Raw genomic sequence first — 144,179 nt, 5'->3', positions numbered from 1 at the left:
AACTGGCTGAGCGTGGCCAACTGGCATAACGTGGCCAACTGGCTGAACATGAACAACTGGCTGCATGACGCCAAATATCTGCATGTGGCCAACTGGCTGCACATGGCTACTGGCTCAGCATGGCAAACGGGCTGCAATTGGCCAACTGGCTTAACTTGGCCACTGGCTGAACATGGAAACTGGCAGCATGTGGCCAACTAGCATAATGTAGCCAACTGGCTGAACGTGGCCAAATGACTGCATGATGCCAACTGCCTGCATGTGGCCAAATGTCTGCATGAGGCCAAATGGCTGAGCATGGCCATCTCGCTGAACATGGTCAACTGGCAGCATGTGGCCAACTGGCATAACGTAGCCAACTGGCTGAACGTGGCCAAATGACTGCATGATGCCAACTGCCTGCATGTGGCCAAATGTCTGCATGGGGCCAAATGGCTGAGCATGGCCAATTGGCTTAGCATGGCCAACTAGAAGCAAGTGGCCAACTGTCTGCACGTGGACAACTGGCTACACATGGCCAATGGGCTGAGCATGGCCATCTGGCTGAGCATGGCCAACTGGCTGCACTTGGCCTACTGGATGAACGTGGCCAACTGGATCACCATGGCCAACTGGCTGCACATGGCCAACTGGCTGCACATGGCCAACTGGCTGAGCATGGCCAATGGGTTACACATAGCCAACTGGATGGACATGGCCAACTGGATCAGCGTGGCCAACTGGCTGCACATGGCCAACTGGCTGAGCATGACCAACTGCCGGAGCATGGTCAACTGCCTGCACATAGCCAAGTGGCTGAGAGTGGCCAACTGGCTGCACATGGGCAACTGACTGAATGTGGCCAAGTGGCTGTGTGTGGCCAACTGGCTGAGCATGGCCAACTGGCTGCACATGGCTAACTGGCTGCATGTGGCCAACTGGATTAACGAGGCCAACTGGCTGAATATGGTCAACTGGCTGAGCATGGCAAACTGGCAGCAAGTGGCCAACTACTGAGCATGGCCAACTGGCTGCGCATGATCAATTGGCTGAGCATGGCCAATTGTCTGCACATGGGCAACTGACTGAACGTGGCCAAGTGGCTGTGTGTGGCCAACTGGCTGAGCATGGCCAACTGGCTGAGCATGGCCAACTGGCTGCACATGGCTAACTGGCTGCATGTGGCCAACTGGATTAATGAGGCCAATTGGCTGAATATGGCCAACTGGCTGAGCATGGCAAACTGGTAGCAGGTGGCCAACTACTGAGCATGGCTATCTGGCTGCGCATGGAAAACTGGCTGAACATGGCAAACTGGCTGAGCATGGCAAACTGGCTGAGCGTGGCCAACTGACTGAGTGTGGCCAAGTGGCTCTGTGTGGCCAACTGGCTGAGCATGGCCAACTGGCTGCACATGGTTAACTGGCTGCATGTGGCCAACTGGATTAACGAGGCCAACTGGCTGAATATGGCCAACTGTCTGAGCATGACAAACTGCCAGCAAGTGGCCAACTACTGAGCATGGCCAACTGGCTGCACATGGCAAACTTGCTGAACATGGCCAACTGGCTGAGCATGGCAAACTGGCTGAGCGTGGCCAACTGGTTGAGCGTGGTCAACTGGCTGAATGCGACCAACTGGCTGAGCATGGCCAACTGGCTGCACATGGCCAACTGGCGGTATGTGGCCAACTGGCTGATAATGGTCAAGTCATTGAGCATGGCCACGTGGCTGAGCATGGCCAACTAGCATCACGTGGCCAACTGGCTATACAGGGCCAACCGGCTGAGCGTGGCCAATGGGTTGAGCATGGCCAATCGGCTGTACGTGGTCAACTGGCTGCATGACGCCAACTATCTGCATGTGGCCAACTGGCTGCACATGGCTACGGGCTCAGCATGGCAAACTGGCTGCAATTGGCCAACTAGCTGCATGTGGCCAACTGGCTTAACGTGGCCACTGGCTGAACATTTCCAACTGGACGCATGTGGTCAAGTGGCATATAGTGGCCAACTGGCTGAACGTAGCCAAATGACTGAATGATGCCAACTGTCAGCATGTGGCCAGATGTCTGCATGGGGCCAAGTGGCTGAGCGTGGCCAAGTGGCTGAGTATGGCCAACTAGATGCACATGGCCAACTGTCTGCAGGTGTACAACTGGCTGCACATGGCCAATTGGCTGAGCGTGGTCATCTGGCTGAGAGGGGCCAACTGGCTGCACATGACCAACTAGCTGAGCGTGGCCATTTGGCTGCACATGACCAACTGGCTGAGCGTGGCCATCTTCCTGCACATGGCCAACTGGCTGAGCATGCCCAACTGGCTGAGCAAGGCCAACTGGCTGCATGTGGCAAACTGGATGAACGTGGCCAACTGGATGAACATGGCCAACTGGCTGCACGTGGCAAACTGGCTGCAAGTGGCCATCTGGCTGCACATGGCCAAGTGGCTGAGCGTGTCCAACTGGCTGTAAATGGACAAGTGGCTGAACATGGCCAACTGGCTGAGCATGGACAACTAGCTGCACATGGCCAACTGGCAGTATGTGGCCAACTGGCTGACCATGGTCAACTGACTGAGCATGGCCACATGGCTGAGCATGGCCAGCTAGCCACACGTGGCCAACTGGCTACACAGGGCCAACCGGCTGAGCGTGGCCAACTGGTTGAGCATGGCCAACCGGCTGAACGTGGCCAACTGGCTGAGCATGGCCAACTGGCATAACGTGGCCAACTGGCTGAACAGGGACAACTGGCTGCATGACGCCAACGATCTGCATGTGGCCAACTGGCTGCACATGGCTACTGGCTCAGCATGGCAAACTGGCTGCCATTGGCCAACTGGCTGCATGTGGCCAACTGGCTTAACTTGGCCACTGGCTGAACATGGAAACTGGCAGCATGTGGACAACTAGCATAATGTAGCCAACTGGCTGAATGTGGCCAAATGACTGCATGATGCCAACTGCCTGCGTGTGGCCAAATGTCTGCATGGGGCCAACTAGCTGAGCGTGGCCAACTGGCTGAGCATGGCCAACTAGAAGCAAGTGGCCACCTGTCTGCAGGTGGATAACTGGCTGCACATGGTCAACGGGCTGAGTGTGGCCATCTGGCTGAGCATGGCCAACTGGCTGCACATGGCCAACTGGCTGAGCATGGCCAATGGGTTGCACATAGCCAACTGGATGGACGTGGCCAATTGGATCAGCGTGGCCAACTGGCTGCACATGACCACTGGCTGCACATGGTCAACTGGTTGAGCATGGCCAAATGCCAGAGCATGGTCAACTGCCTGCACATGGCCAAGTGGCAGAGAGGGGCCAACTGGCTGCACATGACCAACTGGCTGAGCATGGCCAATTCTCTGGATATGGCCGACTGACTGAGCTTGGCCAAGTGGCTGAGCGTGGCCAACTGACTGAGCGTGGCCATGTGGCTGTGTGTGGCCAATTGGCTTAGCATGGCCAACTGGCTGCACATGGCCAATTGGCTGCATGTGGCCAACTGGCTTAACGTGGCTAACAGGCTGAACATGGCCAATTGGCTGAGCATGGCAAACTGGCTGCGCATGGCAAACAGGCTGAGCGTGGCCAACTGACTGAGCGTGGCCAAGAGGCTGCATGTGACCATCTGGCTGCACATGGCCACGTGGCTGGGTGTGGCCAATTGGCTGAGCATGGACAACTGGCTGAGCATGGCCAACTGGCTGCACATAGCCAACAGGCTGCATGTGGCCAGCTGGCTTAACGTGGCCAACTGGCTGAACATGGCCAACTGGCTGAGCATGGCCAACTGGCTGAGCGTGGCCAACTGATTGAGCATGGCCAAGTGGCTTTGTGTGGCCAATTGGCTGAGCATGGACAACTGGCTGAGCATGGCCAACTGGCTGCACATGGCCAACCGGCTGCATGTGGCCAGCTGGCTTAATGTGGCCAACTGGCTGAGCATGGCCAACTGGCTGAGCATGGACAACTGCCTGCACGTGGCCAACTGGCTGAAAGTGGCCAACTGGCTGAACATGGCCAACTGGCTCAACGGGGACAACTGGCTGAGCATGGCCAACTGGCTGCACATGGCCAACTGGCGGTATGTGGCCAACTGGCTGACCATGGGCAACTGACTGAGCATTGCCACGTGGCTGAGCATGGCCAACTAGCCACACGTGGCCAACTGGCTACACAGGGCCAACCGGCTGAGCGTGGCCAACTGGTTGAGCATGGCCAACCGGCTGTACATGGCCAACTGGCATAACGTGGCCAACTGGCTGAACATGGACAATTGGCTGCATGACGCCAACTATCTGCATGTGGCCAACTGGCTGCACATGGCTACTGGCTCAGCATGGCAAACTGGCTGCAATTGGCCAACTAGCTGCATGTGGCCAACTGGCTTAACATGGCGACTGGCTGATCATGGCCAACTGGCAGCATGTGGCCAACTGGCATAATGTAGCCAACTGGCTGAACATGGCCAAATGACTGCATGATGCCAACTGCCTGCATGTGGCCAGATGTCTGCATGGGGCCAAATGGCTGAGCATGGCCAACTGGCTGAGCATGGCCAACTAGAAGCACGTGGCCAACTGTCTGCAGGTGGACAACTGGCTGCACATGGTCAATGGGCTGAGCATGGCCATCTGGCTGAGCATGGCCAACTGGCTGCACTTGGCCAACTGGATGAACGTGGCCAACTGGATCACCATGGCCAACTGGCTGCACATGGCCAACTGGCTGAGCATGACCAATGGGTTGCAAATAGCCAACTGAATGGATATGGCCAACTGCATCAGCGTGGCCAACTGGCTGCACATGGCCAACTGGCTGAGCATGGCCAACTGCCGGAGCATGGTCAACTGCCTGCACATAGCCAAGTGGCTGAGAGGGGCCAACTGGCTGCACATGACCAATTGGCTGAGCACGGCCAATTGTCTGCACATGGGCAACTGACTGAACGTGGCCAAGTGGCTGTGTGTGGCCAACTGGCTGAGCATGGCCAACTGGCTGAACATGGCCAACTGGCTGCATGTGGCCAACTGGATTAACGAGGCCAACTGGCTGAATATGGCCAAATGGCTGAGCTTGGCAAACTGGCAGCAAGGGGCCAACTACTGAGCGTGGCCATCTGCCTGCACATGGCCAACTGGCTGAGCATGCCTAACTGGCTGAGCAAGGCCAACTCAATGCATGTGACCAACTGGATGAACATAGCCAACTGGCTGCACGTGGCAAACTGGCTGCAAGTGGCCATCTGGCTGCACATGGCCAAGTGGCTGAGCGTGTCCAACTGGCTGTAAATGGCCAAGTGGCTGCACATGGCCAACTGGCTGAGCATGGAAAACTGGCTGCACGTGGTCAACTGGCTGAAAGTGGCCAATTGGCTGAACATGGCCAACTGGCTGCACATGGCCAACTGGCGGTATGTGGCCAACTGGCTGACCATAGTCAACTGACTGAGCATGGCCACATGGCTGAGCATGGCCAACTAGCCGCACATGGCCAACTGGCTACACAGGGCCAACCGACAGATCGTGGCCAACTGGTTGAGCATGGCCAACCGGCTGTACGTGGCCAACTGGCTGAGCGTGGCCAACTAGCATAAAGTAGCCAACTGCCTGCGTGTGGCCAAATGTCTGCATGGGGCCAACTAGCTGAGCGTGGCCAACTGGCTGAGCATGGCCAACTAGAAACACGTGGCCAACTGTCTGCAGGTAGATAACTGGCTGCACATGGTCAACGGGCTGAGCGTGGCCATCTGGCTGAGCATGGCCAACTGGCTGCACTTGGCCAATTGGATGAACATGGCCAACTGGCTGCACATGGCCAACTGGCTGAGCATGGCCAACGGGTTGCACATAGCCAACTGGATGGACGTGGCCAACTGGATCAGCGTGGCCAACTGGATGCACATGACCAACTGGCTGCACATGGTCAACTGGTTGAGCATGGCCAACTGCCGGAGCATGGTCAACTGCCTGCACATGGCCAAGTGACTAAAAGGGGCCAACTGGCTGCACATGACCAATTGGCTGAGCATGGCCAATTCTCTGGATGTGGCCGACTGACTGAGCGTGTCCAAGTGGCTGAGTGTGGCCAACTGACTGAGCGTGGCCAACTGACTGAGCATGGCCAACTAGAAACACGTGGCCAACTGTCTGCAGGTAGATAACTGGCTGCACATGGTCAACGGGCTGAGCGTGGCCATCTGGCTGAGCATGGCCAACTGGCTGCACTTGGCCAATTGGATGAACATGGCCAACTGGCTGCACATGGCCAACTGGCTGAGCATGGCCAACGGGTTGCACATAGCCAACTGGATGGACGTGGCCAACTGGATCAGCGTGGCCAACTGGATGCACATGACCAACTGGCTGCACATGGTCAACTGGTTGAGCATGGCCAACTGCCGGAGCATGGTCAACTGCCTGCACATGGCCAAGTGACTAAAAGGGGCCAACTGGCTGCACATGACCAATTGGCTGAGCATGGCCAATTCTCTGGATGTGGCCGACTGACTGAGCGTGTCCAAGTGGCTGAGTGTGGCCAACTGACTGAGCGTGGCCAACTGACTGAGCGTGGCCAAGTGGCTGTGTGTGGCCAACTGGCTTAGCATGGCCAACTGGCTGCACATGGCCAATTGGCTGCATGTGGCCAACTGGCTTAACGTGGCCAACAGGCTGAACATGGCCAACTGGCTGAGCATGGCAAACTGGCTGCAAGTGGCCAACTGGCTGAGCATGGCCAACTGGCTGCACGTGGCAAACTGGCTGAACATGGCCAACTGGCTGAGCATGGCCAACGGGCTGCATGTGGCCAACTGGCTTAACGTGGCCAACTGGCTGAACATGGCCAACTGGCTGAGCATGGCAAACTGGCTGAGCGTGGCCAACTGACTGAGCGTGGCCAAGTGGCTGTGTGTGGCCAACTGGCTGAGCATGGCCACCTGGCTGCACATGGCCAATTGGCTGCATGTGGCCAACTGGCTTAATGTGGCCAACTGGCTACACATGGCAAACTGGCTGAGCATGGCAAACTGTCTGCAAGTGGCCAAGTGGCTGCATGTGGCCAACTAGCATAACGTGGCCAACTGGCTGAATGTGGCCAAATGACTGCATGATGCCAACTGCCTGCATGTGGCCAAATGTCTGCATGGGGCCAACTGGCTGAGCGTGGCCAACTAATTGAGCGTGGCCAATTGGCATAACATGGCCAATCGGCTGAACGTGGCCAACTGGCTGCATGACACCAACTATCTGCATGTGGCCAACTGGCTGCACATGGCTACGGGCTCAGCATGACAAACTGGCTGCAATTGGCCAACTAGCTGCATGTGGCCAACTGGCTTAACGTGGCCACTGGCTGAACATTTCCAACTGGCTGCATGTGGCCAACTGGCATAAAGTGGCCAACTGGCTGAACGTAGCCAAGTGATTGAATGATGCCAACTGTCTGCATGTGGCCAAATGTCTGCATGGGGCCAAGTGGCTGAGCGTGGCCAAGTGGCTGAGTATGGCCAACTAGATGCACGTGGCCAACTGTCTGCAGGTGTACAACTGGCTGCACATGGCCAACGGGCTGAGCGTGGCCAACTGGCTGAGCATGACAAACTGGCTGAGCATGGCAACCAGGCTGAGCGTGGCCAACTGGCTGCAAGTGGCCATCTGGCTGCACATGGCCAAGTGGCTGGGTCTGGCCAACTGGCTGAGCATGGACAACTGGCTGAGCATGGCCAACTGGCTGCACATGGTCAACTGGCTGCATGTGGCCAACTGGCTTAAAGTGGCCAACTGGATGAACATGGCCAACTGGCTGAGCATGGCAAACTGGCTGCAAGTGGCCAACTGACTGAGCGTGGCCAACTTGCATAACGTGGCTAACTGGCTGAACATGAACAACTGGCTGCATGACGCCAACTATCTGCATCTGGCCAACTAGCTGCACATGGCTACTAGCTCAGCATGGCAAACTGGCTGCAATTGGCCAACTGGCTGCATGTGGCCAACTGGCTGTATGTGCCCAACTGACTGAGCATGGCAAACTGGCTGAGCATGGCAAACAGGCTGATTGTGGCCAACTGACTGAGCGTAGCCAAGTGGCTGCACGTGGCAAACTGGCTGAAAGTGGCCATCTGGCTGCACATGGGCAAGTGGCTTGGTGTGGCCACTGGCTGAGCATGGACAACTGGCTGAGCATGGCCAACTGGCTGCACATGGCGAACTGGCTGCATGTGGCCAACTGGCTTAACGTGGCCAACTGGCTGAACATGGCCAACTGGCTGAGCATGGCCAACTCGCTGAGCGTGGCCAACTAACTGAGCGTGGCCAAGTGGCTGTGTGTGGGCAACTGGCTGAGCATGGCAAACTGGCTGCGCATGGCAAACAGGCTGAGCGTGGCCAACTGACTGAGCGTTGCCAAGTGGCTGCATGTGGCAAACTGGCTGCAAATGGCCATCTGGCTGCACATGGCCAAGTGGCTGGGTGTGGCCAATTGGCTGAGCATGGACAACTGGCAGAGCATGGCCAACTGGCTGCACATGGCCAACAGGCTGCATGTGGCCAGCTGGCTTAACGTGGCCAACTGGCTGAACATGGCCAACTGGCTGAGCATGGCCAACTGGCTGAGCGTGGCCAACTGACTGAGCATGGCCAAGTGGCTGTGTGTGGCCAAATGGCTGAGCATGGCCAACTGGCTGCACATGGTCAACTGGCTGCATGTGGCCAGCTGGCTTAATGTGGCCAACTGGCTGAACATGGCCAACTGGCTGAGCATGGCCAAATGGCTGAGCATGGCCAAGTGGCTGCACATGGCCAACTGGCTGAAAGTGGCCAATTGGCAGAACATGGCCAACTGGCTCAACGGGGACAACTGGCTGAGCATGGCCAAATGGCTGCACATGGCCAACTGGCGGTATGTCGCCAACTGGCTGACAATGGGCAACTGACTGAGCATGGCCACGTGGCTGAGCATGGTCAACTAGCCATACGTGGCCAACTGGCTACACAGGGCCAACCGGTTGAGCATGGCCAACTGGTTGAGCATGGCCAACCGGCTGTACATGGCCAACTGGCAGATCGTGGCCAACTGGCATAACGTGGCCAACTGGCTGAACATGGACAACTGGCTGCATGACTCCAACTATCTGCATGTGGCCAACTGGCTGCACATGGCTACTGGCTCAGCATGGCAAACTGGCTGCAATTGGCCAACTAGCTGCATGTGGCCAACTGGCTTAACATGGCCACTGGCTGAACATGGCCAACTGGCAGCATTTGGCCAACTGGCATAACAGCCAACTGGCTGAACGTGGCCAAATGACTGCATGATGCCAACTGCCTGCATGTTGCCAAATGTCTGCATGGGGCCAAATGGCTGAGCATGGCCAACTGGCTGAGCATGGCCAACTAGAAGCAAGTGGCCAACTGTCTGCACGTAGACAACTGGCTGCATATGGCCAATGGGCTGAGCATGGCCATCTGGCTGAGCATGGCCAACTGGCTGCACATGGCCAACTGGCTGAGCATGGCCAACGGGTTGCACATAGCCAACTGGATGGACATGGCCAACTGGATCAGCGTGGCCAACTGGCTGCACATGGCCAACTGGCTGGGCATGGCCAACTGCCGGAGCATGGTCAACTGACTGAACGTGGCCAAGTAGCTGTGTGTGGCCAACTGGCTGAGCATGGCCAACTGGCTGCACATGGCTAACTGGCTGCATGTGGCCAACTGGCTGAGTATGGCAAACTGGCAGCAAGGGGCCAACTACTGAGCGTGGCCATCTTCCTGCACATGGCCAACTGGCTGAGCATGCCCAACTGGCTGAGCAAGGCCAACTGGCTGCATGTGACCAAATGGATGAACGTGGCCAACTGGATCAACATGGCCAATTGGCTGCACGTGGCAAACTGGCTGCAAGTGGCCATCTGGCTGCACATGGCCAAGTGGCTGAGCGTGTCCAACTGGCTGTAAATGGCCAAGTGGCTGCACATGGCCAACTGGCTGAGCATGGAAAACTGGCTGCACGTGGTCAACTGGCTGAAAGTGGCCAATTGGCTGAACATGGCCAACTGGCTGCATATGGCCAACTGGCGGTATGTGGCCAACTGGCTGACCATAGTCAACTGACTGAGCATGGCCACATGGCTGAGCATGGCCAACTAGCCGCACGTGGCCAACTGGCTACACAGGGCCAACCGACAGAGCGTGGCCAACTGGTTGAGAATGGCCAACCGGCTGTACGTGGCCAACTGACTGAGCGTGGGCAACAAGGATAATGTAGCCAACTGCCTGCGTGTGGCCAAATGTCTGCATGGGGCCAACTAGCTGAGCGTGGCCAACTGGCTGAGCATGGCCAACTAGAAACACATGGCCAACTGTCTGCAGGTGGATAACTGGCTGCACATGGTCAACGGGCTGAGCGTGGCCATCTGGCTGAGCATGGCCAACTGGCTGCACTTGGCCAGTTGGATGAACATGGCCAACTGGCTGCACATGGCCAACTGGCTGAGCATGGCCAACGGGTTGCACATAGCCAACTGGATGGACGTGGCCAACTGGATCAGCGTGGCCAATTGGCTGCACATGACCAACTGGCCGCACATGGCCAACTGGTTGAGCATGGCCAACTGCCGGAGCATGGTCAACTGCCTGCACATGGCCAAGTGACTGAGAGGGGCCAACTGGCTGCACATGACCAACTGGCTGAGCATGGCCAATTCTCTGGACGTGGCCGAATGACTGAGCGTGGCCAAGTGGCTGAGCGTGGCCAACTGACTGAGCATGGCCAACTGGCTGCACGTGGCAAACTGGCTGAACATGGCGAACTGGCTGAGCATGGCCAACTGGCTGCATGTGGCCAACTGGCTTAACGTGGCCAACAGGCTGAACATGGCCAACTGGCTGAGCATGGCAAACTGGCTGAGCGTGGCCAACTGACTGAGCGTGGCCAAGTGGCTGTGTGTGGCCAACTGGCTGAACATGGCCAACTGGCTGCACATGGCCATCTGGCTGCATGTGGCCAACTGGCTTAATGTAGCCAACTGGCTACACATGGCAAACTGGCTGAGCATGGCAAACTGTCTGCAAGTGGCCAACTGGCTGTGCATGGCCAAGTGGCTGTGTATGGCCAACTGGCTGAGCGTGGCCAACTGGCATAACGTGGCCAACTGGCTCAACATGAACAACTGGCTGCATGATGCCAACTATCTGCAGTTGGCCAACTGGCTGCATGTGGGCAATTGGCTTAACTTGGCCACTGGCTGAACATGGCCAACTGGCAGCATGTGGCCAACTAGCATAACGTAGCCAACTGGCTGAATGTGGCCAAATGACTGCATGATGCCAACTGCCTGCGTGTGGCCAAATGTCTGCATGGGGCCAACTGGCTGAGCGTGGCCAACTAATTGAGCGTGGCCAACTGGCATAACATGGCTAAATGGCTGAACATGGCCAACTGGCTGCATGACACCAACTATCTGCATGTGGCCAACTGGCTGCACATGGCTACTGGCTCAGCATGGCAAATTGGCTGCAATTGGCCAACTGGCTGCATGTGGCCAACTGGCTTAACTTGGCCACTGGCTGAACATAGAAGCTGGCAGCATGTGGCCAACTAGCATAATGTAGCCAACTGGCTGAATGTGGCCAAATGACTGCATGATGCCAACTGCCTGCGTGTGGCCAAATGTCTGCATGGGGCCAACTAGCTGAGCGTGGCCAACTGGCTGAGTATGGCCAACTAGAAGCACGTGGCCAACTGTCTGCAGGTGGATAACTGGCTGCAAATGGTCAATGGGCTGAGCGTGGCCATCTGGCTGAGCATGGCCAACTGGCTGCACTTGGCCAATTGGATGAACATGGCCAACTGGCAGCACATGGCCAACTGGCTGAGCATGGCCAACGGGTTGCACATAGCCAACTGGATGGACGTGGCCAACTGGATCAGCGTGGCCAACTGGCTGCACATGACCAACTGGCTGCACATGGCCAACTGGTTGAGCATGGCCAACTGCCGGAGCATGGTCAACTGCCTGCACATGGCCAGGTGGCTGAGAGGGGCCAACTGGCTGCACATGACCAACTGGCTGAGCATGGCCAATTCTCTGGATGTGGCCGACTGACTGAGCGTGGCCAAGTGGCTGTGTGTGGCCAACTGGCTTAGCATGGCCAACTGGCTGCACATGGCCAATTGGCTGCATGTGGCCAACTGGCTTAACGTGGCCAACAGGCTGAACATGGCAAACTGGCTGCAATTGGCCAACTGGCTGCACGTGGCAAACTGGCTGAACATGGCCAACTGGCTGAGCATGGCCAACTGGCTGCATGTGGCCAACTGGCTTAACGTGGCCAACTGGCTGAACATGGCCAACTGGCTGAGCATGGCCAACTGGCTGAGCATGGCAAGCTGGCTGCAAGTGGCCAACTGGCTGAGCAAGGCCAGCTGGCTGCACATGGCAAACTGGCTGCATGTGCCAACTGGCTTAATGTGGCCAACTGGCTGAACATGGCCAACTGGCTGAGCACGGGAAACTGGCTGAGCGTGACCAACTGACTGAGCGTGGCCAAGTGGCTGTGTGTGGCCAACTGGCTGAGCTTGGCCAACTGGCTGCACATGGTCAACTGGCTGAACATGGCCAACTGGCTGAGCATGGCAAACTGGCTGCAAGTGGCCAACTGGCTGAGCATGGCCAACTGGCTGCAAGTGGCCAACTGGTTGAGCATGGTCAACTGGCTGAGAGGGGGCAACTGGCTGAGCGTGGTCAACTGGCTGAGCATGGCCAACTGGCTGCACATGGTCATCTGGCTGAACATGGCCAACTGGCTGAGCATGGCAAACTGGCTGCAAGTGGTCAACTGGCTGAGCATGGCCAACTGGCTGCACATGGTCAACTGGCTGAACATGGCCAACTGGCTGAGCATGGCAAACTGGCTGCAAGTGGCCAACTGGCTGAGCATGGCCAACTGGCTGCAAGTGGCCAACTGGTTGAGCATGGTCAACTGGCTGAGAGGGGGCAACTGGCTGAGCGTGGTCAACTGGCTGAGCGTGGCCAAGTAGCTGAATGTGGCCAAACGGCTGCACATGACTAAATGGCTAAGCATGGCCAATTGGCTGCAAATGGCCAAATGGCTGAGTGTGGCAAAGTGGCTGAGCATGGCCAACTAGCTGAGCATCGCCAACTGGCAGAACATGGCCAACTGGCTGAGCATGGCCAACTGGCAGCACGTGGCCAACTGGCTGCACATTGCCGATTGGCTGAGAGTGGCAAATAGGCTGAACATTTCAAACTGGCTGAGTGTGGCCAACTGGCTGCACATGGCCAACTGGCTGAGTGTGGCAACGTGGCTGAGCATGGCCAACTGGCTGCACAGGGACAACTGGCTGAACGTGGCCAACTGGCTGAATGTGGCCAATTGGCTGAGCGTGGCCAACTGGCTAAACGGGGACAACTGGCTGCACGTGGCCAACCGGCTGGACGTGGCAAACTGGCTGAAAGTGGCCAAATGGCTAAGCATGGCAAACTGGCTGCACATGGCCCATTGGATGTGCGTGGCCAACCAGCTGAGCATCACCATCTGGCTGAGCATGGCCAACTGGCTGAGCATGGCCAACTAGCTGCTCGTGGCCAACTGGCTGCACGTGGCAAACTGGCTGAATGTGGTCAAATGGCTTAGCATGTCCAACTGGCTGAACGTGGCCAATTGGCTGCATATGCACAACTGGCTGCAGGTGGCCAACTGGATGAGCGTGTCTGACTGGCTGCACGTGGCCCATGGGCTGCGCGTGGTCAACTGGCTGAAAGTTACCAACTGGCTATACGTGGCCAACTAGCTGCACATAGCCCACTGGCTAATCAAGGCCAATTGGCTGTGAGTGGCCAACTGGCTGAGCATGGCCAAGTGGCTGAGCGTGGCCAAATGGCTGAGCATGGCCAACTGGCTGCATGTGGTCAACTGGCTTAATGTGATGAACTAGCTGAACATGGCCAACTGGCTGAGCATGGCCAACTAGCAGCACGTGGCCAACTGGCTGCACATTGCCCATTGGCTGAGAGTGGCAAATGGGCTGAACATCGCAAACTGGCTGACTGTGGCCAACTGGCTGCACATGGCCAACTGGCTGAGTGTGGTAAAGTTAATGAGCATGGCTAATCAAGGCCATTACTGACTAATCAAGGCCAATTGGCTGTGAGCAGCCAACTGGCTGAGCATGGCCAAGTGGCTGAGCATGGCCAACTGGTTGATCATGGCCAACTGGCTGCATGTGGTCAGCTGGCTTAATGTGACGAACTGGCTGAACATGGCCAACTGGCTGAGCATGGCCAACTAGCAGCACATGGCCAACTGGCTGCACATCACCCATTGGCTCAGAGTGGCAAATGGGCTGAACATCGCAAACGGGCTGAATGTGGCCAACTGGCTGACTGTGGCCAACTGGCTGCACATGGCCAACTGGCTGAGTGTGGTAAAGTGACTGAGCATGGCCAACTGGCTGAACGTGGCAAACTGGCTGAGCAAGGCCAAATGGCTGAACGGGGACAACTGGCTGCACGTGGCCAACCGACTGGACGTGGCAAACTGGCTGAACGTGGCCAAGTGGCTTAGAATGGCAAACTGGCTGCACATGGCCAACTGGCTGAGCATGGCCAACCAAATGAGCATCACCATCTGGCTGAGCATGGCCAACTGGATGAGCATGGCCAAGTGGCTTAGCATGGCAAACTGGCTGCACATGGCCAACTAGCTGCTCTTGGCCAACTGGCTGCATGTGGCAAGCTGTCTGAATGTTGCGAAATGGCTGAGCATGTCCAAATGGATGAACGTGGCCAACTGGCTGCATTTGGCCAACTGGCTGAGCGTGGCCAACAGACTGAGCAAGACCAAGTGGCTTGGCATGGCAAACTGGCTTAATGAGGCCAACTGGCTGAGCGTGGCCAAGTGGCTGAGCATGGCCAAATGGATGCACGTGGCCAACTGCCTGAGCGTGGCCAACTGGATGCACGTGACCAACTGGCTGAGCATGGCCAACCAGCTGAGCATCACCACCTGGCTGAGCATGGCCATCTGGCTGCATGTGGCCAACTGGCTTAACGTGGCCAACTGGCTGAGCGTGGCCAACTGGCTGAACGTGGCCAACTTTCTGCCCATAACCACTGTCTGCAGGAGGCCATCCAGCTGAGCGTGGCCAAGTGGCTGAGCATGGCCAGGTGGCCGAGTGTTGCCAACTGGCTGAGAGTGGCCAACTGGCTCAGCAAAGCAAAGTAGCTGCAAGTGGACAACTGACTTAAAGGGGCCAACTGGCTGAGCGTTGCCAACTGGCTGAACGGAGCAAACTGGCTGAACGTGGCCAACTGGCTGCACATGGCCAACTGGCTGCACGTGGCCAACTGTCTGCACATGGCCAACTGGTTGAGCATGGTCTACTGGCTGCACATGGCCAAGTGGCTGAGCGGGTCCAAATGGCTGCTCTTTTCAACTGGCTGAGCGTGGCCAATTGTCTGAGCGTGGCCAACTGGCCGCACATCGCCAATTGGCTGCGTGTGGCCAAATGGCTGAATGGTCAACTTGCTGTAACTGACCATCTGGCTGAGCATGGCCATCTGGCTGCACGTGGCCAACTGCTTGAGCATGGCCAAATTGCTGCACATGGCCAAGTAGCTGCACGTGGCCAACTGGCTGCACATCGCCTACTGGCTGAGAGTGGCAAACAGGCTGAGTATCGCAAACTGGCTGAGTGTGGCCAAATGGCTGACTGTGGCCAACTGGCTGCACATGACTAATTGGCTGAGCATGACCAAGTGGCTAAGCATAGCCAACTGGCTCAACATAGCCAATTAGCTGACCATAGCCAACTAGCTGCACATGGCCAACTGGCTGCACATCGCCCACTCACTGAGCATGGCCAACTGGCTGGAACATAGCCCACTGGCTAAGCGAGGCCAACGTGCTGTCAGTGGCCAACTGGCTGAATGTGGCCAATGGGCTGAGCGTAGCCAACTGGCTGAATGTGGCCAACAGGTTGCACATAACTAACTGGCTGAGCATGGCCAAGTGGCTGAGCATGGCCAACTGGCTGCATGTGGCAAACTGGCTTAATGTGGCCAACTGGGTGAATGTGGCCAACTGGCTGAGTATGGCCAACAAGTAGCACACGGCCAACTGGCTGCACATCGCCCACTGGCTGAGAGTGGCAAACAGGCTGAATATTGCAAACTGGCTGAGTGTGGCCAACTGGCTGACTGTGGCTAACTGGCTGTACATGACCAACTGTCTGAGTGTGGCAAAGTGGCTGAGCATGGCCAACTGGCTGCACATGGCCAACTGGCTGAGTGTGGCAAAGTGGCTGAGCATGGCCAACTGGCAGCAAGTGGCCAACTGGCTGTACGTGGCCAACCGGCTGCACATGGCCAACTGGCTGCATGTGGCCAACTGGCTTAATGTGACGAACTGGCTGAACATGGCCAACTGGCTGAGCATGGCCAACTAGCAGCACGTGGCCAACTGGCTGCACATCGCCCATTGGCTGAGAGTGGCAAATGGGCTGAACATCGCAAACTGGCTGAATGTGGCCAACTGGCTGACTGTGGCCAACTGGCTGCACATGGCCAACTGGCTGAACATGGCAAACTGGCTGAGCATGGCCAAATGGCTGAACGGGGACAACTGGCTGCACGTGGCCAACCGACTGGACATGGCAAACTGGCTGAATGTGGCCAAATGGCTTATCATGGCAAACTGGCTGCACATGGCCCATTGGATGTGCGTGGCCAACTAGCTGAGCATCACCATCTGGCTGAGCATGGCCAACTGGCTGAGCATGGCCAACTAGCTGCTCATGGCCAACTGGCTGAATGTGGTCAAATGGCTTAGCATGTCCAACTGGCTGAACGTGGCCAATTGGCTGCATATGCACAACTGGCTGCAGGTCGCTAACTGGATGAGCGTGTCTGACTGGCTGCACGTGGCCCATGGGCTGCACGTGGTCAACTGGCTGAAAGTTACCAACTGGCTGTACGTGGCAAACTGGCTGCACATAGCCCACTGGCTAATCAAGGCCAATTGGTTGTGAGCGGCCAACTGGCTGAGCATGGCCAAGTGGCTGAGCGTGGCCAAATGGCTGAGCATGGCCAACTGGCTGCATGTGGTCAACTGGCTTAATGTGATGAATTAGCTGAACATGGCCAACTGGCTGAGCATGGCCAACTAGCAGCACGTGGCCAACTGGCTGCACATTGCCCATTGGCTGAGAGTGGCAAATGGGCTGAACATCGCAAAATGGCTGAATGTGGCCAACTGGCTGACTGTGGCCAACTGGCTGCACATGGCCAACTGGCTGAGTGTGGTAAAGTGACTGAGCATGGCCAATTAGCTGAGCATGGCCAACTGGCTGAACGTGGCAAACTGGCTGAGCATGGCCAAATGGCTAAACGGGGACAACGGGCTGCATGTGGCCAACTGGCTGAGCATGGCCAACCAGATGAGCATCACCATCTGGCTGAGCATGGCCAACTGGATGAGCATGGCCAAGTGGCTTAGCATGGCAAACTGGCTGCACATGGCCAACTAGCTGCTCTTGGCCAACTGGCTGCATGTGGCAAACTGTCTGAATGTTGCGAAATGGATGAGCATGTCCAAATGGATGAACGTGGCCAACTGGCTGCACTTGGCCAACTGGCTGAGCGTGGCCAACTGACTGAGCAAGGCCAAGTGGCTTGGCATGGCAAACTGGCTTAATGAGGCCAACTGGCTGAGCGTGGCCAAGTGGCTGAGCATGGCCAAATGGATGCACGTGGCCAACTGGCTGAGCATGGCCAACCAGCTGAGCATCACCACCTGGCTGAGCATGGCCATCTGGCTGCATGTGGCCAACTGGCTTAATGTGGCCAACTTGCTAAACGTGGCCAACTGGCTGAACGTGGCCAACTTTCTGCCCATAACCACTGTCTGCAGGAGGCCATCCAGCTGAGCGTGGCCAAGTGGCTGAGCATGGCCAAGTGGCCGAGTGTTGCCAACTGGCTGAGAGTGGCCAACTGGCTCAGCAAAGCAAAGTAGCTGCAAGTGGACAACTGACTTAAAGAGGCCAACTGGCTGAGCGTTGCCAACTGGCTGAACGGGGCAAACTGGCTGAAAGTGGCCAACTGGCTGCACATGGCCAACTGGCTGCACGTGACCAACTGTCTGCATGTGGCCAACTGGCAGAGCATGGTCTACTGGCTGCACATGGCCAAGTGGCTGAGCGGGTCCAAATGGCTGCTCTTTTCAACTGGCTGAGCGTGGCCAAATGTCTGAGCGTGGCCAACTGGCCGCACATCGCCAATTGGCTGCGTGTGGCCAAATGGCTGAATGGTCAACTTGCTGTAACTGACCATCTGGCTGAGCATGGCCATCTGGTTGCACGTGGCCAACTGCTTGAGCATAGCCAAATTGCTGCACATGGCCAACTAGCTGCACGTGGCCAACTGGCTGAGTGTGGTAAAGTGACTGAGCATGGCCAATTAGCTGAGCATGGCCAACTGGCTGAACGAGGCAAACTGGCTGAGCAAGGCCAAATGGCTGAACGGTGACAATTGGCTGCACGTGGCCAACCGCCTGGATGTGGCAAATTGGCTGAACGTGGCCAAGTGGCTTAGAATGGCAAACTGGCTGCACATGGCCAACTGGCTGAGCATGGCCAACCAAATGAGCATCACCATCTGGCTGAGCATGACCAACTGGATGAGCATGGCCAAGTGGCTTAGCATGGCAAACTGGCTGCACATGGCCAACTAGCTGCTCTTGGCCAACTGGCTGCATGTGGCAAGCTGTCTGAATGTTGCGAAATGGCTGAGCATGTCCAAATGGATGAACGGGGCCAACTGGCTGCATTTGGCCAACTGGCTGAGCGTGGCCAACAGACTGAGCAAGACCAAGTGGCTTGGCATGGCAAACTGGCTTAATGAGGCCAACTGGCTGAGCGTGGCCAAGTGGCTGAGCATGGCCAAATGGATGCACGTGGCCAACTGCCTGAGCGTGGCCAACTGGATGCACGTGGCCAACTGGCTGAGCATGGCCAACCAGCTGAGCATCACCACCTGGCTGAGCATGGCCATCTGGCTGCATGTGGCCAATTGGCTTAACGTGGCCAACTGGCTAAACGTGGCCAACTGGCTGAACGTGGCCAACTTTCTGCCCATAACCACTGTCTGCAGGAGGCCATCCAGCTGAGCGTGGCCAAGTGGCTAAGCATGGCCAACTGGCTCAACGTAGCCAATTGGCTGACCATGGCCAACTAGCTGCACATGGCCAACGGGCTGCACATCGCCCACTCACTGAGCTTGGCCAACTGGCTGGAACATAGCCCACTGGCTAAGCGAGGCCAACGTGCTGTCAGTGGCCAACTAGCTGAATGTGGCCAACGGGCTGAGCGTAGCCAACTGGCTGAATGTGGCCAACAGGTTGCACATAACTAACTGGCTGAGCATGGCCAACTGGCTGAACGTGGCAAACTGGCTGAGCATGGCCAAATGGCTGAACGGGGACAACTGGCTGCACGTGGCCAACCGACTGGACATGGCAAACTGGCTGAATGTGGCCAAATGGATTATCATGGCAAACTGGCTGCACATGGCCCATTGGATGTACGTGGCCAACCAGCTGAGCATCACCATCTGGCTGAGCATGGACAAGTGGCTTGGCATGGCAAACTGGCTTAATGTGGCCAACTGGCTGAGTGTGGCCAAGTGGCTGAGCATGGCCAAATGGATGCACGTGGCCAACTGCCTGAGCGTGGCCAACTGGATGCACGTGGCCAACTGGCTGAGCATGGCCAACCAGCTGAGCATCACCACCTGGCTGAGCATGGCCATCTGGCTGCATGTGTCCAACTGGCTTAACGTGGCCAACCGTCTAAACGTGGCCAACTGGCTGAACGTGGCCAACTGTCTGCCCATAACCACTGTCTGCAGGAGGCCATCCAGCTGAGCGTGGCCAAGTGGCTGAGCATGGCCAAGTGGCCGAGTGTTGCCAACTGGCTGAGAGTGGCCAACTGGCTCAGCAAAGCAAAGTAGCTGCAAGTGGCCAACTGGCTGCACGTGGCCAACTGGCAGAGCATGGTCTACTGATGCACATGGCCAAGTGGCTGAGCGGGTCCAAATGGCTGCTTTTTTCAACTGGCTGAGCGTGGCCAAATGTCTGAGCGTGGCCAACTGGCCGCATATCGCCAATTGGCTGCGTGTGGCCAAATGGCTGAATGGTCAACTTGCTGTAACTGACCATCTGGCTGAGCATGGCCATCTGGCTGCACGTGGCCAACTGCTTGAGCATGGCCAAATTGCTGCACATGGCCAACTAGCTGCATGTGGCCAACTGGCTGCACATCGCCCACTGGCTGAGAGTGGCAAACAGGCTGAATATCGCAAACTGGCTTAGTGTGGCCAAATGGCTGACTGTGGCCAACTGGCTGCACATGACTAATTGGCTGAGCATGGCCAAGTGGCTAAGCATAGCCAACTGGCTCAACGTAGCCAATTGGCTGACCATGGCCAACTAGCTGCACATGGCCAACTGGCTGCACATCGCCCACTCACTGAGCATGGCCAACTGGCTGGAACATAGCCCACTGGCTAAGCGAGGCCAACGTGCTGTCAGTGGCCAACTGGCTGAATGTGGCCAATGGGCTGAGCGTAGCCAACTGGCTGAATGTGGCCAACAGGTTGCACATAACTAACTGGCTGAGCATGGCCAAGTGGCTGAGCATGGCCAACTGGCTGCTCGTGGCAAACTGGCTTAATGTGGCCAACTGGGTGAATGTGGCCAACTGGCTGAGCATGGCCAACAAGTAGCACACGGCCAACTGGCTGCACATCGCCCACTGGCTGAGAGGAGCAAACAGGCTGAATATTGCAAACTGGCTGAGTGTGGCCAACTGGCTGTACATGGCCAACTGTCTGAGTGTGGCAAAGTGGCTGAGCATGGCCAACTGGCTGCACATGGCCAACTGGCTGAGTGTGGCAAAGTGGCTGAGCATGGCCAACTGGCAGCAAATGGCCAACTGGCTGTACGTGGACAACCGGATGCACATGGCCAACTGGCTGCATGTGGCCAACAGGCTTAATGTGACGAACTGGCTGAACATGGCCAACTGGCTGAGCATGGCCAACTAGCAGCACGTGGCCAACTGGCTGCACATTGCCCATTGGCTGAGAATGGCAAATGGGCTGAACATAGCAAACTGGCTGAATATGGCCAACTGGCTGACTGTGGCCAACTGGCTGCACATGGCCAACTGGCTGAACGTGGCAAACTGGCTGAGCATGGCCAAATGGCTGAACGGGGACAACTGGCTGCACGTGGCCAACCGACTGGACATGGCAAACTGGCTGAATGTGGCCAAATGGATTATCATGGCAAACTGGCTGCACATGGCCCATTGGATGTACGTGGCCAACCAGCTGAGCATCACCATCTAGCTGAGCATGGACAAGTGGCTTGGCATGGCAAACTGGCTTAATGTGGCCAACTGGCTGAGTGTGGCCAAGTGGCTGAGCATGGCCAAATGGATGCACGTGGCCAACTGCCTGAGCGTGGCCAACTGGATGCACGTGGCCAACTGGCTGAGCATGGCCAACCAGCTGAGCATCAACACCTGGCTGAGCATGGCCATCTGGCTGCATGTGTCCAACTGGCTTAACGTGGCCAACCGTCTAAACGTGGCCAACTGGCTGAACGTGGCCAACTGTCTGCCCATAACCACTGTCTGCAGGAGGCCATCCAGCTGAGCGTGGCCAAGTGGCTGAGCAAAGCAAAGTAGCTGCAAGTGGCCAACTGACTGAAAGGGGCCAACTGGCTGAACGGGGCAAACTGGCTGAACGTGGCCAACTGGCTGCACATGGCCAGCTGGCTGCACGTGGCCAACTGTCTGCACATGGCCAACTGGCGGAGCATGGTCTACTGGCTGCACATGGCCAAGTGGCTGAGCGGGTCCAACTTGCTGCTCTTGTCAACTGGCTGAGCATGGCCAAATGTCTGAGCGTGGCCAACTGGCCGCACATCGCCAATTTGTTGCGTGTGGCCAAATGGCTGAATGGTCAACTTGCTGTAACTGACCATCTGGCTGAGCACAGCCATCTGGCTGCACGTGGCCAACTGCTTGAGCATGGCCAAATTGCTGCACATGGCCAACTAGCTGCACGTGGCCAACTGGCTGCACATCGCCCATTGGCTGAGAGTGGCAAACAGGCTGAATATCGCAAACTGGCTGAGTGTGGCCAAATGGCTGACTGTGGCCAACTGGCTGCACATGACTAATTGGCTGAGCATGGCCAAGTGGCTAAGCATGGCCAACTGGCTCAACTTAGCCAATTGGCTGACCATGGCCAACTAGCTGCACATGGCCAACTGGCTGCACATCGCCCACTCACTGAGCATGGCCAACTGGCTGGAACATAGCCCACTGGCTAAGCGAGGCCAACGTGCTGTCAGTGGCCAACTGGCTGAATGTGGCCAATGGGCTGAGCGTAGCCAACTGGCTGAATGTGGCCAACAGGTTGCACATAACTAACTGGCTGAGCATGGCCAAGTGGCTGAGCATGGCCAACTGGCTGCACGTGGCAAACTGGCTTAATGTGGCCAACTGGGTGAATGTGGCCAACTGGCTGAGCATGGCCAACAAGTAGCAGATGGCCAACTGGCTGCACGTCTCCCACTGACTGAGAGTGGCAAACAGGCTGAATATTGCAAACTGGCTGAGTGTGGCCAACTGGCTGACTGTGGCCAACTGGCTGTACATGGCCAACTGGCTGAGTGTGGCAAAGTGGCTGAGCGCGGCCAACTGGCTGCACATGGCCAACTGGCTGAGTGTGGCAAAGTGGCTGAGCATGGCCAACTGGCTGCACATGGCCAACTGGCTGTACGTGGCCAACCGGCTGCATATGGCCAACTGGCTGCATGTGGCCAACTGGCTTAATGTGACGAACTGGCTGAACATGGCCAACTGGCTGAGCATAGCCAACTAGCAGCACGTGGCCAACTGGCTGCACATCGCCCATTGGCTGAGAGTGGCAAATGGGCTGAACATCGCAAACTGGCTGAATGTGGCCAACTGGCTGACTGTAGCCAACTGGCTGCACATGGCCAACTGTTTTGAGTGTGGTAAAGTGACTGAGCATGGCCAATTAGCTGAGCATGGCCAACTGGATGAACGTGGCAAACTGGCTGAGCATGGCCAAATGGCTGAATGGGGACAACTGGCTGCACGTGGCCAACCGACTGAACGTGGCAAACTGGCTGAGCGTGGCCAAGTGGCTTAGCATGGCAAACTGGCTGCACATGGCCAACTGGCTGAGCATGGCCAATCAGATGAGCATCACCATCTGGCTGAGCATGGCCAACTGGATGAGCATGGCCAAGTGGCTTAGCATGGCAAACTGGCTGCACATGGCCAACTAGCTGCTCTTGGCCAACTGGCTGCATGTGGCAAACTGTCTGAATGTTGCGAAATGGCTGAGCATGTCCAAATGGATGAACGTGGCCAACTGGCTGCACTTGGCCAACTGGCTGAGCGTTGCCAACTGACTGAGCAAGGCCAAGTGGGTTGGCATGGCAAACTGGCTTAATGTGGCAAACTGGCTGAGCGTGGCCAAGTGGCTGAGCATAGTCAAATGGATGCACGTGGCCAACTGCCTGAGCGTGGCCAACAGGATGCACATGGCCAACTGGCTTAGCATGGCCAACCAGCTGAGCATCACCACCTGGCTGAGCATGGCCATCTGGCTGCATGTGGCCAACTGGCTTAACGTGGCCAACTGGCTGAACGTAGCCAACTTTCTGCCCATAACCACTGTCTGCAGGAGGCCATCCAGTTGAGCGTGGCCAACTGGCTGAGTATGGCCAACTAGCAGCACATGGCCAACTGGCTGCACATCGCCCATTGGCTGAGAGTGGCAAATGGGCTGAACATCGCAAACTGGCTGACTATGGCCAACTGGCTGCACATGGCCAACTGGCTGAGTGTGGTAAGGTTACTGAGCATGGCCAATTAGCTGAGCGTGGCCAACTGGCTGAACATGGCAAACTGGCTGAGCATGGCCAAATGGCTGAACAGGGACAATTGGCTGCACGTGGCCAACCGACTGGACATGGCAAACTGGCTGAATGTGGCCAAATGGCTTATCATGGCAAACTGGCTGCACATGCCCCAATGGATTTGTGTGGCCAACCAGCTGAGCATCACCATCTGGCTGAGCATGGCCAACTGGCTGAACCTGGCCAACTAGCTGCTCATGGCCAAGTGGCTGCACGTGGCAAACTGGCTGAATGTGGTCAAATGGCTTAGAATGTCCAACTGGCTGAACGTGGCCAATTGGCTGCATATGCACAACTGGCTGCAGGTGGCCAACTGGATGAGCGTGTCTGACTGGCTGCACGTGGCCCATGGGCTGCACGTGGTCAACTGGCTGAAAGTTACCAACTGGCTGTACGTGGCCAACTGGCTGCACAGAGCCCACTGGCTAATCAAGGCCAATTGGCTGTGAGCGGCCAACTGGCTGAGCATGGCCAAGTGGCTGAGCATGGCCAACTGGCTGAGCATGGCCAACTGGCTTCATGTGGTCAACTGGCTTAATGTGACGAACTGGCTGAACATGGCCAACTGGCTTAGCATGGCCAACTAGCAGCACATGGCCAACTGGCTGCACATCGCCCATTGGCTGAGATGGCAAATGGGCTGAACATCGCAAACTGGCTGAATATGGCCAACTGGCTGACTGTGGCCAACTGGCAGCACATGGCCAACTGGCTGAGTGTGGTAAAGTGACTGAGCATGGCCAATTAGCTCAGCATGGTCAACTGGCTGAACGTGGCAAACTGGCTGAGCAAGGCCAAATGGCTGAATGGGGACAACTGGCTGCACGTGGCCAACCGACTGGACGCGGCAAACTGGCTGAATGTGGCCAAGAGGTTTAGCATGGCAAACCGGCTGCACATGGCCAACTGGCTGAGCATGGCCAACCAGATGAGCATCAGCATCTGGCTGAGCATGGCCAACTGGATGAGCATGGCCAGGTGGCTTAGCATGGCAAACTGGCTGCACATGGCTAACTAGCTGCTCTGGGCCAACTGGCTGCATGTGGCAAACTGTCTGAATGTTGCGAAATGGCTGAGCATGTCCAAATGGATGAATGTGGCCAACTGGCTGCATTTGACCAACTGGCTGAGCGTGGCCAACTGACTGAGCAAGGCCAAGTGGCTTGGCATGGCTAACTGCCTTAATGTGGCCAACTGGCTGAGCGTGGCCAAGTGGCTGAGCATGGCCAACTGGATGCACGTGGCCAACTGCCTGATCATGGCCAACCAGCTGAGCATCACCACCTGGCTGAGCATGGCCATCTGGCTGCATGTGGCCAACTGGCTTAACGTGGCCAACTGGCTAAACATGGCCAACTGGCTGAACGTGGCCAACTTTCTGCCCATAACCACTGTCTGCAGGAAGCCATCCAGCTGAGCATGGCCAAGTGGCTGAGCATGGCCAAGTGGCCGAGTGTTGCCAACTGGCTGAGAGTGGCCAACTGGCTCAGCAAAGCAAAGTAGCTGCAAGTGGACAACTGACTTAAAGGGGCCAACTGGCTGAGCGTTGCCAACTGGCTGAACGAGGCAAACTGGCTGAATGTGGCCAACTGGCTGCACGTGGCCAACTGTCTGCACATGGCCAACTGGCGGAGCATGGTCTACTGGCTGCACATGGCCAACTGGCTGAGCGTGGCCAAATGTCTGAGTGTGGCCAACTGGCCGCACATCGTCAATTGGCTGCGTGTGGCCAAATGGCTGAATGGTCAGCTTGCTGTAACTGACCATCTGGCTGAGCACGGCCATCTGGCTGCACGTGGCCAACTGCTTGAGCATGGCCAAATTGCTGCACATGGCCAACTAGATACACGTGGCCAACTGGCTGCACATCGCCCACTGGCTGAGAGTGGCAAACAGGTTGAATATCGCAAACTGGCTGAGTGTGGCCAAATGGCTGACTGTGGCCAACTGGCTGCACGTGACTAATTGGCTGAGCATGGCCAAGTGGCTAAGCATGGCCAACTGGCTCAACGTAGCCAATTGGCTGACCATGGCCAACTAGCTGCACATGGCCAACGGGCTGCACATCGCCCACTCACTGAGCATGGCCAACTGGCTGGAACATAGCCCACTGGCTAAGCGAGGCCAACGTGCTGTCAGTGGCCAACTAGCTGAATGTGGCCAACGGGCTGAGCGTAGCCAACTGGCTGAATGTGCCCAACAGGTTGCACATAACTAACTGGCTGAGCATGGCCAACTGGCTGAACATGGCAAACTGGCTGAGCATGGCCAAATGGCTGAACGGGGACAACTGGCTGCACGTGGCCAACCGACTGGACATGGCAAACTGGCTAAATGTGGCCAAATGGATTATCATGGCAAACTGGCTGCACATGGCCCATTGGATGTACGTGGCCAACCAGCTGAGCATCACCATCTGGCTGAGCATGGACAAGTGGCTTGGCATGGCAAACTGGCTTAATGTGGCCAACTGGCTGAGTGTGGCCAAGTGGCTGAGCATGGCCAAATGGATGCACGTGGCCAACTGCCTGAGCGTGGCCAACTGGATGCACGTGGCCAACTGGCTGAGCATGGCCAACCAGCTGAGCATCACCACCTGGCTGAGCATGGCCATCTGGCTGCATGTGTCCAACTGGCTTAACGTGGCCAACCGTCTAAACGTGGCCAACTGGCTGAACGTGGCCAACTGTCTGCCCATAACCACTGTCTGCAGGAGGCCATCCAGCTGAGCGTGGCCAAGTGGCTGAGCATGGCCAAGTGGCCGAGTGTTGCCAACTGGCTGAGAGTGGCCAACTGGCTCAGCAAAGCAAAGTAGCTGCAAGTGGCCAACTGACTGAAAGGGGCCAACTGGCTGAACGGGGCAAACTGGCTGAACGTGGCCAACTGGCTGCACATGGCCAGCTGGCTGCACGTGGCCAACTGTCTGCACATGGCCAACTGGCGGAGCATGGTCTACTGGCTGCACATGGCCAAGTGGCTGAGCGGGTCCAACTTGCTGCTCTTGTCAACTGGCTGAGCATGGCCAAATGTCTGAGCGTGGCCAACTGGCCGCACATCGCCAATTTGTTGCGTGTGGCCAAATGGCTGAATGGTCAACTTGCTGTAACTGACCATCTGGCTGAGCACAGCCAACTGGCTGCACGTGGCCAACTGCTTGAGCATGGCCAAATTGCTGCACATGGCCAACTAGCTGCACGTGGCCAACTGGCTGCACATCGCCCATTGGCTGAGAGTGGCAAACAGGCTGAATATCGCAAACTGGCTGAGTGTGGCCAAATGGCTGACTGTGGCCAACTGGCTGCACATGACTAATTGGCTGAGCATGGCCAAGTGGCTAAGCATGGCCAACTGGCTCAACGTAGCCAATTGGCTGACCTTGGCCAACTAGCTGCACATGGCTAACTGGCTGCACATCGCCCACTCACTGAGCATGGCCAACTGGCTGGAACATAGCCCACTGGCTAAGCGAGGCCAACGTGCTGTCAGTGGCCAACTGGCTGAATGTGGCCAATGGGCTGAGCGTAGCCAACTGGCTGAATGTGGCCAACAGGTTGCACATAACTAACTGGCTGAGCATGGCCAAGTGGCTGAGCATGGCCAACTGGCTGCACGTGGCAAACTGGCTTAATGTGGCCAACTGGGTGAATGTGGCCAACTGGCTGAGCATGGCCAACAAGTAGCAGATGGCCAACTGGCTGCATGTCTCCCATTGGCTGAGAGTGGCAAACAGGCTGAATATTGCAAACTGGCTGAGTGTGGCCAACTGGCTGTACATGGCCAACTGGCTGAGTGTGGCAAAGTGGCTGAGCGTGGCCAACTGGCTGCACATGGCCAACTGGCTGAGTGTGGCAAAGTGGCTGAGCATGGCCAACTGGCTGGAACATAGCCCACTGGCTAAGCGAGGCCAACGTGCTGTCAGTGGCCAACTAGCTGAATGTGGCCAACGGGCTGAGCGTAGCCAACTGGCTGAATGTGGCCAACAGGCTGCACATAACTAACTGGCTGAGCATGGCCAAGTGGCTGAGCATGGCCAACTGGCTGCACGTGGCAAACTGGCTTAATGTGGCCAACTGGGTGAATGTGGCCAACTAGCTGAGCATGGCCAACAAGTAGCACATGGCCAACTGGCTGCACGTCTCCCACTGGCTGAGAGGGGCAAACAGGCTGAATATTGCAAACTGGCTGAGTGTGGCCAACTGGCTGTACATGGCCAACTGTCTGAGTGTGGCAAAGTGGCTGAGCATGGCCAACTGGCTGCATGTGGTCAACTGGCTTAATGTGACGAACTGGCTGAACATGGCCAACTGGCTGAGCATGGCCAACCAGCAGCACATGGCCAACTGGCTGCACATCGCCCATTGGCTGAGAGTGGCAAATGGGCTAAACATGCAAACTGGCTGAATGTGGCCAGCTGGCTGACTGTGGCCAACTGGCTGCACATAGCCAACTGGCTGAGTGTGGTAAAGTGACTGAGCATGGCCAATTAGCTGAGCATGGCCAACTGGCTGAACATGGCAAACTGGCTGAGAATGGCCAAATGGCTGAACGGGGACAACGGGCTGCACGTGGCCAACCGACTGGACGTGGCAAACTGGCTGAATGTGGCCAAGTGGCTTAGCATGGCAAACTGGCTGCACATGGCCAACTGGCTGAGCATGGCCAACCAGCTGAGCATCAGCATCTGGCTGAGCATGGCCAACTGGATGAGCATGGCCAAGTGGCTTACCATGGCAAACTGGCTGCACATGGCCAACTAGCTGCTCTTGGCCAACTGGCTGCATGTGGCAAACTGGCTGAATGTGGCGAAATGGCTGAGCATGTCCAAATGGATGAACGTGGCCAACTGGCTGCACTTGGCCAACTGGCTGAGTGTGGCCAATTGACTGAGCAAGGCCAAGTGGCTTGGCATGTCAAACTGGCTTAATGTGGCCAACTGGCTGAGCGTGGCCAAATGGCTGAGCATGGCCAAATGGATGCACGTGGCCAACTGCCTGAGCGTGGCCAACTGGATGCACATGGCCAACTGGCTGAGCATGGCCAACCAGCTGAGCATCACCACCTGGCTGAGCATGGCCATCTGGCTGCATGCGGCCAATTGGCTTAACGTGGCCAACTGGCTAAACGTGGCCCACTGGCTGAACGTGGCCAACTGTCTGCCCGTAACCACCTGTCTGCAGGAGGCCATCCAGCTGAGCATGGCCAATTAGCTGAGCATGGCCAACTGGCTGAATGTGGCAAACTGGCTGAGCATGGCCAAATGGCTGAACGGGGACAACTGGCTGCACATGGCCAAGTGGCTTAGCATGGCAAACTGGCTGCACATGGCCAACTGGCTGAGCATGGCCAACCAGCTGAGCGTCACCATCTGGCTGAGCATGGCCAACTGGATGAGCATGGCCAAGTGGCTTAGCATGGCAAACTGGCTCCACATGGCCAACTAGCTGCTCTTGGCTAACTGGCTTCATGTGGCAAACTGGCTGAATGTGGTGAAATGGCTGAGAGTGGCAAAGAGGCTGAATATGGCAAACTAGCTGAGTGTGGCCCACTGGCTGAATGTGGCGAAATGGCTGTACATGGCCAACTGGCTGAGTGTGGCAAAGTGGCTGAGCATGGCCAACTGGCTGCACATGGCCAACTGGCTGAGTGTGGCAAAGTGGCTGAGCATGGCCAACTGGCTGCACATGGCCAACTGGCTGTACGTGGCCAACCGGCTGCACATGGCCAACTGGCTGCATGTGGCCAACTGGCTGGATGTGGCAAACTGGCTTTATGTGGCCAAGTGTGTGAATGTGGCCAACTGGCTGAGCATGGCCAACCAGCAGCACACGGCCAACTGGCTGCACATCGCCCACTGGCTGGGAGTGGCAAACAGGCTTAATATTGCAAACTGGCTGACTGTGGCCAACTGGCTGTACATGGCCAAGTGGCTGAGCATGGCCAACTGGCTGAGTGTGGCAAAGTGGCTGAGCCTGCCAACTGGCTGAACTCGGCCAACTGGCTGCACGTGGCCAACTGGCTGTTCGTGGCCAACTGGCTGAACGGGGCCAACTGGCTGCATGTGGCCAACTGGCTGAGCATGGCCAACAAGCAGCACACGGCCAACTGGCTGCACATCGCCCACTGGCTGAGAGTGGCAAACAGGCTGAATATTGCAAACTGGCTGAGTGTGGCCAACTGGCTGACTGTGGCCAACTGGCTGTACATGGCCAACTGGCTGAGTGTGGCAAAGTGGCTGAGCCTGCCAACTGGCTGAACTCGGCCAACTGGCTGCATGTGGCCGACTGGCTTGACATGGACAACAGGCACAGTGTGGCCAACTGGTTCCACATGGCCAACTGGCTGCACGTGGCCAACCGGCCGAGCGTGCCCAACTGCTTGAGTGTGGCCACATGGCTGAGCATGGCCAACTAGCTGCTCGTGGCCAACTGGCTGCACGTAGCAAACGGGCTGAATGGAGCCAAATGGCTGATCATGTCCAACTGGCTGAACGTGGACAATTGGCTGCATATGCACAACTGGCTGCAGGTAGCCAACTGGCTGAGCATGTCCAAACAGCTGCATGTGGCCAATGGGCTGCGTGTGGTCAACTGGCTGAACGTGGCCAACTGGCTGCACATAGCCCAATGGCTAATCGAGGCCAATTGGCTGAACATGGCCAACTGGCTGAGCGTGGCCAACAGGCTGAATGTGGACAAACGGCTGCACATGAATAACTGGCCGAGCATGGCCAACTGGCTGAGCAAGACCAGCTGGCTGCTCGTGGCCAACTGGCTGCACGTGGCAAACTGGCTGAACGTGGCCAACTGGCTGAGTGTGGCCAATGGGCTGAATGTGGCCAAACGGCTGCACATGAATAACTGGCTGAGCATGGCCAACTGGCTGAGCAAGACTAACTGGCTGCTCGTGGCCAACTGGCTGCACGTGGCAAACTCGCTGAACATGGCCAATTGGCTGTGCATAGCCCACTGGCTAATCGAAGCCAATTGGCTGTGAGTGGCCAACTGGCTGAGCATGGCCAACTAGCAGCACGTGGCCAACTGGCTGCACATCACCCATTGGCTGAGAGTGGCAAATAGGCTGAACATCGCAAACTGGCTGAGTGTGGCCAACTGGCTGCACATGGCCAATGGCTTAGTGTGGCCAACTGGCTGAGCATGGCCAACTAGCAGCACGTGGCCAACTGGCTGCACATCGCCCATTGGCTGAGAGTGGCAAATAGGCTGAACATCGCAAACTGGCTGAGTGTGGCCAACTGGCTGACTGTGGCCAACTGGCTGCACATGGCCAACTGGCTGAATGTGGCCAACTGGCTGAGCATGGCCAACTGGCTGAGCGTGGCCGACTTGCTGAACGGGGACAACTGGCTGCATGTGGCCAACCGGCTGGACGTGGAAAACTGGCTGAATGTGGCAAACTGGCTGAGCATGGCCAACTGTCTGCACGTAGCCAACTGGCTGAGCATTGCCAACAAGCTGTGCATCACCATCTGGCTGAGCATGGCCAACTGGCTGAGCATGGCCAACCAGCTGAGCATTACCATCTGGCTGAGCATGGCCAACTGGATGAGCATGGCCAAATGGATGAACGTGGCCAACTGGCTGCACGTGGCCCACTGGCTGAGTGTGGCCAATTGACTGAGCAAGGCCAAGTGGCTTGGCTTGGCAAACTGGCTTAATGTGACCAACTGGCTGAGCGTGGCCAAGTGGCTGAGCATGGCCAAATGGATGCACGTGGCCAATTGCCTGAGCGTGGCCAACTGGATGCATGTGGCCAACTGGCTGAGCATGGCCAACTGGCTGCACATGGCCAACTGGTTGAACGTGGCCAACTGGCTGAACATGGCCAACTGGCTGAGCGTGGCCAACTGGCTGAACGGGGACAACTGGCTGAGCATGTCCAACTGGCTGAACGTAGCCAATTGGCTGCATATGCATAACTGGCTGCAGGTGGCCAACTGGCTGAGCATGTCCAACTGGCTGCACGTGGTCAATGAGCTGCGCGTGGTCGACTGGCTGCAAGTGGCCAACTGGCTGCACATAGCCCACTGGCTAATCGAGGCCTATTGGCTGTGAGTGGCCAACTGGCTGAACATGGCCAACTGGCTGAGGGTGGCCAACTGGCTGAATGTGGCCAAACGGCTGCACATGACTAACTGGCTGAGCATGGCCAAGTGGCTGAGCGTGGCCAACTGGCTGAGCATAGCCAACTGGCTGCACATCGCCCATTGGCTGAGAGTGGCAAATAGGCTGAACATCGCAAACTGGCTGAGTGTGGCGAACGGGCTGCACATGGCCAAATGGCTGCACATCACCCATTGGCTGAGAGTGGCAAATAGGCTGAACATCGCAAACTGGCTGAGTGTGGCGAACGGGCTGCACATGGCCAAATGGCTGAGTGTGGCAAAGTGGCTGAACATGGCCAACTGGCTGAGCATGGCCAACTGGCTGCACATGGCCAAGTGGCTGAGCGGGTCCAACTGGCTGCTCGTGGCCAACTGGCTGAGCGTGGCCAACTGGCCGCACATCGCCAATTGGCTGTGTGTGGCCAACTGGGTGAGCATGATCAACTTGCTGTAACCAACCATATGGCTGAGTACGGCCATCTGCCTGCACGTGGCCAACTGCCTGAGCATGGCCAAATTGCTGCACATGGCCAACTAGCTGCACATGGCCAACTGGGTTAAGGTGGCCAACTGGCTGCACATGGCCAACTGGCTGCATGTGGCCATTTGGCTTAACATGGCCAACTGGCTGAAAGTGGCCAGTTGGCTGCAAGTTGCCAACTGGCTAAATGTGGCCAACTGGCTGAACGTAGCCAATTGGTTACACGTGGCCAACTGTCTTCATGTGGCGAACTGACGGAGCGTAGCCAAGTGGCTAAGCATGGCCAACTAACTGCACGTAGCCAACAGGATGAATTTGGACAACTGGATGCGCGTGGCCAACTGGCTGCACATGACCAACAGGCAGAGCATGGTCTACTGGCTGCACGTGGATAAGTGGCTAAATGTGGCCAACTGTCAGCACGTGGCCAACTGGCTGAGCGTGGCCCAGTGGCTGAGCATGGCCAACTAGCTGCAGGTGGCCAAGTGTCTGCAGGTGGCCAACTGGCTGCACATGGCCAAACAGCTGAGCGTGGCTATCTGGCTGAGCATGGCCAAGTGGCTGGATGTAGCCAACTGGATGAACGTGGCCAACTGGCTGCGAGTGGCCAACTGGCTGAATGTGGCCAAAAGTCTGCACATGACTAATTGGCTGAGCATGGCCAAGTGGCTGAGCATGGCCAACTGGCTCAACATAGCTAACTGGCTGCACATGGCCAACTGGCTGGAACATAGCCCACTGGCTAAGCGAGGCCAACTTGCTATCAGTTGGCCAACCGGCTGAACGTGGCCAACGGGCTGCACATGACTAACTGGCTGAGCATGGCCAAGTGGGTGAGCGTGGCCAACTGGCTGCGAGTGGCCAACTGGCTTAATGTGGCCAATTGGCTCAACATAGCCAACTGGCTGACCATGGCCAACTAGCTGCACATGGCAAACTGGCTGCACATCGCCCACTCGCTGAAGGTGGCCAACTGGCTGCATATAGCCCGCTGGCTAAGCGAGGCCAACTGGCTGTGAGTGGCCAACTGGCTGATGTGGCCAAAAGGCTGCACATGACTAATTGGCTGAGCATGGCCAAGTGGTTAAGCATGGCCAACTGGCTCAACGTAGCCAATTGGCTGACCATGGCCAACTAGCTGCACATGGCCAACTGGTTGCACATCGCCCACTCACTGAAAATGGCCAACTGGCTGGAACATAGCCCATTGGCTAAGTGAGGCCAACATGCTGTCAGTGGCCAACTGGCTGAACGTGGCCAACCAGCCGAGCATGGCCAACTGCTTGAGTGTGGCCACATGTCTGAGCATGGCCAACTATCTGCTCATGGCCAACTGGCTGCACGTGGCAAACTAGCTGAATGTGGCCAAATGGCTGAACATGTCCAACTGGCTGAACGTAGCCAATTGGCAGCATATGCACAACTGGCTGCAGGTGGCCAACTGGATGAGCATGTCCAACTGGCTGCACGTGGCCAATGGGCTGCACGTGGTCAACTGGCTGCAAGTGGCCAACTGGCTGAATGTGGCCAACTGGCTGCACATAGCCCACTGGCTAATCGAGGCCTATTGGCTGTGAGTGGCCAACTGGCTGAACATGGCCAACTTGCTGAGCATGGCCAACTGGCTGAATGTGGCCAAACGGCTGCACATGATTAACTGGTTGAGCATGACCAAGTGGCTGAGCATGGCCAAGTGGCTGAGCATGGCCAACTGGCTGCACGTGGCAAACTGGCTTAATGTGGTGAACTGGCTGAACATGGCCAACTGGCTGCACATCACCCATTGGCTGAGAGTGGGAAATAGGCTGAACATCGCAAACTGGCTGAGTGTGGCGAGCTGGCTGACTGTGGCCAACTGGCTGCACATGGCCAACTGGCTGAGTGTGGCAAAGTAGCTGAGCATGGCCAACTAGCTGAGCACGGTCAACTGGCTGCACATGGCCAACTTGCTGAGCATGGCCAACTGGCTGAATGTAGCCAAACGGCTGCACATGATTAACTGGCTGAGCATGACCAAGTGGCTGAGCATGGCCAAGTGGCTGAGCATGGCCAACTGGCTGCACGTGGCAAACTGGCTTAATGTGGCGAACTGGCTGAACATGGCCAACTGGCTGCACATCGCCCATTGGCTGAGAGTGGGAAATAGGCTGAACATCGCAAACTGGCTGAGTGTGGTGAACTGGCTGACTGTGGCCAACTGGCTGCACACGGCCAACTGGCTGAGTGTGGCTAAGTGGCTGAGCATGGCCAACTAGCTGAGCATGGCCAACTGGCTGCACATGGCCAACTGGCTGAGCGTGGCCAAGTGGCTGAGTGTGGCCAACTGGCTGAACAGGGACAACTGGCTGCATGTGGCCAACTGGCTGGACTTGGCAAACTGGCTGAATGTGGCCAAGTGGCTTAGCATGGCAAACTGGCTGCACATGGCCAATTGGCTGAGCGGGTCCAACTGGCTGCTCATGGCTAATTGGCTGAGCATGGCCAACTGTCTGAGCATGGCCAACTGGCTGCTCATGGCTAATTGGCTGAGCATGGCCAACTGTCTGAGCATGGCCAACTGGCTGAGCGTGGCCAACTGGCCACACATCGCCAATTGGCTGAGTGTGGCCAACTGGGTGAGCACGATCAGTTTGCTGTAACTGACCATCTGGCTGAGCATAGCCATCTGACTGCACGTGGCCAACTGCCTGAGTATGGCCAAATTGCTGCACATGACTAACTAGCTGCACGTGGCCAACTGGTTTAAGGTGGCCAATTGGCTGCACATGGCCAACTGGCTGCATGTGGCCAATTGGCTTAACATGGCCAACTGGCTGAAAGTGGCCAGTTGGCTGCAAGTTGCCAACTGGCTAAATGTGGCCAGCTGGCTGAACGTAGCCAATTGGTTACACGTGGCCAACTGTCTGCACGTAGCCAACTGGATGAACTTGGACAACTGGATGAGCATTGCCAACTGGCTGCACATGGCCAACAGACAGAGCATGGTCTAATGGCTGCACATGGACAAGTGGCTAAATGTGGCCAACTGTCAGCACGTGGCCAACTGGCTGAGCGTGCCCCAGTGGCTGAGTATGGCCAACTAGCTGCATGTGGCCAAGTGTCTGCAGGTGGCCAACTGGCTGCACATGGCCAACCGGCTGAGCGCGGCTATCTGGCTGAGCATGGCCAAGTGGCTGGATGTAGCCAACTGGATGAACGTGGCCAACTGGCTGCACATGGCCAACTGGCTGCACATGGCCAACTGACGGAGAATGGTCAACTGGCTGCACATGGCCAAGTGGCTGAGCATGGCCAACTGGCTGCACATGGACAACTGACTGAGCATTGCCAACTGGCTGAGCATGGCCAACTGGCTGAGAATGGCCAACTGGCTGAGAATGGCCAACTGGCTGCATATGGCTAACTGGCTGCACATGCGCAACTGGCTGAGCGTGGACAACTGGCTGCACGGGCCTAACTGGCTGAGCATGGCCATCTGGCTGAGCATAGCCATATAGCTGCACGTAGCTATCTGACTGCGTGTGGCCAACTGGCTGCATGAGACCAACTGGCTGCACATGGCCAACTAGCTCCACATGGCCAAGTGGCGTAACGTGGCGAACTGGCTGCACATGGCCAACTGTCTGCATGAGGCCAACTGGCTGAGCGTGTCCCAATGGCTGAGCTTGGCCAACCAGCTGCACATGGCCATCTGGCTGAGCATGGCCAACTGGCTGCATGTGGCCAACTGAATGAATGTGGCCAGCTGGCTGACTGGGGAAACTGGCTGCACCTGGCCAACTGGCTGAGCATGACCCACTGACTGATCTTGGCAATGTGGCTGAGTCTGGCAAACTAGCTGAGGGTGGATTACTGGTTGCACATGGCCAACTGGATGAACGTGGACAACTGGATGAGTGAGGCCAACCTAGCTGCACATGGCCAACAGGCTGCACAGAGCCAACTGGCTTAGCATGGACAACTAGCTGCACATGGCCAACTGCCTCAGTGTGGCCAAATGGCTAAGCATGGCCAACTGGCTGCACATGGCCATGTGGCTGGACATGGACAACTGGCTGAGTATGGCCAACTGGCTGAACATAGCCAACTGGCTTAACATGGCCAACTGGCTGAACGTGTACCACTGACTGAGCGTGGCCAACTGGCTGCTCATCACCCACTGGGTGAGCATCGCCAACTGGCTAAACGTAGCCAACTGGCTGACTGTGGCCAACTGGCTGCACGTGGCCCACTGCCTCAAGACAACTGGATCCACACAGCCCACTGGCTAGACATGGCCAACTGGCTCGACATGTCTCAAAGGTAATAATTTGCATTTATATAGCACTTTTTTGTGTTATAAAACACCCTGTAGTGCTTCACAAAAGTGTTAAACAAAACTTGTCACTGAGCTTTATAAGGAGCATTTAGGACAACTGGATTAACACTTGGACACAAGATAGTTTGTGAGGAATAACCTAAATGAAGAGACAGAGATACTGAGACTACAAATCATCCGACAACCATATTAATTAACACACGTCTTACTGGCTGCACATGTGACACTGGCTAACACATGTCCCACCGGCTAACACTTGACTAATTATATCTCAAGGAATGGAATGGCTATGTACTTGCCAGTGGCTGGACTGCCTACACATGTCTCATTCATTGTACTGGTTACATATTCTCCACTGGCTTCACATATTCTACTAACCTTATTTGTTGTTCATGTGCCACTAACTGCACTGTCTCCCTTACACCCACCATTGGCTGCACTGTGAACACATCTCCCACTGACTGCACTGTCTCCCTAATACCCACCATTGGCTGCACAGCGAATACATGTCCCACTGGCTGTACTGTCTCCCTAACACCCACCATTGGCTGCACTGTGAACACATGTCCCACTGACTGCATGTCTCCTTAACACCCACCATTGGCTGCACTGCAAACAAATGTCCCACTGGCTGTATTGTCTCCCTAACACCCACCATTGGCTGCGCTGCGAACACATGTCCCACTGGCTGCACTGAACTCACATGTCCTACTGACTTCACTGAATAAACATGTTCCACTGCTACGCTGTTCACAAATGCCCATTAGGGAAAGAAATCTGCCATCCTTACCTGATCTGGTCTACATGTGACTCCAGACTCACAACGATGTGGTTAACTCTTAACTGCTCTCTGAAATGGCCTAGCAAGCCATTCAGTTGCGTCAAACCATGACAGAGAAGTGGAGATAGAATAGAATTGGACCACCTGGCATCAAACTAAGCCCAAAAAAATAACAACAGCAAATCCAGCCCAGCTGACCCTGCAACATCGTCCTCACTAACATCTGGGGTCCTGTGCTAAAATTGGGAGAGCTGTCCCACAGACTAGTCAAGCAACAGCCTGACATTGCCATACTCACTGAATCATTCTTTTCCCAGACACCACCATCACCATCCCAGATTATGGCCTAACCCACCGACAGGACAGACCCAGCAAAGGTGACAGCATAGTGGTATTCAGTGAGTAAGGAGTGGCCTAGTGGTAATATACTTATTGCCCAGGAGGCTAGGCATTAACTTTTTAAAAATTAATTTAAGGGGTGTGGGCATCGCTGGCTAGACTAGCATTTATTGCCCAATCCTGGCTTGAGAAGGTAATGGTGAGCTGCCTTCTTGAACTGCTGCAGTCCCTGTGGTGTAGGTACACCCACAGTGCTGTTAGGGAGGGAGTTTCAGGATTTTGACCCAGTGACAGTGAAGGAACGACTGATTTATTTCCATGTCAGGTTAGTGAGTGGCTTGGAGGGAATTTCCAGGTGGTGGTGTTCCCATGTGTCTGCTGCCCTTGTCCTTCTAGATGGTAATGGCCATGGGTTTGGAAGGTGCTGTCTAAGGAGCCTTGGTGAGTTTCTGCAGTGGATCTTGTAGATGGTACACACAGCTGCTGCTGTGGGAGGGAGTGAATGTTTGTGGAAGGGGTGTTAATCAAGCAGGCTGCTTTGTCCTGGATGGTGTCAAGCTTCTTGAGTGTTGTGGGAGCTGCACTCATCCAAGCAAGTGGAGAGTATTCCATCACATTTCTGGCATGTGCCTTGCAGATGGAGGACAGGCTTTGGGGAGTCAGGAGGTGAGTTCTCATCGCACGATTCCTAGCTTCTGACCTGCTCTTGTATCCACAATATTTATATGGCTAGTCCAGTTCAATTTCTGGTCAATGGTAACCCCCAGTATGTTGATAGTGGGGGATTCAGTGATGCAATTGAATGCCAAGGAGCAATGGTTAGATTCTCTCTTGTTGGAGATGGGCATTGCCTGGAATTGGGTTACACGAAAGCTACTTGCAACATGTTATTGGATATTGTCCAGGTCTTGCTGAATTTAGACATTGTCTGCTTCAGTATCTGAGGAGCCTTGAATGGTGCTGAACATTGTGCAATCATTAGTGAACATCCCCACTTCCTATAATGGAAGGCAGGTCATTGATGAAGCAGCTGAAGATGGTTGGGCCTAGGACACTACCCTCCAGTGATGTCCTGGAGCTGATATGATTGACCCAGAACAACCACAACCATCTTCCTTTGTGCCAGGTATGACTCTAACCAGTGGAGAATTTTCCCCCTGATTCTCATTGACTTCAGTTTTGCGAGGGCTCCTTGATGCCACACTCGGTCAAATGCTGCCTTGATGTCAAAAGCAGTCAATCTCACCTCACCCCTGGAATTCAGCTCCTTTATCCATATTTGAACCAACGTTGTAATGAGGTCAGAAGCTGAGTGGCCCTGGCGGAACCCAAACTGGGCGTCAGTGAGTAGGTTATTGCTAATCAAGTGCCGCTTGATAGCACTGTCGATGACCCCTTCCATCACTTTACTGATGATCGAGAGTAGACTGATGGGGCGGTAATTGGACAGTTTGGATTTGTCCTGCTTTTTGTGGACAGGACATAGCTGGGCAATTTTCCACATTGCTGGGTAGATGCCAATGTTGTGCCCGTACTGGAACAGCTTGGCTAGAAGCGCGGCAAGTTCTGGAGCAGAAGTACTATTTCCGTAATATTGTCAGGGCCCATAGCCGTTGCAGTATCTAATGCCTTCAACCATTTCTTGCTATCACATAGGGTGAATCGAATTGACTGAAGACTCACATCTGTGATGCTGGGGACGTCTGGAGGAGGCCAAGATGGACTGTCCACTTCACACTTCTGGCTGAAGATTGTTGTGAATCATTCAGCCTCATCTTTTGCACTGATGTGCTGGGCTCCTCCATCATTGAGGATGGGGATGCTTGTGGAGACTCCTCCTCCAGGACTGCAGAGCTTAGATCTGATCTGTTGGTTGTGGGATTGCTTAGCTCTGGCTACCATTTGCTGCTTATGCTGTTTGGCACGCAAGTGGTCCTGTGTTGTAGCTTCACCAGGTTGACACCTCATTTTTAGGTACTCTTCATTGAACCAGGGTTGATCCCCTGGCTTGGTGGTAATGGTAGAGTGGGGGATATGCCGGGCCATGAGGTTACAGACTGTGTTCGAGCACAATTTTGCTGCTGCTGATGGCCCACAGTGCCTCATGGATTCCCAGTCTTGAGTTGCTTGTTCTGTTTGAAGTTGCTTGTTCTGTTTGAAATCTAAGCCATTTAGCACGGTGGTAATGCCACACAACACCATGGAGGGTATCCTCAATGTGAATGCAGACTTCACACTCCACAATGGCTGGACTGTGCAGTTGTCACTCCTACCAATACTGTTGTGGACAGATGCATCTGCAACAGGCAGGTTGGTGAGGATGAGGTCAAGTATGTTTTTCCCTCTTGTTGGCTCCCTCACCACCCAATGGCCCAATTGAGCAGCTATGTAATTTAGGAGTCAGCCAGCTCGGTCAGTAGTGGTGCTACCAAGCCACTCTTGGTGATGGACATTGAAGTGCCCCACCCAGAGTACATTCTGCGCCCTTGCCACCCTCAGTGCTTCCTCCAACTGGTGTTCAACATGGAGGATTATTGATTCATCAGCTGAGGGAGGGCAGTACATGGTAATCAGCAGGAGGTTTCCTTACCCATGTTTGACCTGATGCCACGAGTCAATGTTCAGGGCTCCCAGGGCAACTCCCTCTTGACTGGAAACCACTGTGCCGCCACCTCTGCTGGATCTGTCCTGCCGGTAGGACAGGACAAACCCAGGGATGGTGATGGTGGTGTCTGGAACATAGCCATCCTTATGGGATCATACCTTAGAGACAATGTCAGACTGTTGCTTCACAACTCTGTGAGACAGCTCTCCAAATTTTGGCACAAAACCCCGGATGTTAAATAAAGAGAACTTTGCAGGGTCAACAGGACTGTGTTTGCCATTGTCATTTCCAGTGCCACGGTCAAATTGCATTCCTTTTTTTGACTTTTTGATGGTCTGATACAACTTAGTGGCTTGCTAGGTCATTTCAGATCAACCACATTGCTGTGAGTCTGGAGTCACATGTAAGCCAGATTTCCTTCTCTAAAGGGCATTAATTTTATGACAATGGTTTCATGGTTATCATCCCAAGAGCATTACTTTGGGTCTCTGGATTACTAATCCAGTGGCAATACCACTATGCCACAGCCTCCCTTCAGGCCTCATGAAGTTTCCTGCCATTAGGCCAAACATTGGTAAGGCAATATTCTGCTGATTACCACCCACTCTCCCAACGCAATCCACCCTCACCACTGCCCCCTCAGCATGTGAATAGTGTTCCTCCATGTTGCACACCACTTGGAAGAACTCAGAAGGGCACAGATGTACTCTGGATGGGTTCTTCAATGTCCATCACCAAGTTTGGCCCAGTAGAACAAATGCTGAGGGAGCGGCCTGAGTCTTGAGGGACATGTCCGTCAGATTGGGCCTGAGGCAGCTGATGAGAGAGCAAACACAAGGGAAAAGTCTATATGATCTTACCATCATCAATCTACCTGTTACAGATGCATCTTTCCAGTATTGGTAGGAGTGATCACCACACAGTCCTTCTGGAGGCAAGGACTTCACATCTGAGGACACCCTCCATTGTGTTGTGTGGCACTGCCGCCATGCTAAAAGGATAGACTCAGAACAGATCAGCAGCTCAAAACTGAGCATCTATGAGGCACTGTGGGCCATCAGCAGCAGCAGAATTGTACTCAACCGCAATATTTAACCTTATGGCCTGGCATATCCCCCACTCTACCATTACCATCAAGCCAGGGGATCAACCCAGGTTCAATGAAGAGTGCAGGAGGCCTTGCCAGGAGCAAAACCAGGCATACCTAAAAATGAAGCATCAACCTGGTGAAGCCACGACACAGGACTACAAATATGCTAAACAGTAGAAGCTGCATGCTATTGACAGTGCTAAGTGAAACAACAGCCAACAGATCAGATCAAAGCTCTGCAGACCTGCCACAACCAGTCATGAATGGTGGTGGACAATTAAACAACTCACTGGAGAAGGAGGCTCCTCAAATTTCCCCACAGAATCACAGAATCACACAGTGCAGAAGAGGCCCTTCGGCCCATCGGGTCTGCACCGACACATGAGAAACACTTGACCTACCTACCTAATTCCATTTACCAGCATTTGGCCCATAGCCTTGAATGTTATGACATGCCAAATGCTCATCCAGGTGCTTTTTAAAGGATGTGAGGCAACCCGCCTCCACCACTCTCCCAGACAGCGCATTCTAGACTGTCACCACCCTCTGGGTAAAAATGTTTTTCCTCACATTTCCCTTAAACCTCCTGCCCCTCATCTTGAAATTATGTCCCCTTGTGACTGACCCTTCAACTAAGTGACAATTTGTGTCTGGAATTCACTGCCAGAGGAGGCGGTGGAAGCAGCTACTATAGTGGTGTTTAAGAGGCAGCTTGACAAATACATGAATAGGATGGGAATAGTGGGATACGGACCCCGGAAGTGCAAAATATTTTAGTTTGACAGGCAATATGATCGGTGCAGGCTTGGAGGGCCGAAGGGCTGTTCCTGTGCTGTACTTTTCTTTGTTCTTCTTTGTAAGGGGAACAGCTGCTCCCTATCCACACTGTCCATGCCCCTCATAATCTTATACACTTCGATCAGGTCGCCCCTCAGTCTTCTCTGCTCCAACAAAAACAAGCCAAGTCTATCCAACCTCTCTTCATAACTTAAATGTTTCATCCCAGGCAACATCCTGGTGAATCTCCTCTGCACCCCCTCCAGTGCAATCACATCCTTCCTATAATGTGGCAACCAGAACTGCACACAGTACTCCACCTGTGGCCTCACCAAGGCTCCATACAACTCCAACATGACCTCCATACTTTTGTAATTTCTGCCTCGAATGATAAAGGCAAATGTCCCATATGCCTTTTTCACCACCCCACTAACATGCCCCTCCGCCTTCAGAGATCTATGGACCCACACGCCAAGGTCCCTTTGTTCCTCAGAACTTCCTAGTGCCATGCCGTTCATCGAGTACTTCCTCGTCAAATTACTCCTTCCAAGGTGTATCACCTCACACTTTTTAGGGTTAAATTCCATCTGCCACTTATCTGCCCAATTGACCATCCCGTCTATATCTTCCTGTAGCCCAAGACACTCAACCTCACTGTTAACCACCCAGCCAATCTTTGTGTCATCCGCAAACTTACTAATCATACCCCCACATAGTCATCTATGTCGTTTATATAAATGACGAATAAAAGGGGACCGAGCACAGATCCCTGTGGTACGCCACTGGACACTGGCTTCCAGTCACTAAAGCAGCCTTCTGATATCACCCTCTGCCTCCTACAACTAAGCCTATGCTCCAATTCTCCTTCCTCAATGAAGGAAAAGCCCAGCACGTCAGTGCAAAAGATAAGGCTGAAAATTTTGTAACCATCTTCAGCCAGAAGTGCCGAGTGGATGACCCATCTTGTCCTCCTCCAGAGGTCCCCAGCATCATAGATGCCAGTCTTCAGCCTATTCAACTCACTCCACATGATAGCAAAAAGTGGCTGAAGGCATTGGTTAGGGCCAAAGGTTATGGGCCCTGAGAATAATCCAGCCATAGTACTGAAGACTTGTGCTCCAGAACCTTCCGTGACCCTAGTCAAGTTGTTCCAGTACAGCTACAACACTGGCATCTACCATCAATGTGGAAAATTGCCCGAGGTATGTCCTGTCCATAAAAGAGGAATAAATCTAATCTGGTCAATTACCACCTAACGTTCTACTCTCGATCATCAGCAAAGTGATGGAAGGTGTTGTCAACAGTGCTATCAAGTGGAACTTACTCAGCAATAACCCACTCACCAATGCTCAGTTTGGGTTCTATCAGGGCTACTCAGCTCCTGACCTCATTCCCAAATGACAAAAGAGCTGAATTCCAGAGGTGAGGTGAGAGTGACTGCCCATAGCATCAAGACAGCATTTGATCAACTGTGGCATCAAGGAGCCCTAGCAAAACTGGAGTCAATGGAAATCAGGGGGAAAGCTCTCCACTGTTGGAGTCATCCTACCACAAAGGAAGGTGGAAGTGGTTGTTGGAGGTCAATCATCTCAGTTCCAGGACATCACTGCAGGAGTTCCTTCGGATTGTGTCCTTGGCCCAACCATCTTCAGCTGCTTCATCAATGACCTTCCTCCCATCATAAGGTCAGAAGTGGAGATGTTCACTGATGATTGCACAATGTTTAGCACCATTCGTGACTCCTCAGATACTAAAGCAGTCCATGTCCAAATGCAGTAAGACCTGAATAATATTCACTTAGGCTTGGGACTGATAAACGGCAAGTGCCAGATAATGCTCATCTCCAACAAGAGAGAATCTACCCATCTCCCCTTGACATTCAATGGCATTACCACTGCTGAATCCTCCACCATGAACATCCTGGGGGTTACCATTGACCAGAAACTGAACTGGACTAGCCATATAAATACTGTGGCTACAACAGCAGGTCAGAGACTCGGGATCATGCGATGAGTAACTCACCTCCTAACTCCCCAAAGCCTGACCAGCATCTACAAGGCACAAGTCAGGAGTGTGATGGAATATTCTCCACTTGCTTGGATGAGTGCAGCTCCAACAATACCCAAGAAGCTTGACACCATCCAGGACAAAGCAACCCACTTGATTGGCACCCCTTCCACAAACATTCATTCCCTCCACCACTGACACACAGTAGCAGCAGTGTGTATCATCTACAAGACGCACTGTAGGAATTCACCGAGGCTCCTTAGACAACACCTTCCAAACCCACGACCACTACCATCTAAAAGGACAAGGGCAGCAGATAGATGGGAACACCACCACCTGCAAGTTCCCCTCCAAGCCATTCACTGACTTGGAAATATATTGCCGTTCCTTCACTGTCACTGGGTCATAAATGTGGATTTCCCTTCCTGACAGCACTGCGTGTGTATCCACACCACATGGACTACAACAGCTTAAGAAGGCATTTCACACCACCTCCTAAAGGGCAATTAAGGATAGGTTACAAATGACGGCCTTGCCAATGATACTCACACGCTATGAAAGAACTTAAAAAAACACATGTTGCACTGGCCACAAGTATCCAACTGCTGCACATAACCCTTGGGCTACACAGAGTTCCTTGGCTGCACATATTTCATTGGCTGTAGAAAGCTTCTTGGCAGTAGATATCATATTGCTTGTACATATAGCACTTACTGTACACATTTGATTGGTTGCACATATCTTATTGGCAGCAGAGATCTCAATACCTGCATACCAGCTAAGCTATTGGACAAAGTACTAATCAAGAAATAAGAAGAACTTATAACAAAGGCAATGGAACAATCTCAGAGACTTCAATCTTCATAAACAATGGACAAATGAAATCAATAAATGTAGTTTGGGGGATGAGACCATGGAATGCATGTAAGAAAAGTACTGCAATAATGGTGGGAGTTTGTAATTTTCACATAGATTGGATGAATCAAATTGGCAAAGGTAGCCTGAAGGATTCTGGACAGTTTCTTAGGATAATATGGTCTGAAACAAATTAGGGAAACATGTTATTTTAGACCTGTTGATGTGTAATAAAACAGGATTAATAAATGACCTCATAGTAAAGGATCCTCCAGGTAAGAGAGATCATAACATAGAAGAATGAGAGGCTATCTAATTGAAAAATGGAAGATTCTGAGGCAGCTTGACAGGGTAGATGCTGAGAGGATGATTCTAGAACAAGAGGGCACAATTTAACAATAAGGCATCTCCCATTTAAGACAGAGATGAAGAGGAATTCTTCTCTCATGGTGTTCTTCATCTTTAGAATTCCCTTCCCCAGAGAGCAGTGGAGGCTGGATCAAGGCTGAGTTAAACAGATTTTTGATGGACAAGAAAGTCAAGGGTTAAGGGGTCAGGTAGAAAAGTAGAGTTAAGGCCACAATCAGGTCAGCCGTGATCGTATTGAATGGTGATGGGCCGACTAGCCTCCTCCCACTCCTACATCTTATGATGTTATGCATTTGCAACAATTTCCAGAACAATTTGTCCTGGAGCAAACCAGGGAAGGGGCTATTTTAGAATTTTTATTGTGCAAAGAATGATACAGGGTTAATTAGTAATCCCATTATGAAGGGAAGAGCGACCATAACATGCTGAAATGTCGTAGTTAATTTGAGAGTGACTTGCGTAAGTGCAAACTAAAGTATTGAAGCTAAATACAGCAATATCATAGGCTGGGTGGGGGATGTGGGTGAGTGAGGGTGGAGGTGGGGGTGAGGGAGGCGTGAGTGTAGGTGGCTGAGGGCTGCGATAAAGCTGAGTGTGGGACATTCCCGGGCTGCCTGGCGCCCACTGGTTCCCCAGTCTCTGCTCTCAGACTCTGGGGGCGGATCCTCAATCCGCCCTCTCTCAATATAAACCGGTCATTCACTGCAACTACATTGCGGACACTGGGCTGTCCTCTCTCCCGGACTCTGCAGCCTCTCCCCCGGACTGTCCAGCCTTTCTCCCACGGACTCTGCAGCCTTTCCCCCAGACTGTCCAGCCTCTCTCCCACGGACTCTGCAGCCTCTCCCTCGGACTGTCCAGCCTCTCTCCCCCGGACTCTGCAACCTCTCCTCCGGACTGTCCAGCCTCTCTCCCCCGGATTCTGCAGCCATGCCCGCGGAACCAGAGATCCCTAAAGAGGGTAAGTGAGGGCTGGAGATCTAGTGATCGGAATCAAATCGCAGTCACTGTCTCTCAATGTTGAGTTATCTCTGTTTGTTTAAGTGCTCCGTGGAACCGTAAACCTTCAGAAAACCTTATTTCCATCACCCTACTGGGATCAATCTATCTCCACTTGTCTATCTATGAATTTCTCTGTCTCTTTATATTTAACTTTAGCTATATTTCTTTGTATCCCTCTATTGCTATCACCCCATCCCCCATCTGTCGGTGGATCTTTTGTTGTGATAACAAATAATTTAAACATCTCTTTATATAGAACTGTCTCTAAATTTCTATCTCTCTATGTATGGACGGATTCCAGTGCCCTAACCCATACTGTCATCTCTCATTTCCCCTGTAGTGCCCGAGGGACAGCCCATGGACCTGGCTGTGGAGGATGTCACTGGCACCTCACTCACTCTCCAATGGAACCCACCCAAATACATTGGCTCTGCTGGCTTGGCAGGATACATTGTGGAATATCGAAAGGAAAGCAGTGAGTCATGCTCCTTATCCCCTCTGCACCAACTGACAGCGATAGCACCTGCTCAGCAATGCTCACACAGGCTAATGACACTGAGGTCAGCCAACGTTACAGACTGCGGGTTAACCTGGGGTAAAGGAAGGGAATGGGGTGAGTCTGGGGTCGAGGAAGGCGATGGGGTGAGTCTGGGGTCAAGGAACACGATGGGGTGAGTTTGGGGTCAAGGAAGGCGATAGGGTGAGTCTGGGGTCAAGGAAGGCAATGGGTGAGTCTGGGGTCAAGGAAAGCGATGGGGTGAGTTTGGGGTCAAGGAAGGCGATGGGGTGAGTCTGAGGTCAAGGAAGGTGATGGGGTGAGTCTGGGGTCAAGGAGGGGGATGCGGTGGGTCTGGAGTAAAGGAGGGGGATGGGGTAAGTCTGAGGTAAAGGAGGGGGATTGGAGGGAGCTGCAGTTGGGTTGTCACTCTGAACAGCACAGAGTCAGTCCAACAGAGAGCAGGACCTATAATCATACTAAAGCCATCGTCGAGATAGATCCATATTAGAAACTGCTGACAAGGTCTTTGCTCAAAGCACTGGTTCAGAACCCAGTGCAGTTAATGCATTAAAGATGTCACTGGCTACTTTTAGACGGTGATTGTGGAGAACAGGGGTCTCATCTGTTTGATCTAGACTCCTCGACTGAGTCATCACACAACTTGCGTCCTGACCGCTCTCAGATATGAAAGGACAAATATTTAAATAAAATAATCATATCATTAACTAGGATCAAGAAAATCAGTTGCAAATATTAATATTACAGTCATCTTTTGTCCATAAGCTGAGTTACATCCATTCACATCAGGGGTCTGAACTTGTTAAGCTATATTCTCTGAGAAATTGGGTAAACATAGTGTGAGTGTATGTGACTGCGAGTTGCTTTGTGTGCATGTGTGAAGGTATGTTGAATCAGATTAGAATTTGATTGACTTTAAGAGTTTCCATTTATCGGTGTACAACAATTACCTGTCTCCAATCTGAGACTGTATGTACAGCAAGTCAGAAAAAGCAGCATCAGGGATACAGGCATTTCTGTTTTCTTTTCAGTGGGCTTCACTGGCTGGGTCAGCACTTATTGCCCATCCCTAGTTGCCCTTGAGAAGGTAGTGAGCTGCATTCTTGAACCGCTGCAGTCCATATGGTGTAGGTACATCCACAGTGCTGTTAGGGAGGGAGTTCCAGGATTTTGACTTAGTGACAGTGAAGGAACAGCGATATATTTCCAAGTCAGGATGGTGAGTGACTTGGAGGGGAACTTCCAGGTGGTGGTGTTCAGATTTATCTGCTGCCCTTGTCCTTCTAGTTGGTAGTGGTTGTGGGTTTGGAAGATACTATCGAAGGAACCTTGGTAAGTTCCTGCAGTGCATCTTGTAGATGATACACACTGCTGCTACTATGTGTCGGTGGTGGCAGAAGTGAATGTTGAAGGTGGTAGATGTGCTGCCAATCAAGTGGGCTGCTTTGTCCTGGATGGTGTCAAGCTTCTTGAATGTTGTTGAAGCGGAACACATCCAGGCAAGTGGAGAATATTCCATCACACTACTGACTTGTGCCTTGTAGATGGTGGACAGGCTTTGGGGAGTCAGGAGGTAAGTTACTCACCACAGGATTCCTAGCCTCTGACCTGCTCTCGTAGCCACAGTATTTATATGGCTAGCCCAGGTCAGTTTCTGGTCAATGATAACCCGAGGATGTTAACAGTGGGGGATTCAGTGATGGTAATACCATTGAACATCAAGAGAAATGGTTAGATTCTCTCTTGTTGGGGATGGTCATTGCTTGGCACTTGTGTGGCGTCAATGTTACTTGCCACTTGTCAACCTAAGCCTGGATATTGTCCAGGTCTTGCTGCATTTGGACATGGACTGCTTCAGTATCTGAGGTGCAATCATCAGTGAACATGATGGAAGGAAAATCATTGATAAAGCAACTGAAAATTATTGGGCTGAGCATGCTACCCTGAGGAACTTCTGCAGTGATGTCCTGCAGCTGAGATGACTGACCTCCAACAACCGCAACTATCTTTTATTTGTGCTAGGTATGAATCCGCTGCCCAGTGAAGAGTTCAATATAATGCATAGAACTAGAAGCACAAATTCAGCTTAAAGGGTGTGACATTCTGGCCATACTAAGGTTTGGCTACAAGCTGGGCGTGACTGGGGATAAATACCACAGGATATAGGAGCCTTGAAAAGAAATGGAACTTCAAAAAGGAAGAGAAGCAACATTGATAAAGGATACAGCAGCTTTAGAAAGAAGATATCAGTAAAGTTGAGCAGGTGGCAGAAAACTTCTGGGTATAACTGATCCAAAGCAAAAGGTGTAATACTTTGATGGGAGTCATCTACAACTCTCCTGATGACAGTGATGAAGTAGGATACATAAACATGGGATCATCAGTTGGCAAAATTGAGTGGTTATAGTGGGAGACTTTAATTTTCATACTGACTAGGAGAAACAGAACATGAGTTTCTAAGAAAGCAAATTTCTTGAGCATGTTCAGAACAGTTTCCTGATCCAAAACAAGAAAATAGGCCATATGAGACTTAGTGGTGAGTAATGAGCCTGAATTAGTCAGTAATCTAACAGTAAGTGAGCACCTGGCCAATAGTGACGGCAACATGATGGAATTCCATATTGGGTTTGAGAGGGAGAAGGTGAGTCACAAACCAAGGTTTTCTATTTAGGTAACTTTAATCTTGAAGGGTATGGGAGAATTGACCACAATAGGCTAGGCAGAAATATTAACAGATAAAACTACAGATGAACAGTGGAAGATATTTAAAAATATATGGTAGAATATGAGACCTGTCCATAACCCCTAAAAGGCAAGAGCTTCTCTTGTGTCATTAAACAATCTTCATCAGCAAGAGAAGTGAGAGATAGTATAAAACTGAAAGAATGGGTTTGTACAAAAGCAAAGAACACAGAGATCCTGTAGACTGGGAGAGATAAAGAACAGCAAGAGGATACAGAGAAAGCGGTAAGAGGATATCAATGACACCACGAAAGACAAGAGAGAGGGTGTTTAAGTATACTGTGGGCCCATAGTGACAGAAGCAGGTGACATTGTAATGGAATGCAGGAAATGGCAGACATCACAATCAATGATGGGAATAAAATACAAGCGATACAAGAAAAGCTAAAATAAATCAAGAGCAAGAACTAACTAGATTTAGTTTAATTAGAACTATGGTGATAGAGAAACTAATGGGATTAAGAATAGACAAATCTCCAGGGCCTGATGGTTTTCATCCCAAGGTTTTAAGCAAAGTAGGGGAGGAAATTGTTGATGTATTAGGCATGATCTTTCAAAAGCCCTCGATCCAGGAATTGACCCTGAGATTGGGAATTGACCCTGAGATTGGAAATTAACCAATATTACTCTGTTATTTAAGAAGGGTACGAGAGATGTTGTAGGGAAGTTGCTAGGAGCTGTTGGTAGGGACAGAGTGACTGAGTACTTAGGCAGACAGAAACTGATCAGAAAGAGCCAGCATGGATTTGTAAAGGATAGGTCACATCCAATGAACCCAGTTGAATATTTTGAGGAGGTAACCAACATGATGGATAAGGGAGCGATTAGGAATATTGGGCAGAATTTTCCCAGAATTGCACTAATTGTGGTAGCAGGTGGGTAAAATGGAGTCCTACCTGCCGACGAAAATGGCAGGTTTTCATGCCGTATCACCCCGAGCCCGCCTCATTATTTATTCACTCCCACGAAACACGCCCTCATTCGCTTGCCTGCAATCACCCCGCTGTTGCATCATGCCAGCCACCATCTTTAAAAGGCAGCCACCAGCAAAGTGCTCATCTCCACCAGCTCACTACCACTGCCCAGGAGACATGGCCAGCAAAGGAAAAAAGACTGCAGCCCCCGGGTCCCTCAAGCGACTGCTGGATGCCATGGAGGCTGCCAGGATGTGCTCTACCCCAACTCTGGCCACAGGATGGGTAGCCAAGTCACCAACCCGGCTTGGGAGGCAGTGGCAGCGGTGGTCAGTGCCAATACCCTTCAGAAGAGGACAACCACCAAGTGCTGCAAAAGGATGAATGATCAGCTCCGTTCCACCAGTGTAAGTCACTCTTTTCATCACTCCCAACTCACACACTCACAAGCCCACCATGCCCTCACTGCCAGTGCAAGTGACATCACCATTCACTCTCCCACACTCACCGTCAACGTCCTTATCCTGTCCATGGGACCACTCACCACCCACACAAATCAGGCATACTTATCATCTGGCCCGGCAGGTGTCCTGATACACTCTCCCCATCTCTATCCATGCAGGACAAACTGGCTCACAACAGGAGGGAGGTCACAAGCAGGTGAAGGGATGCCAGAGATCAAAGTTCTGACAGAATTCAAAAACAGAGCCATCCAGCTGGCCAGCTAAGACCGGGACCGGTCCTGTGCTGACAGTGAGATCGGTGCTGCTCTGTTAAGTGAGGGTCCAGCAGTGCAACATCCATCAACCATGCCGTGAGTGATGTGTCCTCTTTCACAGGCCACTGCCATACACTAATTACCTCCCCTTGCTTTTGCAGGTACATCTGCCAAACAGCCGACAGAGTCTATGACCTAGGGCTTCCAATCAAGCCCCGAAGAAGTCTCTGAAGAGGAATCTGGAGGCACCCTCCTTGAAGTCCCATCACAGCACTCGCCCACATCCTCCACCAGCACAGAGACACATACTTCAGTGGGACCTAGCTGTAGAGTAGCCTCGGGATCACAATCTGGTGAGCACATCGCACTTTCTGATCCACAGCAGGCGGAGGCAGGGACTTCCCAGATCCCCGGCACTCGGAGAACTGCTGGAGGCCAGAAAGTTGCTGAGTCCGAGTCAGATGACGAGCCTCTGGACTCGATCATGTCGTAGTTGCTGAAGCTGCAAAGTCAAGCTCGGGAACATCAGGAAGGGATGTCCACTGCAATCTTCAGATTGCAAGGCACGATGGAGGAGTCTGTCCAACTTCAGGCTGAGGTGATAGTGCTGGCATTGCAACGCACCGTGGTCAACACTAGTAGGATGGTGGCCACCATGGAAACCTTGGTCCAGGGTGTCGCTCCTGCTCTGCTGCACAGGCTCAATTCCATCGCTGATGCCATAGTTAGCCTCCAACAGTGTGTACGCGAGAGGGGTGCTGGGCAGCTCGATCTCACTCCAGCTATCCCTTCCACTCACAGAGTCAGCCGGGGCCCTCGGGCACCCATAGGGAGGAGGATCAGCAGGTGCACACTCTGGGGCCATCCACCCAGGTGAGCCTGGGAGTGACCGGCCCATCCGAATCCCCTCTCCCTGTGACCCCAGCAGCTCCAGCTTCACAGGCTGAGGAGGGTGCCACTGCCACACAGCAGGATCCCGAAAGCAGGCCGGGGCTGTCCAAGTCTCAGCCCTTCAAAGGACGCCCACCAAAGCCATCACAGACAGGATGTCACAGTCAGCAGGCTGCCTCCACCTCTGCTGTGGATGTCCAGGGAGCAGCAAGACGTAGTGGCAGTGTTAGGAAAGTTAAGAAGAATTAGTTGCACAGCCTGGGCACAGGTGTTGATCACTTGTACATACTGTTCATTATTGTCAATAAACTCCCAAGAATGTCTCCCTGCCTGTGGCTCCTTGTTCTGATGACCAGTGTTCTTGTCACTCAGATGTGAAACCTTTCTGCACAAGATAAAGGCAGGTGTCTCAGTCCAGGGTCTCTTCCCTGTGCTCTGTGCAGCCTTCAGACCACAGTGATGGTCCAGCCTCACACTCCCTGGAAACATTACTGGTGCCTGCACCTTGGCAGTGCTGGTCATTGCTGCCAGAATGTAGTGGGCAGGTGCCACAGAGTTCTCTCATTCTCTCTGTGTGCTTTCAGCACCTTTAAGGTGGACTGGCCCCCATCACACCAGCATCTGCAACCAGTGATGCTGTGCACCAGCTCCTGAAGGGGTCAGGTGCTGAAGGCGGACGAAGGATCAGATTTGTCTAAAGTTTCATGGCTGCGTCTCTGAGATGGCCCTGATCATGGAGCCCAAGTAAGCTGCCCTCGGCCAGACAGGAGTCAGACATTCTCAGAGGCTATGTGAAGATCTTTGGAGAGTCCTCACTGCATGTTGTCATCATCCTCCTGCAATCGAGCGACTGTTAGGGCCTCCACTGCATCTCCATGGCAGGAGCATTCTCACAGAGGTATTTGTGCTGTGATAAGCCAGACTGGAGTCAAACATTCATAATTGTGATGTGAGGATCTATGGGGACACCTCACAGCATGTCATCATCATCCTGCACAAATCTAGCAGCTAGGAGGGCCTCCCGAGTGTGCCTGCCTCATCTGGCCAGTGCAAGGGCCTCATCACCATCATCGTCACCGCCGAGGGCCGCCTCACCCTCATACCTGTCGGCGTCCTCCTCATCGGAGGAGACATGCAGCTCCTCCATCTCCTCCTCAGCCAGCTCATCTCCCCGTTGCAGCCCCAGGTTGTAAAGGGTGCAGTAGACAATGACGATGTGTGACACCCTCTGTAAACTATATTGCAGGGCTCCACCAGACCGTTCCAGGCACTGGAACCGCATCTTCAGCATCCCAATGGTCTGCTGCAACATGAGCCTCGTTATACCTTCACTCTGTTGCAGTCTGAGGCCGCCACACGGGTATCATCAGCCATGGCCTCTGCTGGTTTGCCCTTGTCCCCAAGGAGCCAACCCGGCAGCCTCTGTGGACCCTGGAAGACCGCAGGGATCTGCAAGTGATTCAGGATGTAGGCATCATGCACACTCCTTGGAAACCGTGCCGGAGGGTCTGGGGGTGTGGGGGTGGGGTGGGAGGGGGGGTGGGTGCTGCAGGGAGTGTGGTGGTAGTGTATGGGGCACTCTGTGGCCCTTTGGTGCCTCCGCGTTGCTCCTAATGGTGTCCCCCAGGGATCCTGGGACCTGGCCTTGCACGATATTTATAAATGACTTAGATGAAGGAGTAGAGAGCCATGTATTTATGTTTGCTGATGGCACTAAGTTAGATGGCACAGTCAATAGTGTGAAGGACAGCAGAAAGGAGACATGGAATCCAATGGGGGACTGTGAGGACATTATTTTGCACCTAAGAAATATGGTTCAGTGTTTTTTTTAAATGGTGAGAAAGTAGGAACTGTAAAGATGGAGAGAGATTTTGGGTTCAAACACAAAAACCACTAAGTTAGTGAACAAGTACAGCAATTAATTTAAAGGGCGAATGGATTATTGGCCTTTATTTTAAGGAGGCTGGAATACAAAGCTATATTGCAGCTATATAAAGATCAGACTAAACCTCATCTGGCCAAATGTAACCATTCTTTGCTGCTGATTCCCTGGATATATTGGATACTTTTAGGAGACTTATATATGAGACTTTACGGTTTCACGAACGTATCTGCATGTTACTTTCTATCCCAAGCCCCTGACACAAAGCTGAGGTGGTGTATTGATTTCTTTTTTTAAGCTGAAACCTGGGTTGCTGTTAATAAGGAAGTGACCACAAAAACTGTGATGGTGATTAAAAACCTGACCGAAGATGACAAGGTTCAGGCTCGGGTTAAAGCGGTTCACGGTGATGGTGGAACTGGCACTACTGTCTTTCCAGAGCTAGTGCTAATCAAGCAGCCCATCGGTAAGTGAAGAGTTAACTAGCAATTGAATTAGAGCATTTGACTTAAAAGCATTCCTGAGCAGAGGGACTGGGAGGGTGTCACATTTCCCCATTCCCAGCAGATTGATAGTGACAAGTGTTGGAATGAAAGAAAGATTCCTTGACAAATTCCTGAGTCAGGGAGAACATGTAACCTCAGCTGTCTCAGAAGACATCTGGACTATCGAAGATTAAGTATTCAGTGTAGAACTGCATGTCAGTTATGTAGACATAACTATCTATAGTTATGTACCTCTTTACGCCCAGTGACCCACAAACTGCCACTTTGTGACGCACATTACCATCCATATCAGTAAATCACATTGCCATTCGGTAAGCTACAATGCATTAATTAACTTGCTATTCTACATCACAATTCAATAACCTACGTCACCATTCAGTAATTCAGATTATCTTGAGTATTTCACTTTATATTCGCTGAACCAGTTTTTACAGCATTCTGACAGCTTCATTGTCAATTCTTTTTAATTTGAAGATTTTTTAAAACAAACTGAATTCAAATTACCACAGTGAAATTTTAATTCCCATTCTCTGGAATTTCTACTTAAGTAGCATTCCCATTACACTAGACTGCTCAAAGGAATATTTAGACAGTTGGCTTAACTTCAAACACAAATACGATTCTGTTAATTCTATTTACAGGCAGATGTTTTGTATATCAATATATCAATGCTTAGTTTGCTACCCAATATATTGTAGCTTGGGGACTTGAACAAGTACAACAATTAATTTAAAGGGCGAACGGATTGTTGGCCTTTATCTTAAGGAGGCTGGAATACAAAGTTATATTGCAGCTATATAAAGATCAGACTAAAACCCTGCAGTCTGTCTGCAAGAAAGACCCAAATCTCCCTGTCGCTTGCCATTTTAACACTCCACCCTGCTCTCTTGCCCACATGTCTGTCCTTGGCTTGCTGCATTGTTCCAGTGAAGCCCAATGCAAACTGGAGGAACAGCACCTCATCTTCCGACTAGGCACTTTACAGCCTTCCGGACTGAATATTGAATTCATCAACTTTAGATCTTGAACTCCCTCCTCATCCCCACCCCCTTTCCGTTCCCCCCTCCTTCCTTTTGTTTTTTCCAATAATTTGTATAGATTTTTTTTTCCCACCTATTTCCATTATTTTTAAATCTTTTGTGCCCTGCTAGTCTTTCCACCCCACCCCCACTAGAGCTGTACCTTGAGTGTCCTGCCATCCATTCTTAATTAGCACATTCGTTTAGATAATATCACCACCTTCAACACCTCTTTGTTCCTTTGTCTGTGACATCTTTTGATTATCTGCTCCTGTCACTGCTTGCTTGTCCCTACAGCCACACCACCACCCCCACTTCTCTCTCCCCACCCCCCCACCTTAAACCAGATTATATTTCACCCCTCTCCTAATATTCACTCAGTTCTGTTGAAGGGTCATGAGGACTCGAAACGTCAACTCTTTTCTTCTCCGCCGATGCTGCCAGACCTGCTGAGTTTTTCCAGGTAATTCTGTTTTTGTTTCCCAAAGGGAAATGCCGTTCAGTTCTGGTCATCACCCTTCAGTTAGCATATGTTGGTCATGGATGGGGTGTAGTGCAGGTTCACCAGAATGTTCCTGGGCAGAAGGGTTAAGCTATGAGGGCTGGTTGTATCAACCAGGCTCTCATTCCTTGAAGTAAAGAAGCTTTAAGCAGGGATGTGCTTAAGATGATTTATGGCATTGATAAGGTGTGTAGAGAGAAAATATTTCCTCTGGTGAGGGAGCTCAGATCAAGAGCACCTTAAAGTTAGAGCCAGGCCCTTCAGGAGCCACGTCAGGAAGCACATTTTCCAGAAAGGAAAGTGAAAATCTGGAACTCTCTTCCCACTAAATGCCTGTTCATACTGGGGGTCAATTGAAAATTTCAAATATGAGAATGCTGTATCTTTTATAGGCAAAGATAATAAAGGAGCCAAGGCAAGTAGATAGAGTTAAGATACAGATCAATATTGATCTGAATGGTGGTTCAGGCTCAAGATGCTAAATAGCTACTCTTGTTTTAATGTTCCTAGGTAACTGGCACCAATCAATGACTGTTTATACAGTGAGTGCCTGTCGCCTGTAACTGAACCCTGGCCGAGTATAACCATTCTTTGCTGCTGATTCCCTGGATATATTGGATACTTTTAGGCATATGAGACTTTACGGTTTCACAAATGTATCTGCATGCCCCAGGGGACCAATTAGCTCAGCTGCCTAGATGGCTAGCATGTGAATCAGATTAACACCAACACATGGGGTTCCATCCCTATTCTGGCATAATCAAGGCCAGCAGAACAGATTCAGTACTGCACTGTTGGAGGTGCCATTTTTTTGGATGAGATGTCGAACTGAGGCCCAGCCTGTTCTCTCATGTGGATGTAAACGATTCCAGGGCAGTTCTCCACAGTGTCCTGTCCAATACTTATTCTTCAACCAGCATCGCCCAAACAGATAATCTGGTCATTCAGTTCATTGTTGTTTGTGGGAGCTTGTTGTGCAAAATTGGCTGTTGTGTTTCCTACGTTACAATAATGACAACAGTTAAAAGTATCAAATTGACTGTAAGGTGCTTTGGGATGTTCTGAGATCATGAAAATTGTGACTGAAATGCAAGTCTTACTTCCTTTTAGATTCTGAGTTTCAATTTCTGTTTGGTGTTTTGCTCTTTTTCTCGCAGATGCTCCCAAAATCCGTTTGCCTCGCAACTTGAGGGAAACCTTTATTAGGAAAGTTGGGCAGACATTAAATCTCTCCATACCCATCCAGGTGAGTAACTAGGGCTAGGAGGTGATAAACCCTCGTTTTGACTCCATAGCATGGCCTTCACAGATTTATGGACATCAGATGAGTAATAGTCAGCATCAGCTCTGGTTGGCAATGTGTCTTAATAACCCTTGGATCAAAGATGTAGTATCATTAATAATCTTTTCAAAACCAAGTTTACATTAGTAAACCTGCGCTACCTATGAACTAGAACTTGGCCTCATGGCCAAAGCATGTGGAATAGTGGACCCAAGGTGAACACTGAATCCTTTTGGCACTAGTTTCCACATCGGAAATAACATGGTCTACCCACTATGCCATCTAGATCTCTCTGTGGATATATCACACAGGCAGTCAATATAATTCAGGCTAAATCTGCTAATTTACTTTGGAAAAAAAGTAAGCTTACACAGAAAAACAAATGAATCAGCAGCTGAAAGTGACAATATATTTAGCACCATTTTTTTTGTTCTAAATTCCTACCAGTTCTGTAAGTATTCAATCTGAGTTTATGATGCAAATCCACATAAACCCTTAACATGTATAACAACTCTACTTTTGTTTCAATGTGCAAGCTAGCATAAAAGATTGTTTTAAAAGTATTCCTTTTATTTAATGACCAACTGTCCCATATACAAAGATGCAATATTGAAGTCCTTATAAATTGAAGCTGAATGGGTCCTAGCAGATCTGGCACACATACCTCTCATTAAAAACAAACTTTCAATTAATTCATACCAATTGATTCATGGATTTTTAACATTCTGTAATCAGATTTTCTTTTTTTCCCAGTATATTTGCCCAGCTCTCTCTCTCTATCCAAACCTGCTATGGTAAATCTGAAATTGCAATAGTGGCCCAGGGGGCTAGATAGCTCAGCTGCCTAGATGGCTAGCACGTGAATTAGATTAACACCAACACATGGGGTTCCATCCCTATTCTGGCTGAGGTAGACTTGGGGCCTGCGTCCCACCCTAGTAGAAAAAGATCGTGGCACTTGCTGTGGTAAGGTGAATAATTGCCAAGTGAACAGGATAAGAATAGTGGCTTGCACTCATAAATGCTTGAATCCCCAATTTGCAGGAAGATCAGAGAGGGTAATTGGAACAGAGAGAATAGATATTATTTTTATACATATATAAAATATTACAGATAGTCAGATGAATCATTATTGTCACATCTCCATAAAGCAGGTGGAAACATACCAAACTGTAGCCTGCCCTCCAGTATCAGGGTTGAGTGTGTTTATGGTAGTAAGGCATTTAAACTGTTATGTTCTTCATCTCAATGAAAGGTAAAGTTGCACCCGCAGTAATTTTGCTCAGATTCACATTATTGTGGCTGAAACCTTAAGGAAATGGTTGACCATTAATTTTTAATTTTAACTTTAATTTTTGCCTTTAAACGCTTTTACCAAAATAAACACGATGGTCAATGTGATCATCAAAGAGTGGATCAGCATGGGTGGGGGTGGGTGCAGAGGGTAAAGAGTAGCTCAGTAATGGGTCAACATGTGACAGGGATGTGGGGGGGTGGTCAAAGAGCGCACCAGCATTTGGGGACCAAAGAGTGGCCAGCTTGGGGGGGGGTGGGTGGAGTTCAAAGAGTGGGTCAACATGGGTGGACGGTCAAAGAGTGGGACAAGGCTGTGGGATAAAAGAGTTGAGCAACAATGTGGTTCAAACAACAGATCCATATGGGGGGGTCAAAGAATAGGTCAAGATTCAGAAAAAATCAAGCAGCTCAAAACTGGGCATCCATGAGGTTTTGTGGGTCGTCAGAAGCAGCAGAATTACGTTCAATCATAATCTGCAACTCCTCAGGCACTGAAACAGCCCATGCCAACATACAGCAAGACCTGGAAAACATTCAGGCTTGGGCTGATAAGTGGCAAGTAACATTCACACCACACAAGTGCCAGCAATAAGCATCCCTGAGGGGTAAGCCATTTAGCACTGAAATGAAGAGGGTAAAAAAAATGAAGAAGGTGAAAGAATGGGTCAACTTGGGAAGATCAAAGTGCAGGTCAACATGGGGAAGTGAAAGAGTGGGTCAATGTGGTGGGGTTCAAAGAAAACATGAATATGGTGGTTAAGGATATGGTCAACATGTGGGTGTTATGGAGTGGGGCAACTTAGGCAGGTTAAAGAATGGGTCAACATTGGGGGGGACTCAAAGAATAGGTCAAAGTGCTGAAGGGGTCAATGTGGATCAACTGGGGCAGTCAAAGAGAGGGTCATGATAGGGGAGTCAAAGCATGGATCAATATTGGGGGGTGGTTAAAGTGTGGGTCAGTGTGGGGGGCTCAAGGAGTGAGTCAATATGGTGTGCCAATGAGTAGGCTAGTTTGGTGGGCAGGTCAAAGAGTGGGCCAACCACAAAAACATGGAATTTTATAGAGGGGTGCCTATTGCTCCACCCCACCAATAGTAAAGTCGGTCACGAACCGACTGACTTTAAGAAAGCAAAAACACTGCCCCGCAGTGTTAATATACTGGGGGTGGCTTTAATGGGGTAATTGTGGGACTCCCACCCCTCAGGAAAAGGAAGACCCACCATTGGGATGCCAGCCAACTTAGTAGCTCCAGCAACGCCAGAACCCAGTAGTGGCTGCTGCTGGTACTACAAGCAGCCCTGAAGAGATGATCCATGGTAACCGGATTTAGAGCTGAATCTGGGATTCTTGGTTTCTTGGAGGGGAGGAATTGGGGACCCTAGGAATGGGGGTGGTAGTTGGGGGTCTGGTTTTAGAGGCTGGGGGGGAGGGGGAGTCGCAAAGGGGGGATAACATCTTAGGCGGGTGTCCTAACTGGGAACAGGGCACCCCCAAAGTACAACCCCCAACTTTCTTCCTGCCTTTTAACTTGAGATAGTGAAGCAAGCTGGCCCCCTTCACTCCACCTTTCTCAGTCACAAATTTCATTGTGGCGGGGGTGGAAACAGGCCCTTAACTGGCCACTAATTGATTAGTTAAGGGCCTCAATAAGCCTAAGGGCGGGCAGGTTGGCTGATGTCTTAACCATCCACTGTATTATGGAGCACAGTTCAGGAATGGACAGGAAGATGGTGGGCTCACCACCCGCCCTATTTTATGTACCCTCCCCGCCTGCAAATATCCAGGTTGGGGAGGTGGGGGCATTGTGACATGGGAGGAGATCATTCAGCCTACCATGTACACACCAAAAAAGAGCTCTCCATTCCAATCCCACCTTCCAGTTCTGGGTCTGTAACTCTGTAGGTTACTGTTCTGGCACAGCCGGTGGTAAATGCTGAGTCGTTCAAATCCCAAAGAGAAACTTGAAACAACTGCCACAACTTGTTTTGCAGTTTGTATAAATTTCGAGATGTGTGTCTTGAATTCAGTAGTAATAAGACCAAGTCTTATTGGTTTTTTATAAAACTATATTAAACATTTATTAATAAGAGAAATAATTTTTAAATACATACATAGATCTACAAATTACTATTATGATAACTTGTAAATCCCCTAATCAATCTAACTCCCAGTTACACTTTCATTAAGGAACAGTAAGACACATAGATTTTAAAAGATCCAGGCAAAGAAACATGATACCCTGAACCAGTCAAATGCAAAATGAGTTTTCTTAATTTCAGTCCTTTGAAGACAGCAGCTTGAGGCATAAATGCTGAAGGATTTCATATTTGTAAGATCTTAAAATGCCTTCCCTTACACACCGTCTTCTCCCCTTTATACATATCTCCATCTTAGAATGCAAATACCCATTGTTTCACTATGCTTTTGGACGTTATCTTCCTGATAATAAAAACCTCTCATAGCATTAAGTTTTACCAGTAATATTTGAGAAAAATAACTTTCTAAACTACACCTCTTTCACTCCCTCTTTTGAAAACAATCTATCTGGTTTATTTAGAAATACAAATGTTCCCTTGACACCTATGTTTCTAAACTTCCCCATGTTTACCTAATTAACATTTCAAACCTAACTTCTCTTCTTACATCAAAACACCCAGACTAGCTGCCTCGAATTTAATTAAGGCTTATACACACACATATATAGACACAGACACATATAGACACATCCCACTATTATTCTATTTTACAAAAACTTCCAATAATATTATGAGAATTATTATATCTTCCTAACAATTACGGCACCTCAGTGCACTTCCAATTGTTTCTTTAAATGCAAAAGGGGCTTTTGCCTCTACCACCCTTTCAGGCAGCAAATTCCAGGCCCTCCACCACCCTCTGGGTGATACAAATTACTCCCTGACTCCTCTCTAACCCTCTACCAATTACTTTAAGCCAATGTTCCTGTGTTATTGTCCTCTCTGCTAATGGAAATAAGTCCTTCTTATCCACTCTATCAGGGCCCCTCAAATTTATTCACCTCGATTAAATCTCCCCTCAGCCTCCTCTGTTCCAAAGAAAACAACCCCAGCCTATCCAATCTTTTTCCTCATTGCTAACATTAACCATTCCAGATAACATCTCAAATTTCCTCTGAATCCTCTCTCATACAATCACATCCTTCCTGTAATAGAATGACCAGAACTGTACTAACTGCAGTCTAACTCGTGTTTTATGCAGTTCCAGCATAACCACCTTGCTCTTATAATCTATGCTTGCCGATAAAGGAATATATCCCAAAAACCTTCTTGACCAGATTATCTACCTGTCCTGTTAGCTTCAGGGATCTGTGGACATGTATTCCAAGGACCCTCTGTTCCTCTACACTTCTCTGTATCCCACCATTCATTGTGTATTCCATTGCCTTGTTTGCCCTCCCCAAACTCATTACCTCACACTTCTCCAGATTGAATTCTATTTGTCACTTTTCTGCCCACCTGATCTGTCCATTGCTATCTCCCTGCAGTCTCCAGCTTTCTTCTTCATTATCAAACACACAACCAATTTTTGTGACATCTCCAAACTCCTTAATCATATCAGAGTCATAAGGCAGAATTTTGCCCTCATTGGGCAGCCGTGGCGGGTGTGCCCGGGAGCAACCGGGAAGCCCACCGCGACCCACGATTGGGTACTGACTGCGATTTCACACTGGCCAATTAACAGCCAGCCAGCGTGAAATGCGTGCTGCAGTGCTCATCGCTGCCGGGGTGGGGGCGGGAGGAGCGCGAGCACTGAAGTTCACGCATGCGCGCTTATGCGTGCACAGAGCTGTCTCAGGGGGCTGAAGGTATTCAGCACTCAAAATAAAGAAATGAAAGATAATGAAAACATGTCCCATCCTGTGACTCTATCACATGAGCAGGGGCATGTTAAAGAGGAGTGCAAAAAGTTTTACATTTTTTTTAGTCACTAGTGGAAACCTCATCTCGCCAAAAATGCAAAGGCTTTGGCCTTTTCGCCTGCCCACCAACCGAACAGTTGGATGGGCAGTGAAAAATTCCACTCAATGAATTGGTTCAGGGCCTTAATAGGCCACCTAAATGTCAGAGGACGCGCTGCCAACTCCCCTGGCTGCCCACCAACCGAAATATCACGCGAGTGCGCAGTTGCATCGGGATGCTCGCCTGACATCATCATGCATCATTTTACATTCGAGCATGTCGGTTGCATGCCCACACACCAAGCAAAAAATTCTGGCCATAGAGTCTTTATGGCACAGAAGGAAGCCACTCAGTCCATCATATCCATGCTGGCTCCCATGGAGCAATCCAGTCAGTCCCATTCCCTCGCTCTATCCCCATTACCCCCTAAGTTTATTTCCCTCAAGTTCCATCCAATTTCCTTTTGAAATCATTTATTACCTCCACTTTCACTGAAGGCTGCAAGTTCCAGGTACAACATAAAGAAAGCTCTTCCTCACATCCCCCTGTTCTGCCCAAAATCATAATTTTTTTCCCTTGTACAATCAGCTAATGAGACCAGCTTTTCTCTGTCTACCTTAGCTGAAGGTATACATTATCATTATCGTGTCCACCTCTATCAGACCTCTCCTCAGTCTCCTTTGCTCCAAGGAGAACCACCCCAGCTTCTCCAACCTAATCTTGTAGCTAAAATCCCTCATCCCTGGAACCATTCTGGTAAATCTCCCCTGTACCCGCTCAAGGACCCTCACATCCTTCCTGAAGTGTGGTGACCAGAACTGGACTCAATACTCTAGTTGTGATGTAACTAGAGCTGTATGAATGTTCAGCATATCTTCCCTGCTTTTGTACTCAATACCTCTATTCACAAAGCCCAAGATTCCCTGCACTTTGCTAAGTGATAAACTTCAAGAGGACCTGGAGTGGCTGTGGAACAGGTGGACACATGGCAGATGAAATTTAGTGCAGAGAAGCGCGAGAGGTTCATTTTGGCAGCAAGACTGAGGAAAGGCAATATGAAATAAAGAGACAATTCTAAAGAGGACACAGGAGTAAACAGACCTGGGTGTATATGAGCACAAATCATTGAAAGTGGCCAGGCAGCTTGAGAGAGCAGTTAATAAAACATAGATCATCCTGAACTCCCACTTCCTTTAGCACATCCCAGCAATCCTGGGATGCTAGCCGTTCAGACCAAACCAGACAACTTATCTACTCTAAGCCAGCCTTTCCTGTACATCCTATTGATCAATATTCACCGAATGCTTTATTTCGACTGACATTTTATCAGCACCCTCTCGCTTAGCAAATACTGATCTCTCCCTTGGTCAGTCTTATTTTCCCTCTCAACCTATTGTATTTAACTTTATTCTTGCTAGAAGAACTCACCTGACATGCATCATACACCCTCTTGTTTCATTATATCAAAGACCACTGGCTTTGGTTCCCTTCCTTTCACCCTTGGGAACGTTCCAAATATGTATCTCAAATATCTCCTCCATGAAGATCACCCATTGTTCTGATACAGTTTTTTCTGTCAGTCTTCAGTTCCATTTTACCCTGGCTAGATCCCCTCTCGTCCCATTGAAGTTAACCTTCTTCCAATTTAGATGTTCTCCATTAGACTGTTCCTTGCTCTTCTCCATTACTAATTGGAACATTATGATACAGTGGTCACTCTTACCTGCAGACGCTTGGTCCACTTGGCCCACCTCATTCTCCAGCATCACACCTTGAAAGGATCAACCGATCACACTGATCAAAGAAATTCCTGAACACACTTTAGAAATTCCTCCTTACCGTTTACCCTAACGTGAATTACCCAGATATCAGTGAGGATAAATTCCTGAAAGAACCTTCTCCATTTTGGTTGGTCACAAGCCAGTGACCCCGTGAGTTGTCGGGGATGTTTGACCTCTTCAGGGATGCTTTGAGGATATCCCTATAGCATTTCCGCTGACTTTTTGGGAGTCTCCTGTCTTAACAAAGTTCTGAGCGGAGCAGTTGCTTCGGGAATCTGGTGTCAGAGATATGAGCGACATGTCCCACCCAGCAGAGCTGGGTTTTGAGTGATTAGCGCCTCGATGCTGGGTATGATGGCTTGGGAGAGCGTGCTGCTGTTGTATCATGTTTCTTGACACTGGTTTTGGAGGATCTTGTGAAGGTACCACTGGTGGCATTTAGAAACATGGAAAATAGGAGCAGGAGAAGGTCATTCAGCCCTTTGAGCCTGCTCCACTATTCAATATGATCATGACTGATGCTCTAACTCACCGCCATACACCCACTCTCTCCCCATACTCCTTGACACCTTTAGAGTCCAGAAATCTATCTATTTCCTTCTTAAATATATTCAGTGACTTGGCTTCCACAGCTTTCTCTGATAGAGAAATCCACAGGTTCACCACCCTCTGAGTGAAGAAGTTTCTCCTAATTTCAGCACTAAATTGTCTACCCCATATCCTGAGATTGTGACCCCTTGCTCTGTACCCCTCGCCAGAGGAAACATCATCTCTGTATCCAGTCTGTCCAGCCCTGTCAGAATTTTATGGGCTAGAATTTTAGGCCTTGTGGGTGGGCACACGCTCGCCTCAATCGGGTGTAAAATAGCGTGAGAAGACAACAGGTGAGCATCCCAACATCATCCTGCATGCGCGCAATCTTCAGGTCGGTGTGTGCAGGTGTTGGAGCCACGCCCGCCATCAATTAAAAGGCCACTTCAGGCCATTAAAAACCCAGTTGAACCAGATTTTACGTTGCCTGTGTGATTTTATGCTTGTCGCATGAGTAAAATGGGCAGGCAGGCAGCCCACATTTTGCAAAACCTCATCCATGGGCTGGATAAAAAGGGTCAGCAGCATTGCCAGTGAGAGTAGTGAGGAGTTTAGGAGATAGTTTGCTGCTGGTGGCTTATTTGAACTTAGCAGCTTCATCTCTGTTCTGAGCTTCAGTCTTAGCATTTCCCAGCTTCATTTCAGGACTCCTTTGTGTCTCCAAGGCCCCCGGAGGATTCAGACAGTGTGGACCCTTCCAGGTATCAGACAGCCTTCCCTTACCCTGGGAATGGGGATTGTGGTCTCTGCTGGAGGCACCTCTTCTGAGGAGGAGGAGAGGGGCAGAAGGGAGAGGAGGCCAGGTATCCCTATTCAGCTTTGAGGGAAGGGACCTGTGGGAGGAGAGGCGCAGGCACAAGGGGCGCAGGGCCAGCAGGTAGTCTAAGGCTTTCGGGGCTGCAGAAGACACCACCATCCTTCTGCCAGGGTTTACAGGTGGCGAAGAAGCTACCTCAATATGTCTGAGGTACAGTGCCGAAGGAGGCTCTGCCTCTCCAGGGAGAGCGTGGCCTCCATTTGTCAGATGATTGGGCCTGAGATCAACTCCGACTATGTGGGTGGGCACCCCATGCCAGTGGCTTTGAGGATCACAGTTGCCCTCAACTTCTATGCCTCCGGCTCTTTCTAGGGATCAGTGAGGGATTTGTGTGAAGTCTCCCAATAAGCTGTCCACAGTTGCGTCAAGCTGGTGACAGAAGCTCTGTTCAGGTGGGTAATGACATTTATTCCTTTCTGTACGGACGAGGCCAGCCAGGCTGAGCGAGCCAGAGGCTTTGCAGTGATTGCCGGGTTCCCCCGCGTCCAAGGTGCCATCAACTGCACACATGTGGCCATCAAGGCGCCAGCGGGTGAGTCGATTGCCTACATCAACAAGAATGGATTCCACTCTATGAATGTTCAGATAGTGTGTGTGACCACAGGATACAGATTCTGTAAGTCTGTGCAAGGTACCCTGGCAGCTCCCATGATCTTTATATCCTGAGGCACTCCCAGGTGCCAGGTGCCGAACAGAGAACAGAGGCAATGCCTGGACCATTCGGGGGAGCACTACAATACCCCCGAGAGCTGGTGTCACTGATAGTGGTTGCATGCTGTGCTCTCCACAACCTGGCACTGTCAAGTGGGGACCCACTGGAGGGAGAGGATTTTAAAGCAGCTCCACAGGCCCCAGAGGATGAATCCAGTAGTGAGTCAGAAGATGAGCACGGTGAGAACACTGAGGGCATGGAGGCAGACCTTGATAACCTCCAGGGAGGCAGGAACACCAGGGATGCTTTGATCCAACGCCCCTTCAGCTAGGCTGCCAAAGATCTGTTTACACCTCATGGCAGGGCTGCCGCCTCCATCCCGGGTGTCTGAAATGACCCTTTCATTTGAAACCAAAGTCCGCTCAGTGCAATAAAGTTTAGAGCCACTCACTTCCAGCATTACATACTGGGGTACCCTGCACCAAAAAATACAAAGCTGAAACATACTCAGGCCATTACAACAAAAACAAAACTTATCTAATTCTGACAATCCAAAAAATTAACATCACCTTCCCTGGTCTTAATTCCCAGACCAGTAAACATAAACAAAACATTTCACAACAGAAGGTCACCTGTGACCAGTCCCTCTTGTGTTCATGGTGCCTTAAACTTACTTTTGCATGTGCTACGTCTTAGTGCTCCCCCCTCACTGATAACAGCATTGGAGACAGCCTGCTGACCCTGGTGCTCCCTCCTAGTAGCTGCCCCCTCCAGGAGGACCGTGAGGCACTCATCCGAAAACCGAGGGGTCAAGTACCCACCTGACCTGTCCTCCCGCCTGCCGTGTCCAGCCGCACTTGATGCCAGAACTTCAGTGTTCACAAGGCTGTAAATAATTTCTTCCCTGGCAGCCTCCAAGGAGCTGCCTGTGCCATTTTTAAACCGCCCGCTGGGTCACCATTGGACTCGGCAGCCAACAGGCCCCTGCCCCAACCACCCCTTCCTGACCACTGGAAGGACATGGTTCATGCTGGGCGGGCCTTAATTGGCCAGCCAGCATGAAATCGCGGTTGGGGGCCAGTCGTGGGAGATGATCCATTTCCCGACTGGTCGTGGGCCCGCCAATCGCACCCACCACCAAGGGAAAAAACAGGCCTATACGTTCCAATGAGATCCCCGCTCATTCTTCTAAACACCACTAGTCGGCCCAATGTCTCCTCATACAATAATCCTTCTATCCCAGGAATCAGTCTGGTGAACCTTGGCTGCATTCCCTCTACGGCAAGAATATCCTTTCTTAGGTAAGAAGACCAAAGCTGCACACAATATCCAGGTGTGGTCTCACCAAGGCCCTGTATAGCTACAGTAAGACATCCTTGTTCCTGTACTTAAGTCCTCTCGCAGTGAAGGCCAACATACCATTTACCTTCTTAACTGCTTGCTGCACCTGCATGCTTGCTTCCAGTGTACAAGAACCCAGATCCCTTTGTACATCAACATTTCCCCAATCTATCACAATTTAAGTAAAACCCTGCCATTCTGTTTTTTCTTTCAAAGTGGATAACTTCACACTTATTGTTGTACTGCATCTGCCATGCATTTGCCCACTCACACAACCTGTCTAAGTAGCCTTGAAACCTCCCAACACCCTCCTCATCATTCATGTTCCACCAAGTTTTGTGTCATCAGCAAATTTGGAAATAATACATTTGGTTCCCTCATCCAAATCATTGATATATATTTTGAATAGCTGGGGTCCAAGCACTGATCCCTATGGCACACCACTAGCCTGCCTATCTGAAAAAGACCAGTTTATTCCTACTCTCTATTTCCTGTCTGCTAACCAATTCTCAATCCATGCCAATATATTACCCCAATCCTTTGTGTTTTAATTTTACACACTAATCTCTTATGTGGGACATTATCAAAAGCTTTCTAAAAATCCAAATACACGACATCTATTTTGATAGTTACATCTTCAAAAAACTCGAGTTGGTTTGTCAAAAATGATTTCCCTTTAATAATCCATGCTGACTTTGTCTAATCCCCATTGATATTTTCTAAGTGTCCTGTTATCACATCCTTTATAATAGACTCTAGCATTTTCCCTAGGACTGATGTTAGGCTAACCGGTCTGTAATTCCCTGTTCTCTCCCTCCCTCCTTTTTTAAAAGTAGGCTTACATTTGCTTTCCTCCAATCTGTTTCAGAATCTACAGAATTTTGGAAGATGAGACGCAATGCATCCATTATTTCCATGGCCATCTCCTTTAGTATCTTGTGATGTGGATTATCGAGCCCTGGGGATTTATCGGCTTTCAGTCCCATTAATTTCTCCAGCACTATTGTTTTAGTAAAACTAATTTCCTTCAATCCCTCCATCTCATTAGATCCTTGGTTCCCCAGTATTTCTGGGAAGTTATTTGTATCTTCCGCCGTAAAGACAGAACTAAAGTAATTGTTTGAGTCTGATGAAGAGTCATACGGACTCGAAACGTTAACTATTCCTCTCCGCAGATGCTGTCAGACCTGCTGAGTTTTTCTAGCTATTTTTGTTTTTGTTAAAGTAATTGTTTAATTGCTCTGCCATTTCCTTGTTCTCCATTATAAATTCTTCCATTTCAGAATGTAAGGAACCTACATTTGTCTTCACTAATCTTTTTCTTTTTACATACTTATAGAAGCTATTACAGTCCTCTTTTATGTTCCTTCCAAGTTTACTCTCATACTCTATTTTTCCCCTCTTCCTCAATCTCTTGGTCCTCCTTTGCTGAATCCTTTGCTGTTTCCAAGCTTCAGGTTTGTTACTTTTTCTAGCAACATTATATGACTCCTCTTTGGATCTAATACTATCCTTAACTTCTTTTGTTAGCCATAGTTGGGCCACTTTTTCTGTTGTCTTTTTCACCAGAAAAGAATGTATAACTGATGCAATAGTTCCTTAAATATTGGCCATTGTCTATCTACCATCATGCCTCTTAATGAAGTTCCCCAATCTATCTTAGCCAACTCACACCTCATACCTCCATGGTTTCCTTTGTTTAGATTTAGGACCCTAGTTTCGGATCAGACTATTTCACTTTCCATCCTAATGATGAATTCTATCATGGTCACTGTTCCCTAAAGGACCCCGCACAACAAGGTTATTAATTACAAAACAAAAACAGAATTACCTGGAAAAACTCAGCAGGTCTGGCAGCATCGGCGGAGAAGAAAAGAGTTGACGTTTCGAGTCCTCATGACCCTTCGACAGATTATTAATTAACCCCTTCTCATTGCACAATACGAAACCTAAAATAACTTTTTCCCTCGTCAGTTCCTCGACATGCTGGTCTTAAAAACCACCTCGTACATAAACCAGGAGTTCACCCATCACAGTCTTATTGCAAATTTGGTTTGCCCAGTCTATATGTAGATTAAAGTCACCCATGATTACTGCAGAACTCTTGTTACATGCATCTCTAATTTTAATGCCATCCCCTAACTTATTACTCCTGTTTGGGGACCTATAGGCAACTCCCTCTAATGTTTTCCACCTCTTGTTGCTTCTTAGCTCCACCGAGACTGATTCTACACACAGATTTTCTGAGCCAATATCCTCTCTCACTATCACACTGATTTCATCCCTAGCTAACATCACCACCCCACCTCCTTTCCCTTTTTGCCTGCCCTCCTATGCCATCTCTCCAGCCATGCATTCATCGGTCTATTCTCCTATTCCTGGTCTCGCTAGAACATAGCACTGGGAGTGATCCTGAGATTACTATTTTTGAGGTTCTGCTTTTTAATTTATTTCCTAGCTCCCTATATTCTGCTTTCAGGACCTCATCCTTCTTTTTACCTATGTCATTGGCACCAATATAGGGATCACTGCTGCTCAGGCAAACCATGGCTTTTTAGTCTCTATTTGGCTCTATTCTTTCCTTAGTTATCCTTTTGTTCTTTATGTTCTTTAAAACATCTTGGGTTTACCTGCCAATATTTTATCATGACCTCTCTCTGCTTTCCTAATTTCTTATTTTAAGTTCATCCTGCACTTCTCTCTTGGCTTAATTCAGTAGCAAGTTCTTGGCATCTGACATAAATTTCCTTTTTTGTTTTATCCTAATCTGTATGTGCTTCATATCTAGGAGGTCTAGAGTTGAGAGTCTCATCCCTTTTCTTTGTGGGAACATATTTGTTCTGGACCCTCTTTAAGTTCCTCTTTGAATACCTCTCACTGCTCTGATGCTGATTTACCTTCAAGAAGCTGTTTCCAGACCACTCTTGCTCTCCCAGTGATATCCTTTCCACCTGCCTAGATTCATTTCCTAAAACTAACTCCAGAACTGGCTCTTCTTTTGTTGTGATTCCTACGCATTGGCTAAAAAAAAAGTTCCCTGAAGGTATTTTAGGAATTCTGTATCCTCTGCACTATTTACAGTGAATCTATCCCAGTCAATATTAGGGAAAGTAAAATCCCTTACCATCACTGTCCCTGTTGTTTCTGCATTTCTCAGCAATTTGCATACACATTTGCTCCTCTATCTCTCTCTGGCTTTTTTGGGGGGGCTGGGGGCGGGGGGGGTGGGGGGGTGGGGTTGCAGTGGCGCAGAGTACGGTGGGGTGTATAGAACAATCCCAGCAGTGTGGTTGCCCCTTTTCTGTTCCTCAGTTCAACCCATATGGCCTCATTTGATGTTCCATGTGGGATACTAGCCCTCCTCACAGCTGTAATTGTTTCTTTGTCCAATATTGCGACCCACGCCCTACTTTTCTAGCCCCTCTCTTTCCTGTCTGAAGACCCCAGAACCCAAAATGTTGAGCTTCCATCCACAGAATCACAGAATCTTAACAGTGCAGGAGGAAGCGTTATGACCCAGCAGCTGGTAAAGGCTGAGTTATTTAAAATCCAAGAGGGAAACTTTAAACAACTGTCATAACCTATATTTTCAATTGGTATGTTTTGTGTTGCAGTTCTAAATTCAGGAATAAGATCACCAGTTCTCCAGAGGTTTTTGTATCAAACTAAATGGGACATTTATTAATTTAAAGCAAATTAAACACATACACATGGCTATAAATTACTACTATCGTAACTTTTAGCAAATTCTCAAATTAATCTCTGTTAAGGCAACAATAACCAATAGACTTAACCAGACACCAGGCAAAGCATTTTCACCTTACAAATTCAAAATGAGGCTCCTTTCAATTTGGTTCCTTTGCAGACAGTTGTAGGCTTACACGCTTTGATCTTACATGCCTCCCTCTTGCACACACAAACTCCCTTCTGTTATACCCAGCACTTCTCTATGAATGTAAATTCTCATTGTATCACCAGGCCATTTGAACTTCTTTTACAGTACCAATTTTATTAGTATTTATTAATAATAAATAATATAAACATTGCTTGGTGTCTACTAGCTGGGTGCAAGATTTCACTCCCAGCCTTTCAACGAAATGCAAATGTACCTCTACCTCTGTTTACATTTCAAAACTACTATACATCAAAGCACCCATACTAGCTGGGGTTTAATCCAATTAAGACACACAGACATGTCCACAGACTAAACTTCTATTTAAAAATAAATAAATTCCAATAAAATTATGTACATTAATAGCTTCATGACAGAATCCATTCCCTCTTGAATACCTCGATCAAATCTGCCTCCACCACCCTCTCAGGAAGTTCATTCCAGACTCCAACCACCCTCTGGGAGAAAAAATGTTTCCTTACATCACATTTACTCTCTTCGGCAATTATTTTGAATCTATGCCCTGCGGTTCCTGATGCACCTTTGACTGTGAACAATTTCTCACTATTTACCCTGTCCATACCCCTCAGGATCTTGAATACTTCAATCATGTCTCCTCTCAGCCTTCTTTTCTCTGAGGAAAAGAGTCCCAACCTCTCCAATCTATCCTCATAGCTACAGTTCTTTAACCCTGGAATCATTTTTGTGAATCTCCTCTGTACTCTCTTCAATGCCTTCTCATCCTTCCTCAAGTCTGGTGCCCAGAACTGGATGCAGTTCTCCAGATGAGGCCTAACTAGTGTCTTATACAAGTTCAACATGATCTCCTCACTCTTGTACTCAATGCCCTTATTACTAAAGCCTAATATACAATATGCTTTATTAACTGCTCTCTCAATATACCCTGCCATCTTCAATGACTTATGTACATATACACCAATATCCCTCTGTTCCTGCACCTCCTTCAGAGTTTCTCCCTTTATTTTATACCATCTCTCCATATTCTTCCTTCCAAAATTAATCACCTCACACTTCCCTGCAATGAACTTCATCTGTCATTTGTCTGCCCATTCCACCAATATCCTTTTGAAGTTCAAGACCATCCTCATCACAAATGACAATGCTTCCAATCTTTGTGTCATCTGCAAATTTTGAAATCATGCCCTGAATGCTACAATGTAGGTCATTAATATATATCAGGAAGAGCAAGAGTCTCAACACTGACCCCTGAGGAACTCCGCTACAAACCATCCTCCAATCAGAAAAGCAACCATTTATCACTACTCTCTGTTTCCTGTCCCTCAGCCAATTTCTCATCCATATGTCTACTTTCCCTTTTATCCTGCACTTGTCTAAGTGATTATGGATTTTATCCCAAACTATAGTTTCTAGATGTTTCCCTATACTGAAATCAAACCTATGGTCTGTAGTAGTTGGCTTTATCCTTGCATCCCTTTTTTGAACAAGGATGCAATATTCACAATTATCCAGTCCTCTGGCACCTCCCCTTTGTCTAGAAAATTATCACAAGTGTCTAGCAATTTCCATTTTCACTTCCCTTGGATGCATCACATCTGGTCCTGGTGCCTTATCTATTTTAAGTCGATGGCCTCTCTAAAACCTCCTCCTTCTCAATTGTAAATTCTTCAAGTGTATCAATTATCTCATCCCTCATCTTGGCCTGGGTAGCATCTTCTTCCTTTGTAAAAACAGATGCAAAGTACTCATTTAATACCTCTGCTATTTCTCCTACCTCCACATGCAAGTCCTCTATTTTTATCCTGAATCAGCCCTACTCTTTCTTTTGCCACCCTTTTATTATTTATAGGCTTATATATATATAGAAACCTTGGGACTCCCTTTCATGTTCGTTGTCAGCCTCTTTTCATGCTCTCTCCTTGCTTTTCTTATTAGATTTTTTCCCTTCCTCTCTGGTCCTTCTATACTGAGCCTGATTCTCCATTGTATTTTCTACCTGACATCTGTTGTACCCGCATTTCTTCCTTTTCATCTTCATCTCTATCTCTCGTGTCATTCAGGGTGTTCTGGATTTATTTGTCCTTCCTTTCCCCTACAAGGGAATATACCTTGACATTTCCTGCAATACTTTTTCTTTGAAGGTGGCCCATTGATCAGCCACTATTTTTTCTGCTAACATTTGATTCCAACTCATTCAACTCAGATACATTCTCATCCCATTGAAGTTGGCTTTCCCCCAATTAATTATCCCTGCTCTGGATTGTTCTCTGTCCTTTTCTATGGCCAGCCTAATCCCTGTTCCTTCTTTAAATTATATCTCAGTAAGAGCTATGATACCAAACTGCCAAGTGTCTAACTGTGCCCTCTGCTTATGGGCAGGATATTCCCTCCGGTGGGGACAAAGTTGAACTGTGGGCGCGCACAGGTGTGCTTCCAATCGGCACCCTCGATCAGGGGTGCGGCACCATTTAACATGGACGGACCTATGTGCTCCCTGTGTGGGCGAGGAGGGGGTATCCCTAAACCCGAAAGCATGCGCACAAAAGAGCGCAGTCATCTCCCTGAGGCTAGGTGCTGCCTCAGGGAGATTGGCTGTTCTGTCACAAATATTAAAAATAGAAAAAAAATCCTGACATGTCCCCTCATGTGACACTGTCACATGAGTTGGGTCATGCCCATAATTTTTTTTTAAAACTTTAATAAAATTTTTTCAAACCCACATGAAACCTTATCCCGCCCGTGAATGAGGTTTCATGCTTTTTCTAACTCCTGCTGGGGCTCCTGGCCTGTCTGCCAACCTTAAGGTTGGACGGGCAGGTCCATTAATTAGCTAAATGGCTCTCTCAATGGCCTCAATTGGCCATTGACAGGTCGGCGGGTGCACAGCTGATTTTGCTGAGCCCCCACTTTCCTGAAAATTTAAATGGGGCACAGTGACGTAGGGAGCTCCGCCCGACATCACCGCACGTCATTTTACACGTCAGTGAGCGGGCCCCGTCACCAATGGGAAAATCCTGCCCTATCTGTCTTATTCACTAGACTCCTTGGATTGAAGTACATACCATTCATCACTGAACAGCTCCTTTGTTGTTTATTTTCTAGCCTTTGTTTTCTCTGCCTTCCTTAATTGCTTACTGCCTTCCATTTGCAGCTTTGCTTCTCTTCCTTCTGAATCTGTGCTCAGGCTCCAATTCTCCTGCTGAGATAATGTAAACCCTCTCCAACAGCACTGACAAACCTCCTGCCTCGAAAATGGCCCTGTCCCTGCTGTGCTGCAAACCGTCTGGCTTGTACAGGCCCCATCTCTCCCAAGACTGGTCCCAATGCCCCAGGAATCTATAGCCCTTTCTCCTGCACCGTCTCTGCAACTTCACATTCATTTCCCAGCATATGGCGATGGGTGTAATCCAGCAATTGCTATCTCTGATTTTTAATTTCTTTCCTAGCTCCCTAAAATCTACCTGCAAAACCGCATTCCTCTTTCAACCCATGGCACCAAAATGGACCATGATCTCTTGCTGTTCACCCTTTCCCTTCAGAATATTCCATATGCATTCAATGCTATCCTGGGCACTGACACTGGGGAGGTGGAGACATACCACCCTGGAGTCACATCTGCAGTCGCAGAAACGCTTGTCTGTTAACTATTGAATCTCCTATCATTATTGCTTTCCCAATTTTCCTCCTGTTCCCCTGTATTTCTGAGCCAGCTGGAGTGAACATAGGAACATACAAACATACGAGTTAGGAGCAGGAGTAGGCCACTCAGCCCCTCGAGCCTGCTCCACCATTCAATACAATCATGACTGATCTGATTATAACCTCAACCCCACATTCCTGCCTACCCCCGATAACCTTTCACCCCCTTGTTAATCAAGAATCTATCTAGCTCTGCCTTAAAAATATTCAAAGGCTCTGCTTCCACCACCTTTTGAGGAAGAGAGTTCCAAAGATTCACAACCTTTTGAGAAAAAAGTTTCTCCTCATCTCTGTCTTAAATGGGCAACCCCTTATTTTTAAACATCCACCCCAAGTTCTAGATTCTTCCACAAGAGGAAACATCCTCTCCAGATCCCCCCTGTCAAGACCCCTCAGGGATCTTTAGAGGTTTAAATTAAGTCACCTCTCACTCTTCTAACTGCTGAGGACTTGGCTGTGACTGCACTCCCAGGGGATCCATCATCCTCACCAGCACTCAGAACTTAATGCCAGTTAGAGAATGAAATGACTCCCTCACTAATCTTCCTTGATTGTCTGGAAGTCATCCATTTCCTCTTTGTGTGCATGCTTTTAAGCTGCAAAGCCGGGCAAGTGGTAGAAGTGTCAGTCGGGGAGCATTTCAATGATAGTGACCATAACTCAGTAAGATTTAAGGTAGTGATGGAAAAGGACACAGATGGACCAGAAATAAAGGTTCTGAATTAGGAGAAGGCTGATTTCAATATGATAAGACAGGTCTGGCCAAAGTGGACTGGGAGCAGCTACTTGTAGGAAAATCTACATCAGAGTAGTGGGAGTCATTCAAAAAGGAAATAGTGAGAGTTCAGGGCCAACATGTTCCCATAAAGGTGAAGGGTGGGACCAACAAGTCCAGAGAACCCTGGATGTCAAGAAATGTATAGGATTGGATAAAGAAAAAAAGGGAAACTTATGGTAGATACCAAGGGCTCAAAACTTAGAAAAGAAATTAGGAGAAGAAGAGGGGACATGAAAAAACACTGGTGGGTAAAATAGAGGAAAATCTAAAGGCATTTTATAAGTATATTAGGGGCAAGAGGATAACAAGGGAAAGAGTAGGGCCCATTAGGGACCAAAGTGGCAATCTGTGTGAGGAGCCGGAATACTTGGTGAGGTTTTAAATGAGTACTTTGCATCTGTATTCAATATAAAGAAGGACGATGTAGGTATAGAAATCAGGGAGGGGGACTGTGATATACTTGAACAAATTAGCATTGAAAGGGAGGAGGTATTAATGGTTTTAGCGGGCTTAAAAGTGGATAAATCCCCAGGCCCAGATAAGATGTATCCCAAGTTGCTATGGGAGGCAAGTGAGGAGATTGCAGGGGCCCTGACATTAATTTTCAAATCATCTCTGGCCAAATGAGACATGCCAGAGGACTGGAGGACAGCGAATGTGGTACTGTTATTCAAGAAGGGCGGTAGAGATAAACCAGGGAACTATAGGCCAGTGAGTCTAACATCAGTGGTAGGGAAACTTCTGGAAAAAATTCTGAGAGGCAGGATTAATCTCCACTTGGAGAGGCAGGGAATAATCAGGGATAGTCAGCATGGCTTTGTCAGGGGGAGATCATGTCTAACAAATTTGATTGAATTTTTTTGAGGAGGTAACTAGGTGTGTGGATGAGGGCAGTGCAGTTGATGTACTTGAACTGCATGGATTTCAATAAGGCTTTTGACAAGGTCCCACATGGGAAACTGGTCAAGAAGGTAAGAGCCCACGGGATCTAGGGCATTAATGATCCAGATATGAATGTAGGAGATATGATTAATAAGTTTGCAGATGACATGAAAATTGGTGGTGTGGTAAATAGCGAGGAGGAAAGCCTTAGACTACAGGATGATATGGATGGGCTGGTAAAATGGGCAGAGCAGTGGCAAATGGAATTTCATCCTGAAAATTGTGAGGCGATGCATTTTGGGAGGACTAACAAGGCAAGGGAACACATGATGAACGGTAGGACTCTAGGAAGTATAGAGGATCAGAGGGATCTTGGTGTGCATGTCCATAGATCTTTGAAGGCAGCAGGACAGGTAGATAAGGTGATTAAGAAGGCATATGGGATACTTGCCTTTATTAACCGAGACATAGAGTATAAGAGGAGGAAGGCTATGTTGGAGCTGTATAAAGTTTTAGTCAGGCCACAACTGGAGTACTGTGTGCAGTTCTGGTCGCCACACTGTAGGAAGGATGTGATTGCACTAGAGGAGGTGCAGAGAAGATTCACCAGGATGTTGCCTGGGCTGGAGTGTTTCAGCTATAAAGAGAGATTGGATAGGCTGTTTTCCTTAGAGCAGAAAAGGCTGAGGGGGGACTGGATAGATGCATACAAAATTATGAGGGGCATAAATAGGGTAGATAGGAAGAAACTTTTCCCCTTAGTGGAGGGTTCAGTAACCAGGGGGCAGAAATTTAAGGTAAGGGGCAGGAGGTTTAGAGGGGATTTGAGGGATTTTTTTTTCACCCAGAGGGTGGGAGGTATCTGGAACACACTGCCTGAAAGGGGGGTAAAATTGGGAAACCTCACGACACTTAAGAAGTATTTAGATGAACACGTGAAACACCATTGCACACAGGGCTACAGGCCAAGTGCTGGAAAATGGGATCAGAATAGATAGGTGTTTGATGCCTGGCACAGACACAATGGGCCAAAGGGCCTCTTTCTGTACTGTAAAACTCTATGACTATGACTCTAGGACTAAGGTAAAGGTAGATTAAATAAAATATTTATCTGTAACTTATCCTCACTGACCCACCTTATGACAACTTCCTCCTCTATGTTTACTCGTTGCTTTTTCAAATTCCCTCAATGTTTGTTTTCTGCACTCTGTCAAGTCTGACATTGCTCCCAATTTTAAACCTCAGACCTCTCCTGAGGTTTGCTGTGCCCAGCAGCTCTCTATACACCTGATCTTATTCCTGAAGAGAGACTCTTCAGTTTTCATGAGGCTGGTGATGACAATGCTATGAACACAACACCTTTACAAGACAACCTGAGTGAGCACAGTGACCACTCCATTCACAACAGCCACAGTTTTACTCACTTCCCTTACTAAAAGAAAATTTCTTCTCCAATGTTCTCAGGGCAACCCTCAACATTCCATAACCTGGACAAAGGATGAGCAACCAGTGGACACAGCCCGTGTCAATATCCGGAATAGCCCCAGGGACACAATCTTATTCATCAGGAAGCTGGAGAGAGGGGATTCAGGAAAGTACAAGCTGACGGCCCAGATAGACACCCTGGTGGATGATGTGGTCATTGACATCCAGATTGTGGGTATGAAAATGTATAATACTTAGAAACATTACTGTGAGTCTGAGTTGAAACATAGTCATTACAAATGTGCTGAAATTAAAAATAGATGCAGACAAACACAGGAATATGGTTGTGTCAGTTCATTGGTAGCACACTTGTCTCTGAGGCAGAAGCTTTGTGCATTCAAGTCCCACTCCAGGGACCTGAGCATCAAATCCAGGTTGACACTCCAGTGAAGTACTGAAGCAGTGCAGTACTGTCAGAGATGACAGTGGTTAAGGTCTGGAATGTGCTGCCTGAGAGTGTGGGGGAAGCAGTTTCAATCAAAGCTTTCAAGAGGGAATTAGACTGTTATCTAAAAAGGAAGAATGTACAGGGTTATGGGGAGAAGGCGGGGGAATGGTACTGGGTGAATTGCTCATTGGAAGAGCCAGTGCAAACATGATGGGTCGAATGGCCTTCTGCTGCCCTGTAACGGTTCTGTAATGTGTTCTGGTCATTATCTCCTCGCTGTTTGTGGGAGCTTGTCCACAAATTGGCTGCTACCTTTGCTGCATTAGACAGTGAATACACTTCAAAAATATTTCAGTGGCTTTAAAGCTATTTGGGATGTCCAGACACTGTGAAAAGCACTTTTAGAAATGTATTTTATCCAATTTTTCCTTTTTCTTTCACTAGCCATCTATCTTTGTTAGGCAAGGGTAGTAACAAAAGCAAGGTCGGATACAGATCAGCCATGGTCTAACATGAATGGCAGAACAGGCTCGAGGGGTTGAATGGCCTCCTCATGTTCTTGAGTTCCAATCCCACTACAGCAAATTGAGAATTCGAATTCAAATAAAATTTAAAAACTGGTGAAATCAGTAAAGGGTAATGGTTGTGCCAGCTGGCACCCTGGGCTGCCAGTCTGAGCTGGAAATGTTGGTTTAGCCCATATACTGGAAGGTGTCCAAGTTTCCCAAACCCAGCATGCCACACTTTACATGGGATTGGATAAAAGAAGCCATGCCAGGCATATCAGCAGCCAGTGTGACCAAACTTGCCATTTCCGTGCTTCCTTCCACACCCAGCTGGCAAAGACTGAGGTAATCTGCCTTCCCAGGGCCTGGCCAATCAGAAAGACAGGTACCAAACTTCTCTCTGTGGAGGTAAGACTCTGAGTTCCATCAGGGACGAGTGGTCTGATGCCCACCTGCATTTCATATGCCTGAGCTCTGTAAGGCACAGATATCAATGGCTGGACTGAAAGTGTATCTCATAGGATATCCACCAGGCCCCTCACCCATTCAGTCAGAAGTTGAGCCAGTGAGAGGGGAAGAAGTGGTGGAAAAGGGGTCGTTCATTTAAGATAGAGATGAGGAAAAAACTTTTCTCTCAGAGGGTTGTGAGTCTTTGGAATTCTCTGCCTCAAAAGGCAGTGGAAGCAGAGCCTTTGAATACTTTTAAGGCAGAGCTAGATAGATTCTGGATAAGCAAGAGTGTGAAGAGCTATCGAGGGTGGGCAGGAGGTTACAATCAGATCAGCCATGATCTTGTTGAATGGCGGAGCAGGCTTGAAGGGCCAAGTGGCCTACTCCTGCTCCATGTTCATATCCCAATTCCTGGCTCCTCTGCCCCCAAAAGGGCCCAATTACCTCCCATGAAACATGCTACAAGGCAGATCGCTGACCAGACAGCAGGAAACATGGTACAAGACACATCACTGACCAGACAGCAGGAAACGTGCTACAAGGCACATCACTGACCGTGCAGCAGGAAACATGGTACAAGGCACATCACTGACCAGACAGCAGGAAACAGGGTACAAGGCACATCACTGACCAGATAGCTGTGATTAATCTTGCAGAAAAGCCTGGTCCTCCACAGAACTTGAAGATGTTGGACGTGTGGGGATTTAACGTGGCATTGGAGTGGCAGCCACCAAAGGACAATGGAAATGCTGAAATCAGTGGCTACACAATTCAGAAAGCTGACAAAAAAACAGGGGTAAGCGGAATGAATAACAATTTGATCATCCATGCATTGCATTAAAAGATCAGCGCAACAGATTTGCCACGATTAGTTTATGTTTTCCATTCCAACTAACATAGTCTCATCCTCAGAGGTCCCATCAATTACCTTGATTTTATTCTCAACCAAATCTCATTAATCCTGAAAGTTATTGAGTAACACTCTCACCTCTGAGCAAGAATGCCGTGGGTTGAAGTTGCACGCCAAAGACTTTAACACACAATCCAGGCTGATGCTCCAATATAGCTGTACTGAGACAGTGCTGCAGTGTCAGAGGGGCCATCTCTCAGATGAGTCATTAATCTGAGGTCCAGCCTGCCCTCTCAGGCGAAGGTGGAAAGCCCCACAGCAATATTCCAAGAAGGGCAAGGGAGTTCTCCCCGGTCTTAACATTTATCCCTCAATCGACATCGCTTAGAAGTGTAATTGGTCACTAATCTCATTGCTGTTTACGGGATGTTTCTGTGTGTAGGGATGGTGGTGTAGTGGTAGTTTCACTGGTGTAGTAATCTAACAGTCTGGGAGACACAGGTTTAAATCCCACCATGGCAGCTGGTGAAATTTAAATTCAATTAAATGTCTGGAATTAAAAGCTAGCCTCAATTATGGTGAACCATGAAGCCATAATTCATTGCTGTAAAAACCCATCTGGTTCACTAATGCCCTTTAGGAAAGGAAATCTGCTGTCCTTGCCTTGCCTGGTCTGCCTACATGTGACTCCAGACCCACAGCATTGTGGTTGACTCTTAGCTGCCCTTTGAAATTAGGGATAGGCAGCAAATTCTGACTTTGGAGGAACATCCAAATCCCATGAAAGAGTAAGAAAAAAATGACTGCTGCATTTCCTACATTGCAACAGTGATTGAAGAATGTCATTGTGAAGTGCTTTGAGGGGAAAGGTCTATCACTGTTAGTCTTTCTATTTGGAGCTTCTAATGTTTCAGTTGCCCAGTCTCTGAACCTTTTGTAAAGCAAGCTGTTTAAACTGAAACAGTGACTTCTGAGAATCATATCTGCTTCACTGGGCCTGTGCAGATAGTCAGAGAACCAACAAGAGGGAAGAATGTACTTGACCTTGTCCTCACCAACCTACCAGTCATAGATACATCCGTCCATGACAGTATTGGTGATAGTGACCACCACGTAGTCCTTGTGGAGACAATGTCCCATCCTCATACTGAGGACACGCTCCATCAACAACCGTCTAAATGGAATAGACTCAGAACTGATCACACAACTCAAAACCAGGCATCCATGAGGTGCTGTGGTCTATCAGCAGCAGCAGAGTTGTATTCAACCTCATGACCCGGCATATCCCTCACTCTGCCATCACCACCAGGCCAGGGGACCTACCTTGCTTCAATGAGGAGCGTAGGATGCCATGCCAGAAGCATGACCAGGCATACCTAAAAATCGATGCCAACCTGGTGAAACTACAACACAGAACTACACAAATGCTAAAAAGGGAAACAGTATGTAATAGAACTAAGCAATCCCACAATCAATGGATCAGATATAAGCTCTGCAGTCCTGCCACATCCAGTTGAGAATGGTGGCGGACAATTAAACATAAGAACATAAGAACATAGAAATATGAACAGGAGTAGACCATTTGGCCCCTCAAGCCTGCTGCACCATTCAATAAAATTGTGGCTGATCCTCATGTGTTTTGATTTCCACATTCTCATCTAACTCCGATAACCTTTGATCCCTTACCTAACAAGAATCTGTCGAAGGGTCATGAGGACTCAAAACGTCAACTCTTTTCTTCTCCGCCGATGCTGCCAGACCTGCTGAGTTTTTCCAGGTAATTCTGTTTTTGTTTTGGATTTCCAGCATCCGCAGTTTTTTTGTTTTTAAGAATATATCTACTTCTGTCTTAAAAATATTCAACGACCCCGCCTCCACCATCTTCTGAAGCAGAGAGTTCCAAAGTCACACAACCCTCTGAGAGAAAAAATTTCTCCTCATCTCTGTACTAAAAGGGCGACCCCTAATTTTAAAACAGTGCCCCCTAGTTCTGGACTCACCCACAAGAGGAAACATCCTTTTGATGTCCATCTTGTCAAGGCCATTAAGGACCTTGTATACTTCAATCAAATCACCCCTCACTCTTCTAAACTCCAGTGGAAGAAAAAACTCACTCAGGGAGGAGGCTCCACAAATATCCCCATCCTCAATGATGGAGGAGCCCAGCATATCAGTGCAAAAGATCAGGCTGAAGCATTTGCAACAATCTTCAGCCAGAAGTGCCGAGTGGATGATCCATCTCGGCCTCCTCCAGAGGTCCCCAGTATCACAGATGCCAGTCTTCAGCCAAGTGAATTCACTCTACAACACTGGCATCTACCCAGCTATGTGGAAAATTGCCCAGATATGTCCTGTACGCAAAAAGTAGGACAAATTCAACCCGGCCAATTACCGCTCCATCAGCCTTTTATTTTTTATTTGTTCATGGGATGTAGGCATCGCTGGCTAGGCCACCATTTATTGCCCATCACTAATTTCCCTTGAGAAGGTGGTGGTGAGCTGCCTTCTTGAATCACTGCAGTCCATGTGTTGTAGGAACAAGCACAGCCTCCTCTCAATCGTCAGTAAAGTAATGGATGACATTGTCGACAGTGTATCAAGTGACGCTTACTTAGCAACAACCTGCTCATCGATGCCAATTTGGGTTCTGCCAGTGCCAGTTGACTCCAGACATTACTACAGCCTTGGTTGGAGTCATACCTACCTAACACAAAGGAAGATGGTTGTGGTTGTTGGAGGTCAATCATCTCAGTTCCAGGACATCACTGCAGGAGTTCCTCTGGGTAGTGTCCTCGGCCCAACCGTCTTCAGCTGCTTTATCAATGACCTTCCTTCCATCATAAGGTCAGAAGTGGGGATGTTCTTTGATGATTGCACAATGTTCAGCACTACTTGCGAATCCTCAGACACTGAAGCAGTCCATGTCCAAATGTAGCAAGACCTGGACAATATGCATGCTTGGGCCAATGTATGGTAAAATTTGCACCACACAAGTGTCAGGCAATGACCATCTCCAACAAGAGAGAATTTAACCATTACTCCTTGACATTCAATGGCATTACCATTGCTGAATCTCCCATTATCAACATCCTGGGGGTTACCATTGACCAGAAACTGAACTGGATTAGCCATATAAACACTGTGGCTACAATAGCAGATCACAGGCTGGGAATTCTGCAGTGAGTAACCCACCTCCTGACTTCCAAAGCCTGGCTACAACCTACAAGGCACAAGTCAGGAGTGTGATGGAATACCCTCCAGTTGCCTGGATGAGTGCAGCTCCAATAACACTCAAGCAGCTTGACAACATCGAGGACAAATCAGCCCACTTGAATAGCGCCCACTCACCACCTTCAACATTCACTCCCTCCAGCACGAGTGCACCAAGGCTCCTTTGACAGCACCTTCCAAACCCCAACTTGTAGAAGGACAATAGCAGCAGATAAATGGGAATACCACCACCTGGAAGTTTCCCTCCAAGTCACTCACTATCCTGACTTGGAAATATATCGCCATTCCTTCACTGTCGCGGGTCAAAATCCTGGAACTCCCTCCCTAACAGCACTGTGGGTGTACCTACACCACATGGACTGCAGCGGTTCAACAAGGCAGCTCACTACAACCTTATCAAGGGCAACTAGGAATGGGCAATAAATGCTGGCCCAGCCAGTGAAGCCCACATCAGAACAAAGAATTTTTACTAATTGTAGCCGGAGAATCAACTGCAATGGTTTCTCTTCCCACTCCTGCACTGTTATGTCTGGTGACCCTCCCAGGATCTATCCTTGGCCCCCCCTCTTATCTACATAATGACACTCAATGACATCACCCACAAACACAGTGTTAATTCTCACATGCCCACTGATGACATCCAGTTCTAACTTACTAGCACCCCTCTGAAAACCGCCACTGTCTCAGAATTATCAAACTACTTGTCTGACATCCAGGGCTTGAGCACAAACATCAAGACTGACACTCCAGTGAGTCCTGAAGGAGTTCTGCACTGTTGGAGGTGCCAGCTTTCAGCTGAAAATTTAAACTGATGTTCTCTAATGTGGACATAAAAGATCCTATGTCACTATTTTGAAGAGGAGAGGTGTTCTCCCTCGTGTCTTGGCTAATATTTATCGTTCAGCTAATATCATTAATACAGGTTATTTGACCATTATCACATTGCTGGTAGTGGGAGCTGGATGTGTGAAAAGTGGCCGCTACATTTCCTACATTTCAGAAGTATTTAATTGGTCATAAAGTGCTTTGAGACAACCAGTGACGCTAAAAGGTGTTATGGGAATACAAGTCTTTCTCCCCCAGCTGACTGTATGCTCACAGCCCTGCTGTTCTGTTTGACCCTGAGGTAAACCTTCGACCACATATCTGCCATCTTCACTCAGGCTGTTTATTTCCACCTCCGTACTTTGGCCGACTCTGCTCCTGCCTCAGCTGATCAGCTATTGAAACCCTCAGCCATGCCTTTGTAACCTCTGCAGTTGACTATCCTAATGCATAACTAAGGATACAGTGGACAGTGGTTTGGTTGTTCACTGTCAGATCTGAGTGGAAGACTTAAAGTGCCACTGGGTCCTGATCTCATCTGCTAAAACTGCTCACTGTTCCCAGACCATCCTGAAATGCAAAGATAACCACCCACCCCCCCACCCCCCACCGGCTTCCTTTCTCTACTGCAAACTGTCTTCTTAAATCCCACTTCCCTGTCCCCTCCATTCTCCCCTCCAACCTCACTTCCATCAATAAGTGCAAGGTCCTTGTGGACTTTCTCATCACTAAGACTGACCATCCAATCAGATGTCTCCATCACATTCCTCCATTCCCCCCCTTCCACTGGCCACCTGACCAAACTTCCTCTAAGGTTGCTCTGTGCTCTTTCCTGAAATCACTTCTTTCTCTAGTTTCTGTCCTATCTCCTGTCATGCCCTCTCCAAGCTCATCTTGTCCATGAGACCCACTTCCTGCTCCCCCGACCCTGTTCCCACTAAACTGCTGATCACCCAACTTCCTCTCCTGGCCCCTATGTTAGCCAACATTGTAAACGGTTTTCTCTCCTGAGGTGTCATCCCTCTCTCCTTTAAAACTGCTAACATCATCCATCTCTCAAAAAAATAACCCTTGACCCCTTGCAAGCTACCACCCCATCTCCAACCTCCTTTTCCTCACCAAAGCTCTTGGACTGCTGTTGCTTCCCAAATTCATGTCCATTTTCCTGGAACTCCATGTTTGGATCCCTCCAATCAAGTTTTTTACCCCCTGTCACGATACTGAAACGACTCTTATCAAAGTCACAAATGTTGTCCTATGTGGCTGTGACAAAGGTAAACTTTCCCTCCCCATCCTTCACAACCTGTCTGTAGCCTTTGAGATGGTTGACCATACCATCCTCTCTAATGCCTCTCCAATGTCTTCCAGCTGGGTGGGACTGCTCTCATGTGGTTCCATCATCTGTCTAATTGTAGCCAAAGAATCACTTGCAATGGCTTCTGTTCCTGCTCCCACACCGTTACCTCTGGTGTCCCCCAAGGGTCCAGTCTGTTTCTCCCATTTCTCATCTATGTGCTGTCTCTCCACATTAATTTGCTGTCATCCAAAACTCTGCTGCCCATGTCCTTACTCATGTCAAGTTCAGTTCACCCATCACCTCTGTGCTTACTGACCTACATTGGCTCCCAGTCAAGCATTGCTTTGATTTTGAAATTCTCACTTTTCTTTTCAAATCCCTCTATGATCTCATCCCTCCCTATTTCTGTAATCTCTTCCAGCCCCACAACCCTCTGAGATATCCTGGCCTCTTGTACTGTCATGTTTCTATAATGATATAAAGGGACTCATAAGGGATTGTGCAAACACATTGTGGGTTCATTTAAAATAGACACATGAGAACAGATATACATGGATAGAAAGCATGAAGACATCAGCAGCAGGGCTGTGTGTGCTGTGTTCTGCTCACAAGCCAAAGTGAAACTGATACTGGATCACATGACATACTTCCCTTTGAGTGATGGCATACTGCTATCCCGTAAAGGCATATTACAACATGTACACCCCCATTTTAATGCTCCACCATAGGTGCCATTCAGCTGCCTAGCCCTAAGATCTGGACTTCCCCCCCAAAACCTCCAATTCACTTTTCTGCTTTGAGATGCTCCTTAAAACTTACCACTTCTACCAAACCTTTGGTTATCTGCCCTGATATCTCTATGCAGCTCTGTGTCAAAGTTTGTTTTTGAAGCCCCTGTGAAGCACCTTGAGACATTGCGTTAAGTTAAAGGCGCTATAAAATGCAGCTTGTTGTTACTCTTTCCCTTAAGCCTGAAAATGTTTCCCTTTCAAGAATTTATCAAGTTCTCTTTTGAAAGTTATTATTGAATCTGCTTCCACAGCCCTTTCAGACAGCATATTCCAGATCACAACAACTCACTGTTTTTAGAAAAAGTTTCCTCATGTCACAGTTCTGAAAAAAGGTCCTTGGACTGAAATGTTAACTTTTGTGTTCCCCTCTTCACAGATGCTGCCAGACCTGCTGAGTATTTCCAGCATTTCCTGTTTTTATTTCAGATTTCCAGTATCTGCAGTATTTTTTTATTGCCCCATGTTGCCTCAGGTCCTTTATGGATTAGTAACAGTTACCAGAGGAAACAGTTTCTCCTTATTTACTCAATGAAAACCCCTCATGATTTTGAACACCTCTATCAAATCTCCCCTTAACCTACTAAGGTGAACAATCCCAGTTTCTCCAGCCTGCCCACTTAGCTGCACTGTTAGCAGTGCATTCTCACCTGTGACAGAGTGCTCAGAAGGCACAGGGACATTTACTGCATTTTAATGGAGTCTCTGATGTCTGTGTTCCCTCTTTCTCTTCTGTTTTTGACAGGAATGGTTCACTGTGCTGGAGAAGTGCCATCCCTGCTCCTACACCATCTCTGACCTGGTGATGGGAAATCGCTACAACTTTCGAGTCTTCTCCGAGAACTTGTGTGGACTCAGTGAGACTGCAGCGCAGTGCAAGGACGCGGCCTACATCCCTAAAATAAGTGAGAGCTCACCCACTGCCAAAACAGGTGGTCTCCTGAGGCTCAGCAATGACAGCCTGACTGACTGTCAGTCAACGGGCTAATAGAGTCAAAAGGGTATTGGAAAATAGTCGCTTGTATTACAGAGTTTGAGTGGTGCTGAAAAAAGAGACGTTGAAGCTTTTTGTCTTGCACTCATCAGGACACTTCACAAGAACACCAGTATAAGGGAGAGACAACAATTTATACTGTATGAGAAGAGAGTGCAGATTAGTTGGCAAGTGGTGTTGCCATAAAGAATGTACCAGTGATGGTGATTGACTATCATTGTCAAGCGTTGTTTGAAATTTAAACCAGGCAGCTCAACCCTGATTGGTCAAAGCATTGCCCTGAGGAATGAGTCAGCGAATGGCTGTCACTTAATTTATTTAGCTGAAACACACGTTGCACTGTTTGTGGAACAGTGCATCCCTGCACTGTCTGACTACCATCCTCTCCCACACTGACTGACACACACCCCCACCCTCCTGGCATTGTCCATCAATCCCCCACATTGTGTGCCATACCCTTTCCACCACTCACCTAAACACTGTCTAACTACCCTCTCTCATTTTCCAAGTCTCCCCTGGTCCCGACTCCAATACTGTCCCCACACCGCCCAATCCCCTTCCCCTGCTCTGTCTGACTCCCTCTCCCATAATGACCACTTTACCTGGCATCCACTCCCTGGCCGTCCAGCTGCCTGGCTATCAGGTCGGAAACCTCTGAAACAATTTAAAACTAGTCCTGTCATTGAATTCAGCGGAACCTGTGGGAAACCCATATTTATGAAAACCCTTCTTCACCCCCCACATCTCTATCTCTCAAGCTTCTCCTCATAGCAGAGAAGATGCCTATACTCAAGGGTCTGAGGCCAGCTGCTGAGCCAAGGACATTTCAATGTCTGATGAACAAACAGCAATTGCAGCACCATGCTAGGAAGCCTGAGAAGGGTGAAGCTGATTTCAGAACTAGGTTGCATGGATGAGTTATGGTACCAGCCATCCTTCAGCAGCTGTTTCGAGTTGCTGCTCCACACAGTGGGTGGTGACAGCTAATCGTATGTGTGGATCACTCAGTGAAACCCCACCTGTCTCTGGCTCATAACTGAACTTGCCCGAAGTGGCTCACCACAGATTACCAGGGTGTGCTCTGTTTCTTTCCCTAGCCGGGGGACGGGGCTTGGTGATCACTGCACTATCATCAGGACACTCCACACAATCCAGGAATGGAACATTACCATCTCCTGGTCTGCAAAGTTCAGCAGCAATAATTGTATGATCAGTAATTCATATCATGACTCCATCGACAACTGTGACATCAATATCCATCTCCATCTGCAGGTACTACATACAATCCCCCTGTGTACCAAGAGAAAGACTTCACTGAACCCCCTAAATTCACGCAGCCCCCGGCAGATAAGACTGCGACTGTGGGATTCACCACCAAACTCTTCTGCAGCGTGAGAGGAAACCCCAAGGTAAGAAAAGAAATGCTCCCGCACACACTCACACCCACACACACACACCCGCGCACACTCACACCCACAGACACTCACACCCACAGACACTCACACCCACAGACACTCACACCCACAGACACTCACACCCACAGACACTCACATCCACAGACACTCACACACTCCCACCCGCACGCACTCCCACCCGCACGCACTCCCACCCGCACGCACTCCCACCCGCACGCACTCCCACCCGCACGCACTCCCACCCGCACGCACTCCCACCCGCGCACACGCCCACCCGCGCACACTCCCACCCGCGCACACTCCCACCCGCGCACACTCCCACCCGCGCACACTCCCACCTGCGCACACTCCCACCCGTGCACACACTCACACCCACACATACTCACACCCACAGACACTCACACCACAGACACTCACACCACAGACACTCACACCCACTCCCACCCACACCCACTCCCACCCGCACACATTCACACCCACAGACACTCATACCTGCACACACTCACACCCGCACACACTCACACCCGCACATACTCACACCCGCACATACTCACACCCACACATACTCACACCCACAGACACTCATACCTGCACACACTCACACCCGCACATACTCACACCCGCACACACTCACACCCGCACACACTCACACTCACACACACTCCCACCCACACCCACTCCCACCCGCACACATTCACACCCACAGACACTCATACCTGCACACACTCACACCCGCACACACTCACACCCGCACATACTCACACCCGCACATACTCACACTCACACATATTCACACCCACAGACACTCATACCTGCACACACTCACACCCGCACATACTCACACCCGCACACACTCACACCCGCACACACTCACACTCACACACACTCACACCCACACACACTCACACCCACTCACTCTCATCCTTACACACACTCACACACACAAACACACACAAACACTCTCATTCACTATCACTCACACACACGTGCACACACACACACTTGTACACACACACACACACATAAACACCCATATACACACTGTCATACACCCACAATACATTCACTCACACACACAAACACACACAATACACACACACTGTCACCCTCACACTCACACATAGTCATGCACAAACAGTCACTCACACATAAACACACACACTCACTTACCCACACACACTCACACCCCCAGACACTCACACCACAGACACTCACACCCACTCCCACCCGCACGCACTCACACCCGCACACACTCACACCCACCGACACTCATACCCACAGATACTCACACCCACACACACTCATACCTGCACACACTCACACCTGCACATACTCACACCCACACTCACCCACACCTACTCACACCCACACACACTCACACCCACACATACTCCCACTCACTCTCATCCTCACAAAAACTCACACACACACAAACACTCTCACTCACACACACGTGCACACACACGCACTCGTACACACACACATACACCCATATACACACCCTCATACACCCACAACACATTCACTCACACACACAAACACACACAACACACACACACATACAGTCACCCTCACACTCACACATAGTCACGCACAAACAGTCACTCACACATAAACACACACGCGCACGTACCCACACACACTCACTCTCATCCTCATACTCACACGCAGCCACTCACACACATACAAACACACTCATTCTCATACACTCACACACAGTCACTCACCCACACACAAACATACACACACAAACACTCATCCACACACACTCACACAGACACACAAACACACACACACACACTCACTCTCACCCTCACACACACACACTGTCACACACCCACCACATACTCGCACATAGCCGCAAACACACTCACACACTCGCCCACTCTCACTCTCACACACATGCGCACACTCATACATACACACACCTATACACACACACATGCCCACAACAAACTCACTCACACACACACACAAACTCACTTTCATCCTCACACTCTCACACACAAACACACACACACTTACCCACACACGCACACTCTCATCCTCAATTCACAATCACTCTCACACACACACAAACACACACTCACATATTCACTCTCATCCTCACACTCACACAAACACGCATACACACATGTGCACACACACACATTTATACACTTATAGGCTCACACACACTCACTCACTCACACTCACACCAACTCACACTCTCACACACTCACACGCTCATTCATACTCACCCATTCACATTCACACTCTTATTCACACATTCACTCACACCCTCACCCTTTCACACACAAACTCACACAAACAGAGACACATACACTCACACTCACCCACACAAACTCACATACACTCACACACAATCGCACACACACATGTACACATACACTCACCCTCACACACACACATCATCTCACACCATCTTTCACACTCACATTTACACTTTTATTCACACACTCACTCACATTCACTCACAGTCGTTATCAAACACTCACTCACAATCTCACCCTCCCACCCTCTCACACACAATCACACCAACTCACAGACTCACACACACTCACTCACACTCACACTCTCCCACACACAGACACTCACTCAAATACTCACACACGTATCCATAGAAACACACAGACCCAAGCACACACATTCACACATGCTCTCATACACACATGCACACACATGCATGCACACATTCCCCCCATGCACAAATGGCCACCACACCCATGCACACACACACCCATGCACACACACCGCTACCACACACACAAACACACACACACATACACAAACACGTGCACACACACTCACGCATACATCCCGCCCCCACACACACACACACCATACACATGCGCTCATACACCCATTCACACAAATACAAACACACACACGTACACACCCTCACATATACACTTACACACAGGGGAGGTGGGGAGACAGTGGCGTGGTGGTATTTTCACTGGACTAGTAATCCCAACACTCTGGGTAATTTTTTGAGGACTTGGGTTCAAATCCCACCATGGCAGATAGTGAAACTTGAATTCAATAAAAAATCTAAAGATGACCCCCAAAAACCATTGCCAATTGTCATAAAAATCTATCTGGTTCATTAATGTCCTTTAGGGGAAGAAATCTGCCATCCTCACCTGGTCTGGCCTACTTGTGATTCCAGACCCACAACAATTTGGCTGATTCTTAAATGTCCTCTAAACAAGGGCGATTAGGGATGAGCAATAAATGCTGGCCTAGCCAACGATGCCCACATCCTATGAATGAATTTTTTAAAAACTCACTGATACACACACACACATATGCTGAGTGTTACTCCCAAAATCCATCTCTTTAGTCCTCTGACTATGACCATGGAGCCCACACTCACCCCCACCATACCCACAACCTCATATAATCACATTCCACACTCACCCTCACATCAGACACCTCTTACTGCAATGTAACTTCAAACAGCAATTTACCTACAGTCTCCCTAACCCATCTATATCTCGGCCATAGCTTCAAATGGACAATTCAATTTTAGCCTATCAAGCTGAGAAATGCTTTTTAAAGCAGGCCATGGGCAATTTAATTGTTTCTTCTAAACTCATTCTCCAGGAATTTTCGAAGGGGTTTTCCTGATTGGACATTGCAACATTTGGTGCAGGATAAGGGGGACAACCTCTGGTTTATCTGTGGATACCAGATCTCTCCCCCACCTTCCCCATGCTATCCCGTTCCATCTCTCTCTTCCCATCCTTTCCCATTCTGTCACTCTCTATTCAATCCCATGCTGTCGCCTCCCTCACCCCCACTCTGTCTATCAGCGATGAAGTGAATTGGGAAGGAGCTGCCTGTTTGCTCACAGTGTAAGGGAATAATCAGTGAATATACTGCGAGAAGAATCAACATGTCAAAAATGAGAGAGATACTTGATAGAGTGAAAATTGAGGAAGAGGACAAGAGCAAAAGCTGTAACTCAACCTTCATTTCCAGTGGACATGTTTGTATCAGGATAAATAGCCCAGTTGGGATAGGTCAGCAGCTAATTTTGAAAGGGAGGAATTAAAGTGATACCAATCACTGAATGGCCTCTTTCAGTGATGTAATCTTCAATGATCCTATCCTATCACCCCAGCCAGGTGACCAGCTCACAGAGTAGTAGTAGTATACACTGTACCTTTAATAAACTGACAACTGACTCACACCCCCGGTAGGGTCCAGCTCTAAAACAATCTTTACATCTGGCACTAATTCCTTCTAAATTATCCTATTTTGTGAGAACAAAAAACATCACCAAGCACATTTAGGAATTGTGACACTTGCTGTCAGGAACCAGCTGTCACAGGACAGAGAAATAAAGGGTATGATCATTTTAATGAGATGGGGAGAGTGTCAAAATGATGATATAACTGGGTATAATACATCCTGCAGCTTTTATATCGATTGACCTACACTCCTGCGATTATGAGGCTAAAATACCTTAAAGGGTTTACAACATGGCATTTCCAGCTGTGGGACAGTCCACTCTAACATCTCTATCATCCTGTCACTTTCCAAAACCCCAAGCAACTGACTTTACTTTAGCCTCATAGGTCCTATCTGCAAGGGCTTTTTCAGTTCAAATCCATTTATGTGACAAAGCTGGTTTCCACTATCTGGTACCTCTGAACAAATTCCAAACTCTCCGACTATCTAACTCCATTTGTTATGAGTTTATCTTATTAGTTTATCTTCAAGCTTGTTGGCATCCAGCAAACTTCAAATGGACAATTCAATTTTAGCCCATCAAGCTGAGAAATGTTTTTTAAAACTTGCAATGGGCAATTTAATTGTTTCTCCTAAATTCATTCTCCAGGAATTTGCAAAGAGCTTTTCCTGATCAGGCGTTGCAACTTTTGATGCAGAATCAGAGGGCAATCCTTGGTTTATCTGTAGATTCATTGGCACCCACCAAACTTCACCATCATGAGAACCTCTAGTTTTGTTCTGTTCTGAAACTATTGTGTGACCTTTACTGTCTAATCAGTGCTACCTCCTCTACTTGTACTTTTTATGTGTGTCGGGACAATTACTGTGAGATCTCCCTCTGGCCTGATCAGAGTCTTTCTCTCTTATATGATCATTTTAAGACATAAGAGTCATTTCTGGACCCACTATCTGTGCTGACTCTTCAGCCTTTCACCCCATCATCCCAGTCCATGGACCTTGCTCCTGGACCATCATCCTGAGCATTTAACCAATATTTAAACTTGCCAGCTGCTTTTCCTGCATGTCCCACAACTGTCACCTCCCTCCATTCACTACACCCCTCTAGAATTTGTCACCCAAGAATCCACTCTGGGTAAATGACCTTTGGATGTGATAGCTCTGTCCAGTTTGTCATGACCACTCACATTATCAGTAACCAGCACTTGATCGACTGCATTCTGTTCCTCAGGACAGTCATCATAAGATATAGGAGCATTTGAGGTACAAGGAGCCTCAGTTACTTTGATCAGCTCACCAGAGTCTGAGAATTTGTCATTAATTCCAATTAATCATTAAAAATGAATATGAACAGCTTGATTGCCATGTTTGATAAGTATAATCTTACCATTATGACCAATACCTCATCAGGACCTTTCATTCTCAATGACCCTCTTCTTTGTAATATGCCCAACCTCCTGAATTAAATTCTGTCTCAGTTGGTCTTACATGATGCCTCCAAGCTCTCTGAATTTTCTCTGAGGCCTCAGCCTTGATGAAAGCCAGTGTGCAAATTATTCAAATGTGCAGAAAAAATTGGAACTAATTGTAATGCCTTCTAGAGCAGGAGGACTAATACACAGCACAGAAAGCAGTTTGGAATTTCACTTATTGACTAATCGATGGGGGCTTTACCTTCTAATCACCTGGAGTGGATACTTTGCACAGATCACCCATGCCAGGCCAATTATCTTGCAGTCTGGTTGTCAGCTAAAATTTTATTTAGTATTTCATTGATCATCATATGATTTCTTTCACAGAGCCCATAGCTGAAAGGACTTCCAGCTACTGTATTCATGGCCATGATGTTCATGTTTTCACACATTTCCCTGAACTCGTCATTGGCAAATTCCCCACCATTATCAATCAGAAACTTAGTTGGTGTCCTAAGTCTGAATCTTAACCATTTCTCTGTGATTTTGTCTATAACAACTGTTTTTTCCTTCATTATTATTATTATGGAAAGACTAAATTCAGTCAGCAGATCTGCAAAATGTAGAATGAAATTATTTCTGTCTTTGTCCCATACTTTTAGATTCATGGAAGCACCAGGTTAAAATCATAATGTGATTGTCAGTGTCAATGGAGGCTTACAGTGGGACATGCTGGTGTCTTCCAATACTTTTTATCAATTTCACACTTCTCACTAATTCCAGACATTCACTATCCTCTGAGAGAAGAAATTCCTTCACATCTCAGTTTTAAATGAGTGTTCCCTTATTCTGTGACTATGTCTTTTGGTTGGAGATTCCCCACTAGTGGAAACATCTCCTCAACATCTACCCCTCAGAATCTTACACGTTTCAATAAGATCACCCCTCATTCTTCTAAACACTAATGAATAAAGACCTAACCTGTTTAGCCGTTCTTCATAAGCCAACCCCTTCATCCCAGAAATCAGCCTAGTGAATCTCTTTTGAACTGCCTCCAATGCCAAAATATCCTTTCTTAAATATGGGGACCAAAACTGTACACAGTACTCCAGGTGCGGCCTCACCAATACCCTGTATGTTGTAACAAGACCTCACTATTTTTAAACTCCAATCCCCCCTGGCAATACAGGCCAAAATTCCATTTGCCTTCTTAATTACTTGCTGCACCTGTATGCTAACTTTTTGTGTTTCATGCACAAGAACACCCAGATCCCTCTGTGCTGCACTTGGTTGGACTCCCTATTTAAATAATAGTGTGCCATTTGATTTTTCCTACCAAAGTGCATGACCTCAAACTTTCCTACATTAAACTCCATCTGCCAAGCTTTTGTCCATTCACTCAACCTATCTTTATCCCCTTGCAGATTCCTTATGTCCTCATCACAACATGTCCTCCCACCTATTTTTGTATCGTCAGCAAATTTAGATACATTACACTCTGCCCCCTCTTCCAAGTCATTAATATAAATAGTAAGCAATTGAAGTCCTAGGACTGATCCTTGTGGCACTCCACTAGTTACGTCTTTCCAACTTGATAAAGACCCATTAATCCCGACTCTGTTTTCTGTGTGTTAACCAATCCTCAATCCATGCTAATGCATTACTCCCAATACCGTGAGCTCCTATCTTGTGCCATAACCTTTTATGTGGCACCTTATCGAATGACTTCTGGAAATCCAAATACACTACATCTACTGGTTCCCCTTTATCAACTCTGCTTGTTATATCCTCAAAGAGCACTGGCAAATTTGTCAGACATGATCTCCCTTTCACAAAACCATGTTGACTCTGATTGTGTTAGGCTTTTCTAAATGTCCTGCTATTTCTCCCTTAATAATGGACTCTAGCATTTTCCCAATGACAGATGTTAGTCTGACTGGCCTATAGTTTCCTGCTTTTTGTCTCCCTCCCTTCTTGAACAGAGGCGTCACATTAGCAGTTTTCCAATCTGCTAGGATCCTCCCAGAATCCAGTGAGTGCTGGAATATTTTGACCAAAGCCTCCACTATCTCTGCAGCTACTTCCTTTAAAACCCTTGGATGCAGGCCATCTGGTCCTGGCAATATGTCTGCCTTTAGTCCCATTAGTTTCTCAAATACTTTGTCCCTCGTGATTAAGATTGTTAAAAGATCTTTCCTCCCATTAGCTCCTTGCTTATCTGATATCTTTGGAATATTTATAGTGTCCTCCAGCATGAAGACTGATGCAAACTATTGATTTAAATTATCTGCCATCTCCCTGTTCCCTGTTTATCTTTAGGATTCCATCCTCTGCTATAATGCCCTAACCCAGAGAGACAGTTGTTGAAGGATAGAACTGGAGTCAATCTTTATATATTTATTCACAGAGTTACACATCATAAGCATATACCTCCTCACCCAACAACCACAGTTTTAGATTGCATCTATTTATAAGGGGCTCAAGTGAATCCAAAATAAATGACCACCACCTGCATACAATTGAAAACAATTAACATGCAATTAACCTATAATGTATTATACCCAGTGTGATTGACTATGATACTTCACATTCCAAGAATTCTTTATTATCATCTCTTGCAGCCCAAAATCAGTTGGTTGAAGAACCAAATGTTGCTTGACCAAGACCCCAAATTCAGAGCTCTGACAAATGAGGGGATCTGTACACTTGAGATCCGCAAGCCTAGCCCCTTCGACGGAGGAGTCTACACATGTAAAGCAGTCAATGCACTAGGAGAAGCGGTAGCAGACTGCAGGCTTGATGTGAAAGGTAAGTTAGAATGAATTGGAATTTTGCAACCTCAGAGTGTCCTAAAATTTTGAAATGATTAAAGTGTGACCTATTTGCACACAGGCAAGTCTTACCAACTGCAATGACCAAATGATCTGTTTTAGTGATGTTGATTGAGTGATAAATATTGGCTTGGACATGGGGAAAACTCCCCTGCTCTTCTTCAAAATAGTGCCATGGTATCTGTTATGACCAGGTGAGGCGAGATTGAAGGGCTCCCATCGTTTCCCTCTCATCGTTTGACCGCAACAGGTTTTTTTATTTAAAAAGTTTATACTTGCCAATTCAGTGAGAAGTTAACTGTTTATGCACTATGATCATAAAAGAGCCAATTGGACAGCTTTTCTTGAGTTTAATAAAGAAGGAGGTTAGTTTCATTATATTTAAACCAACCTATTTAAAATAATAAAATACACTCCGACATCTGCGCACACACATGCACACACGCACGCACGCACATAAACACATTACAGGGTAGGGTATGATAGATTGACCAAATTTGGGTCTGTAAGAAATGAAAGCAAAAACAGAAATACCTGGAAAAACTCAGCAGGTCTGGCAGCATCGGTGGAGAAGAGCAAAGTTGACGTTTCCAGTCCTCATGACCCTTCAACAGAACTAGGTAGAAATAGGAAAGGAGTGAAATATAAGCTGGTTTAAGGTGGGGGTGGGGGGGGGGTGGTGGTGGAGAAGAAGGGGGGCGTGGAGAAGGGGGGGTTGTTGCGACAAGCAAGCAGTGATAGGAGGAGATAACCAAAAGATGTCACAGGTAAAAGAACAAAGAGGTGTTGAAGGTGGTGATATTATCCAAAAGAATGTGCTAATTAAGAGTGGAGAGCAGGACAAGCCAGGTAGCCCCAGTCGGGCCGGGGGGGTGGTGGGGAATAAATGATGGGTGGAATACATTTAAAAATAATGGCAATAGGTGGGTAAAGAAAAATCTATATAAATTATTGGAAAAAACAAAAGGGAGGGGGAAGAAACGGAAAGGGGGTGCGGATGGAGGAGCGGGTATAAGATCTAAAGTTGTTGAACTCAATATTCAGTCAGGAAGGCTGTAAAGTGCCTAGTCGGAAGATGAGATGCTGTTCCTCCAGTTTGCGTTGAGCTTCACTGGAACAATGCAGCAGGCCAAGGACGGACATGTGGGTAAGAGAGCAGGGTTGGGTGTTAAAATGGCAAGCGACAGGGAGGTCTGGATAATGCTTGCGGACAGACCGAAGGTGTTCTGCAAAGCGGTCGCCCAGTCTGCTTTTGGTCTTTCCAATGTAGAGGAAACCGCATTGGGAGCAATGAATGCAGTAGACTAAGTTGGGGGAAATGCAATTGAAATGCTGCTTCGCTTGAAAGGAGTGTTTGGGCCCTTGGACAGAGAGGAGAGAGGAAGTGAAGGGGCAGGTGTTGCATAGTTGGCGTTTGCATGGGGAGGTGCCGTAGGTAGGGGTTGATGAGTAGGGGGTGATGGAGGAGTGGACCAGGGTGTCCCGGAGGGAACGATCCCTACGGAATGCCGCCCGGGGGGGGTGAAGGGAAGATGTGTTTGGTGGTGGCATCATGCTGGAGTTGGCGGAAATGGCGGAGGATGATCATTTGAATGCCGTGGCTGGTGGGGTGATAAGTGAGGACAAGGGGGACCCTATCATGTTTCTGGGAGGGAGGAGAATGCGTGAGGGCGGATGCGCGGGAGATGGGCCGGACACGATTGAGGGCCCTGTCAACTACCGCGGGTGGAAAACCTCAGTTAAGGAAGAAGGAGGACATGTCAGAGGAACTGTTTTTGAAGGTAGCATCATCAGAACAGATGCGACGGAGGTGAAGGAACTGAGAGAATGGGATGGAGTCATTAGAGGAAGTGGGGTGTGAGGAGCTGTAGTCGAGGTAGCTGTGGGAGTCGGTAGGCTTATAATGGATAAAAACAAAAAAACTGCAGATGCTGGCAATCCAAAACATAAACAGAATTACCTGGAAAAACTCAGCAAGTCTGGCAGCATCGGTGGAGAAGAAAAGAGTTGACGTTTCGAGTCCTCACGACCCTTCAACAGAACTAGTTCTGCCAGACCTGCTGAGTTTTTCCAGGCTTGTAATGGATATTGGTGGACAGTCTATCACCAGAAATTGAGACAGAGAGGTCAAGGAAGGGAAGGGAAGTGTCAGAGATGGACCATGTGAAAATGATGGAGGTGTGGAAACTGGAAGCAAAATTAATAAATTTTTCCAGGTCCCGACAAGACCATGAAGCAGCACCAAAGTAATCATCGATGTACCGGAGAAAGAGTTGTGGGAGGGGGCCGGAGTAGGACTGGAACAAGGAGTGTTCCACATACCCCATAAAGAGACAGGCATAGCTGGGGCCCATGCAGGTACCCATAGTCACACCTTTTATTTGGAGGAAGTGAGAGGAGTTAAAGGATAAATTGTTCAGTGTGAGAACAAGTTCAGCCAGACAAAGGAAAGTAGTGGTGGATGGGGATTATTCAGGCCTCTGTTCGAGGAAGAAGCTGAGAGCCCTCAGACCATCCTGGTGGGGGATGGAGGTGTAGAGGGATTGGACATCCATGGTGAAGAGGCGGTTGGGGCCAGGGAACTGGAAATTGTTGATGTGACATAAGGTGTCAGAGGAATCACGGATGTAGGTGGGAAGGGACTGGACAAGGGGAGAGAGAAGAGAGTCAAGATAGCGAGAAATGAGTTCTGTGGGGCAGGAACAGGCTAACACAATTGGTCTACCGGGACAGTCCTGTTTGTGGATTTTGGGTAGGAGGTAGAAGCAGGCTGTCCGAGGTTGGGCGACTATCAGGTTGGAAGCTGTGGAAGGAAGATCTCCAGAGATGATGAGATCAGTGATAGTCCTGGAAACAATGGCTTGATGTTCAGTGGTGGGGTCATGGTCCAGGAAGAGGTAGGAGGAAGTGTCTGCGAGTTGACCCTCAGCCTCCACGAGTTCGGGGTCAGTGCACCAGACAACAACAGCACCACCCTTGTCAGTGGGTTTGATGACAATGTTGGGGTTGGACCTGAGAGAACGGAGTGCAATACGTTCAGAGAGAGACAGGTTAGAATGGGTGAGAGGAGCAGAGAAAATGAGACAACTAATGTCACACTGACAGTTCTCAATGAAAAGATCAAGAGAAGGTAAGAATCCAGAGGGAGGGGTCCAGGTGGAGGGAGAATATTGGATGTGGGTAAAAGAATCCGTTGAACGGGGAGAAGACTCCTGCCCAAAGAAGTGAGCAGGGAGACAAAGGCGGCAAAACAAGAGTTCAGCATCGTGCCGAGCCGGAAATCCATTGAGATGTGGGCGTTAGGGTATGAAACTAAGTCCTTTGCTGAGCATTGAACGTTCAGCGCGGAGAGGGGAAGGTCAGGGGGTATAGTGAATACACAGCCAGGGCTGGGATTGGAAGATGGGGTGGGGATGGAGGGACAGGCAGGGGTGGAGGGTCCTGGAGGGGTGTTGGTGTCGATGAGTTGCTGGAGCAGTTGGATGAGTTGTTCTGTTGAAGGGTCATGAGGACTCAAAACGTCAACTTTGCTCTTCTCCACCGATACTGCCAGACCTGCTGAGTTTTTCCAGGTATTTCTGTTTTTGTTTTGGATTTCCAGCATCCACAGTTTTTTGTTTTTATCTAAGAAATAAAAGGAGTTTAAGGTTCATAGTTTGGAGTCTCTACTGGCTGCAGGCTGAATTTGATGGTTCAGATTTTGAGATGCAGATGCCAGAGTTGATTGTTCTCTTGCAAAAACAGCTGTGGAGTTTTGTTCTTTCTTTAAAATCTTTGTCCACTGCAGAATGGAGACAAAGTCAAATTAGTAGATGTGGTCCAAACTTGTTAGTTGGGTGGAGTGTAAGAGAGAGAGAGAAGCAGGAGCTTCACTTAGCTCAACTGCTCGTCCAGTTCTGCTCTGAAACCCAAGTGCTTAAACTACACAAAGGACTTAGGTTAGTCATGTGATCTCTCTCCAACTGCCAGTAATTTGAACATAACTGTATATTCCAATGATAACTTGATTAATTCATTTGGAGAGCTAACTTAAAAATCAAGGTCTTTTTGTCCAAGCAATTAATGTCTGCCATCTTGATGTAGGTTGAAATCACTTTCGTTTCTTTCAGAAAAGTCTGACTTTTAAATGGCCAATATCATGTTTCTAGCTGATGGGTTAAAAATCAATCTTTGATATAAGCTTGTCTTCATAACAGATCCTCCCAGTAGGAGCCTCATTTTAACATTTCATCCAAATGATGACCTCGATGCAGCATTGCCTCAGTACTGTACTGGAGTGTCAGCCATGATTTTTGTGCTCAAACTATAGAATGAGACTTGAACCCATAACGTTGTGAATTAGAGGTGAGAGTGCTACCAACTGAGTCACAGCTCACACACGCAATGCAGCTGACATGCAAATGTAAAAGGAAGATGTTGGTTCTATCTGGTGTATTTTCAAAGGCCCAGACTAGTTGTGGATTGATTCCTTTTGATTTTGTGGCTCCCTGTGCACATTCTATGACCTCACTCTTAGCTTAACGCAGGAATCTAACAACCTGTTTGGATTTTCCAATCTCTACAGAGGAAAGAGTAGAAATACTGTCATTATAGCAGACACCATTGTTCATGGAGCAGACCGGCAGTTCTGTAAATGTCATTGTGAATCCTGCATGGTGTGTTGCCAGGATAAAGGACCTTATTGAGTTCCAACAGTTAGATTTTCAGCAGCTAGAGAGATAGTTAAAAAGTTAAACCCCAAATGTCATTGTTGGTTGTCTCCTGATTTGAGGATGACATCTACTCAGGGTCACAGGTTTGTGCCATGGGTCTTCAAAGACTGAACAGACCGATTCTCAGACAGCAGATGTTTGAACACATGGGGCAGGATGTCTCATGAGGTAGTGGGACCCAGAGTGCAGAATTGTGTCCATTTTTTCCCTTCTCTGCCATCACTCTGCCTCATCATTAAGACGTTGGGACTCAGAGTGTGATGCGACTTGTTGGACACGTCACCGTTCTGGATGATTGGTAGCAAGCTCTTCCCAGTATTAATGTCAATGCAGCTGCACTTCAAGGAGAACTTCAGAGAGTCTTTGAAGAGATTTCTTTGCCTTCCCTGAAAAATTGGTCATTTGAGAGTTGAGAAAACAGTACCTGGCTGGGGAGATGCTTTCCAGCCATCTGGATACAGTGTCCAGTCCATCAAAGTTGATTTTGCAGGAGCTTTGCCTAAATGCTTGTAGAGCTAGCTTCAAGAAGAACACCAGCATTTGTTCAATGGTCCACCCATTGAAGGGGAGCATATGGTCGAGGCATTGCTGAGGCAATTTCTCTGGCAATCTTATGTGTTGCAGATCTCGGGCTGCGGTGATGCCAACTGCTCTGTACACCAGGATGCTTGTTAACTTGTGAAGGTTTTTGTTGTCAAACACTCACTACGTAGACTAGAAGGCCAAACAAGTCTAGCTGATCCAATGTTAGATCTCCTTGTCAATGGTGGGCTTTTGAGAGACGTGGCTGCCAAGGTATGGGAAGTGCTCAGCACATTCCAGAGTCTCTCCTTCAACATTTATGGCTGGTCAGCAGTGGGATGATTTGAGTTTTGTTTGGCAACATTCAAGCACAGGCCGAGATTCCTGTATGTAGAATTGAAGAGACCAAGACTGGCTTGCAAATCTGGAGCAGAGTGAGCAATAACACTCTGAGCAATAATCATGTTTGGCTACAGTGGTCAGTTTAGTTTCGCACAGAGGCAAATGATGTTAAAGAGGTTTTCATCTAGGCAGTATTTAACATTCACTCCAGAGGTCTGTTGACCTTTGATAAGATGAATAGCTGCTGTCAGGTAAATTGTAAATAGAATGTGGGCTATCACAAAGCCCTGCTTGACCCCAATCCGGACTTTGAAGGCATCTGTTTCCGATCTCCCAATCGAGCAGTGCAGACATATCTGCGTGAAGCAATTGCAGGGTTCTGATGTTCTTGGACATCCAAATCTCAGGAGCACAATCCAGAGCCTCGCGATTTTACTGAGCCAAATGCTTTGGGTGAATGTAATGAAGAGTTCCCAGTGTTGTTCTTGACACTTTTCTTGGATTTGTCTGGCAACAAAGACCATGTCAGAGGTGTCTCTGGAAGATCTAAAGCCACACATGTCGTTGGGAGGATTTCCTCAGCCACAAGAAGTAAGTAATTCAGGAGAATGTGTCAGGATTTTCCCTGCTCTGAACAAGAGGGAATTACCTCGATAGTTTCTGCAGCATCATTTATCTCCCTTCTTGAAGTTAGTCATGATTATCGCAATCCTGAAGCCAGGATGGCGGGGAAGGAGTTCTTTTTCCTCCCAAATCAATAGGCTGAGTGCATGGAGTCTTGATGTGAGCATAGGCCCACCAGCTTTGAAGACCTCAGCTGGAAAACCATTGGGATCACAGGCTTTGTTGTTTTCCATCCATTTGATTGCTTGTTCCAACCGTCCCATCGACGGTGGTCCATGGATGGGTGCATGGATTCTACCACAGGGTACTGGAGGGTAGCTTGGAGAGTATCAGTTGTCACTGTGGATACACAGTTGAGGGGTTGTTGAAAATGTTCTTTCCTGCATTGATGGGTGACATTGTCACCTTTAAGAAGAGAAACACCATTCTGTGAGTGAAGGGGATTTTGTTTATTTGACCTTGGTCTATAAATGGCTGTATGGCTTCAGAACAGCTTTGCATGTCATGATGGTGTGCATGTTGCTGGATATCTTATGCTTTCTTTTCCCACCACAGGTCCTTCATCTTCCAGATTTGTCATTCGATGTCAGCCTTGAGCTGTTGGAATGTTGCCTCCATGACTTGCAACCCTGGGTTATTTGGACAGGCAATGAAGGCTGCTTGTTTTTGTTTCAGGCATTCACATATTTCATCAAACCCATACTGGTGATGACGATGGTCTGGGCACAGGAGTTTAGTGTAGCTGACTTTATTTGATCCCACTTTTCTGGAATTGAGTTAGATGAGTGAAGATTTTCAAGATTGATTGTGAGCTGTATTTGGAATTCCTCTCTTCAGTCGGGCTGCTTTAGGGCTGAGACACTGATGTTCTGCCTCTTGGACTTTGGGGTCCTGTGATGTCTTGGCGCTATCTGGATGATCATCTCCAATCAAATAAGTTGATGACCTGTCCAGTAGACATCAATCCCTCAGATAGATCGAGTGATACAGACATCACTTAGATCTTTGACCCAAACAATCACATAATCTAGGAGGTGCCAATGCTTTGACCAAGGATGCCTTCATGTGTGTTTGCACTTGACCTTCTGGTGGAAGAGAGTGTTTATTATAATGAGAACTGCTGGCCACACTTTAGAACCATAGAACCATAGAAAGGTTACAGCACAAGGTGGCCATTCGGCCCATCTTGTCCACGCCAGCCCATCCAGGTGCCATTTCTAATTCCACCTTCCTGCACCCGGCCTATAGCCCTGCAGCTTACAGCTGATCCAGGTACTTTTTAAAAGAGTTTATAGTTTCTGCCTGTACCACCAACTTGGGCAGCGAATTCCAGCCACCTACTACCTTTTGCGTAAAAAAGTTCTTCCTCATGTCCCCCTTACACCTTCTGCCACTTATCTTGAATCTATGTCCCCTGGTTCTAGAATTCTCACCAATGGAAACAATTTTATCTTGTCCACTCTATCTACTCCCGTAATAATTTTGTACAGCTCAATCAAGTCACCTCTCAGCCTTCTTTGTTCTAAGGAAAATAACCCCAACCTATCCAATCTTTCCTCATAGCTACACTTTTCTAACCCTGGCAACATTCTTATAAACCTCCTCTGCACTCTCTCCAGAGCTATTACGTCCTTCCTGTGATGTGGTGGCCAGAACTGCACACAATGCTCCAGTTGTGGCCTCAACATTGTTTTATATAATTCCAACATTATATCCTAACTTTTATATTTACTTTGGCATCCTTTGGCTTACTTTGTCAGCAGGAGAATGCCATTTGCCTTTCCCACCCTGTTTTTCCCAGTGGTTCCGCTACAGACATCGGAATAACGGCCAACCTTGGCATTAAAGTTCCCCAGAAGGATGACCTTTTCTTTTGGGATAGCAGTAACGGTCTCATCAAGGTCAGAATAGAACTTTTCCTTAACGTCTTCATCAGAATCGAAGGTCAGGGCACGAGCGCTGATGACTATGATGTTTTGATTCTGCCTGAGCTGTAAGTCAAATATTCCAGATGGCAAAGCCTACTCCGTGGACACGAGGGGCACTGTCAGCTTTTTCTTTCCTGTAGGAGGTTTATCCCATGCTTGTTCCTTCCTGGGGCCCTCCCCAGGAAGGTAGGTCTCAATGTGGGCGGCCATGTCAATTTGGAGTCTTGATAGTTCACGTGATCTGATTGTTCTTTCTGGACGGTCACCCTCGAGATTATCCATGCTTGTTCTAACATTCTGAGTTGCAAAATTTAAAGTTTTCTTTCTTTGACCACGAAAATGGTGATTCCGCAATGTGTGGTTCCCTGTCTAGGAGAAAGTGGGACTGCCTGTTTTGCTGGCATCTTTTCTAACTGCCGACGCCCCCCACCCACCTCCACCCCCCTCCCTCTGTCATTCCACACGTGTGCAATGTGCAGGTTCCCCAGGTCCACAGCCCTGTCCCCGTCACCAAATCTCCATCGCTACAGGATTGGAAATGGACTCTGGTAGATCCCTGCACGTGACTTTGTTTAACGTGGGAACCTTCGGGCACCATCATTGTCCACAGGATCTTGACGGGTTGGAGGTCAGATTTCATTGACACATTGAGCCACAATGACTGGGACCACCTTGCTTCTGCAGCCTTCTTCCAGCTTCCTAGTCGTGAAACGCACAGTCTTCCTTTGCCTATAGTGCTGTTGAGGACTCTTTGGACCCGACTTTGTCTGGCACCTCCCCCAACCTTGCCGCTATTGGTGACGCTACCAGGAACTCCCGACAGCATCGCTAAAGGTCGGAGCGCATAAGTCTCTCCACCACTTCAAGGTGGCAAAACACGGAGGGACCTCGAAGGTAGTAATCTCTGGATATCCTGGTCCCCTAGCCTGCAAATAGAGAGAGTAGAAATAAGAATTGTGCAGGAGGGAGGGTTTAGATTCTTAGGGCATTGGGACTAGTTCTGGGCAGGCATCACCTCAGCAGGACTGGGAAAATAGATAGTCAGTGCTGTTTGGAAGGGAGTTCCAGCATTTTGACCCAGTGACAGTAAAGGAACAGCAATATATTTCCAAGTCGGGATAGTGGGTGGCTTGGTGGGAAATTTCCAGGTGGTTGTGTTCCAAAGAAAATATAGAAGCATAACAGTCCTCATGGGGAGGTTTACAAATGTAGTTGGGAGGGTTCAAACTAAATTGCCGGGGCATGGGCATCAGCATACAGAAGTGTAAAAGAGGAATAAGGTACATAAAGTGAGAGTGTTGGGCAGTACCAGACAAGGCAATAGCACCATATTAGATAGGAGCAGACTAAGAAGGATCCCGAGGGATACAGAGACGGGTTTACAATACATATAGGTAAACACAAAAAGTATGGTGAATAAGGTTGCTACAAGCACAAGCACAAATAGCAATGTGAGAATATGATGAAGTGTCAGTAACAGAAATGTGGCTTAAAAATGGTGAGGACTGTGCACTTAATATTCAAAGATATTAGGGGAACAACACCTCATCTTCTGACTAGGCACTTTACAGCCTTCCGGACTGAATATTGAATTCAACAACTTTAGGTCTTGAGCTCCCTCCTCCATCCCCACCCCCTTTCTGTTTCCCCCTTCCTTTCGTTTTTTTCCAATAAATTATATAGATTTTTCTTTTCCCACCTATTTCCATTATTTTTAAATATTTTTAAACCTTTTATGCTCCCCCCACCCCAACTAGAGCTATACCTTGAGTGCCCTACCATCCATTCTTAATTAGCACATTCGTTTAGATAACATCACCAACTGTAACACCTATGTGTTCTTTTGTCCTGTTGTTTGTGACATCTTTTGATGATCTGCTTCTATTACTGCTTGTTTGTCCCTACAACCACACCAACCCCCTCCACTTTTCTCTCTCTCCCCCTACCCAAACGACCGCCCCCCCCCCCCCCCCCCCCCCCCCCCGCCCCACACCTTAAACCAGCTTATATTTCACCTCTTTCTTGGACTCACTCAAGTTCTGTCGAAGGGTCATGAGAACTCGAAACGTCAACTCTTTTCTTCTCCGCCGATGCTGCCAGACCTGCTGAGTTTTTCCAGGTAATTCTGTTTTTGTTTTGGATTTCCAGCATCTGCAGTTTTTTTGTTTTTATCAAAGATATAAAATGTTCAGAAGAGACATTGATGGAAAACAGTATTGATTAGGGAAAACATTGGGAATAATTTTCCCCACGTTGGGGGGGACGTGCAGGAGCGGGCATGGGCAGGCATGCCTCTGATCCGGGCATGCCGCCATTTTACGTGGGCGGGCCAATTAAGGCCCACCCAGCATGACATCCGCCAGGGAGCGCTATGCGCTCCCCATGCGGGTGGGGGTTGGGGGGGCGGGGATTCCTCATTGTTGCCTCAGGGAGATCAGCTCGGAATTAAAACTTTGAAGGTAAATGTTGAAAAAATTTCCCTGACATGTCCCCTCATGAGACACTGTCACATGAGTTGGGACATGTTCATCACTTTAACTCAAACATTTATTAAGTTTTTAAAAGCCCTCATGAAACCTCACCCCTCCTGTGGATGAGGTTTCATGCTTTTTCTGAAGCCCGCCAGGGCTCCTGGCCTGCCCGCTAATCTTAAGGTTGGACGGGCAGGTCCATTAATTAGGTTAACTACTTTTTAAATGGCCTCAATAGGCCATTGACAGGTCAGTGGGTGCGCAGCTGATTTGGCTGTGTCCCCGCCGACCTGAAAATGGAGGTGACGCAGGGTGACATCGGGAGTTCCACCCGACATCATCCCGCGTCATTTTATATGTCAGCGAGTAGTCCCTGCCCTCCTGCTCACCGATCTAAAGATCCTGCCCATTGTAGCGTTGGAAAGAAGGGATGTTCTTGAGGGGCCAAGGACAGAATCCATTTAGTTAGAGCTGAGAAGCAGAAAGGTATGATCACATAACTGAGGGTATTCTTTAGGCCTCCAAATAGTGAGAGAGAGAGAGGAGCAAATCTACAGGGAAATCACAGGCACAAAATCAAAAATAGCTGGAAAAACTCAACAGGTCTGATAGCATCTGTGGAGATGAACACAGTTAACGTTTCAAGTCCAGATGACTCTTTGACTGTGTTCCTCTCCGCAGATGCTGTCAGACCTGCTGAGTTTTTCCAGCTATTCTTGTTTTTGTTTCAGATTTCCAGCATCTGCAGTATTTTGCTTTTATTTTAGGGAATCACTGAGATGTGCAAGACCTATAGAGTAGTGATATAGGGGAACTTTCATTCATCAAATATCAATTGGGATAATGTTAAAGTAAAGGGTAAGGAGGGGGAGGAATTTCTGAAATGTATGTTCTCAATCCAACTAGGAAGGAGGCATTGCAGGATCTGGTGCTGGGGAATGAGGAAGGCCAAGTGGATCAAGTGTCTTGGGGAACACTTAGGTAAGATTGAGCATTGTATCTTTAGGTTTAGCTTAGTAATGGAGCAGAGCAAGGAACAGTATGAAGTAGAACTTCGAAATTGGAAGAAGGCTGACTTCAATGGGCTGAGAGGCAAATTAGCCAGGGTTAAAATGGAACCAAAGACTGACAGGAAAAATTGAAACCAAACAATGAGTGATCTTTAAGGAGGAGATATTCCAAGCTAGGTATATTCCAACAAGAGTGAAAACTAAGGGGACCAAAGCCAAGGCTCCTTGGTAACAAGGGACATTGAGAATATGATAAACCAAAAAGAAATGATATATGATGCATGTCAGGTGAATTCTTTAAGAGAGAACCATACAGTAAGTTGAGAGGGGAAGTGAAGAGGGAACTAAGACTGGCAAGGAAAGATTATGAGAATAGGTTAGGCAACATAAAAGAGAATGCAAAAATCTTCTACTGGCATGTAAATGTGGGGAAATCTACAAAGGAACAGTGGGGGGTGTTCAAAAAGGAAATGGAGAGGGTACAGGCTCAACATGTTCCCTCTAGAGTGATAGGAAGGAGTAACAAGTCCAGAGAAACATGGATGACCAGAGATATTCAGGTTAGGGTGAGAAGGAAAAGAGAGGCTTTTAGCAGGTACAAGGGAAGCAAATCAGCGGAGGCATTAGTGGAATACAGAAAGTGCAGGGTGGAGCTTAAGAAAGCAATTAGGAGAGCAAAGACGGGATATGAGAAAGCTCTGGCTGGTAAAAGTAGGGAAAATTCCAACATATTCTGTAAGTATATCAATGGGAAGAGGATAACCAGGGAAAAAGTAGGGCCCGTAAGGGACTGAGGGGACAATCTATGTGTGGAGCCAGAGGACATCGCGAGAGTGTTAAATGAATACTTCACGTCCATCTTCACCCAAGAGAATGAGGATGAAGGTATCGAACTCAGGGAGAGAGACTGCGAGGTTCTTAAGCAAATTGATATAGGGAGTGACAAGGTATTGGAGGTGTTGGCAGGCTTAAAAGTGGACAGATGTCCAGGTCCGGATGATTTGTGTCCCAGACTGCTGAGGGAAGCAAGGGAGGAGATCGCAGGGGCTCTGACCCGAATTTTTAATTTCTTTCTGGCAACGGGGGAGGTGCCAGAGGACTGGAGAACAACTAATGTGGTTCCACTATTTAAGAAGGGTTGTAGAGATAAGCCAGGGAATTACAGGCCAGTGAGTCTCACGTCAGTAGTAGGGAAACTATTGGAGAATGTTCTGAAGGAGAGAATGTATCTCCATTTGGAGAGGCAAGGTTTGATCAGCATGGCTTTGTCAGAGGGAGGTCATGCCTAACAAATTTGATTGAATTTTTTGAGGAGGTGACCAGGTTTGTAGATGTGTGTTGATGTAGTTTATATGGATTTCAGCAAAACTTTTGTCAAGGTCCCACACGGGAGACTTATAAAGAAAGCAAATGCACATGAGATACAGGGTAATTTGATAAGGTGGATTCAAAATTGGCTTAATTGTAGGAGGCAGAGGGTGATGACAGAAGGATGCTTTAGTGACTGGAAGCCAGTGTCCAATGGTGTACTACAGGGATCTGTGCTCGGTCCCCTATTATTTGTTATTTATATAAACAACATAGATGACTATATGGGGGGTAGAATTAGTAAGTTTGCAGATGACACAAATATTGGCCAGGTGGTTAACAGTGAGGTTGAGTATCTTGGGCTACAGGAAGATAAAGACGGGATGGTCAAATGGGCAGATAAGTGGCAGATGGAATTTAACCCTAAAAAGTGTGAGGTGATACACTTTGGAAGGAGTAATTTGACAAGGAAGTATACAATGAATAGCTTGATACTAGAGACCTTGGCTTCTGTGTCCATAGATCTCTGAAGGCGGAAGAGCTTGTTAGTGGGGTGGTGAAAAAGACATATGGGACATTGCCTTTATCAATCGAGGCATAGATTACAAAAGTAGGGAGGTCATGTTGTAGTTGTCTCGAACCTTGGTGAGGCCACAGCTGGAGTACTGTGTGCAGTTCTGGTTGCCATATTATAGGAAGGATGTGATTGCACTGAAGGGGGTGCAGAGGAGATTCACCAGGATGTTGCCTGGGATGAAACATTTAAGTTATGAAGAGAGGTTGGATAGACTTGGGTTGTTTTTGTTGGAGCAGAGAAGACTGAGGGGTGACCTGATCGAGGTGTACAAGATTATGAGGGGCATGGACAGGGTGGATAGGGAGCAACTATTCCCCTTAGTTGAAGGGTCAGTCACAAGGGTGCATAGGTTCAAGATGAGGGGCAGGAGGTTTAGGGGGGATGTGAGGAAAAGTATTTTTACCCAGAGGGTGGTGGCGACTAGAGAGCGGCAAATGTGACACCCTTATTCAAGAAAGGGTGTAAGGATATTCCTGGTAACATCAGTGACAGGTAGGGTGTTATAAACAACAATAAGAAAAAAAATAACAGGAACTCAGGAGAATAACAGGAGAGATTTGAGTTAATTAAACAGAGCCAGCAAGGATTTGTAAAAGGCAGATAGCAACCAAATAACCATTTTTTTCCTTTCTTTTATTCATTCTTGGGATGTGGGTGTCACTGGCTAGGCCAGCATTTATTACCAGCCCTAACTGCCCTTGAGAAGGTGGTGGTGAGCTGTCTTCTTGAACTGCTGTCCATGTGGTGTAGGCACACCCATATTGCTGTTAGGTAGGGAGTTCCAGGATTTTGACCCAGTTACAGTGAAGGAACGGCAATATATTTCCAAGTCAGGATGATGAGTGACTTGGAGGGGAACTTGCAGGTGGAGGTGTTCCATAAAAAGCATAGAAACGTAGAAAATAGGAACAGGAGTAGGACATTCGGCCCTTCAAGCCTATTCCACCATTCAATATCATCATGGCTGATCCTCCATCTCAACACAATACCCTCACTCTCTCCCCATACTCCTTGATGCCTTTATAGTTAAGATGGAAATACATTTCTAGACATTTCTAGACTACGCAGTGACTTGGCCTCCACAACCTTCTGTGGTATAGAATTCCACAGGTTCACCACCCTCTGAGTGAAGAAATTTCTCCTCATCTCAGTCCTGAGTGGCCTACCACGTATCCTCAGACTGTGACTCCTTGTTCCAGACCCCCCACCCCCACCCCCACCCCCCCACCCCAAGCCAGAGGAAACATCATCCCTGCATCCAGTCTGTCCAGCCCGGTCAGAATTTTATATGTTCCAATGAGATTCCCTCTCATTCTTCTAAACTCCAGTGAATACAGGCTTAGTCAATCCAATCTCTCCTCATACAACAATCCTGCCATCTCAGGAATCAGTCTGGTGAACCTTCGCAGCAATCCCTCAATGGCAAGTATATTTGTTCTTTGGTAAGGAGGCCAAAACTGCACAGAATACTCCAGGTGTGGTCTCACCAAGGCCCTGTATAGCTGCAGTAAGACATCCTTGCTCCTGTATTCAAATCCGCTCACATTGAAGGCCAACATTATATTTGCTTTCCCAACTGCTTGCTGCACCTGCATGCTTGCTTTCAGTGATTGGTGTACAAGGACACCCAGGTCCCTTTGTAAATCAACACTTCCCAATCTATCCCTATTTGAATAATACTCTGTCATTCTGTTTTTCCTACCAAAGTGGATAACTCCACACTTATCCATGTTATACTGCATCTGCCATGTATTTGTCCACTCACTCAACTTGTATAGATTGCCTTGAACCCTCTTTACATCCTCCTCACCACTCTCATTCCCACCCAACTTTGTGTCGTCAGTAAGCTTGGAAATATTACACTTGGTTCCCTCATCCAAATCATGGATATGTATTGTGAGTAGCTGGGGCCCAAGTACTCATCCCTGCGGTACCCCACTAATCACTGCCTGTTACTCCCAAAAAGACCTGTTTATTCCTGCTCTCTGTTTCCTGTCTGCTAATCAATTCTCAATCCATGCCAATATATTACCCCCAATCCCATGTGCTTTAATTTTGCACACTAACTTCTTATGTGGGAATTTATCAAAAGCTTTCTTAAAATACAAATATACCAAATCCACTGGTTCTCCCTTATTTATTCTGCTAGTTATGCCCTCAAAAACTCCAGTAGGTTTGTCAAACATGATTTCCCTTTCATAAATCCATGTTGACTTTGTCTCATCCCATTGATATTTTCTAAGTGTCCTGTTATCATATCCTTTATAATAGACTCTAGTATTTTCCCTACTACTGATGTTAGACTAACTGGTCTGTAATTCCCTGTTTTCTCCTTCCCTCCTTTTTTAAATAGTGGGGTTACATTTGTCACCCTCCAATCTGCTCGGACTGTTCCAGAATCTACAGAATCTTGGAAGGTGACAACCAACACATCCACTATATCAAAAACAGAATTACCTGGAAAAACTCAGCAGGTCTGGCAGCATCGGCGGAGAAGAAATCTACTATATCCATGGCTGCCTCCTTTAGTACCCTGGGATGTAGATTATCAGGCCCTGGGTATTTATTGACTTTCAGTTCCATTAATTTCTCCAACACTATTTTTTTAGCAACACTAATTTCCTTCAATTCTTCCTGCTCAGTAGACTCTTGGTTCCCTTGCAATTCTGGGAAACTATTTGTGTCTTCCTCCATGAAGACAGACTAAAGTGGTTGTTTAATTGCTCTGCCTTTCCTTGTTCTCTAGTATAAATTCTCCCGATTCAGACTGTAAGGGACCTACATTTGCCTTTACTAATCTTTGTCTTTTTACCTTCTTAAAGAAACTTTTACAGTCTGCTTTTATGTTCCTTGCAAGTTTACTCCCATTTTCTATTTTTCCCGTCTGAATCAATCACTTAGTCATCCTTTGCTGAATTCTAAACTGCTCCCAATCCTCAGGTTTGCTACTTTTTCTAACAACTTTATGTGACTCCTCTTTGGATCCAATACTATCCTCAATTTTTTTTTGTTAGCCATGGGTGGGCCATTTTTCCTGTTATGTTTCTGCGCCAAAAAGGAATGTATAACTATTGCAATGCATACATTTGTTCCTTAAATATTGGCCATCGTCTATCCACCATTATGCCTTTTAATGAAGTTCCCCAATCTATTTTAGCCAACTCATGCCTCACACCTCCATAGTTTCCTTTGTTTAGATTTAGGACCCTTGTTTCAGATCAAACTACTGCACTTTCCATCCTAAAGAGGAACTGTACTATGTCATGGTCACTCTTCCATAAAGGACCCCACATGACAAGATTATTAGTTAATCCCTTCTCATTGCACAGTACCAAATCTAGGACAGCCTGTTCCCTACTCAGTTCCTTGATGTACTGTTCTCATATACACTCCAGGATTTCATCTGCCACAGTATTATTGCTAATTTGGTTTGCCCAATCTCTATGCAGATTAAAGTCACCCATGATTACTGTAACACCCTTGTTACATGCATCTCTAATTTCCTGTTTAATGCCGTCCCCAACATTACCCCTACTGTTTGGAGGCCTATAGACAACTTCCACTAATGTTTTCTGCCCCTTTTTGCTTCTTAGCTCCACCCAGACTGATTCTATATCTAGATTTTCTGAGCCAATATCCTCTCTCACTTCTGCACTGATTTTATTCTTAACTAACAACGCCATGCTACCTCCTTTTCATTTTTGCCTGTCGGTCCTAAATATCGAGTACCCTTGGATATTCAGTTCCCAGCCTTGGTCACGCTGCAGCAATGTCTCCGTAACTGCAATCATATCATACCCGTTTACATCTATTTGCACTGTTAATTCATCTACCTTATTGTGAATGCTCCGTGCATTCAGATACAGTACCTTTAGATTTGTCTTTTTAATATTTTTAAACATTTTTTTGTGCTATGGTCCTGTATGCTGCCAGCCCTTGTTTCCTCTGTCTTCCAGTTTTGTTTTCTGTTTTTCTGTCTTTTATTCCTATATTTGTTTCTCTCTCTTCTGTCTCCCCACTCAGGTTCTCATCTCCCTGCCGGTCTAGTTGAAACCCTCCACCACAGTAATAGTGAATACCCCTGCGAAGATATTGGTCCTGGCCCTGCTGGGGTGCAACCCATCCAGCTTGTCCAGGTCCCAGTTCCCCAAAATCGAACTCAATGCCTCAGGAATCTAAATCCTTCCCTCCTACATCATCTCTCCAGTCACACATTCATCTGGTCTATTCTCCTATTCCTGATCTCACTAGCACGTGGCACTGGGAGTAATTCTGAGATTATTATCTTTGAGGTCGGGTCTTTAATCCATTTCTAAGCTCCCTATATTTTGCTTTCAATACCTCAGCCCTCTTCTTGCCAAGTCGTTGGTACCAATATGGACCACATCCTCTGGCTGTTCACCCTCCCCCTTCAGAATGTTCTGTAGCCACTCATCCTTCACCCTCGCACAGGGAGGCAACACACCATCCTGGTGTCAAATGCCATAGAAAAGTCCATCTGTTCCACTTATGATAGAATCCCCTATCACTATTGTCAAACAAGAAGACTCTGCAGAAGGGTCATATGGACTCGAAACGTTAACTCTGTTTCTCTCTCCAAATATGCTATCAGACCTGCTGAGTTTTTCCAACATTTTCTGTTTTTACCCCTATCACTATTGCTCTCCTGCTCTTTTTCCTCCCCCTCTGTACAGCTGAGCCATTCATGATGCCACAGATTTGCACTCCCCTGAGAAACATCCCCCCCTGCAGTATCCAAAATTCAAAATCTGTTAGAGACGGAGATGGACCCAGATGGCTCCTGCACTACCTATCTAGTGCTTTTACTCTGCCTGGTAGCCACTTATTCCCTTTCTACCTGTGCAGTCTTGACCTGCGGGGCGACCACCTCACTGTACATGCTATCCACAAAGATCTCATCCTTATGGATGCTCCACAGTGACTCCAGTCATAGCTCCAGCTCTGAAATGGAGATTTCAAATAGCTGCAGTTGGAGACACTTCCTGCGCATGAGATTGCCATGGACACTGAAAGTGTCCCTGACTTCCCACATCACACAGGAGGAGCATTCCCCATGACCGAGCTGCCCTGCCATGAATTGCCCTTAAATTACTCCCTTTACTTTTACTTCCTTTAGTTTAAAGAATATTAAATATGTGCTAGGCACCTTACTTTACTTCTTATACTTTAAACACTACTTAATCTAACTTAAACTTATTATGAAGAAAGCCTTACAGTTACCAATAAATTTTACAGTATTAAAAGATAAATAAGCAGTACAAGTAAAACAGCAACAGCAGCAACAGCAGCTAGTTCTTTTATCTGCCAGCTCCGCTCTCCACCTCCTGGCTCGGCTCTCAAGCATCTGCTGCCCTTGTCCTTCTAGATGGTAGTGGTCATGGGTTTGGACGGTGCTGTTGAAGGAGCCTTGGTGAATTCCTGCAGTGCATCTTGTAGATGGTACACACTGCTGCCAATGTGTGTCGGTGGTGGAGGGAGTGAATGTTTACGGGTGTGGTGCCAATTAAGTGGGCTGCTTTGTCCTAGATGGTGTCAAGCTTCTTGAGTGTTGTTGGAGCTGCACTGATCCAGGCAAGTGGAGAGTATTCCATCACACTCCTGACTTGTACCTTTCTTATGATCGGGATGGAAGGAGCATGTGAATTATCAAGCCTCACTACTTTGCAGGCCATACCATTACTTTAAATTTAATTTAATTTTCTCACCGACATGCCTAATCGTGTACCTGTACCTCTAGTACCCAGAAGAAAAGAGACTCTGAGCAGGCTTCTTTCAAAAACTCAGAATGATTAATTTATTTTAAAACAAAACTACTTTTAACAAGTTGCAAGTACTGGTTATCACACAATTGTAATCGGTAAGTATAACTATCTATCTGTTCTTAAAGAATTCCCCCAGCACACATACAGATGCAGACACACACACACATACACACACAGAGACACAAACAAACAACAAGCAGGTAAGAGTCTCTCTGCAGAGATGGGCTTTGGAGGATGCACATTATAAACTAAGGGATAAAGTCGGCAGGATCTCGATGCTGTCAACCTGGAATTCTCTGGTGTGAAGACTGGCCGCTAGTCCCAGTGGATGCCTGGAAGTTCTCACCACTGGCTTCAGCTTTACAAGTCCAAATGCAGACTGGTTACACACAGATGAGGATTCTCTGGCTACAGGTTGATAGCCAACACAATTTTAGGCAAGGGAGAGAGAGGGAGCCAGTCAAGGTAGCCTTCCTTTCTCAGTTTGTTCTCCAACAAGACTGCCTTCAAAACAAGCAGGTTCAAAACTTGAGTTTTCTTCCTCTCTCCCATGTGATTGCGTTTTGTCTCCCAGTTTTTCATTAATTAAAGTGCTTTGCAGTTCAACACAAACAAACAACTCCTTCTCAAGAACCATAGAGGTCAGGTGATTTTTTGGAAAAGGCCTGCTTGTTTACAGTTCCAAGTTGGACTTATGACCTTCTTGAAAAAAATCCCAGGTTAGCGTCCAGATGTCCAGGGGCAGAATTTTATGTCCCATGGACGGGCACGTGCCTGACCCGATTGTGCGTAAAATAGCGCGTGATGACGTCGGGCATATGTCCACCGTCATCGCGTAGTTGCACGATATTTTGCTCGGCAGACATAAGTGGGTGCCAGAGCCACACATGCCATTAATTAACAGGCCACTTAAGGCCAGTAACAGTCCAATTGATGGCAACTTTTTGTTGCCCGTGCAATCTCACGCTCGTTGTACAGGTAAAACAGGCAGGCAGGCAGCAACATTGTCAAAAACCTCATCCACGGTCAGGATATAAATGGTCAGCAGCATTGCCAGTGACGATAGTGAACAGTTTTGGAGATAGTTTGCTGCTGGTCACTTACTGGTATTGGCAGCTTCATCTCTGTTCAGGGTTTCATTCTTAGCATTTCCAATGCACCCGTGTGTGCCACACCATGTCATAGCTGCTCACCTAGGCTGCCACCTCCTCCCATGCCCTCTTGATGAGGTGCGGTGGCCTCCTCCTTCCATCTCTGAGGACAAGGGTTTCCCTCCTGGCAGCCACCTCCTCCAAGAGGGCAGCAAGGCACTCATCAGAAAAGAGGTGGGGGGGGGGCATCGCAGGCGGCAGACCATTTCCCAGCCCCTCCCAGGCCCGCCAACCACACCCGCCTGGCGACATCAAAATCCTTCCATTTTGTAAAAGAAAACATAAGTCTTGAGGGACATGATTCTAACGCCTTGTAGATGGTGGACAGGCTTTTGGGAGTCAGGAGGTGAGTCACGTGCTACAAGATTCTGCACTCCTGACCTGCTCTTGTAGCCAAAAGATTAATTTTTACTTGTGTGAAGTAACAGATAATGTTGATGAGGGGAATGCGGTGGATGTTGTCTATATGGCAGTTAAGGAAGTGTTTGACAAAGTACCATTTAAAAGATTGGTTAACAAAACTGAGGCTCATGGCATAGGAGGATCAGTGTCAACTTGGATAAAAATAATTAGCTTAAGGACAGAAAACAGTGAATCGTGATAAACGGTTATTTTTCAGATTGGAGGATGGTAGACAGTGAGTGTTTCCCAAGGGTCAGTGCTAGGACTACTGCTTTTACAATATATATAAATGATTTGGATATTGGAATACAGAGTAACATTTCAAAATGTTCTGATGATACCAAACCTGGAGAAGTGGCAAACAGTATGGATGATACAAAGCAACCATGACAGAACATAGATAGGCTGGCAGAATGGGCAGACAAGTGGCAGACATAATTTAATACAGAGAGGTGTGAGGTGATGCATTTTGACTGAAGGGATAGGAAGAGGCAATATAAACTGAATGGTACAGTTCTAAAGAATGCATAGGAATGGGAGGAAGATCTTTGAAGGTGGTAGGACATATTGATTAATTAGCAAAGCAAATGGGACCTTGGATTTTGTAAATAGGTCTTTGTCGGCAACATTCACGGACAGGCCAAGTGTCTTGTATGCAGAATTGAAGAGACCAAGAATGGCTTGCAAATCTGGTGCAGAGTGGGCAACAACACTGCCGTCATCTGCAAACTGTAGATCATGTGTACCTAAAGTTATGTTTAGTTTTGGCATGGAGGAGACTGACATTGAAGAATTTTCCATCTAGGCAGTATTTAATACGCACACCAGAGAGCAGTTGGTCTTTGATGAGGTGATGTCAGGTAGGTTGTAAATAGTATGGGAGCTATCACGTAACATTGCTTGACACCGGAAGGAGCTGTTTCAGATCTCTCACGCACTGCAGTTGCTAACATAGCATCAGGAAGCAACTGCTGGATTCTGATGAAGATTTTTGGATGTCCAAATCTTTGGAGCAAAACCCACAGAACATCACAACTTACTGAGTCAAATGCTTTGGTCAGGTCAATGAATGCAATGAAGAGTTCCTGGCCTTGTTCTCGACATTTGTCTTGGATTTGTCAAGTCCTATTTTCTCAACTCTCAAATAGCCAGAGTTCCAGAGAGGACAAAGAAAACACTACAGAGACTCTCTAAAGCTCTCCTTGAAGTGCGGAAGCATTGGCATTAAAGACTGGGAGGAGCTTGCTACCCATCATTCAAAGTGACGACAACATGTTCATCAAGTTGCATCATGCTTTGAGTCTGGATGTCTTAATGATGAGGCAGAACTGCTGCAGAAAACAAAAGAAAAGGAAGCAAATCTTGTACTCCAGATCTCACTACCATGTGGGATGTCCTGCCCCAGGTGCTCAAAGATATGTGGGTCAAGAATCGGCCTGTTCAGTCACATGAAGACCCATGGCAGAAATCTGTGACCCTGAACAGACAGTATCCTCGAATGAAGGGACAGCCGACAATGATGATGATGATTCAGTACAAAAACAGGGAATTTATGATGAACTTTTATAAATCTCTGCTTTGGTGACAACACGAGTATTGCGCCCAGTTCTGGTGACCAGACTTTAGGAAGGATGTGAGGGTCCTTGAGAAGGTGCAGAGGAGATTTATCAGAATGGTTCCAGGGTTGAAAGATTTTAGTTTCAAGGTGAGAGTGGAGAAGCTGGGATTGTTCTCCTTGGAGCCAAGGAGATTGAGGAGAGATTTAATAGAGGTGGACAAGATCACGACAAGTTTAGGTAAGGTAGATAAAAAAAAACAATTCCCATTAGCTGATGGTACAAGGACCAGAAGAGACAAATTTAAGCTTTTGGGCAGGAGTTGCCGGGTGAATGTGAGGGAGAACTATTTTACACAGTGAGTGGTAATAACCTGGGACACACTGCTGACAAAGGTGGTGGAAGCAGAGATGGTGAGTGATTTCAAAAAGAAGATGGATGGGCCCTTGATTGAAATAAACTTGCAGGGTTTAGGGGATACAGCAGGAGAATAGAACTGACTAGATTGCTTTACAGAGTACTGGCATGGACTTGATGAGCAGGATGACCTCCTTCTGTGCTGTAATGACTCTGGGAGAACATAGATCTCACAATGGATAGACTCATCAAAAAGTGCTTGAAACAGAGACTATTCAGAGGGGTACCTACAAATAAGAGATGGTTCATGCATAGTCAGGGTATATTCCCTCAAAAGGGAAAGGTAGGATAAAAAATCCAGAGCAACCTGATGACAACAGTGATAGAAATGAGATAAAGAAGAAAAAGTGTGCCTATGACAGATGTCAGGTAGAAAATACAATTGAGAACCAGGCTGAATATAAAAGGTTCAGAGGGAAGGTGAAAAAGCAAATAAGAGATGCAAAGTGGGAGTATGAAAGGAGACTGGCAGCTAACATAAAAGGGAATCCCAAAGTCTTATATAGGGGTAAATATAGCAAAAGGATGGTAAAAGGAGGAATAGAGCCAATTAAGGGCCAAAAAGGGGATTTACAGGTGGAGACAATGGGCACAGCTGAGGGATTAAATAATTTGCATTTGTTTTTACCAAGAAAGAAGGTGCTATCCAGGTAATGGTGAAAGAGGAGTTAAATCAGGCTCTGGAGGGTTTACAATTGATAAGGAGGAAGTATTTGATAGGCTACCTGTACATTGATAAGGCACTGGGACCAGATGAGATGCATCCAAGGGTACCAAGGGAAGTGAGGGTGGAAATTGCAGAGGCACTGGCCGTAATTTTCTAGTCTTCCTTAGGCACAGGGATGGTGTCAGAGGGCTGGAGAATTGTAAATGTTCAAAATATTCACAAACCTTTGTTAAAAAAAGGTCTAAAGATAAGCCCAGCAACTACAGGCCAGTCAGTTTCACTTCGGCAGTGGAGAAACTTTTAGAACCAATAATTTGGGAAAAAATTAATAGCCACATGGACAAATTAAGGAAAGCCAATATGGATTTCATAAAGGAAAATCATATTTAACTAGCTTGGAGTTTTTTGAAGAGGTAACAGAGAAGGTTGGTGATGCTGTTGATGTGGTGTAAATGGACAAATAAAGGAACATAAACAAGTTGGTGGAATGGGCAGAGAGGTGGCAGACGAAATTCAATGCAGAGAAATGTGAAGTGAATGATTTTGAGGGGAAGAATATGGAGAGACAATATAAAATAAAGGGTACAATTCTAAAGGACATGCAGGAGCAGAGGGACCAAGGTGTTTATGTACATAAGTCATTGAAGGTGACAGCGCAATTAAAAAAGCATACAGTATCCCAGGCTTTATTAATTGGGGCATGGAGTACAAGAGCAAGGAGGTTATGTTGAACTTGTGTAAGAGACTATCTGGCCTCAGCTGGAGTATCATGTCCAGTTCTGTACACTGCACTTTCGGAAGGATGTGAAGGCATTAGAGAGATTGTTGAAAACATTCACGAGAATTGTTCCAGGGATGAGGAACTTCAGCTATGAAGATAGATTGTTGAAGCTGCGAATGTTTTTCTCAGAAAAGAGAAGGCAGAGAGGTGATTTGATAGAGGTATTCAAAATTACAAGGGGCCTGGACAGAGTAGGGAGAAACAGTTCCCACTCATGAAAGGATCAAGAACGAGAGGGCACAGATTAAAGCAATTGGCAAAAGAAGCAAAAGCAATTTGAGAAAAAACTTTTTCAGACAACAAGTGGTTCAGGTTTGGAATGCACTGCCCGACAGTGTGGTGGAAGCAGGTTCAATCACAGCATTCAAAAGGGAATTAGACTGTTATCTGAAAAGGAAGTATGTGCAGTATTAAGGGGAGAATGGCACTAAGTGAATTGCTGATTGGGAGAGCCGATGCAGAGACAATGGGCTGAATGGCCTCCTTCTGCACTTTAGACAATTCTGTGATCCCAACACCCTCCCCACCTTAATCAGACAACATTCAAATTGGCAGATACGCTAGCAAGGTGGCACTTTCAACATCATACCACAGGGAAAGTGACCTTCCACAAACATCCTGTGGAGAAGTTTACAAAGTGAATAAGCATTTTTACATGTGAGTTTATAGCTGTTCATAACTCAGCGTGTCAGTTAACAGGATCAGAATGTCCCTATTGGCAGAAGCAGACCTTGGGAGAATGATAATGAAGAGCATGAATTCTGATTTCCTAAATACCAGTCATTTCTCTTTGAATCTGGGTGCTGTGCCAGTGCTGAATTGTTTACTGTGCAAAGACATTTACCACAAGACCATGTTCAGGAGCAGCTGGTTCTGACCCAGCTCTGTTCTAAAATAATCCCAGAACCTCAGCCAAATCCCATCGGGAATGTACTGAGAGGAATTAGCAGCCCATTAGAAGCTGCTATCTGACCTGGAAACTGCTACTTTGGTTTGTACATTACATGAGCTGCGATGCCAGGTTCAAACTTGCTCCCTCCATAGAGCTCTGCCTCAGACTCTCTTTGCCACACTGTGACTCCTCTCTCCCAACTACTCCAGCAAATGCTGTCCTTACACCTTGCCCCTGCCATATTTCAGTCACATGACGTAGGCCTAACCATTAACTCTCCCAAGCAGCCACTCAGCGTTCCAGCACATTGTTAGACCTCAGGCAGTAGAGCACTAAGCTCGATTCTGAGCCTGATCCCGATTTGAATCCTGATCCCAACTTCATCCTGAAATTGAGCCTGATCCCAAGCTCAAGTCATAGCTCAGCTCTGAGCCCGATCCTGTTTTCAGTCACAAATCCGAGCCTGATCTTGAGCCTGGTGCAAAGTCAGATATTGGGCCCAATCCCTGGCACAATCCCAATTCTAATTTTGATCCTGAGCCCAATCCAAGGCCTGATCTCATTCCAGAGCCTAGGCCGACATGGGGTTAACTCTGATCAGAATCCACCTAACTCGTTCCTGTCCTTCACCTCTCCTGTCTAACCCCAGCACTGAGGTGCAGAGGTTAATTGCAATTCCCCTATTGGTGCTCTGGCATATCTTGGTCTACTCAACATCTGGGCCTTCCTAGCCTGTTCAGCTCACTTGTCCTTACGAGTCAATTTACCAGCAGAATCACATGCTTTGGGTGGCCCTCATGTTGACACAACAACTCAAGAGCTAATTGACCAGGTTCGTTGTTCAATGTTTGAGCAGAGGTATAGTGTTGGGGCACAGTGCTAAATGTGAATAGTTCACGTCCTCAGAATTTCTCAAGTGCTTTACAACCAATGAAGTAGATTGAAGTGTAGCCACTTTAGTAATGAAGAGAAACATGACAGCCAATTTGTTCAAGCACCTCGCACAAACAGCAATGCACTAATGTATTTTTGGTGTTGGTTGGGGAGTTAGGTATTGGTCCAGGCACCAGGAAGAACTCCCTGCTGTTTTTCGAATAAATCCTTCTGACCATATGTCCATCTGAGAGGGCATATGGGACCTCAACTTAACATCCCATCAGAAAGCTGGCACCTCTGACTCCCTCAGTACTGCACTAGAGTGTCAGCCTGGATTACGTGTCTCTTTCCCTATATGGCTCCCTCCTTTTATCCATTTCTCTCTCTCTCTTTCTTTCCATTCTGATTCTGTTGTTCTTTGCTCCCTCCAGCTGTCCCTGTGCCCCAGTGAAGATTGGAACCATTGGAACAGCCCCTCTGGACAGGTGAGGCTTCAATATTTTCTACAATACTGAATCCTCCCCCAGATTCACTTTTGACACGATAAGTGTGGAGAAACAAACAGTCCCCAGGAATTTAATATTGGAAGAATTGACATTTATCTCTCACTTGATCTCATCTCCAGGGTGTCACACAGTACATCATAACCAAAAGATTTATTTTAAGTAAAGGCATTGCATGTGGTAGGAATGGCCATCCCAACAATCATTAAGGCAGTGATTGACCATAGGTCATTGAAGAGGCTGCATAGCATTTTTCCACTGAGTGCAGCAATTACTGACCTCTCCAAGCAACAACCAGCTGAACAGCAGTCAGGAATTCATGGCTGAGGATTGTGAGCACTACTTAAAACCATGCCCAGATTTCACCATTCACTTGCTGCTGGAGATCAACTGAAGAGGATATTTAAGACATTTCAGGAGACTTTCTGCGACATTTTGTCAAGACTTCACTGACATTCTATCAACATTCATTTGCAAATTTTCTAAAGATTTCAGCCAAAAAGAGTGCGTGCTGTGCTCCTCCACTTGTTGGAGGCCTTGCAGAAGTCACCAAAGAAAAAGGGAATGGTTGATCGTGGGGATCTTGCTAGGAGCCCCTTTATTCTAGGGGAGGAATGGGAAGAGGGGATGCAGCCAGGCTGGTCTGCACTAGCTGCTACAGGACATGGAGACAAGAGAGCTCCATTTATGGTGACTTGCCACATGCTACCCAATCTGTACTATCAGACCTTTAAAACTTTGTAAAATTCCCCTCAGTCTCTATCAATCAGAACCTTTGACAGTCCATGTCTCTGTCATTCAATCTCTCTGTCAGGAGGAGAAGGGAGGGGACAAGGAAGATGAGGGTCACTGGGAGATCACCATAGAGTCCTGGGTGGATGGCCCACACCAAGGAGGAACCCAGGTCACCACCAAATTGGAGACCACTTCTGAGAGACATCTGCACCATCAGACATTGCAGCACTGCTACCATACCTTCGAAATGGAGGGTCCATCACACAGTCCAGCATCTGTACTGAATCCTGTTAACACTTTCCCCATGAATATCACAATAAAACCATTGATTGTACCCACTACACAATTACCATCATCACTCTCTATATACATACAAACTATGTAACAAAACATTTACAAAGATTAAACTGTTCGGCCCACGCACTGACCCTTAGTGACTTTCTAGAAGTGCTTTGCCTAGTCCGGTGTTTCTACAAAGTGCAGCACCAGTCACAGCAGCAGCTCAGATGGGTGCCCCGCTAAGAATCTGAAGAGTCCTCCTCCTGGGATCTCCTTGAGAGGCCCTGGGCTGTGGTAGTCCCTTCTCAGACTGCACCATCCCAGCATGGGCTTCAGCAGCCTGGTCACCCAGCTGACAGGCAATAGAGGGGGATGGAGGGGGTAGAGGGAGCAGGAATGCTGCCATCCTGAGAGACCATGAGGTGCCAGCTCCATGATTCCCACACCATGACCTCGGGACCTCTGTTCAGCCAGGCCCGTGATCTGCTAGAGGACAGACGTGTGGGAATTGGAGACATTCTTTCAGCCCCTTTGAATGGAGGAGGCCAGCTCCAGCATGGTAGCTCCCTGAGCTTCTACTGCAGCTGCTCCCCGATCCATGGAAGCTGCGTTGACTGGAAACTGTGACCTCAGTCATCAGAAGCTGCACTATGTCGGGTTCACAGGTCACAGGCCGGACTCGAGCAGCCTCTCCCACTTAAGAGGGGGGATTCCAGATCAGCCACAGGCTACGGAGGAGGCAGGTCCTCCACCCTCCTCAACCCGACCCTCCATCCTCCTCAACCCTCTATCCTCTGACTCAACCCCCATCCTTCCTTGACACAACCCTCCATCCTCCTTGGCACAACCCTCCATCCTCCTCAACTATACCCTCCATCTTTCTCGACACCACCCTCCACCCTCTTCAACATCACACTCCAAACTCCTCGACATGACCCTCCATCCTCCTCAACTAGATCCTCCTTCCTCGACATGACCCTCCATCCTCCTCCTCCTCCATCTTTCTTGACCCACCCTCCATCTTCCTCGACACAACCCTCCATCCTCTTAAACATCACCCTCCATCCTCCTTGACACCACCCTCTATCCTCCTAAACTATACCCTCCTTCATCGGCACAACCCTCCATCCTCCTCGACACGACCTTCCATCCTCCTCAACATAACCCACCATCTACTTCGACATGACTCTCCTTTCTCAACACATCCCTTTATCTTCAACTTGCCCCTGTATCCTCGACATGACACTCCATCCTCGACGCGACCTGTCAGTTTTCAAACAGACCCTCCACTGCAGCAAGCATTCAGTTTAAAGCACCTGTCCCCACCTTCTCCAGAAGCTTGGTTCTGCAAGGTTCTCACCTGATTCCTATACAGGAGGATTACTATGATGCCTTGCCACCTGGTTAGATGGATCCTGTGGTGTCCCTATTACTTTGTGTGGCTGCTGCCCACAAGGTGCGTTCCACTGTGTGGACCCTGTTCTAAGCTAATCTCTAATTGTGTATGTTGCTCTCTGAGCTGGATCCTGTGGCAGTGGGAGTCATTGACATAGTGTACGCACCCTCCCTCCCCTCCTTTTCTTCTTCTGGTTGGGGTGGGGGAGGGGGAGGCGAAGTGGCTGTTGCTCTTCCTGAACCTGTTTCACAGGGCGAGGTGTATCTTCCTCCTGGGAAGCTGTGATGCTGACGCCCGGGTGGGGAGGGGGAAGGGGGGAGCAGGATTTAGGGTGAAACACATGTACCCCCTGAGGAGATGGAGTGTAATGAGACCATATGGAGTTGGAAGTGAGGAGAGGTTGGGGCATTAGGGATCAGGAATAGTTGTGACTCTGCCAGGAAGCTCCAATGGCCTCATACCTTCAATGAGATGCCCCTGGCTCTGTCTGTGGCCACAGGGTCTCCAGCTCCCCTTCTAATTATGGCCAGCCCTACCCCCCACAAGACAGCTCCTGCTGCCATTCATTATGTGCTATCTTTCCCTGGAAATGAAAGAGTGGTGATTGTAAATGAAGTTCTATGTTTGTGTGTGTATATGTGTGTGTGTGTGCATGTGTGTGTGTGTGTCTGTTTTTTGTGTGTGCCTGTGTATGTGTTCTGCTTCATTTCTTTGAAGTCTATGAGAGCTGCCTGAGGTGTGGAGATCCCTAATGCTCCAACCTCTCATTTCCAAGCTCCATTTGGTCTCATTTCACTCCATCTCCTCAGTGGGTACATGTGTTTCACCCTAAATGACTCTCACTGTCATAGGAATGCTTCTATTTGGAGAGAAACCAGCATATTTCTTCTCCATGATTCCCACACCAGTTCCTCGACCAGCATTCTCAAGGTGCCTTAAATCCAATGCTTGATGCAGTGGAGAGTTTGTCTGAAAACTGATAGGTTGTGTTGAGGATGGAGGGTAGTGTCAAGGATGGAGGGTCATGTCGAGGATAGAGGGGCAGGTCGAAGATAGAGGGATGTCTTGAGGATTTAGAGTTTGGTGACGGACTGGGAAGGATGCAGTATTGTATGATGTTTGAATGTCACTATATATTAAATGGGAGACCTGGTGTGTGAATGTCAGTGTATATTAGATGGGGGATGAAGTGTGTTGAGGTATCAATGATTGTTGTGATACAGTTAATGAGCAGTGTGATTAGAAGATGGATTTTTACCTTGACCACTTCCAATTATTTCATTAACTTTCTTGTACCACAGAACACAGGTTTAAGTAACTGGCAAAAGAACCAGAACCAGTGGCAAGATTTCCAGCATCCAGAGCAATGTCCTGGGAACAGTGCTCCTGGCTATCACCTCTTCAGTGATATCTTCCCAGGTCGTCTGCACTAGTTCTGTCTATGCCCCGCAGCAGCACCCCCCCCCCCCCCGGCCCACCCACCCCCCCCCCCCCCCCCCCCCCACCCCCCGGCCCCCAACCACTCAGCCTGGACATAGAGGATATCCATCCTCTTGTCTGCCTCCTCCACCAGGATCTCCTGTCCCACATCAAAGAACCTGAATGCCCTCTCTCAGCCCTGATACATCCTCCATCATTGATTATCAAGGATACTGAGGGAAGTGAGAGTGTAAATTGTCAAGGCACTGGCCATAATTTTCCAGACTTTCTTAGACTCAGGGGTGATGCCAGAGGACTGGAGAATTGCAAATGTTGGTTCAAAAAAAGGGTGTAAAGATAAGCCCAGCAACTACAGACCAATCAATTTAACTTAGTGGTGGGAAAAATTCTAGATACAATAATTCAGGACAAATTAATAGTCATATGGACAAATGTGGGTTAATTAAGAAAAGCCAATATGGAATTCTTAAAGGAAAATCATGTTTAATTAACTTGGTGTTTTTTGAGGAGGTAACAGAGAGGGTTGATGAGGGCAATGTTGTTGATGTGGTGTACATGGACTTCAAAAAGCCTTTTGACACAGTGCCTCACAACAGACTTGTGAACAAAGTTATAATTCATGGAATAAAAGGGGTGGTAGCAACATGGACAGGAAATTGGCTTGAGTGACATGAAATAGAGGGTAGTGGTTAGTTCTGAAGAGTCATATTGGGCTCGAAACATTAACTCAAAACATTAACTCTGTTTATCTTTCCACAGATGCTGCCAATCTTGCAGAGTTTTTTCTGCACTATCTGTTTTTATTTCACATCTCCACCATCTGCAGTGTTTTGCTTTTATATTTGAGAGTAGTGGTTAATGGATGTTTTCTGGGCTGGAGAAAGGTTTGTAGGGGAGTTCCCAGGGGTCAGTATTGGGACTCTTGCTCTTCCTGATATATGTTAATGACCTAGACCTTGGTGTAAAGGGCACAATTTCAAAATTTGTAGATGATATGAAACTTGGAAGCATTGTGAACAGTGAGGAGGATCATGTAGAATTTCAATAGGACCTAGACAAGTTTGTGGAATGGGCAGACAATTGGCAGATGAAGTTCAATGCAGAGAAATGTGAAGTGATTCATTTTGGTAGGAAGAACATGGGCAGACAATGTAAAATAAAAAGTACAACTAAAGGGTGTGCAGGAGCAGAGAGACCTGGGTGCATATGTGCATAAGTCATTGAAGGTGGCAGGACAGGTAGAGAGCGCAGTTAATAAAGCATACAGTATCCTAGGCTTTAATAATAGGAGCATAGAGTAAAAGAGCAAGGAGGTTATGTTGAACTTGTGTGAGGCACTAGTTTGACCCCAGCTGGAGTATTGCTTCTAGTTCTGGGCGCCACTTTTAGGAAAGATGTGAAGGCGTTAAAGAGAATGCTGAAAAGATTCAGGAGTATGGCTCCTGGGATGAGGAACTTCAGTTATGAAGATAAATTGGAGAAGTGCAAACTGTTTTCCTTGGAGGAGAGAAGGCTGAGGGGAGATTTGTTGGAAGTGTTCAAAATCATGAGGGGCCTGGACAGAGTAGATAGAGAGAAACGGTTCCCATTGGTTAAAGGATCTAGAACAAGAGGGCACAGATTGAAAGTAATTGGCAAAAAAGAAAGTGATATGAGGAAAAGTGTTATGAGGAAAATACTTTTGCACACAGCAAGTGGTTAGGGTTTGGAATGCACTGCCTTAGAGTGTGTTGGAGGCAGGTTCAATTGAAGCATTCAAAAGGGAATTAGACTTATCTGAAAATTAAGAATGTGCAAGGTTACAGGGAGAAAACATTGGATTGGCTCAAAGGTGAATGGGACAAAGCAGCCACCTGATTGGCACCCCTTCCAAAAACATTCACTCCCTCCACTACCGACACACAGTGGCAGCAGTGTGTACCATCTACAAGATGCACTGCAGGAACTCACCAAGGCTCCTTAGACAGCACCTTCCAAACCCATGACCACTACCACCTAGAAGGACAAGGGCAGCAGATAGATGGGAACACCACCACCTGGAAGTTCCACTCCAAGTCACTCACCATCCTGACTTGGAAATATATCAGCCATTCTTTCACTGTCGCTGGGTCAAAATTCTGGAACTCCCTTCCTAACAGCACTGTGGGTGTACCTACACCACATGGACTGCAACGGTTCAAGAAGACAGCTCACTGCCACCTTCTCAAGGACAATTAGGGATGGACAATAAATATTGGCCCAGCCAGCGAAGCCCACATCCCGTGAATAAATTTTAAAGAAGCGAATTGCTCATTCAGAGAGCTGGTACAGACACAATGGGCCGAATGGCCTCCTGCACTGAAATAATTCTGTGATTCTAATTCTCTCCCAGCCAATAGTCTCCACACCTTCAGTGGAAGTGCATGTATGAAAGCTCCAAACTCAATTCCTTCAATTTCTTCTAATCAGTGCTTGAGTGCCAAATGTCCAGGTCTTTGTTTTAGATTCTCCAGGCATGTTCCTATCATGGCAAGAACCAATTTGCCCCAGAACTGTGGGCTACAACCAGACTTTTAAACAGATATGTCTTCTTAGCACAGCACCCATTTAGTACCTGTTTCACCTTTTGCCCAAAATCACCTTCAGTGTTCTGTATAAACAGGAGGAGCATTGCAATGTTCAGAATAAACAGGCGGACACTCTTGTGTCTTCTGTAAACAGACAAACCCTCCCCTATAAAGAGGTGGAACATCACTATTTCCCCTATTTATAGATGAATGGAACCCCACATATATAGGTAGATCCTCAACCGGTTCCCCACGAAGTGGTGGATCACAGAATTGTCTGAAGCCTAGGAGGCCATTCGGCCCATTGCATCTGCACCAACTCTCCCAATGAGCAATTCACCTCGTGCCATTCTCTTCCCTTCACCCCATAATCCTGCACATTCTTCCTTTCCAAATAGCAGTCTAATTCCCCTTTGACTGCTTCAATTGACCCTGTCTCTACCACACTCTCAGGCAGTGCATTACAGACCCGAACCACTTGCTTTCTCATATCATTTTTGCTTCATTTGCCAATTACTTTAAATCTGTGCCCTCTCATTCTCAGTCATTTCATGAGTGGGGACAGCTTTTCCCTATCTACTCTGTCCAAGCCTCTTATGAATTTAAAAATCTCGATCATATTTCCTTCTAATCTTCTCTTCAAGAAAAACAGTCCCAACTTCTCCAATCTTTCTTCATAACAGAAGTTCCTCATCCCTGGAACCATTCTCCTGAATCTTTTCTGCATTCTCTCTAATGCCTTCACATCTTTCCTAAAATGCGGTGCCCAGAACTGGACACAATGCTCTAGTTGAGGCCGAACTAGTGTCTTACACAAGTTCAACATAACCTCCTCACTCTTGTTCCCAATGCCCCTATTAATAAAGCCCTGGATGCAGTATGCTTTATTAACCACTCTCTCAGCCTGTCACTGCTTGTTTGTCCCTACAACCACACCAACCCCCTCCACTTCTCTCTCTCTCTCTTGCCCCCACCTCCCCCCCCCCCCACCACACACCTTAAACCAGCTTATATTTCACGTCTTTCTTGGACTCACTCAAGTTCTGTCGAAGGGTCATGAGGACTCGAAACGTCAACTCTTTTCTTCTCCGCCGATGCTGCCAGACCTGCTGAGTTTTTCCAGGTAATTCTGTTTTGGTTTTGGATTTCCAGCATCCGCAGTTTTTTTGTTTTTATCTCTCAGCCTGTCCTGTCACCTTCAATGATTTATGCATATAGACACCCAGGTCCCTCTGCTCCTGCACCCCCTTTCTTTTATATTGTCCCTTCGTGTTCTTCCTATCAAAATGAATCACTTCACATTTCTCTGCATTAAATTTCATCTGCTACCTGTCTGCCCATTCCACCAAGCTGTCTATGCCCTTTTGGATTTCTGCACTCTCCTCCTCAGTTCACAATGATGCCTCACTGTGTTGCCTACAGAAAGCTCCATTCTTATGTCTCTTATGAAGAGGTCCACCTCTCACTATGCCCATTATAAATAGATGTGCCAAAAGGCAGCATTTTCCCCTCTAACTGTCCTCCATGGGCCTCAGACCCGGTTGTTCTGGGGGAGTGGATTTAAAGGGACGCCACGTGAGCATGTGACAAGCCTATACTCAATCTTGAGCATCTCAACACCACCATCATAGCCTGCAGCTTTGTGAAGCAGAAGGGGCCCCTTTAAGAAGAGAGCTAAGAGTGTGCAACCTGACCTGTGTTCGTTTCAGCTGGCTCATTGTAAGATTCCATCTCGATATGTTTAGGCCTGACCTGTATTTTTTTTTGTTCATCACAGATGCGTTTAACGTCATTGCCCTCGTGCCTCGTAGACTTGAAGGACAGACTCCAGCTGTCCTCTGTGCTGAACTCAGCTGAAATTTAGTTAACATTTATTGAAAGCTTTATGTATCTGTGAATCCCACTGTAAGCCGCACAGCGGGTAAATTTTCCTTTCCTTCGTATGTCTCTTCCCCTGAAATAATAATATTTGAAATCATGTGTGACATTAGTAGAGGAGTGACATTGAAACTTGACACTGTGCAAATAAAAACTATACACAGGTCTGTACGTGTGGTTATTTCATTAAAAAAACTGCTCACAACACATATTTGGCAGAGGCTGGACAGTAAAGTAGGTCAGACAACAACAACTTGCATTTATATAACACCTTTAGCATAATAACATATCCCAAAGAAATCACAGGGACAATTTTCACACAAAATTTGATGCTGAGCTACAGAAGTATTAGGGCAGATAACCAAAAGTTTGGTCAAAGAGGTAGGTTTTAAGGAGTGTCCTAAAGGAGTTGAGAACAGAAACGTAGAGAGGTTTAGGGAGGGAATTCAAGAGCTTAGGTCCTTGACACTGAAGACACGGCTGCCAGTGGTGAAACAAGGAAACAGGATTTTCAAGAAGCTGGAACTGGAGAAGCGCAGAGATCTCAGAGGGCTATGGGGATGAAGGAGGTTCATTATTTATTTATTCATTCATAGGGTGTGGGCTTCGCTGGCTGGGCCAGCAGTTTTATTGTCCTCCCCGAGTTGCCCTTGAGAAGGTGGTGGTGAGCTACCTTCTTGAACCACTGCAGTCCTTGTGGTGTAGATACACCCACAGTGCTGTTAGAGAGGGAGATAAGTTTGGAAAAGATTATGCAATCAAGAATTGTGGAATTTAAAATTGATGTAATGCTGAACTGGAAGCTAGTTTCCATTAAGTGATCACAGAGGCAATGGGTGAACAGAACTTGGAGTCATTTCTTTCACACTCTGGGACTGTGTCCTGTGAAGAGTTGAAAAGTGAATAGTTCAGCCATGTTCAGCCAATGCAGAAACAGTGGGTCAGAAGGCCTGCCTCCACACGGTAACTTTTCAAAGTAAGACTGCATCTGTACCTACACCCAGACTGGTCCATACCGACGTCCTGACCAGGTCTGTACTCAAACCCTGACCAGGCCTGTACCCACACCCAGACTTGGTCTGTACCCACACCCAGACCCGGTCCGTACCCACACCCAGACCCGGTCCGTACCCACACCCAGACCCGGTCCGTACCTACACCCTGGCCAGATCCATACCCATGCCCTGACCCGGTCTGTACTCACACCCTGATCAGGTCTGTATCCACACCCAGAACCAGTCCGTACCCACACCCAGAACCAGTCCGTACCCACACCCAGAACCAGTCTGTACCCACACCCTGACCAGGTCTGTACCCACACCCTGACCAGGTCTGTACCCATACCCTGACCAGGTCTGTACCCACACCCTGACCAGGTCTGTACCCACACCCTGACCAGGTCTGTACTCACACCCTGACCAGGTCTGTACTCACACCCGGACCAGATCTGTACTCACACCCGGACCAGGTCTGTACTCACACCTGGACCAGGTCTGTACTCACATCCACACCCAGTCTGTATCCACACCCGACCCAGTCCATACCCACACCCAGACCAGGCCTGTACCCATACCCAGACCCGGTATGTACTCACACCCTGACCAGGTATGTACTCACACCCTGACCAGGCCTGTACCCACACACAGACCTGTCTGTACCCACACACAGACCAGGTCTGTACTCACATCCTGATCAGCTCTGTATCCACACCCGGACCCGGTCCATACCCACATCCACACCCAGTCTGTATCCACACCCAGACCCGATCCATACCCACTCCCTGACCAGACCTGTACTCACACCCTGTTCAGGTCTGTACCCACACCCTGGTCAGGTCTGTACCCAGACCCTGACCAGTTTTGTACCCACATCCTGACCAGGTTTGTACCCACACCCTGATGAGGTCAGTACTCACACCCTGACCAGGTCAGTACCCACACCCTGACCAGGTCTGTACCCATACCCTGACCAGGTCTATACCCACACCCTGACCAGGTCTGTACCCACACCCTGACCCGGTCCATACCCACGCCCTGACCAGGACTGTACTCACACCCTGATCAGGTCTGTATCCACATCCAGACCCAGTCCATACCCCCACCCAGAACCAGTCTGTACCCACACCCTGACCAGCTCTGTACCCAGACCCAGACCGGGTATGTACCCACACCCTGACCCGGTCTGTACCCACAGACAGACCTGTCTGTACCCACACCCTGACCAGGTGTGTACCCACACCCAGACCTGATCTGTACCCACACCCAGACCTGATCTGTACCCACACTCAGACCTGATCTGTACCCACACCCAGACCCGATCTGTAGCCACACCCAGACCTGTCTGTACCCACACCCTCGCTAGGTCTGCAACCACACCCAGAATGGTTCTGTACACACCCAGACCCAGTCCAACCAACACCCAGGCAGGGTCTGTAACCACACCCAGATCCATCTGGACCCACACTCAGACCCGGTCTGTACCCACACCCTGACCAGGTCTGTACCCACACCCTGACCTAGTCTGTACCCACACCCTGACCTAGTCTGTACCCACACCCAGACCCAGTCTGTACCCACACCCAGACCCAGTCTGTACCCACACCCAGACCCAGACTCTACCCACACCCAGAACTGGTCCATACCCACAGACAGACCCGTCTGGGCCCACAGACAGACCCGTCTGTGCGCACACCCAGTTGGGTCCATACACACACCCATACCCAGTCTCTACCCACACCCTGGCACATTTGGGCCCACACTCGGATCCAGAATGTACCCAGAACCAGATATGGTCTGTACCCACACCCTGAACCGCCTGGATCCACACAGATCCAGGCTGTACCCACACCCAGATCCAATCTGTACCCACACACCGATGGGCTCCATACCCCCAACTGGACAGGGTCTGTACTCACACCCAGAGAGAGTCTGTACGTACACCCAGACCTGGTCTGTACCCACACAGTCCATGTCTATACACAGACCCGGTCTGTACCACATGCAAGCTCAGTCAGTACCCACACACAAAGCGGAATGTACCACACCCAGACCAGGTTTGTATCCACAACCAAACCAGGTCTGTACCCACACCCAGAACCAGTTTTCACCCATATACAGACCCTGCCAGTATCCACACCTGACCAGGTCTATACCCACACCCATACCCTGACAGTACACACACCCAGACCTACACTGTACCCACATGCAGACCCAGTCTGTGTCCACAGCTAGACAGGGTGTGTACCCAATACCCAGGCCCTGTCTGTACCCACCCGCAGATAGGGTCTGTACCCAGGCCTAATCTGTACCCACACGCCGATGGGTTCGGTACCCAAACCCAGACAGATTCTGTATCCATACCAGGCAGGTTCTATAGTCACACCCAGACAAAGTGTACCCACACCCAGACCCGGTCTGTACCCACACACAGAAAGGGCCTGTACCCACACCCAGAGAGAATCTGTACCCACGACCAAACCCGGTCTGTACCTACACCCAGACCCAGTCAGTAACCACTCCCAGACCCGGTCTGTACCCACACCCACACTGTGCCTGTACCCACACCAGGACCTGGTCTGCACCTACAACAAGACCAATTCTGTACACAAACACAGGCAGGGTCTGTACCACACCCAGCCCCAGCCTGTACCACCCGCAGACCCAGCCTGTACCCACACACAAGCAGGGTCTCTACCCACACCCTGACAGAATCTGTACCCACACCCAAATCTGGTCAGTAACCACTCCCAGACCCGATCTGTACCGACGCCCAGACCCAGTTTGTACCCACACGCAGACCCGGTCTCTGCTGATACCCAGGAACGTCTGGAGCCATACTCAGGCCGAGTCTGTACCCACACCTGACCAGGTCTATACCCACACACAGACACATCTGGACCCATACTCAGAACTAGTCTGTTCCACACCCAGACCCAGTCTGTGCGCACACGCAGGCGAAGTCTGTACCACTCCGGGGCCTGGTCTATACCCACACAAACACCCTGACTGTACGCACACCCAGACCCAGTCTGTACCCACATGCAAATGGTCTCTGTGCCCTCCAGCAGACAGGGTCTGTACCCACAGCCATAGTGTCTACCACACTCAGACCTAGTCTGTACCCACATGCCAGTGGGCTCAGTATCCACACCCAGACAGGTTCTGTATCCATAGCTGGCAGGGTCTGTAGTCACACCCAGACAGAGTGTGCCCACACCCAGATCCGGCCCATAACCAGACCCAGGTGCAGCCTGTACCAAGATCCAGACCTGATCTATACCCAAACCAAGACCTGGTCTGTACTCACACTCAGTCCGGGCTTGTACCCATACCGAGACCCGGTCTGTACCCACACTCAGTCCAGGTCTGTACCCATACCAAGACCCAGTCTGTAGCCACATCGAGACCTGGTTTGTACCCACACCCAGTTCAGGTTTGTACGCACACCCAGACATGTCTGGACCCACAACCAGGCCCAGTCTGTACTATCACACAGGCAGGGTCTATACCCAAACCCATTACTGTCTGGGCCCAAACTCAGATCCGGGCTGTACCCACACCCAGACCCAGTCTATACCCACACCCAGACAGGGTCTTTCCCAAACCAGACCTGGTCTGTACATGAACTGAGACAGAGTCTGCACCCAAACCAAGAGCCAGTCTGTACCCACACCCAGACCCAGTCTGTACCTACACCCAGGCCCATGCTGTACCCCCACCCAGAACTGGTGCATACCCACGCCCACACCCTGTCTGTACCCACATGCAGACCCAGTTTGTGTCCACACCCAGGCCCAGATGTACTACATCCAAACTCAGTCTGTACCCACATGCCGATGGGCTCTGTACCCACACCCAAACAGGGTCTGTACACACACCCAGGCAAAGTCTGTACCCACACCCAGGCAGCATCGGTACCCAGGCCCCAGGCCCGGTCTACACCCATACCCAGTCCAGGTCTGTAACCACACACAGACCCGGTCTGTAACCAGACCCAGAAATGTCTGGACCCATACCCAGACCTTGTTGGTACCCACACCCAGACTTGGACTGTACCCACTCCAAGACCCGGTCTATAACTACACCAAGATCAAGCCTGTACACACACGCAGACAGGGTCTCGATCACACTGAGACCAGTCTATGCCAACACCCACACCCAGACTGGTTCTGTACCCACAACCAGACCCGGTCTGTACCCACACCTAGACAGGGTCTGCACCCAGGGTCTGTGCTCAAATCCAGCCTGGGTCTCTATCCCAAAGCCTGTCTGTACTCAGCCAGACTGGTTCTGTACCCACCCCCAGACCCAGTCTGTACCCACACCCAGATGCTGTCTTTACCCACACACAGACAGGGTCTCAAACCATGGCCAGGCCCGGCCTGTACCCACACCCCAACAGGGTCAGTACCCAAACCAAGTCCAGGTCTGTACCCACAATAAGACCCGGTCAGTACCCACACCCAAACAGGGTCTGTACCCACACCGAGATCCGGTCTGAACCCACACTATGACCCAGCCTGTACACACAAAACCTGGTCTGTACACACAAGACCTAGTCCGTACATACAACAAGACCCGGTCCGTACACACAACAAGACCCGATCCGTACACACAAGACCCGGTCCGTACACACAACAAGACCTGGTCCGTACACACAAGACCCGGTCCGTACACACAACAAGACCCGGTCCGTACACACAACAAGACCCGGTCCGTACACACAGCAAGACCCGGTCTGTACACACAGCAAGACCCGGTCCGTACACACAGCAAGACCCGGCCCGTACACACAGCAAGACCCGGCCCGTACACACAGCAAGACCCAGCCTGTACACACAGCAAGACCCGGCCTGTACACACACCCAGGCCAGGTCTGTACCCTTACCCAGATAGGGTCTGTACACACACCCAGTCTGGGTTTGCAACCACACAGAGACCCAGACACAGACACGTCTGGACCCATACTCAGACTGAGTCTGTACCCACACCCAGACCTGATCTATACCCACGCCCAGCCTGGTGCGTACGCACACCCAGACCCGGTCAGTACCCACACCAAGACCCAGCCTGTACCTATACTAAGGCCAAGTCTGTACACACACACAGACAGGGTCTCTACCACACTGAGTCCTGGTCTGTACCCACACCCACGCCCTGTCTGTACCCACACACAGACCCAGTCTGTACGAACGGCAGACTGGGCTGTATCCATACCCAGACCCGGCCCGTAATTAGACCCAGGTGCAACATGTATCAAGATCCAGACCCGATCTATACCCACACCAACACCCTGTCTGTACCCACATGCAGACCCAGTCTGTATATACACCCAGACAGGGTGTGTACCCAATACCCAGGCCCTGTCTGTATCCACCCGCAGACAAGGCACACCCAGACAGGTCTGTATCCATAACAGGCAGGGTCTGTAGTCATACCCAGACAGAGTGTATCCATACCCAGACCCGGTCTCTACCCACACACAGAAAGGGTCTGTACCCACACCCAGAGAGATCCTGTACCCATGACCAAACCCGGTCTGTACCCACACCCAAAACCGGTCTATACCCACACCGAGACACGGTCTGTACCCACATCCATTCCGGGTCTGTACCCAAACCCAGAACCAATCTATACCCACACTGAGACCCGGTCTGTACCCACACCAAGTTCCGGTCTGTACCCACACCCGGTCTGGGTCTGTACCCACACTGAGACCCGGTCTGTATACTCATCCCGACCCAGTCTATACACAAACCCAGGCATGTCTGGACACATACTCAGACCAAGTCTGTACCCACACCCTGACTGGGGCTGTACCCATGACCAAGCCCAGTCTGTACCCACACCCAGACCCAGTCTGTACCCACACCAGGACCAAGTCTGTATTCAAGTACAGGCAGGGTCTGTACCACACCAAGACCTGGTCTATACCCACACCCACACCCTGCCTGTATGCACACCCGGACCCAGCCTGTACCTCACCCAGACTCAGTCCATACCCACACCCAGACCGGGTCTGTAACCAGACCCAGATGCAGCCTATACCCAGATCCAGACCCGATCTATACCCACACCAAGACCCAGTTTGTACCACAACAAGTCCCTGTCTGTATTCACTCCCAAGCCAGACCTGTACCCACACCCAGGACTACCTGGACCCACACTGAGATCCGGTCTGTACCCACACCCAGTTCCCATCTGTAGCCCCGCATAGACAGGGTTTATACCCACAACCAGAGAGGGTCTGTACACACACCCAGAAACAGTCTGTGTCCTCACCCAGCCCAGTCTGTACCCACAAACAGACACATTCTGCACCCACACACACGGACCCAGCCTGTACCCACACCCAGACCTGATCTGTACCCACAGCCAGACCAGGTCTGTACCCACAGCCAGACCAGGTCTGTGCCGACACCCAAACCCAGTCTGTCCCCATACCCTGACAGGGCCTGTACCCACAGCCAGACCCAACCCGTACCCATACCCAGGGCATGTCTGTATCCACATGCAATCCCGGACTGTACCCATGCCAAGATAGGGTTTGTACACACACCCAGATGTGGTCTGTGCCCACACACAGGCCCAATCTGTACCCACACCCAAGCCAAGTCTGCACCCACACTCAGGCAGGCTATGTACTCACACCCAGACAGTCTGTACCACACCCAGACCCACTCTGCACCCACATCCTGAGCAGGTCTGTACCCACACCCAGACTGTACCTACATCAAGACAGGGTCTATAAACACACCCAGACCCAGTCTGTGCCCACACCAAGACAGGGTCTGTACACACACCCAGACCCAGTCTGTGCCCACATCCAGGCCCGCTCTGCACCCACACACAAGCAAGTTTTGACCTGGATCCAAAACTATATTTGTACCAAGATTAGACTCACATTCATTCACTGACTGTAATTGGACATGTAGCTGGACTGGTACACCCAAGTGATGTAAACAGTTAAATTAACTAGCTGTCTGAAGTGGCCATGAACAGAACATTGATGTTCATAATTTGATAATTTAGTCGGACAGTGGATCTGATAGTTTTAGTTTTCAAACCCAAAAACCAGATAAACTCAATATCACATAAAAAAGATATTTGTATAAAGGTACAGGGAAAACAGTTAACAAACATTAATTCAACATAAGCTCATAAAAATGACATAGATCTAAGTGCCGACATTGTTCCTAATAACAACTACAGGGATTACAGAGGTTAGACTTCTTTTAATCCTGAGGCACTGCAACATGGAATAGCAGAAAACTGAACAGACATTTAAAGAGCCAATACATGAAGCACAGAGGAGAGATTGTTTGTCAGTTCCTCCAATCCTGTTTTCTGACAATGTTTGCCATGTATTTTCAATTTCTTTTTCTAAATTTGTTCTTACTCTTCATAAATGGCAAGATGTTTGAATGGCCCATTTACAATTCCATATTAACAAAGGAATTTTAAAATAACAACTTTGCAACAACTGTTTGTACATAAGGGCTAATATAAACTGCTCGGCCTCCTGCACAATTTCTCCACTCCCTCTCTGTTGAATAAAGGATGGGGTGTAATGTCATAGAACACATAGGAAGAGGACACTGAGAGACTTATCAAAACTCACAGTAAATTTCTAAGTTGCTAAATAATTAGAATCCTATTTCTAAAACTCCCAAACCATCTTTACACCTCTAACATTCTCCATTTTTGCTCTTGGTTTTAAGGCAGTCCCTTGTGGCAATGATTATTTAAAATGTTATGAGTGCTTAGTGCAAGTTAGAATGTAGAAAAATGAAAGAAAAACTTCCAATAAACTAAAAACTGGATGTAAATAATATAAAGAACTTAGACTAAGATATGTCAGATTGGACTATGTACTTGGGCTGCAGTATGTGGGAGCTTGTGGACAGTGAACACATCCACCGATGTCTCCATCTCAAGTCTTTCTGCCTCAGTCCTTGTGCTGGAATGCAAGTTGCTGGACAGTTTTCATGAGAATACAGTCACACCTTGTAGCGAGAGACAGGTTCAGAATGAGTCTGGTATGTTTGGTTGAGCACAGAGTAAAGGGAACCCAGGTAAGATAGAGAATAAGGATCCACTGAAACTAATCCTATTCACAGGTACAATGTGCTTACAACCTGTGAGGATAAGGATAAAGACTGTTGAAGGGACAGCCAGAAGAGGACATCTTGGTAGGAGGCTGTCCAAAGGTGAGAGGGTGGGGTTAAGAGGGTGGAGGAGGAGGTGAAGGAGGGACAATTTAATGTGGTAGTTTTAAGGGATTCAATAACTTAAGAGACAGATAGCATCCTTTGTAAGCAGGATTGAGAGTGCCACATGACCTGTTGCCTACCTGGTGCTAAGGGAACAGCTTAAAAGGATGCTGGAGAGGGAGGGGGTTGATCCAATTGGTGTGATCTATGCTGGGACCAATGATTGGATAGTACCAGGAACTAGAGGCTAAATTAAAGAAGAAGATTTCAGGGGTTATAATCTCTGGATTACTACCTGAACACATCAGCATAAGGATAAACAAGTTAGGAAAGTGAACACGTGACTGAAAGAGTGGGGTGGGAAAGAGGGGTCCCATTTCATGAGTCACTGGCGACAGTATTGGCTCAGGAAGGAACTGCACTATTGGGATGGGATCCACCTGAACTGGGTTGGGGTCCTAGTGGGAAGGTTAAATAGGCCAGTCATAAGAACTTTAAAATAGTAAAGGGGTGGGGGGAAAATCAAGTGGAAATGGTAGCATAAATAATGGTTCAAAAACAAATGAAAAGGAAGAGAGTAGAAAAACAGAAATTGAGTTTTATGCACTACAGTAAACGGAAAACTGAAAGCTATAAATTAAGAACGTTCTTAATAACATAAGAAATAGGAGCAGGAGTGGACCATAGGGTCTATTGAGCCTGCTCCACTATTCAATATGATCATGGCTGATCCTTAGCCTCAGCTCCACTTTCCCACCCATTTCCCATATCCCTTAATTCCCTAAGAGATCAAAAATCTGTCTATCTCAGCCTTAAATATATTCAACAATGGCTCATCCACAACCTGAGGTAGATAGTGGCAATTTCTCCAGACTAGTAATTCAGGAGTCCGGGATAGTGTTCTGGGGGACACTGGTTCAAATCCCACCATGACAGCTGCTGGAATTTAAGTTTAATTAATCAAATCTGAAATTGAAAACTAGTCTCAGTAATGGTGACTGTGGAACTATCATCAATTGTTGTAAGGAGAATATAGACCCAATTTATCAAGCCTCATATCGTAAGACAACCCTATCATCCCAGGGACCAACCTAGTGAACCTTCACTGTACCACCTCCAATGCAATTTCTTTAAATATAGAGACCAAAGTCCCATACAATACTGCAGATGTGGTCTCATCAAAACCCTGTACAATTGTAGCAAGACTTCTTTATTCTTGTACTTCAATCCCCATATAATAAAGGTCAACATGTCATTTGCCTTTCTAATTGCTTGCTGCACCTACATGCTAACTTTTATGTTCCTTGCATGAGTGCACCTTAGGCCCTGTGAACATCAACAATTACAAGTTTCATGCCTTTTAAAAAATATTCTCATGACCAAAGTCAATAATATCATATTTCCCCACGCCATAATCCATTTGCCATCTTGTTGCCCACTCACTTAACCTGTCGATGTCTCCTTGCAACCTCTTTGTGTTCTCCTCACAGCTTGCATTCTCACCTAGCTTTGTATGTTTAGTGAACTTAGGTACGTTACTCCCTGATTTTTCATCCCTATCATTAATATAGATTGTAAATTGCTGAGGTCCCAGCACTGATTCTTGTGACACTCCACTAGTACACAGTTTGCCAACTTGAAAATGGCCCATCCATCCCTACTCTCTGCTTCCTGCCTGTTAACCAATCCTCTATCCATGCTAATATATGTTATCCCCAAATCCATGAACACATGAGGGCAGGAGCCCTTGGAGTGGCGTGCCCCAATCAGGAAAGGGACTCAGTGATGGAAGTGAGCCCCCCTCTCCCCTGCCACTTTCGTGCATGAAGCTCAGGCAGTTTAACTTACCAGGCAGCTCTCTGTCCCTGACCTCCCCACTCCGGCCTCAAAATTGCAGCTGAGCAGGGAGTGGCCCTTAAATGGTTGAGGGAGAGAGCGTAGGTCATCCAGTGAAATTTATAGGCCCATCACCTGCAAATCTGCCAGCAGTTGCCATAAAATTCTGCCCATAGCGACAATACAATCAGTGCTGGGAACTAAAGATACCAGGTTCTGCAGAAACGATTGAGAATATGGTAAAGGTGGAGGAGTGGCCTTAGCAATT

The 144,179-nt window shown here is 48.6% G+C and overlaps 1 protein-coding gene across 1 annotated transcript; it reads left to right on the top strand.

The window, feature by feature from the left end:
* The first annotated feature begins 46,466 nt into the window (after positions 1 to 46,466).
* On the top strand, positions 46,467 to 133,029 carry mybpha (myosin binding protein Ha). Its single transcript, XM_041196464.1, has 11 exons — positions 46,467 to 46,735; positions 47,117 to 47,251; positions 54,739 to 54,906; positions 57,625 to 57,713; positions 78,861 to 79,056; positions 80,882 to 81,021; positions 87,962 to 88,121; positions 89,483 to 89,619; positions 97,859 to 98,045; positions 124,519 to 124,572; positions 132,764 to 133,029. Exons 1-10 carry the CDS (start codon positions 46,705 to 46,707, stop codon positions 124,536 to 124,538), a joined length of 1,263 nt encoding a protein of 420 aa, XP_041052398.1. The 5' UTR covers positions 46,467 to 46,704; the 3' UTR covers positions 124,539 to 124,572; positions 132,764 to 133,029.
* The last annotated feature ends 11,150 nt before the right edge of the window (positions 133,030 to 144,179 follow it).

This window comes from Carcharodon carcharias, chromosome 9 (genome assembly GCF_017639515.1).
Source record: "Carcharodon carcharias isolate sCarCar2 chromosome 9, sCarCar2.pri, whole genome shotgun sequence".
In the NCBI taxonomy this organism is placed as follows: domain Eukaryota; kingdom Metazoa; phylum Chordata; class Chondrichthyes; order Lamniformes; family Lamnidae; genus Carcharodon; species Carcharodon carcharias.
Note: the sequence above shows the minus strand (reverse complement) of the source record. Positions and strands in the feature narration are given on the sequence as shown.

Coding starts and splice junctions, on each gene's coding strand:
- mybpha (XM_041196464.1), top strand. CDS start 46,705: ATGCCCGCGGAACCAGAGATCCCTAAAGAGG. Junction 79,057..80,881: donor CATTGACATCCAGATTGTGG/GTATGAAAATGT, acceptor TTAATCTTGCAG/AAAAGCCTGGTCCTCCACAG. Junction 88,122..89,482: donor GGCCTACATCCCTAAAATAA/GTGAGAGCTCAC, acceptor CTCCATCTGCAG/GTACTACATACAATCCCCCT.